The sequence below is a fragment of the Parambassis ranga genome, chromosome 9, assembly GCF_900634625.1.
Source record: "Parambassis ranga chromosome 9, fParRan2.1, whole genome shotgun sequence".
NCBI classification, from domain to species: domain Eukaryota; kingdom Metazoa; phylum Chordata; class Actinopteri; family Ambassidae; genus Parambassis; species Parambassis ranga.
Window position 1 is genome coordinate 812,305 of NC_041030.1, and position 126,526 is coordinate 938,830.

A 126,526-nucleotide genomic window follows, 5' to 3' on the forward strand; every position below is an offset into this window, starting at 1 on the left:
TCAAATCCATTTTGCCTTAACCTTCACCAAATTCTTTCATTACCCAAACCTGACCATGTACACTGGAGACTCAGCTCTGCATGAGGAATGCAATTATGATTACTCATTTCCAGGAAATGTATTATCATAATTGTGTAGAAATAGCACCCATTTGGATACACACTTTGTGTATCTGACTATGCTGTTTAAGCTTTGGTAGGAGAGCCATCATGAATGTACTGCTAATAACAAGACACAATAACAAGATACAGCATGGCATATATCCTATCCTGTATTAAGTGAATATAGCTATTTTCTACATTATGCCATTCTATGACAAAATGAAGCTTTCATCAAGTCAGCGTTTAGCATACACCTCCTGTAAAGTTAATGATGCTATAGGCTAGCATGGCATGCTATGCTTTCATTCAAAAATGAATGAATGAATGAATTAATCTGTCTTTTAGTAATAATAACAAACATATTATACTATATATACTATATACTTAAAAAATACTGAATCGTTAGTAAATACCAAGTGTTCGCCTATATGTGATATGTGATTATATAAGTTGCAACTGTAAGTGACCCTGTGATTTTTGTCTTCTTTGAATTCATAAATTGTAGCAATATAAGACTCTGGATCTGGAAATTTGCTGTATAGCAAACCCAGTTTAATTCACAGGTAGCCTCATGATAGCTGAAGCAGAAATGCAATATGTCATGCAAAATTAGTTCAGAGAGAATAAGTTTCAGAGGGAAGCAAAATGTTATGAAGGAGTCCATAATGGCAGAGGCAGCTTTATCTGTGCTGCTCTCACACTCGCTCTAATTACATTTCACAGATTGTACTACAATAGCTCCTGGTAACCTTTAGTGGATGGGCTTTTTAATAATGCAAAGTACACATTTTCATATCTATTTTTCCCACTGTGCTTCCCATTTATTAATTTGCTGAACACAATAAAACAAAGACTCGATGTAATGTGCTCCTTTGCTCAAAAGGCACTCAACAAGATAAAAACACAAAGCCATCCGTCCATGATGAAGAATGGGCGCGCATGCAAACCAGCAGGATAATGTCTGATGCTTCCAATTTGAAAGGCCATTTGGTTTGTAACTGTATAATGGCCTATTTTGTTTCTCGAGCTATTTTTGTATTTAACAAAAAAAACTTATTCACACCACAATTTACACTGTGAAAACAAATAATGCTCTGCACCATATTCACTGTATACCGCACTTACATTATTGTAAGAGATACATCCAAATCCAAAAAAATCATTATGAGGATATATATTCAAATCTGCATCAGGTGTACATACTAATACATTTCAAAGCGCTCTGTAGACAGACTGTTTTGTGGCCCTTGGTCTAACATACCACAATGTTTCTTTGATCCAAATCAACTATGGCAGCTGCTACAAGGGATTTTTAATTGAATGATTATTGTATTAAATAGTTGCTTTTAATGGAGCGTGCACCTCTGCAATTATTTCCGCTTTAAGAACCTGAACCCTGGGCAGGTCTTTGCAGCCACAGGCATTTGGTTTGCTTCCAAATGAGTGGTTGCTGTTGGTGAAAATTCAGCCATTCACCTGCCACAACAAGACCAGACTAATAAGCAAACACATTTTTTTAAGATGTGCAAATACCCATACTGTGCATGAGAATTTACAACCACTGTTTGTCCACAAGCGCTTGGCTGTGAGTTGAGCCTGCCAGCAACTAATTCACAGCACAGACGGCTCCTTCAAATATTATGACTGTTTTGCAAGTTTAAAAAAAGAAAGTCTAATAGAACAAATCTGAGCAACTTCCTTAATCCTGTGATATTTTTCTCTGATAAGATCAATATTTGCCAGAACAGTTCCCTTATCCACACAGTGTGATGAAATATTCAATGTATGAAAGAGGTGATAATGTTAGTCATAGTCTTTTTCTAAAGCCAAGCACGATCCCAGATTATGGGATATTTTCTCAGAGAGATGGAAAACCCACATGATCAAACACAAGAAAGAAAGCCTCTTACACTATTACAAATGTGCTACAGAAAGATTGGGTGTTGAATTTTTCTTCATTTTGACTGCTACCTTCACATATAAACAAACTGAGACACACTTAATACAGAGAGAGATATACAAATAGGTAAGCTATGGATAATTGAAACCAACATGACCAACCACTGGGCTACCACTGTCACCACCTTTTCATGATTTACAGTAACACATTCATTTCTAACAACTGATATGCTTAGGATTATGTTTTTTATTCAATAATGCATATTTTGATATTAAATACATAATGCCATCCACACTGTGAGAAATCCCCCCTAATTACTACTAATTAGGGGATACAAATCATTAATCAGAAACTCTGAGCACACAGAGGCAAAAATGGCTGGATTAGGTTCTTGAAAATTTAAAAGTTAAACAAAAAGAGTTTTCGTGCTAAAGACAAATCACACATGTTAAAAAAGAACAGCCATGGAGGCCAATACTTTGGGAAGGAGGAGTCATAACACATTCAAAAGTTGAGAAGAGTGGGGTTTACATCAGCAGTTAAATAAAATGCTGAGAATGAAGAATGCAGAATTCTCTTTTCTGGAGTCCTCTTGGAGCAAGTATCTTTTAGCCTTAGATATGGAGAGTATAAGTTGAGCCTGTAGGCTAATTGTCCCCTGTGTGCAGCAACATATTGAACACACAAACATGAGTGACTCTCAGTAAGACAGCTTATAAGCATATTTCTATTTCTGCATAATATGAAGCATGTTATTGATTGTATGGGCCACAGTTTGCACCACATCTCACTGAGCTGGATAGTTTTTGTTTGTTTGTTTATTAACACAATGGCTTGTACACTTTAAATATGCTAGTTTTAACAGCCACAAAATGTATTTTATTTTCAGATTAGCAGATTTGTGTGTGGTCACACACAAAAATGTACCTGGTTTCTTACAAGCTTTACACTCCAGAGATTTGCTTTGCAAAAAAAGCAGAAGGCCTATCATGTGACTAGAACAATAGTACAAATACTTCCATGGGTCTCAAATAAAACACTAAATAAAACAGTAAATATATTGTATAATATGTCTGCCAAGGCCCCTGTGATGTACTGACCAACAATAATACATGTTAGATGTAACACACACTGCTGTGGCTCAAGGGCATAGAAATCTGAACGTGGCGGACAGAGGCTCAAGGCTTCAGCTGCCAGCTGACATGCTTTGGAAACTGGACAGGTTCATGTAACCACCATAAGCCAATGTGTGTGTGTGTGTGTGTGTGTGTGTGTGTGTGGGGGGGGGGGGGGGTTATGAGGCTAAGTATGAAACAAAGTTAGCATACTGTTCGTTCCTTATCTTAAAGGTTATAGGATATTATTATTATAAAAATTGAGTTTTAGAACTAAAATCAGCCTCAGATAAATAAAGTAATTTCTGATTCTGATTCTGATCTGAAAATTTAAATCTAGTGGCCAAGTGGCGTGTCTGTAGCCATAGCATTAAAGCACAGACAATATTATTTACTTCCTTCATATCTTTCAATCAGACAACACTCATTTCTCAAGATTTCACATTTCACTGTCTTTGATTTAATAATGCACCTATAGTCTGGAAAATGAGGAAGTGATTGCCTTCTTACTTTTCTGTGAACTTAGCTTGTCATCGCTCTCTCTCCTCTTTAACAGCCCTGCCCAAACCTAAGTCCACCCTGTTCCCCAGCCACTCTAAAATCCATCATCACACATCTCTGTCAGTGCCTGAGAGACTCAGAGTCGGGTGCACTGAGTTGTCCATGCTCACCCAAGCACCAGTGGACCTCAGATGGGGGAAATGCTTGGCTGCAGAGAAACCTGCACGAAATTAAATTCTCCACTTGGCTGACTAGGGTGACTCGTCCTGGTCTGCCGGCCTGTTCCTTCATTATTCCTGGGCTGATAACTGACTGAACGGGATGTCTTGTCTGTTTAATGCCAGCTCAGCTGCTTCATGGGAGGAACGGGCTTGTCACTCTCTGCTATAACACACTGTATTACCATCTCCACTTCATTTATTTGGCTCAGATTTTGTACGCCCGTCAACTCCACCCCCCCAAAGACACTTGCAATTCACCACTGCTCAACCCTTTGCGTCTTTCAGGAAACTATTCAAAATAAGCTGTCTAAAATTTTCATTAAAATGTCATTTAGGTGTCACACTGATTATTCAGATTGGAAGCAATAAAGGTAACTTTAATTGTAGTCCTTTATACCCCCCCATCTACTCCATAGTGTTCCTTAACATTTATCAGACAATCCTCAAAACAAAGGAAAACAAAACAATAAAACAGCAAACACTGTTTACAATAAATATAAACACAGAGGTTGCTGCTGCTGGAGCAGACAGTAAGCTTTGCTTCCTTGCATTTATGAGCATTGAGTTAAAGGTTTCTGCATGAGGGCACTGCATGATTGAATGTTGTGATATGGAAACACAGGCAGGCATCCACTGTCTAAGACACGACTTGCACTTGACCCTGCCAGCACTCAGCGCCTGGCCCCCTCCGCTCCAGAAATGCTTTCTCTTCTGAGCTAGCTTCGTGGCATTTTCAGAATTACATTAAATATATTCTTTCCTAATTCACTGCTGTGTAGTATACTAATCATAATTCATAGCCTTAATGCAGGCTTTTAAGGGCACATGGTGGTGTTGAGCCTTCCATGCTCATAAAGGCAAATCAATGGCAATGTCTATTGTCTTATCGGCAGACACTCGCTCAGTGTGGAGCATCAAACATAATCGAAGCTTACTTTACAGCAAAACCATCTCAGAGTGAATAGTAATAAGCGTTTAGAAAAAAAAGACAGAGAAATCAGTATTTGGAAGTCATTCAACACCTAACGCCCACTCCTTCTGTGTAACCACAAAGCCAATAGCATTGTGGGACAAAATGCTTTCCAATGTGACAATTAATTGTTTTTTGAGGTAGTTGTTGGTTGATTTCATAATTGGTATAATTTTTCATGAGTACATGAGTGTCATGCCATGATGGGCTTTAGAATCCTGGTAATGCAATGGCCTGTAGTTCAACCTTAAGATCAATAATGTATTAAAAGCAAGAGCTTATTGAAATAATAGAAGGGTTTTCGCCAAGGAAGAAAGGCAAGCAAAAATGCACCAAAGAGAAGTGTTTGATTTAATGCCAGCTATTCATTGTGAAGTGCGTTGTTTTCATGACTGTGATTTTTCTTCCCTCCAAGAAATAAAAGGACAGAGAAAGTCTTAGTGATATGAAAACTTTGGGCTCAGTGTTATTGATGGGAAGGACAATGTGAGGGCGCCATGAAATCGCACTTGATTTTTCCAAAAGAACTGCAAAAGTAAAAACTGTGAACACAAACTGTTCATTTTTTTTTTTTTTTGGATAGCAGTGTGTTGATGAAGCAAACGATCCCAGACCGTTTTGGCTACACAGGTCATTATTTGCAGTGCCTGATCAGTGTGTAACATTTGGCAATCTGTGGTTCCCTGCTGCTATCTCTTCCTGTTGGATCTCCCTGTTTTGACAGTGTTTGAGAGAAGAACACTCTGTGAGGTGTCAGGTGAAGACTATATGTGACAGATTTGGAGGGGAAATCAAGAGAAGACAAACAGGCAGCTAAATGCCTGGGAAATGTCTCAGCGCTCAGACAGAAGGCGATAAGTGCTGTTGACGTGGACATGACAAGCTAGCAACAGTAAACCTCAGGACACGAAGTCCCACCGGAGGCCCGGGAGTGGACACAATTATCTATGACTGCTGAATGTGCTTAACAGCTCTTATGAAGAAATTTAACAAGAAGTGGGAAGCCCCCCCCCTTTCCCACCACACACACATCCAACTTCAACCGCTTCTGCCTTTCCACTGTAAGCTCTTTGATGTTTCCCTGTTTCACACTGACAGTCAGCTTTGGTTTTGATCAAGGTTTGATTTCTTGTGACATATCTGATGCATATTATGAAAGCAATACAAGCACTGAAGCATAGTGTCTCTAAACTTTAACTGTTGCAGAAGGGTATGCTGAACAGAGCCAAGACAGAAATACATCTGCTCCCCACACCAGTGGCAAAGAAGGGTAAATCCATGCTTAATACATACAAGTAAAATAAATGTAGAAACTTTCCTCATGTTGGTGTTGTTATGGTTGTATGCTATCATGAGAGTCTGATGGAGGGAAAGGAATATTGTGCTTTCATGGCATCAGAAAACCTGGCTTTGCACCTTTAATATTATAAATCACATTATCGGAATGTTTGATATTTTTAACAAACTACTACAAAGATTTTTAACCTAATTACATGTATACCTTAAACCTTTTCTGTCATTCTAGTGCCAAGGTTTGCCAAGACGTTGGTGTTTTACGTATACTGTCCAAAAGTAGAAATGTAGTTTATGGAGTGGTTTCTCACAAAACACACAGGGTCCATGAGAAGAGTATTTTATTACAAGCAACTATGTCAATGCATGCATGTATGGATGTATGGGATATCTGGATTATCTTGCTAGCTCTATCTACCATTTGCGTCTTTACAGCAATGGTACGGTGCTCTGCAGCATGCCTGATGGGCAAATACGTATGGCAAAGCAACACGTGTTTACAACACAAGTTCTAATTCTAATTCTTCAAATGGAATACTTCTGATTCCACCACAATGCTAGCAGATGCTATATGGCCAGTGACTGACTTGCTCATTCTGTGAGCATCCTTCTAATGCCTTTTCAATAACACCTGCTTCAACCTCAGATGCCACCAGTCCTTCTAAATGTATGGTACCTTAAAAAAACTGATGCATATCCTGATTTGAAATGTCTGCCCGGAATTGTATGAGGAATTAAAATTGGGATAAAACATTTGAATTACAGAGCTCAACTGTGATGTCTGCCCTCCTGGACTGCCAGATCATGAATACATATTGCATTATGAAGATGTGATGACATTTAGAGCAATCACATTTAACCCTCTCCTCTGGTGCCTCTGTTTCTCCTCTCTGCACTAATGCATTTGCAGCAAGGAATGCATCTTAAAAGATTCAGGGAGAAATGTCAGCCAAAGCAGACACTGCTTGAGAGCCGGGGTCATTTCAGACTGAATTCTGGTGAGCACACACATTCATACACAAGGGTGCTCTATCCTTCACTACCCCCTCCTCAGCATACTCATTCACCGTGTTCCTCTTTCATTCTGTCTCAGCCCCCTTCCTCTCTAAATATTTCTGTTGGTTTACCCTTGTCCATGTGACTGTGTTGGAGGTAACATACATGCACTACCACAGAAGAGAGGCTTGACCAGTTGGGCACTGTCTCCCACCTCATTACCAGATGCAAATGAAACGGGTACACATGTTTAATATTTAGTGGCAGCAGAAATGTCAGGCTGGCACAAGATGGAATTAAACAGCACTGTCAGCGCAAGTGAACTCAAGGCTTTCTCAGCTATTTCACTTCATATTGAGTTACTGTCACAATTTATTTCACAGCGCTGGGACGACTAGTGTGAAAATGTTCTGTGATGCCTTTAAGGATGGAAGGGGAATCAAGGAAGAAGTGTGAAGGGTATTGTTCTGATGAGGCTTTGTATTTATTTCTAAGCTCTGTGAAAGCTTTATTGTCTTAACAAAGCTCTACTATTCATCAGGATTTTTTTTCTTCTCTCTGTGACAGCACTTCCGTTTTCTTGGATAATATTCTAATAAAAACAGAAGTGAAAAAATGGTAAACTTGCAGTGTTAGGCATTGTTAGGCATTATGGACATTTGCCTGCTTAGCCACGGACCTCCCAAGAGAAGGGTTTGGTTTAACTATTCCTTATGATCCATACTCGTGTCAATTGTGTCATCTACGCTATGCCAATAAGACTTAAAGCAATATGGTTCTGCCATGAAAGAAATACATACTCAAAATATCATATGCCAAACAACATAAGAGTATGTTTGTCTGGAATAACATGTCTGATTTAGAACTCTTGTCACCACACACCGGTGCATGTTATCAGACTCAGGCCTAAAGCAAGTTAATGTTCATTCTAATCAGCATGGCAGATAACACGGGGACCCACAGGGACCTAATTAAAGATACTGTACATGAGACGTTTATCTTTGCAGCACTGGCATAGGTCCCCTTATCGGTTTATCCTTGAAAAGAGGCAGGAAGCACATTTTACCATGTATTTATTGTTAAAAGCAAAATTTGACAGATGCATTTGTATTCTTGAAAGTAGCTCCTCTATGCTCATATCACATTTAAGGGGCTTTGTGAGACGTGAGTTGGGATGATGGTCATGAGGCTGATTAAAAAGAAAGGGGACCTTGGAAAGAGAAAAAAAAAGTTGTATTTTTAATTAATTGAAAGCAAAATTGAGCTATGACTGAATAGAAAATGAGAAAGTTTTGCTGTGGACAGGCAGTCAATGAACTCCCACTGCCTTCTAAAAAAAAATAGCAGGGTTTCATTATTCCAAGGTGAAGGCTTTAAAACAGCATTTTAAATGTTACCCTGCTGTTCAAGATCATGAAAACCTTTAATTTCATGCAAATGAACAGCAAGGAGCATGGAGCTTAATGTAAACGAATGCTTCTTTTGTACAGTTGTAGAAGTGAGCTGGAGAGAGAGGCCAGGAAGAAAATTCCCAAGGATTCTTTAATTGCTATCTGAAATTATGTAAATCCCTCTGCTAGGCTGAGTGCAATTATCCAGCGCCTCTCGCTGCCAGCTTTACTAATGTCTAACAAAATATCGGTGGCTGACATTTAGACGTGGTAATGCAAATGAGAATTAATTTTTCTTCCAAGACAAAGGGCAGTGGAAAGATCACACCATTTTATACAATAAAGGCTGAAAAAAGTACGGTTTGCAAGATGACAAAAAAATGTTGATCAAGAAATGAGCCAAGCATTGAAGCCCATTTTGTGTCAGTGCACCATGGTACCGAATAAGATTATTCTTTCTATTCTGCACTATTAATCTATTTCTGTTGCCACAGAGAAGTATGCTGCAAGCAGCAGACATTCATTTATGCCTGGAATTAATTGCAGTATGTGCCTCATTTTTAGTAATGATATGGCAGGGAACCCTCCCCTCTCCCCATTGTTAGAACACGTTCCTGCCATGGCTGTGATGTTGGACTGTTTGGGTCACATTTTTACATTTATCTCCCCCAGGTACAGAGATGGATGTAGGCCAGGCACTGCAGCCTGATGAGATTCCCCTGTGTGCAGCTTCCAACACCTGTCCCGCTGTGCGTTGGCACCCCCAATCTTTACCAGGCCAAGGAGGAGCACCATCTCTCCATAGGACTTTCTTCAAGCCAATGTCTCCAGGGACCCCAAAGGAGCAAGTTGAGGGAGAACTCTGGGACCGGTGTTCACTGGGAGATCCACCACCCAAAACGGCATTTCCAAACAAGAAATCAAATTGCAAGCTGTTGACATGGCAGAAAACTGGCTATTAATACTTTAGAATAGATACTATGTGCAAGACACCTCTGGCTGTGAGTATTCTTAAATCAGAGAACAAAAAATATAACACTGTAATGCACCAACAAGTGCCTGTCTGGAGGGTTCCTACCACACCAGCTTATTCTAACAAAACTGCTGCTGAGTCGCAAAAAATAAGCAGGGTAACGATGTATACTCGGAGTCAGTGCAGGTATCATTTTGTGGAGTTGCTGTCTGATGAAAAGCGGCAGTGATTGTAATACATAATTTGGTGAAAAAACTGAAAGATTAATGCTGCTTTATAAGTCACGAAAATGTGCACTTCTGAGCTGAAAAAAGGATTAGCTGAAAACACAGCTGCTTTAAAGATAAGGACAAACTGTCATTAAACACTTTACTTCCACAAGAAAACAAAAATGGAGCTGCTCCTTCCTTAAAATTATTTCACCCTATTTTTTTATTCATAATGCCAAGAAACTACAGTATACTGTATGTGTCAAACTCAGACAGCCTGATATTCTGATTCCCTAAATGACTTTTAAATGAGCTGTTATCGTCAGTCTGTTTCATATTCAGAACAAATCATCACAGGTCAAATGAAATAGGCTTTGAAAATTTGCCACACAGTCCCTTTATTTTGTTTCAGAAATGGCCTGTCCAACAGAAAGCCTTATTGTGCATGCTAATGTTATCTTGGGTTCTGTAGCTACTGCTAATGCACTGCATTCGTAGGTATTTACTATTGTATATAACCTCCACTGTGCCTCATATCACCCTGCCTCTTTTCCTCATATCCAGCTTGCTACCTCCATCCTCCCTGCCCCTCCACCACCCATACATCCATCAGAGTGCTGTCATGGTAGAGGGGCTTCGATGTTCCTTCCTGATGCGGCCATCAAGGCCCTCCATCTAACACAAGCCGACACATCATAATAACAGTAAGAGGCCTTTCCTGTCCAGTGTCATGCTTAGAGAGATTAGTTCCCCTCTACAAAACCCAGGTAATTTGCTTTTGCTGAAACACATTTGTAGATCGTATTCTTTCAGGTTAACTAGTTCATGAGAGACATGAGACACTTACTGCACACTGTTTGCTTCTTGCTTCCATTATTCCTCTCAACCATTTTAAGTACAAACCAAACAGCTTTTTGTTGCATGCATATAGTGTGAGGAATTGAAAACATACAGTGTGTGGTCCTTTGGCAGTTTTCATAATGTACACATATTGAGATATTGTACCTGTGCACTAATATTGCCAAACATAGAGCAACTTCATCACCAAACACTGTAGAATATGTTTGAAAAAAGGCAGACTTTTTAGATACATTAGAGTTGAGGTTCTATTAGTCTTCATGTTAAATCACAGTAGAAAACATGACCAGAGAGATATCATTATTTTCTGCTGGATACAAATAGGTGTACATTTCAACATGTGACTGTTGTAATGGGATATAAATCCATTTTACCCTGATTGATGCTTCAATATCTTATTTAATATGCACAGTTAAAAAATATCTAAAATAAGAAAATATACATTACATTTAATATTTTGCATAAGCTGAAAGAAACATACAAATAATTCATTTCTGCAGGTATAATGTCTATTTCATTTCTTATTAATCACATGCATTAGGGTTTCTCACTATGGATGTGCTGTGCTCTGTCTTCTCACATTTGCTGCATGATCATATTTCATAAACACTGCATTTGAATTTTTATGTACAGAGTATGCAATACCCATGATAAACTGAATATGTAAATAGGTAACCTTTATTTATGAGTCTCTGCCAGAGTCCTACTCTTAAGTATTATTTTGGATGATAAGATGGATAGACAAAAATCTTAGTTAGGGGAAATTGGCGTGGCAGTGGAATGATTGATAATTTACAGGTTAATCTACACAAGGTCCACAGATTATAATTCATCTGCACTGGTAAGCATTTTCTTAAAGGGGTGAAAAATGAATTTGTGTAATTCTAAACATTAAAAAAAGACTTTTAATCATTCCTTTGAAAAAGACAAAGACAAAAAAATGCTTTTTACTCCATGTTAACTTCTATCAGGATGTTTAGTGCTGCTGTATAGAGCTGGGCATATCTACAAATGTATTCAAATGAATCACCCCAGAAAGTGCCTAAAACTAGTTGAGTCTGTATGTTTTAGTCACACATTTAATCCTAGTGCTACATTCCATTACATCTCCAGGCTGTAAGTGCCTCAGAATTACCCGTCTAATCCAGAAGCAGTCCTTTTTGTTATTGTTTTGAGAGTGGTTAGTATGGCGGGGATGCTCCAAATAAGATTTTACATCCACTTATGGAAATCCATTGTTCCTTGAAGATTTCTACATACAAACCAATACATGCTTTTCTAAGAGGTCTCAGACCTCAATTACATCAAAGGCAGTTTGTCCTGCTGCCGGGCTGCCTGCTAAAGGGGCTTAAACAACTGTGTCAATGCTACCCCCTTGTGACCGCACTGCAGCAGAAGCATTTCTTTACAAACGTCTTCCACTGCAAGAAAAACAATCCACTTCGATAACATCAAAAACAATGAGCATGCTTCATTTTAACTTAAATTAATATAAGAAGGACATTTTTTTACTTATTTTAAACTTTTTCAACAATGCTACTGTTACATCACTGCCCATTACCAATAATAACACCTTACTAAAACAGGGTCTGTGTGAGTACTTGGAAGGGCAATGATCTGTCGTCATTGTCATTTGAACTCTGAAGCAGTGATTCATAATTATTAAAAGAATGTGTCAGAGATTTTATTAGCAGAATAGGAACTGAAATATGTCATCACAGCACCAAGTGTATTTGTAGCTCCCAGATTTATTTTATTAAAACCAAAGATGTCTTGAAAGTTGCCATGCTGACGTGCAGACAGATGTGCATGTCAGGTGCATGAGAGGGAATATTTTGGAGGGCACTCCTGCTGCTGTCCTACCACTGGCAAGAGAAAAAGAATGCAGTCTTTCACTGTAAGGACTTGAAAAGAAATAATTAGACGCACAGATATATAATTCTGCAAAGCCGCATGGCTCACTTGTCACATGTGACAGATAGGAAAAGGGGATAAATTCTCTGAAGTGCAGTTTGCCACAGGCCGCCACTTGTATTTCCCCAAGTTTGCTCTACCTTCAAAGACACCATTGGAAGGTTAGAGCGCCATGGTTTTTCTTCTTTGTTTTTGTGGTGGAGCCATGGTAAGAGGAAAATAAGAAATATTTTACAAATGTTTGCATTGAATTTTAAATTTAGCAGGATTAAACAGTTATTGATGATAAGGCCAATATTATAATAGCAGTTATTTAAGGCAGCTGTAGAACTTTTCAAATCACAAAATGAGAGCTCATCTGATTCTTTCTTTTAAACTCTGTGATAGCAATAGGGATTAGCATCACCAAATATATATCACAATATATATACTAGTCCCATACTTCATTTTTTTTTAAACAAAACTATCCTACACAACTTAAATAAAAGCTAGCAATTTTTCTCCAAGACTACGCAGTAAAAGAGATGCATGGTGGTTACCTACAGTCTTCTGCAGTAATTCACTGTGAAGCAATGTCGGCTGAGGCCATATTAGGGGGCTGCTCTACGTTGACATCTCACATAACCCGCGAGGTTAGGCCATGTCAATCACAGGACATGTGATTGCAGGAGTCCCCGCCTGCCCTCTCATTGACACCTCCTATTGACTTTCCTTCACGCAGATCAGTGAGCCTAAACCATTTCATTCAGGGTGACCCACCGTCCCCCTGTCCCCACATGCTGGACAGGTTGATTTGTGCCTTGCTGCCAGGCTTCAACAAAGCTATGACTTTTATCCATTCAAGTATGTATATTTTATCTGACTGTATGGTTCTATCTCTCATTAATAGTCTATGCACACTGAAAGCATGGCGTGCGTGTGTGCTACCAAACAATGTTCTTCCAAAGAAGAGAAATAGTGTTTGAATTATTTTCTTCCTTGACCTTAGTTCTGTGTATGTAAACATGTGACCTAATATCATACTATGCGCTGTTATTTATGTCATATAATCATTCCAACTCCCTCAGGATGCAGTCGACACACAAACATGACCAAAATACATATTTAGATTTATTTGTCTGCAACTGTCCAATAAAACATATCCTTTGCATTTCCATCTCTGGGCTTTAGTCCCAGTGGGAATTGCTGGCTGAGAAATGTTGTGCTTTCAACCTTCAGGGAACAACGATGTGAGCAATGTTCAGGGTGGGAAGAAAAAAGTGGTACGCTGCCTAAGTGTTGTACTATAAAGAGAGAAGAAGTGGGTTTTCACATTCCAAAAGCCTCCAAGGGTTTTAGCTCTGCAGTAGAATGTGGGTGCAATCATCATACTCATCTCAGGAGAGACTAGAGCAGGCTCTCAACCACTCTCCAGTCTCTTTGTCTCATTTTCTTTTTATTTCTACATCTGCAGCATCATTTTCTGCCTTAGTTTGTCCATCTATTAATGCTCTCCCTTGCTGTCTAAGCAGCATGGTTTCTATCAGAGGGAGGCATTTTAAAACACACAAATGAGCCTTGGTTATGTCACTGCTATTCATGCAAGTAAAATGTATAACTTTGTAATGAAACAACTGGATTATAAAAGCGCAATGAAATATTTTATGATGTGCTTATGAAGAAGAAAAAAAGGGTTCTGATGAAAGCTGTGCTCTTCAATGTGTTGTGGATTTCATCCTCATGCCATCCACACATGTTTTAGGTGTTTGTGGCAGGAGAAGCATCCCCTCTGTGACCAGAGTCATAAATGAATTACTATAAAAAGGGTTACTCAAGGGCTAGATGGCTTTTACGTAATTGTGTGGTGGTGAAAAGGGGTAAGGGTCTTTCCATAAAATTTCAATAAACTGTGCATTTTCTCAATGACTTGTTGCCCCAGTGAACAGTACAATAAAAACATGAGAATGAAAGGAATGGGGTGCAAATGCTAGCAGAGCATGCAAACGTGAACTGTTCAAACTAAATAGTATGCTTTAATGGTATTTGCATATTAAGGCTTGTTTAAAATGTCATTAGAGGTCATCTACATATGTGACATCTGTGTAAAAATTGAATGCAAATTCCCCTCATATTCAGGCATTACAGGGCTAAATGAAATTCAAGACCAGAGGTTCTCCCTTGAGTAAATCAAAATCCTTTCTTATTTAATACGCCTTTAACGATAAAATCAAGTTAACTCAATTACAATATAATACATTCGTAGCTTAAATTTCCTCATTTACCACCGAAAACTAAAGCAAATTCAATTATATGTTTGACTGGAGGTAACAGTAGTTAGCTGTAACAAAATGTGCATGAAAATATATCATATTTTTTATGACTAATGAAGCAGCAATTAAATGATTTACAGCATAGAATTTAACAGCCCAAAACACACCTTCTTTCCTCTGTTATGGACGTAACGAAGCAACTGAATATGTCAAACCCTTACATATAACTTAAATTACAAAATATATCAAAGTAACTGACACACAAACATTCAGTCCTAATTCTTGAAATGTTTGGCAGCTGCTCTCTTAGTATTGGTTTCTCCCACTTTCTGTAATTAGCAATGATCTAGAGGAATTATAATCGGCAGTTAACAGCATTGGACTCCTCAATGACCCTGATAGATGGTCAATTATAGTGATCAGGTCATGGCGTTTATTGGATTTAAAGTGGCAGTGATGGGCCCTTTTGGCCTAGTGTGGGTAATTATCACATTTATGCATGATTTAAGGCGACAGTGTATAACAAGAAAGATGACTTAAATGTAATCATTTTGTTGTCTATGCATTTATGCAAAAGTCGACAATGGATGGCCATGAGTGGAATAATGATATCCATGTATGGTCTGTGAGGGCAAAATATGTTCAAATGAACACATCAAAGATGTGCTTTTAAATTACAGTCCAAATAAAAAAGTGTCTATATTTTATTATAACTTCCACAAGGCTACATGTCCAAAAAACGGTCAGAGTAAAACATCTGATGGTCTACAGCCTTTAGGATTGGTAGAAGGGAAAATCTGCCAATAGCTGGGAGATTCTATACACCAATCACACTTGTCAATACATTTTCTCTTCTTCTCCATCATCCATTATTCTCTAGCTGTTCTACAGAATTTACTCCGGTTACAGAATTTAAAGCAAGTACAGGCAGCCACAGACAGCTTTCTGAATCCAGACACCTGAATATGAGCAACAGAAAATCTGCTGCTCAGCTCCTCTGGTAACAGAGGGAATACATCAGTGCCTTGTTTATTTACTTTTTCCACATGCCAGAAAAGGTCAGAGTGAGAGGATTATACTGCATGGCCCAAGCAGAACTCAATAAAAGCCCAGCAATGAAAACAATATCATCCATATTTTAAACAGCTGGCACCAAACAGAGGGAGTCTTACACTAGGGTGCCAATTATTCTACTTCTCAGGGTTTTGCAGCAAACCACAGCAGCCCAGGTGTACTTCTCAAATAAAACCATTATTCTGGAGACTTTTTGAAACATTGGAGGTACCTAGCACATTATAAGAGATTTCATTTATATTTTGGTGCGTTGTTAAATCATAAACTGCTGCTAACTAATTCTTAACATTAAGGAAGGAAATTTTCAGATTTATTGGAGTTTAAATGTAGATGTGTATAGGCAGTGAGTGGGGTTGTTTTCATAGTCTGGGTTTGTTTTCCCTCTGTGGACTTATTAAAGTCAGAGCAGCACAGTCTGTGCTCTATAATTCTGATGTATTATTAATCATGTCTTCCTGTGCAACTCCAAAAACTTCCTTTTTGATTTTTTTCCCCCACATGAAAGTGTGCTGACTTTGAAACAGAGCCAGGTCCAGGGTGACAGCATGCTTTATTTTCTTCCGGTTACAGAATTTAAAGCAAGTAAATATAATGGCAATGTGGTGTTTTTGGCACTATATGTCTTGCTTGTGCATAGAAGAACACATGCATGGAGCATGATGTTTCTAGCATCTGCTATTGAAAATTCACTACTGTACTGTCATGCAAAAAAGACATCTGCTGACAGGGCGGCAGATACTGTGCATAAACAAGGAGTTCTATGTCTGATCCTTCTTGTAGTCTCAGGATCTTCTAGCATCATTATAAATTATGTAAACTAAAGTTTGCTTCCAAAATGTCCCTTACTTCTCATTAATCTAAGCAAGTGATTATTATACTACTTTTACAGTATGTCTCCTATCTAAGTTTGAGCTTTTTAAAAAAGCATAGTTCCATTTTATTTATAACCACCGCTCTAATTGACAATAATAAATTAAATTATTACATTTTCTGATCAATATTTCCATTATACAACTCTGCAACATGCATGAGTTCACGTATACCATAGCAGGTACGTTTTTTTATTCTTTTTTCTACCTTTTTTTGCCTGGCTTGGGTAAAATGATAATCTAAGCCTAGTCCACTGACAGACTGCAACATGATTCACTTGGACAGTGACTGACTGCACATCCAATTTGTTTCAACTCCAGAGCAGCAGCTTATTATCTGAAATGCATGAGATGTCTGTGCATGAGAGGCGTGATCAGCTGGGGCATGCGCCGGGGCTGCTGGGAAAGTAATCAATAAGGGATTGTCTCTTGTAGTTTAGGCCGACACATTATGACAGAGCTGAAAATTAAACAGGCAGATATTAATAATAATGGAAATCAGAAGCTCATGGGTGAGATCTGGGGGAGGGGTGCTACTCAAAATATGCACCACGTTCAGATGTGGGTGTATATGTGAATACCTGGGGGGGGGTGGGTACCCTTAGTGTGTTGTTTTTTTGTTTTTATTCTTCTCTAGAAATACATAAAATATGAGACAGGGTCCAACACAGATAGCATGGTGTATCTTTTGAAGTCACCCTACATGAGCAGCTGCTGATATTTGTAACATTACTGCTTATTTAAATGCATTTTACTGCACCACAATTATTCTAAGCCTCCACATGCTGGCTATTTTAGTGTTTCACACAATTCAAAATTCAAATGTTTTAAGGCCCTTCTGGGATTAAGACATAATGAATCAATATAGATTTAGACTCATAATGAGCAACAGCTGAAAGGATTCAAAGAACGTCATATTTTCAGAGTGGCACAGATATGGAGATACTGGATAGAGCATGTGATGTAAGAGGGGTCATGGGCCATAAAAGAAACACAGGAATAAACAGAGGCAGAGATTCCCCTGCCGTGTCAATTAGCCATGGCAATCCCTTTCTATTGTTTGAGCAACAAATGCACCATCCTCTGTGGGGGAGGGGTGTAGTGGGGGAGTTAACAAACTGCATTACAGGCCATTACAGATGCAGTGTCATTGATTATTTATACCCTTATAAAATGTCTGGCTCCCTGGTGGACCTGGCTTGCTTGGCTAGCTCTGATAAAATGTTCCCTCTAAATCACCACACCAGGGCAAACAACACATTCAAATACATAAGAGAGCTGAGTGACAAAGTCCTGCGTGTGTAATAGATGTGGAGATAACTGTATGAAGAACAAGAAATAAAAAGAAACTGTTGTGATAGATATCACTACATCTTATTAAACTAATAACTCTTTGTATTCTCTCTGTTTTCATATATGATATGACTTGATGAATTTTAGATGGCAGAATCTCTGTCTCCCAAGAAAAATTAGGTAGTAGATCACACCCCTCCTGGAGATCTGTTCACGCTGGATGTTTTGCATTAGTTAGCAGGGGAGCAGATGGCCATTACTAACTGAGCTCACGAGAAAGTCAGCACTTTTTTGAACTTTCATGTTGTAGGTGTCTGTGCAGGAGCAGGACCCTCTTCAACCAGTCACCTCACCATGGGAATAGTCCCTCTCAGATATTAATGGCCGCCCTTGCTGTGGCAACCACCTCAGCATAAAGTCCACTGGGATTTAGCATAGCATAGCATGTCACATCTTTCAAAGCCTTGTTTTTTTGGTGACATTGTAGTGCCTTCATACAACATACAGTTGTGTATCAACTGCTTAGTCAACTAAAAGTCCTGTGCTGAAATATGAGTCACAGCTCTGTAAATATTAATTAGTAAGACAGTGTCTATTGCTGCTCCTGTAACACATCTTTTATCACATAGGTTAAAGGTCCAAATACCAGATGCTCTGAAACACAGCATGGGGAAAATAAATATGCAAGAAATGCACGATAGTCTCCACAAACGCTTGCCAAATGAATTGCAAAGAGGTAAAGTCAGTCCATATTGGACACACTTCCCAGAGCACGGAAAGTATGAAAGAGAGGACAACATCTTGTATCATCTATCTTCCTTAAATGCTGAAGCCGTGACAAAGTGGATGGAGAAATTATGATAAATGATAAGACGTATTTAGTCAATATCTGTAATTCTCTTTCTTCACTCTGCTGTATTTTTACCCTCACATTGTTTAGTTTAAAAGACACCCATTCATTTAAATTGCACTTTGAAGGCCAGATTGTGATCAAATTGAAATGGACGTTGTACATGTTAATATCAATATCTCCATCTAGGAGATAGATTGTCAAGGTGCCTTTTCTTATGAATTTATATCTTATTTACACTGTAAGGTAGGGCATATTTCCACTCTCTACAATGGGTGTTTTTGTTTTTCTCTCATGAACACAGCAAAGCATGGGAAAAGGCTTTTTAGTTCATTTAAAAAAAAGTAGATTGCACATCAATTAATTGAGTTAATAATGACAGCTTTCAGGAATGACTTTGGTTTGTTATCATTAATTACACTCATCATTAGGTGGGGTTATGGATCAGATTCAATACATGCATTTTATCATCTGTCACATGAACTGAAAAACATCACCATGGGTCATTTTTATAAGATGCTTCAGTTGTTATTTCTGTTTTAAACCTTTACTCTTATTGGTCATCAAACTTTAACAAAACATTTACTTCAACTAAAGCTATAATCAAATTAATCATGTTTTACTCAGCATAACAAGACCATCACCATAGCATAGTTACATCATAAACTACTGCACTTCTTTAAGTGAAAGAAAGGCATCATGTTAGGTGACTAGTTGGTGCCATTCAAAAAATTGAATAAGCAATTTAATGCTTAATTATCAGTGCAAACAATGGGTTGCTATATTAAAGGTAGGGAGGAGATTTCATTCTGATGCACTTTTTGTTCAATTAGTGTAACTTCTCTTTACAATCCGATAGCAACCAATTAGTTCGGCAGTTTCACATTAAAACGAAGAATATGAATCATCTGTGGAAGCTATAAAACACTAAAAACATCAGCCAACCCTCCGGGACGACCCTGGATATTAGTATAGTATTGGCTGGTTGTCACTCTCTTCCTGCTCTGCGCGCACCAGAGAGGTACATGCATGATGGCCGAGTCGCAGCTCGTCTTCAGGTAATGCGCGTCCATGTGATTGGGAGGCGTGGCTTCGGGGTGAGCTCCGAGAGAAAGGGGCATGTGCTTACTTTCAAAATCTGGCTGACTCACTGAGTTTTCAAAATCTCCTACCCTACCTTTAAATAACTGTGACTAGTGTAGTACTAAAGCTGCAGGTGTACTATTATGTAATACTTAAAGACTGTCTCACCTTCAGTTGTCCCAGTAATCTATAACAGACAAAGCATAACATCAGGACCTTGAAACTGATAATACACTAATACAGTGATTATTTTAATATAAGCCCAGTCTTTCTATGTTATGGTTACCCCCACCCTACATGTTCCAGAACACCTTTGATAGCTCAGCTGGGTGTTTATGTGTGCGTGCATGTGGGTATATCATCTTTCAGTATGGTGGCCCACTCAATTGTCCCAGTTGTGTGATGCGTGCTCTCTTTACCTTCTGATTTAAGTAGGTAAAAGACAAATGATACATTTACATTAAACAACACACAAATACAGATTAACAGCATTGTGGTCATGTATCTTCTTGCTTTAAGCACATGCTCTACATACAGGAGTTATCTTGAACAGTGGACCAGTTCAGCATGGATGCATTGATAAGCCAGGAGAAGAATTTTAAGTTCTTTTATGGAGGAACCTGGTAGCCAGGTTTGTAAAGGATGGAGGTAATATGGTGATGGTCCCACACTGTAATTAGGATAATAGCACTGTTCTGAATATCCTTGAGTTTCTACACCCCTGGCAGGGATCCTAAAAACTACAAAACAGTAAATCCTTATCCAGAGGAACAACTTCAACTTTGTATTAGCATTCCTAAACTGCACTTTTATATGCATCATCAATAATCTCACTTCCCCCTATACTTTCTCTAAAAACCAATACTCAAATTAGCACATTAATTTATGGATTTTATCTTTTTTTTTTTCCAAAGATGCTGACCCACAATTAAAGTGTTGGATTATATTCTGTAGAGAAGACAATGCAAATACAAGCACAGGTGCAAATAACATTAGTGATTGCTTTTTATTGTGTATGCAAGTCATACATTGAAAACCTTAATAACACCTGAGGTTAAATATAAACATGAACTTAGATTCCTAATGACAGGCTAAACTGTCTGCAGTAAGGAGGGTCTGCAAATTAGTAAGTAAGTAAGTAAACTTTATTTATATAGCACCTTTCACAGATATAACACAAGTTTACAGCTTTACAAATGATTTTCCTATTTATAGTTTTGCAATACTCTGGTGGCCACTGGTCTACAGCAGTATAGGCTACACTCACACACCTCAGCCAACTCTTCAGAACCCATAAAGAATGTCATTTTTCTACACAATTAACCTGAATACACTGAATTATATGACTTGAGAAAAACAAAGGTGTTCAATAATGGACTGAATGGTGATACTGTAAAACACTAAGTTTCGCAGGTGCCATCAGTCACATGGAGCCAGGGAGTACTATGGCAACAGGTAGCTGACTGTATACAGTCAACATCTCTATGTGCTTTAACACACAAAGTGAGAGGATGCAAAGGGAAAGGACGAGGACAGAGCTGAGAGCAAAGGACAAGGGGATCATACTGCCCAAAAATGTTTGCAGACTGGATGCTGAACACCGTTGTTGAGGTTACTATTTATCTCATGCCAGCCAAGTTGGCACGCACATCTGGCGCTGGGTACTTAGTGCAATTATTTATGATTTCCTCCAAGATTTAAAAGCTCTTCGCTCGGCCTTGTAATGCAGTAACTGATTGCACTGCTAATGTAATTAAGGGGAGATTATGATGTCCACGTGGCACACCAGATGGTGGCATTCACAGCGATGGGGGAAGGCACAACTGGCACACCACTGCACAAGGGCAGTGAGGCGCAGTCAGTCGGAGCAGTCCAGACTCCCCACCAGACGGAGGCAAGTATATGTGTGTATGCATGCGTGTGAGAGTGTGTGTGTGCATGTGAGTATATGGGTGTATATTTGATGATATGTTGAGCAATAAAGCTGATAGAGATAAGCAAATGTAAAATACTACCAAAGAAAATGTTCAGAGTGCTGTAGGCCAGTCTGTAAGTACATGAGATACATGCACAAAATCAGGTAAAATAAAGATCCACTGTTTAATAGAAATGTACACTTTCTTTAAAAGTAAAGAATTAATTCACACAATTTTGGACTTCAATGCAATTCAGTGCCTCGGCAAGGAAAACAGATGACATGAATGGAAAGTTGGAAAAGCTGTCATGTTTTTCAGGAGATTTTTCCAGCTAGGGCAACAATGAGACCTGACACAACTGACCTTTAATTAGGAAAAAAGCATGATATTATAGAGGCTTGCAAGGATGAATCCTAAGGGGGCACTAAGGATAGGCTTCTTAAAGCTTGTTATTATAAGCTATTCAGGAGACACAGGGATTTTTTATGTGTAGACAGAAAAGAGAGGAGGAGGGGGCTGAGTGTTATATATGAAATGAGACCTGCAGATTTCTACACAGCCCATAATGGGTTCATGCGGGTGACGGGGACATTGGGGCGCAGTAGATTTCCCAAGTTGAGATAGGGATATTATTACTCTCAGGGTGATAACACAGAAATCTCCATCTTCAGTCTCCAGACTAGTGTCAGCAAATTACCAAACACAGAGAATGACCTTTATACATGAAAAGAAAACCTTTGCTGTTTTTATCATTTAGGTGCAAAGTCATTCACAAAGGTCTATGTCCTAGGGGGGTCCTTTGGTCTTCTGCTGATTATTACCACTCATGATTACACACTTACTAGAATGTGCGTATAATATTTTGTAAGATGATCTAGTATTTATGGGGGTCGACTTTAACTGAGATGTGTCATAAAGTATACATGAAACAAAGCGTGAACAAAGAAATCACAGTTTTAATGAACCTTTTCAAAATGCCAGCTGTAATGCTATGCATCCTACACTGGCAGCTCCCCCACAGAAATCTGCCACAGCCATCATTCATCTTACCCCACAATCCTCAGCATGCAATGTGCCACACATTAAAACACTGTAAAAGCTGATGGTTTTCACAGTTAGCATGTGTTGCTGATATCTCAAGACTCTCAATGATCATTTCATCACCTATTCCATAATTAGACCATTACTGTAGCAGGTGCACCTCTTCTCAGCCGAGCATGTGTTGTGTTTTTTTTTTCTATTCACACCTGAGATTTTATTTTATATACTTTAGCACTGCCACAGATTCTTCATAAAATAAGTAGGCTATGTCTGTTTCAGTGGGTCATCAACACCTTCATCTGACATCCGCATATGTTAGTAGGAGTATGTGCATGTGAGGTGAGGGTGATGATGTGGGGTGTTACACTAGCTGACAAAGTAAGATTACTGCATAGGAAAGTCTTCCATGTATATTTCTTAGCTACAATTATTTGCTATTGATAGTACAGGTAACTTACTGTGAGCTACAAAGGGTGCAGTGAGACAATGTGCAGCTAGTCTGGTTTTGTTTACTTAACCTAGAAGGTCTTTAATCTCTCTTTCATTGGTGTTTGGACATGTAGCTGTAGTTCAACTTTTACTAAAGATCACCTCATTAATTAAGAGGTTTCTGCATGTCTGTCCCTCACCTTTCTCAACAACCATTCATTCTGTCCACTTTACATTTGATGTCCGCATTGCCAAGAACACAAATAAGTACAGTAACTTCATTTGGATGACCAGGTATCATATTCCAACTAAAAGGTTTCTGTTTTTTCACTGCAGCCAGACACACATAAAATAAATGTAAGCAATGTGGCAACCCCTACCTCCTTCAACAACCAACAGGTGATTTGCTGTGACATCTCAGTAAACCTCAATAAAAGGGTCTCACTTTAGCTACCAGACAAGTGTGAGTTCCCATATCATTCTAATCTCAAACGTGTTACTGGCTGATATGAAGGAGTTATAGGCACTATGTGGAATCACTCCACGTCACTGTTATGTCATCACAGTGGTTGTAAATAAATGGTCCTACCTACTAATTGACTTACATTAGGTGTCCTCTTTAGGCTACTGATTCTATTCCTAAAGTAAGGACACCTGAAACAGCATTGCATTGGTTACTCTGAACCCAAGAATGTACAGTATCAAGATTAAAACTCAAAATCTGTTGAACATCTATAAAAGCAGGCAACTAAATTTAAAGTTGCATTAAAATGAAAAAAAAAAAAGCACATGAAACAAAGGCTAGATTGTTCTTAGTTGACATTAAACGTGGATGTAGTTGGAGCTTATGGTCATATGAGGTGACACTTTTGCTCTCAGCGTCTCCCCTCTAATAACAGAAGCATCATAAATTTTAAAAAGGGAGAACTGATCACATCATGTTCAGCCATGTAAGCCAATAAATACATCTCACTGTGCGTGACACCCACCCAGCATATGGCACCGTGTCATAGAACAGAGCAACAAGTCTTTGATTTGAATAAATTAGGATAATACTTGCACAATGAAATAATTTATTTGAATGCTATGGTGGGGGTAGAAATAATAAACCTGGTGATGGGAAAGCATCTGTCGCCTGCTGGTGTTTTGGACAGTCTACAAAGAGTCTTTCAAGTTTCGTACTCGGGGAGATGCAAATCCTAATGTTACAGCTAAGCTAATACATTGCTCTTTGTCTTACTTTTATCTGATTACAGTAATGACATGTGACGATTAGAAAGACAACCAACTGTCAGGAGGCGTGACCTGTAGATATATCCATGTAATGACAGTCATTTGGTGAAGCACAACCTTAATTTAGTTACCGTACAACAGCTAAATTGGATCTCAGAACTTATTGCAAAGAAATACACCCTGAAGTCAGTGTGCATTGCTGGTTCAGGCCTGTGCTTTCTATGCAAATCTACATGTTTGTCATTGACTCCTATTTAATTAAATATTATTTGTAGAATAAAGTGCTTTTAATCTATACACTGTAGAATTGTATTCAGTTATTTTACCTTAAGTGTATTATATACAAATGCTAATATAAAATACGTATTTTTTTAAAAAAGCAGCTACAATACATTGGTCTCTCTTTATCTCTCTATCTTTTTCTTTTTTTTGTTACTGAAAAACAAATATATTTAAACGCTTAGTAGGCAAAGTGCTGTGATTTTATGACGTTATCATAAACGCTTTGGTTAATAATTTCTTACCTGTGACACACGGAAGTGATTTCGTAGTCACCAGCCTGAAGTCCGAAGTTGAATCAAAGGTTCGTGTAAACAGGTAAGACTACAACGTGTTTAGAGGTGTGGGATTTGTTAGATTTTACTGAGCAGCCTCGTGTTTGTGTTGACTCTTCACCTGCTTGTATCACTCTCAGTAGGCAGACATAGCTTCCAAGTAAGGTAGGCACGTTGTTACTACCATAAACATCCATGAAACACTACTGGTATGCTAACATGATTATTATTTGTATGCTTTTGAAGATTTATTTCCCCCCACAATGTTTGCCTCGTTTACTTGTGTAAATAATGGAATACACACGTGCTAAGACAGTAAGTTTGTCTCTGGCAAGTTTGAGCCTGAACATTGTAAACATGGCAGAAATCAGTACTAGGCCTATATCACGAAGCAAGTTCGACAGAGCCAGGTTTTCTTTGATGAACTGGCTTGACAATGCCTGATGTCTCTGTGTGAGATAACTGGACAAGCAGGAGTAGAAACTGTAGGTCCCCTCTGAGTTTCTGAATTCTTAGCAGTCTCAGCAATAAATAGAAGGTTAGTTCTCCAGGCTAAAAATAGAAAAAAAATAGTTATAGGAACATCAACTATATGAATTCATCTCGTCTTTAACATAATTGCAGATTTGACCATGGATAGATTTGTCTCAGGTCTGCCTGGACAAGAGCTTGGATGTTGGGCTGGTAAACAAAGCTCATGTTGAACAAATTAATGTTGCAAAGAGAATCTTCATTCTATTAGCTAATTTGCTATCCTGTTTCATTTGAATAAGTATGGCTATCTAACATTTGTTAAAGAGACAGCTGTTTCTGGACTAAATCCCCTAATTTAATCAGCTTAATTGCAATAGATTTTGTAAATATCAAGATTGAGTGCAGGGACTTTGTCAGTTAGTACAACAATCTTTAAACCTAATCTAATACAATTGCGTAAGGGAACCTTTGCAAAGCCACTTACCCTGTAAAAGGCTTGCATACCCATTAGGCAAAAATTCCCTTAGACAAAAATAGATGGCAATTGATTGGGACTTCCTTGAAAATATGTGATCACTCTGCCTAATTTGTGATTTGGTGAAGTAGTTGGGTGGTCTCCAAATGCTGTTTTGTCACTGGTCTCACTTGTCATTTGATCCCAGATTAGGCAGCCACTTTTTCTTCGAGATCCTAATAAGCCTCATCAAGAAGTCAATAAAGTGGCCATTCCAGCCATAAAAAGCCATGTCCATTCTCTGTGTAATGTCTGCAAACAGTGCTATCCCCATTTTGTTGCACATTTTGTAAATTGATTTAATATCTTTAGTTAAAATAATGCCTTCTTCATTTCGAGGATAATGACTTTTTTGCATGTATAGTACAAAATCTACACTGATTCTGTGGATGGGATTGGGCAGCAGTGGCTCAGTGGTATAGCAGATGTTGTCCAATAACTGGAAGGTTGGTGGTTCAATCCCAACTTCTCCCTAGGCACTGTTGTGTGTCCTTGGGCAAGGCCCTTTACCCACATAGCCTCCAGTGTACTCACTGGTGTATAGCGCTATTTGCTGGGCTGCCTTAAGCAATTTCCCCATTGCGGGACTAATAAAGGTTTCAAATTTAATGTGTATAAAGTAAATAAGTTTCCCAAAAGTAAAAAAAAATAGAATACTGTAGAAAGCTTTAAGCAAAATGCATGTATGATAAAGTTTTTCTGCTATTCTAACAGATCACCAACATGTCAGACATGAGCAGCCAGATGTCTACAGACCCAATCTCTGCAATTGGAGTAGTCACTTCACTCAGCAAGGTCACAGCCGGCTACTATGTTGTGAGTAAAAATGTCCGGTGCTAATTCTAAGTTGATTTAGTACAGAGTTCATCTAGTTATGGATAATGGATAATGGATAATGAGTTAGTATTAGCTACAGTTAACCCAATCAAAATGTATTCCCCTTTGTTCTTCTCTGTTTTGTGTGTCCACCTTACACACAATAATTCAGTATCTGCCACTACCTTTTTGACCTCTTTGTCGCTGTTGACAAATCTGTGTGGTACAGGGGACAGATCAGCTGTTGCCCACCTCTTTGCTTGTATAAGAAGTTTAGGTGGACTATGACGCTACCAACATGGCAACAGTGAAGCTTCCAACAGGAAGCCCCAATGCGCTCTATAGAGACCTATTGGTGATGTCATAGACACTTGGTCCATAGTTATACAGTCTTTGGATCTGATTGTTTTTTGCTATGCTGATGATGGTACTTGCAACTGTTGCAACTGCATAACTCACAGCCAGGATGTTGGCAACATTTCACTGTGTTTATTTGTTCTGTTAGATGACTTATTCATGAAGTCTACTTTGATGACAAGCAGGATTCCCTTCATTGTTTGCCACCGGTATTGTAGACACACCAGAGGCAATGGTTTAATGGTGTTCGGTTGTTGGCCATATCATTTAAGTTTGCCCCCAATTTTCTTTATGCTCACAATAACCTTAACAGGAATATGTCGTGACGCAAAGTAGTTGGTAATCACAATTTTCTTATTATTAAATGGGTAGGCTGAAACAGAGCAGGGAGCTTCAGAAAGTTAGAAACAGTCTCTGGGGCAGATATGTTTCTTTTCCTCTCTCTTCCTATTCAGAGCTCTTTTGTTTTCTGCTACACCCCCAAACCCTCCTTCTTCTCGCTGTTTTTTTTCTTTCTTCCTGCTCCACCCTGCACACCCAGCTTGTTCTAATCTCTGGCAGATGATGGTGTGTTGGCATCAGAATGGAGCCACTGGCAGGGAAGCTGCATACACACCATCCGGTAGTGACAAACAGGGAGAAAGCCCATCAGACTTCCTCCTCTGTGCTCCATTGCACCAGTACAGTTCAGTTGATGTGCAAACACTGTGGTGTGCACATTCTTAGGCACCGATTCCGTAGGTGCTCCGACCCTGGAGCGTGAGCACTCACGTGTGCCAGCCTACACTTATCATTGATTTGCTAATGACCACCCCCCCCCCGCCTCCTATCAAGGCACTGCATTGTGGTGTCAGATTAACTGCCAAAAAGGCTGGATGGCAACTTGATAAAAATACCAAAAATATCCACCGACCTGACACCGACAGGTGTGTAGACTGTGTGTGTTTGTAAAAGAGAGCATGTGTGATTGTTTTCGTGTGCGCATCAAAATAGCATGTCACGCAAGCACAGACACCCACCAGCAGAAACATAAATCAGTCCCCTTGCTGGAGGGGCTCTTAGGAAGCTCTTCAGGCAGTTCCTTTGACCTCATGATCCTCATGTGCTCTAACAGCACTGTGAGCTGTAAGGTCTTATATAGACAGGTGTGTGTCTTTCCTAATCAAGTCCAATCAGTATCATCAAACACAGCTGGACTCAAATAAAGGTGTAGAACCATCTGAAGGATGATCAGAAGAAATGGACGCACCTGAGTTCAATATATGAGCATCACAGCAAAGGCTCTGAATACTTCACTTTTTCAACAAATGTCAACAACTCTGTGTTTTTCTGTGAATATGTGGTGCTGTGTGAACATTAATGAGGGAAAAATGAACTTGAATGATTTTAGCATATGGCTGCAATATAACAGAGGGAAGAGGGAAACATTTAAGGGGGTCTGAATACTTTCCGTATTATATAAAATATCATAAAATAATATCTTTCTATGCAAAAGTGAAGTACAAGTCACTCTCCAAGATAAAATTCAGCCCTTAGACTCTGAGGCAGTATTTAAAATTTTTGTCCCATCTTCAAGAACATCTTTTGAACATCACCATGTGGTCCTTCATCTGCAGACTTGAAATAAACAAACAAAAAAAACAAACACAAATATCAACACTACTCAGTATCTATGTACTAATATACCACAGTGGAAGGGAAAGTCTCAGGATATTAAGCCATATTTTTCCACCTCTCATACAAGGAATTCTCAGCATACTTACGATACATTTTATATATCAGATCAAAGGGCTGATTAACTCTTTTGCTCTCTGATACTGTGTGCTTAAATCTCTGAACTTGAGCAGGTTGTTCCAACACAAGACAGCACAGGCCCAGATCAAACAGTGTTCCACTGGGATCAGGAGCATTGCTGGAGCACAAGCAGCCACGCAACATCAAACACCACGCTAAGACTCTTGCACATCCATGTTCTGTGCAAGGGTTGTGATGCTACCTTGGTTTTACCCAATACTTTCAGCTAAACTAATTGCCCTCAGCTCCCCATACATAATGCAGACATGGGAGTGATATAAATCTCTAAATCCTAACAAGAAAATTCAGCATCTTAAACCATGATGTTTATTTATTTTTTCCAGATAAACTAAAGCTTTAGCACTTAATGTATAGTCAGAAGTCATTTTTTAGATGAAACAGGATCTGAAACATTTTCAGGTTCATCCTTTTTTGAAATAATTATTTGTTTCTCACCTGGTTTCACTCTCCAGAGGCTTTTGATTGTATGCCTCTATATCTTTTGTATTCACAGCTGTGCTTCTGTGTGCTGGTGGTGACTGTCTCTTGAGACACTTCATAGGAAATTCAGCACCCCCTAAAGACATGTTTGATAGGTGGCTTTTAGATCACTGTGAGCCTAAGATTTTAGGAAGTGGCAGTTGAATCTGTCATGGCATTTTTGATATAATGATACACCTATATTTTGATATCAGTGTTGTGCTATCTCTTATCAGACATGTGACATTGTTCCCATTGAAATACAAGTAATGATGGAGCCATACAGTGGCACACATGAAAAGTGTGCAAAGAGCCAGTGTGATTTTAGACATGCTTTTTCAGCCACGGCTTAGCTTTTGGCGTTTTACATTCAAGCTGCGTCGCATCCTTGCTGCTGGCGGCTGTGGCAGGATGATGCCTGAGGTGCCTCCTAGGAGGACTGTGCCCTCGTTACTCCTCAACTTGACTTTGGGTTTCACAAAGCGAGCCCTTTGTTTACGCTGACAGGATGCGCTGGCTACTGACCTGGAAAAAGTGGCCAAGACGGGTTGTCTTGTAAGGAAGAGGGAGGCTGGTGATGTATAGGCTCCTTCTGGGACCTTTCATGGAACTGCTGTTGGAGATGCCAGCAATCCTTCTCTCTCTCACAGACACACACACTCTCTCTCTCTCTCTCTCTCTCTGCCTCTGCTCATCTTTTCTTTCTCTCTCTTCCATCCTATCCGTCTCTGTTCCCTGACTCTAGTCTTTGGTCTCATCCCATCTAGTCAGTGGTGGTTTTGCATGAATCTCCCCATGCCATGTTTCCCCCCACCTAGTCAGTGGGGTCATTCATCATTATTGTCAAGGGGGTAATGTGTGTGGGTGGGTGCAGAGATCTATGACTTCTTCATTTGAATGAACCTCATTAGATTGACTCTTCTTTGTAAAGGATCCCTTTAAAAAATACCTCTGGCAGTTATGTAGGTGATTCTCTCATGATGGCCAATGGAACATGACGTTTCAGCCAAGCATATTTGCTCGATGGAGGAGTCTCTGTTGTGCAGTTTGCAGGTTGTATTTTGCTTCATCATTCAGCCCTCCACACCTACATTTACATAGCAATGTAGTGTAGGACCTTGAGCTTGACTTGTGTTGCCCACATGCTGTCAATTTGATGCAAACTTTTTTTTTTTTTTTTTTTACTTTTTTACATTTACAACTATGAATGAGCCAATTGTACAAGGACGAAATGCTTGTGTCTGTGGACTTATGAAATTTCATAAGTCCACAGACACAAGCATTTCGCTTTAAAGCTTCTTGTAATTTATTCCTAGAATAAATGTCTCCTTAAATAATAGAAGTAAAAGTATGCATGCTTAAAAATATTATATATATATATATATATATATATATATAATATAAATATATTAATTATATTTATTTTAAATAATAATATTTATTTATAAATAATATTATTATATTATATTATATAAGTACTGCAAGTTTATTTAAAAACAAGTTATTCCACATTCACCCATTTACCCCTGCTTTCCCACATTGAAGTTTGGTTTCCTTATTAGAGCAGATCCATGTCAGGGCATCTTTAATCAGCACAGTCCCATGGGATGATATTTTTAGCCACCTTTTTGGAGGCTAAGACTCCTTTATCCACGCAGAGCACTAATGAGACGGAGCAGTAGTGTAGGCAAGCGCTAATTAAGGCTAGTATGCAAAGGAAGAAGCAAAAGCAGCATGCTCATGGCATACATACATTAACTTTATCCAACCTCCTGCATGTTTTTTTTCCTCTCCTTGTTTTTTCTCTGTGTTTTTCCACGTAGGTTGCACAAACAACAGATGGCTGTGATGCCGACCTGTGGAAGGACGGTTTATTCAAATCCAAGGTCACTCGCTACCTCTGTTTCACCAGAAAAACTGTAAGCATGATTGTAACTTCTCCCTTTCCCTATGCATCCTGGTCTAACACCTCACCTGCAGCACCTTTTGTGTTGGTTTTCCAACGGTTGCTAGTTAAATCTTCTGGCAGTCCCACTTAAAAAGGCCAGCACTGGCAGAGCAGTTTTGAAGTTTTACATATAATGGATTTGCATGCATATTCCAGGTGAATAATACCTCAGAGAGATTTTTTTTTATGTTGTAGGCCCTCGTAAGGATATTATCTATGTTTATTCATGAAATAACAATGAGGTGTGTTTTAAGTAATCCAGTTAATTCAATCAGCTGTGTCCCTGTAGAGAAAATGGTTACCGATGAGTACTTGAAAGCTGATGCACATATAACTTTTAAATATAAAATGATGTGTTTTGTGTAAGAAATTACTTTAAGAAATGATATTAATGATATTAATATAAAAAGGCCTTTCAGAATGGTTTTGCATTATTGTGCTAATAATAATAATGTTGGGTCATTTTCAACATCTCCCCTAACCCTAACCCTGAAACCTACAGCTTGGCTGTCTCTGTGGCCAGAAATTCACCTGCTTACATTTTCTAGATTACCAGCCTCAACCTCAGGTCATAAAGCTTACTATTGGCTGTCAATTAATTATGCTTCCCTGGGTTGTAGGTGTGTAATGCAGACAGTATTGTAAACAAAACCTGCATTTTTGTTATTACTCTGCATCACCTCACTTTTAGAACTTAATCAAGTCATATTTTTCCTGTATGTCCTCTAAATGCCAGGCAACTTGGCCGTGGCTGCCTCATGTCTGAGCTCAATCTAGCCCTCAGTTTAGTATATAGCATGCAAATAGCCTTTCCCTAGTTCCTGTATATGATCTTAAAATGTGTGTCCACACTGTTTTAAAGACTTTGACACAAATAAAACATGACAGAGCCATCAACAAAGGCTATTTTGTCTGCCAGTCAATGGAGCTCCCGCTGTAATTGTCTTTGACAAAAACAGATTCTGTAAAATTAGCCTCTGAATTATATGGGGGGAAGTAAATAGTTTGCGATTTATCACACTCTAGGCTGGAGGTAGAGGGCCCCTTTTGTCTGGTCCTGATAGATAAAATCTTTCCAGAAAAAGGGGAGAAACACTAAAAGAGGTTTCATGCATAGTAATAACATTCATCCATATTGTACCTTATGTCAGTATAAAAACTATGAATAAAAAATATCTCTAATGGTAATGACTGTTGGGCAACAGTAGCAGTGGAATCTAGGCATTTTGGACGCATCAAGTCACGCCTGGCTCGTCCCACTAGCTACTGCCACTGTGTATTATTGCAATTTATTATGGCAAAAAATGAAAATGTAATGGGAGGCTGGGAAAAGTCATGCTTGAAAATGTCAACTACACAGCCTCTGATTATTTTCAACTAGTCCCATTCTGTTGATCAGACTGCCTGCTCTGTCTCTCATCATGCCACTGCTTCTCACCAAAAGGTTGAAGATGATTACAAGTTCACAGATGCCTTCTATCACTTTAAAAAACAGCCATTAGAGAGTAATTACTCAAGCTATTTTGTCAACCATTCTCTTTAGAGACTTCACTTTTGTAAATTCATCAATCAACTCTATTATCTCTATATTTTTTTTATCTGAGCCCACCAAAAAGCTCTCCTCTACTAAGCTCCCCTTATTTTTGCTGCCTTTCAGGGACCTGATGTTGTTGTGGACTTGAAGCTGATTGATATTAAGGACATGTTGCCAGAGTCTTTCACACCTGTGCATGAAACAATGGACACAAGTAAGTAAACAGTCACTGCCAACCACAGACTCCCTCCCTTCCACTGCTTGTTTTTTTTCATTCTCCGACCAGCTTATGTAGAGGTCCTCAGGGGCAGCTTTGCTGGAGATAGTGAATGTTTTATGGGTGCAGGTTAGCTTAATTTATGGCAGACTGTGGGAATAAAATAAACATTTTGCCCTGGAGGTACAAGAGAAGAGAATCATGAGTCATTGTTTATCTCAGCTGGAGCTGTGCTTTTCTTTATGAGGGGCTTATTTATTTATGTATTTATTTGGGGAGAGGACGAGTGGATGGGGGTTATCTAATATTAATGAAATGCATTCCCCAATGCTTTAGTGCTTTTTGAGTGCTACGTATTTCCCCCTCACTATCCATGCCTTGGAAATGTAATAATATTTTGGTGTGTGGAGTGAGGACAGCTTGTTTATTATTTTTATTATCATTGCATTTGCACTGCACTTTCTAGTGTTGCTGGGGAAATAAATGAGCAAGGCACAGATGCAATATAGGAAAGCATGGCAATGCTTTCTTTTTGCCAGAATGAAGAAAAGAGATTATGTTTTGTTTGGCGATGTTGTAATTTAATGTTTTATTACTTTATGTGAATCCATGTTTAATGTATACATTTGACATTATGTATGAGGTTCTATCTAGAACATCGAGTTTAAATCCCTGTTGTGCACTAAAGCTGATAAAGGATTCACTTGCTTCTGTCATTTTACCTACTAAAATGATAAAAATGATAATAATGCGTGTGAATTTTGTGGCTTTCCAGTGTCCAGTCATTTCCCTTTGAGCACAGCAAGTCACCCAGAAACAGATATTAGCTCATCTCTTATTCTATGACTGGTAATAACTAAACATGAAAGTGTAAGTGGGATTTGTGGATATGTATTTCTTCTAGAGGTTGAAATGTCTATAGATTTTTTTAGCCTGAAACTCAGAGAAGACAGAACTGAATATGGAACCAGGACTTTCTTTCTGACATGCTCATATGTACTTGACTTATCAGAGGAAGCTGCCATGAGGAAGAAAAGGCTTTGTGTGAAAATGAGTCCTCGTGAGGCTGTCAAGACAGCGGTGCATGACATCCAGATCATTGCGAAGTCCAAGTACCATCTTGTTAACTACACCTGCATAGGGTGAGTGTTTTAAAACTGAAAATAAATGAAATCATACGTTTTGGAACTTGTATCAGTCACTGAGTATTCAGTGTGGTTCTTCTGGAATAACTAACCCAGCTGTATAAGACTGTACAAAACACTGTTTTATTTTGTATTTTTTTTATTTTTTACAGTGAGATAAACAATATGGGAATATGGTATCGGATGGGAGATGTCCCACAGCATCAGTCTACCCAGGAACCATTCAGCATAGCTGAAAGTGATGCTTTATGTAACACTACAAGGTAACATTGTATCAAAATATTCAGCAGTGCAACTTGTAGTTCAACTTTCCCTGATTGCTTTCGTTTTTATTTCACACTCAGTGAACAAAGAAGACACAAGCAATTGATCACTCCGCAGGCAATCTGCCGTATAGGTTGTGGCTGGACAACAAGGTAGCGAGGGTGAACTGGAGAGACAGGCTAACTAGACAGGATCCCCAGAACAAGAACCTGAGTTCAATGAGGGCTAAACTCCTACTATTTGTGGTGTGTCCCAGGAGGCAGAGGCAGGTCGCTCCTCTGAATGTGGTGACAGGAGTGTTGTACTGTGCAGACAAAGAGGAGGAGACGTAGCCTGGAGAGGGAGCGACAGCTGCAGAGGAAGGGAGGAGAGATCCAAGATCTCTGCCATGCTGGAATGTGTCTCCTCCTCTGCTCATGCTGCTCCTGCTTCCTCCGCCTCAGGCTGCAGAGTGAATTTAGCAATCCTTTGTACTGTGTCCAGACCAAACAGCTCAATTATTTATCACAATGAAGAGCTGGGGATTTCCACAGCAAATTGTAAATAAACAATTGAGACTCCTTCGGTGTGGTGGTGTTGTGGAGAGGGAATCTTGGCACAAGGCACTGATGGCTTTGCCAGCTTGAAGTGCTATGTTCAGCCATCCTGTGCTGGGCTGAGTAAAAGCCACTTAAAAGCCACAATAGGCCAGAGTAGTGAATGCCAGCAGGCATATTCAAAACAGAGCTTCTGTTCACATGGCGGCGCAGTAGGATGTGGACAATAAACTGGACAGCTGTTGATTCAAAACTCTAATTCATACTGTGTAGTATTTTGGGAGTCAATAGTCAATAATCTTTGATGTTATGAAGTTATGGCGAAAGCCCAGGCCCATGTGCGCCTTTACCACTCTTGCCAGTAATCCTCAGTTCTTTTGAAGCCCACTTTCAAGTTTGTGAGGCTCAGAGGTTGGAATAAATTGCACCTCGAAGCGGCTCATACCCCCCTCCTAATGCCTGCTGAGATCACAGGCTGCTGTTTTTATATTAACATTAAAATTCATTCCACAGCAAGAGTCTTCTTTTGAGAGTATTTTCATTCATAATGCAGTGACACATAAGGACAGGACTGTGGGCAATTTAAGAGTGGCACTTCCTTGACTATTTATTTCCTTGTAGTTACACACGGGACAGGACGTCCATACATATTGCTATGAATAGTTTTGTATTGAGAGCATCACAGATTAGACAAGCTGATTCATTTTGTATGTACAGTACCACAGTGGAACTGTCTGTGTAGTATTACACCACTATATTCATATTCAGCAGGAGAGAATTCTCTCCTCCATGCCTCCTCCGGGCTATCTATAACAACTTTATGGCCGTTGGAGAATAGCACCTCTTAAATTTAAGTGCTCTTTACAGTCAGTGGAAAAGATGTTTTAAATACAGTCAATAATGTGTAAATTTTTAATGACCCTTATAATTTTGAAAGCTGCAGTGATCCCTCTCAAATGTTAAGTTGCCTCAGGCAGCGAGAGCTTGTTAGAGTTGTGTACAAACGTAAACCACAAATCAGTTTTTTCCCCAGCACAGAGCTGTAGTACATAGTGACTGCAGTGTCTTGCATCATTATGAGAAGCACAGGGTTATTGCATCAAGGTTAAGGTGTTGTATTTCCATTGTTTTTGCATGATTTTTGTCTCCTAGAAAAATAGTCTCTGCAGATCTTTTAGTTTTTCAAAGGTTTAAGTTAAGTTTATACAAAGAGTCCTTAATTTCATCAGCAGACATCTTAAATAACTTTTATGTTGTAGGCACTAAGCAGTAATGTTGGAAATTGTTTTTGTATAATTATAGGCTGTCAGGAGTCATTACAGACTTTCAAAGTAACAATGAGTTTGCAGCAGTTTGCAACTTTTTCTGAGTTAAACTACTGTGATTAGTGTTAGCCACAATAACAAGCAAGCCTGCTGTCTAATAATAGTGATTTTAACAAAACAAACACAAAAATGGCTGTGATTAATTACTCTGTTCCTTATTAATTAAGCATTTATTTATTTAGTATAGGAATAGTCACTTAATACTCATGTCTGAGGCTGATTTTACACCTTTGAGTGTCTGCTGACAGTTTGACATGACAGGATCTTTTTCCCTTCTCCATTTAATATGTGTTGTAAACAGACCAATACTGAGAATTGGAAATATCAAAAAATGTAAAATGGCCATGGAAAACTCCCATGGCCTTTGTTTTGCTTGTCTATGCTGGTTTTTGACCACACAGGAATAAATAATTTCCCTGTGAGTAGGTACAGGGAGGATAAACAGTAAGCTGGGCCAACTGTGAGAGCTGAGGCCCTATGCCGTCTTCTGTGGAAAAGCATTTAAACCTTGTGTGTTTAATGTCTCTTTATCAAGTTTGTTTAAAGCGCTTCAACCAGCACACTATTGTGGTTTTGATTCATAGCTGCAGCAGCTTGATGTCAACCACTTTGGCTTGTTCTCTGTCAAGACAGACCGTATCAGCCACTCCCTGACTTTATAATGTAAAAAGCCTGAGCCATCCGGTCAGCCTTTTAATGTGTCCAGTAAAGTATCTCCTTCCTTCCTTCCTTCCCCTGACCAACACTACCATTTGTTCTCCTGATAAAACTGTCATTGCTGAGGCTGATATCTGACCTCTACAGTGACTGCTAGCATAAATTAGCCCTGTCCTAATATTGCAATTTCTTTCACCTCACTCAGAATCAAGGTTTTTGACATTTCTCTTAGAATAATAGGCTCTTGTACACATGGATACTTTTTAAATCAAACTGTACAGTGATAAAAATGTCAAGGCCAAGTATCTTTTTTCATTACATAGCTGCCTCGTTCCTTAGCACATGAAGGCTAGAGAGCCATCAGTGTCAGAATTGACAAGCATATCAATACATTTCAGATTGCATAGTCTTCTACCTGTGACACTCCACACATTTCTGCAGCTCTGCAGGAGTATTGTATTGGCTTTCATTGCATGCTGGTTAACCAAGACTTCCCACTGCAAACAGCTCTTGAGAGAGAGAGAGAGAGAGAGACTGTGACTGTCATTGTGTCACATGACAGATCTTCTCTCTGAAGTGTTGAAGAACAAACCTTCCTACATCAATCTCACTTATTGCTTTGTTATGTTCAGAAAAGTTGCAAAAAGTAGCAGAGATCAAGCAAAGGGATGCAGAGCGGTGCCAGGAATGATCGAATGATCAGCTAAGATCTGATGGGCGCAGACTATTCACTGATTTACCACAAAAATTCAGAGAGATCTTCTTTTCAACACCTGACATTGAGCTTAAAGGAGGATAATGATGGGTGAGAAAGCAGCTCCCACAAAGCAGCACTGTTGGCACATAGAGGAAGGTGTGGAGATGTTGTCACAGGAAAGGCTGGATGTGTGTCAAAACAAGAGCTTCCAGCGCACAGCTCTTCAGTCACTGATATTACTCTCATTCTCATCTTACCTCTCCAACGACTATCGCTTGTCTGTCCCCACTGTCTCTCCCACTTTTTCTTCTCCTTCCTTTTTTAGTAGACAACTCTTTTCCTTTTTCCATGTGAAACAACAACAAAAACTCCTTACAAAAAATCTGTTAATTTGTAATGTAATTTTGTGTCATCAGTCCTTAGTGCTGTGGTTTGTTCTTCTAAACTAATATGTTTTTAACTATGGCAGACTTCATGGAGACATAATACTCACGATCCATGTTGTAACTGCATAAATCTTTCAGGCCATGTTCCCAGTGTTACTATAATTTGATGAGGAACTACGCTGTAATTGAATATTCAAATTAGGAATATGTGTCAATATGGCTCTCCTTGCCTGAAATGAGGATTAATTGTTGTCAAAACTCCAGTGGCCAACATAATATGAGCCCCCAAAACTGCTGTTGATTAGCAAAGGCTCTTGCCATGTTTTTGTTTAAAAATGTGTTATCTAATTGATTTGCCATATGTTACCCTCTCCAATGTACCTAAAATTGTATTTAGAAATCACCAATTTGGATAGAAACAGTTTGTGTTTTTCAAACAGATGGTAAAAGCAACTCAAGAGGTTTCCTGTATAAATATATTTCATAACTACTGGTTTCATACAGAGATTTGAGGGATTTCTACATAAATAGCACAATGTTGTGTCCTTTGGAGAGGGAAGCTCTCCTCTTACATGACACAGACACCCTGAAAGACATTAAACAATTTGCCTCCACTTTATCAGTGCAGTATGATGTCTGCGCTTTGAAAGATGTGTACCTTTATTCAGCAGTGGAATCAACCTTTGCAGGGTAAAAGAAGTCTGCGGTGAATATGGCAATCGTTCCCACAAGATTGATGCCAACCTTTTAAAAATTCACCATTGGCCTGGATTTAACATGGCCAAATGCTGATGTAAATGAGGAGGAGAAAAGTCGACCCTTTCATTGCAAATAAATCTGAGTTGTAGGCTTCAGCTCATAAATACCACAGCCTGTCACAGGTCTTGTTTTATTGCTCTTGATGGAAATTATTGCATTTATTTATCTCATTCCAAGAGATAAGGTTTTGAAAGTCACTACTCACCCACAGCATCTACCAAATATGCAGATATGCCTTTAGTCTTTACATTTTAGAGTTGTTTTTTAAATGTTATTTTACACTCCTTTCTATTAAAGATTAATTGTGTTTATCCATAAACGGTCCAAAATACATAACGATACACAAAACGTAATTCATTATTTGCAACACAGCTGCGCACACTGAAAAGCTGCTGTCTTTTTAATTCTGCACCTAGTTCCTCCTTCCTCTATAGCCGATTTCTCTCGTAGCCTACTTAAAATCTTAGGCTTGTGTGCCCTCCAATCAAAGCAGCTGCCTGTTTGAACTGCTTTGCATTACCATTATAAGATCATTTGTTTTATAATTCCATCATCCTGGAGCTCATTCTACCTTCAAAGCATGTCATGTTGTGCAGCTGTGTTGAAGCTGTTTTTTTTTTTTCCCTGCTTGCTGTGGATTTATCGATCCATAGGGGTGAGTCACAGGGTGTAATTCATGATAGCTTGATTGATGAGGATTTCAATCTTATATGGTTTGTTAACTTCAACTGCCCACAAAGTGCATTCTGTGCTTTTTTCTGTAATACAAGGCAATGAAAAAGTAAAAAAAACAGGGTTTCTCTTAAATAATGGAATCTCTCAGTTTCTCCAGAATTAACAAGATCCTGCTCCAAACCCCAGTTAAAGGTCTGCTGAAGCCCCTGGGCAGCTGAGGCATAGTTTAACTCCTACCATAGTCCTCCCTTAGATTCAGCCTGTTCATCCTCTGTTTTGCCTTTACACTAAAGGCAGTCTTTGTTTCTCAAGCATGTATTGTTATGAAAAAACATATCCTTTTAAAATGGTTACATGTCTTATATACACGTTATATTTTAACATAGCTGTCAGTGCAACAGTCTGCAACAGACTAAACTTTCTTTTTCTTTTTTCTCCTAGCAGGAGGACCATGGGCAGGCCACACTATGAGCACCAGATCAGTGGCATCTACACCATGACAGGTAAAAGGTCTCACACTAATATGTGGAAGTCAACAAAATTTATGAAACTGCCTAAAGACTAATAAATGAATTTAATAGTATTACCCAGGATGCATTTAGTGGGAAACATATCTGTACTTCCATGCTTTCCGCATTATACCACAAACGACTTCATCTTCTGCACATAATCATAAAGAGAGCTACTCCACACTGCTGCTTGAGCTACAAATTCTCTGTCTAGATGTTCTCACTGAGGGCTACTGTACAGAGCTTCCTTAACAGTGAACGTGACTCCCCAGAGGAGCATGGCATTATACTCAAGAGAACATTTAACAGCCGTCAAAGATGATCCATCACATGCCATACTTACATGTGTACCTTGAATACACTGGACGAATTCCTCTATCTTTGTCAGGGAGAGACTCAACAACAGTACAATGCCCCATGACTAAAACAGAGAAGAAAAAGGCTATTTCGTTAGGAAACAGAGCTTAGCTATGACAACCTCAGCGCCACAGAGTCAGCTCAGACGCTCTATCCTTAAAGAGTGTGTGAGCCACACGTGGTGAATAAGGCAGGAAGGGTTTTATCCAGCTGGAGAGAGACACCATGTGGTGAGGATTCCTCCTGCTGCATTAGCCGAGGCACACCCTGCACCCAGCCAATTCAATACGTATATAACAATTAAGAAAATTAAATGTTTAATATATATTATTCATTTTGAATATGCACATTTAATTTAATTTATTATTATGTAAACCTTTTTTATTTTTTTGTATTTGTTTAGACATGTAGTGTCTGTGTTAAAAAAGAGAGGGAAATGTGTGTACTAGGTAATTTTACACAATAATGAATACATCATTGTGCTGGTATGACAGCCAGTTTATAATTTAAGTATTAATATTAAGTTAGTCAGGACATGTGAGGCCCTGAAGGAACCGATATTACACCACAGCTGAACGGTTTGTGGCATTTGGTGTGGGATTCCTCCACTGGGACAGGCTTTGAGTGACAATGAGGAACATGAACATACTGTACATCGTGCTGCCAGCACTCATCTCCAGAAAACTGTCCTATGCAGATGTACACACACCTTTTTTTAGCCTGTGTTCTTTAGTCAAGATTAAAAAAAAACATAGGATAATGGAGTTAGCCTGAGAAGGTTTTCTGCTTTATTTGTTGAGACTGTGTGGTTGTCAGCCATACAGAATCAAACTGTGAATGTGTGAGAATGCAACTTTCCTTGATTAAAATTGTGATGTGCCTGCAGACCAAGTGTGAGGTTGTAGCCGACAGCCTATTTGTGTTAATTGTTAGCATGGTGGTAGCGCTAGGGTGTGTGTGTGTGTGTGTGTTGGTGCCTGTGTGTGTGTGTGGGCTGACAGCTGGCCAGGTTCGAGTTGGTCTAAAACCATGTGCGCTCTGTCAGGGTTGTACAGGCGCCTTCTTTAGGATTGATGAATTGCCTGCTTTCTTGATTAAACCCTCCGTCACTTCCCAACAAAACAAAAACCCCAACACAAAAAAAAAGCGAGTTAAGGGGAGGAGAGGTAGCATGTCTGGGAAATCTGTCATCTGCAGTCACATCATGTACAGAAGTGATGTGCAGAAGGTTTGACATTTATTACCAGAATATTAAAAACTAATTCACATTTATTTTCCAGCCCTCTTTCACTTGACAGTTCAAGCTCATTTGAAAAGTTATCAAGTTTTCATAGCAGCTTGGCTTTTGTTCACCAGCGTTGCTTTGATCCATGCCAAGTCTCTTTACCAATTAGGTCTATTTTTCATACATTGACAGAAAATCAGGATATCCTAAAGGTAATTATACGTGCATTCAAAAGATCTAAAAAAGCATACGTTTGATAAAAAATAAAATAAAATAAATGCAAAATTAAATCTGACGTCTGTTGCATCACGGTCTGGCTTTATTACCTGCAGAAGAAAATATAGTATTCGGCAGACATCCACTCGATAAAAAGGTAAATGTAATAAAAAGTAATGCATTTCCATATCTATAGCATTAATCAAAAATAAATTCTGACATTGACCCTGATCTAACATAATATGGAGAGCAATTATTTCCCAATCCATTAGTGGAACTTCAATTAGCAGACAAGAGACAGTTCATCCTTCAGAGAAGGAGGAGGTTGAGGAATAAAAAAAATAGGAGGCTCAAAATTAACTTGGGTTTGCAAAATATCTTGGCAGGATGACAGTGATTTTTGATTTTCAGGAAACAATATTAGAATTCTTATTAAACTATGTGCATCTGCTTTTAATTTGCTGCAAATAATTGGAAAATGCAATGGAGCTTTCCAATTAAAGCTCCACTTTATGCTGTTTAATAATACCCTCATAATATTATAGCTTATGAAATGACAGGTGAGTTGGTGTATGAATAAAACATAAAGCCCTGTAATAAGAGACAGAAAAAAAAAACGAGACAGTTGTTGGGGGGCTTTTAAATGCTCGACATAATTTGCATATATTAATCTCCTCTTTTCAGCCTTATCAAGTATTCCACTGTATTTGAAGTTAAAATAGTCGTGACAGGCAGGGGTACGCTTCGTTTTTCCAAGGATTTATTACTTGTATAATTCTGGATCTTTAATAAGCCAATATGACTGATCCTTTGAGTTCTGTGGAATTTGGTTAATTGTTCCAGATGGTGCTCACTGATTATGCAAAATTACTTTCTTTCTCCTCTTTTTTCCCCCCAACTACACCATTTCCTGATTGACTAACATGGAGAAAAAAGATTATTTTTGGCACAGCACTTTCATTAAGAGGGTTCTCATCAGGTTTCAAACAAAAGTTCCATCTTATCTCCCTGTGTAGTTCTGGGCTAGGCTGTGCAGAAGGAGGAGATCAGCCGGCTCTTATCTCAAGCCGTGATGGATCTCAACTGCTTCTGCACCGCTGGGGTTATATTTTAGAATAACACAATTCTTTAGGCTGAGGGATTAAAAAACAGGACCTCTGGATAGTGACACAAAAGTTATTATTAGTGTACCTCGTTCTCTTCTTTCTCCTTTCTTTCTCTTCCTAAGAGATTGATGAAATTACTTAGCAGTGGGGTTTGTCCACTTGCAGCTCGTAGGCTCCATCCACAACTCACTAACATTCTGTTTTGCATCAGCTAAACTGAGCTGAATGAATCATTTATGGAAGTGTTATGGGGGAGGTATGGGCAGATTTACTGCCGCGCTTTTACTTTAGATGGAATGGGATTTCTATGAAACCGATCTTGATGTCTGAAGTAATGCCAAAGCTTACATCAAGACATGAAAGGAATGCTCTTAAAACCCACATTTTGCTTCTTAATTCCCCTGGTCAGCAAAAGGCAAAACAGGGAGGGTGAGAGAGAATGAGGTTCAGAGGGAGAAGAGTATTTACACCTAGTGCTTACACACACACTCTCAAACACACACTCCTAAAGCACACCAGCAGCTAATGATATAAAGGAGCACTGAATTCTGTAGTAATAAATCTGTGCCTTATAAATTACTCATTGTTTAAAATCGGTGTTGAGTTTAAGCCATTTGTGCATTTTTCATATTGACACAGGAGAATATTTTCGGTGTTTTGAATGGATGATGCGGAACTAAAGTAAAACATTGGCTAAAATTCACCCTCCCATGCAAGGAAGAATCCGAACGTTTTCAAAAAACCAAACAAACAAACAAACAAACAAAACCATGTGATCATGACCAGAGGCAACAGATGTGTTATCATAAAGAGTCTCTGAATTGTATTTTGGACTTTGTTCTGAGCATTTTTGTATTATTATTATTTATTTAGACAATAATTAATAAATGGAAATTGTTAATGCATTATTTAACAAGAAGCTAATTATGTATTTCAATTAAATCCTCCAACACCTCTTGTAGTATATGGATTTGATTGCAAAACATGATCGATCCAAGTGTGATTGTGCCATTAAGTATTAGAGGATCAGTCCTGTATAAATCCTAATGGAATTTTTGACTGGAGACTTGAAGCCCTTGGGCATTTCTGGACCTTTATTATAGTCAAATAAGAGACTTTAAATGGCTTTGCATTTGCAGGCCAGACTGGACTCTGGAGTCTCATCCCTCATTGCTTTCTATCCATCCCTGAGATAGAAGAAGTGCTCCATTAGTTTCAGTGTCCAGACGTGGACAGCCTCAATGGATGGGCCTGTCAGGGCTCCCTCATTTGCCCCATGTACAGCAGGGTTTGTTATCACACATCTAATTAGAACTTGATAAAAATATTTCACAAAAATCCAGTCATTAAATATAGTTTAAGGAGATTTATGGTCAAATATGCCTTAAAGATCTTTTAATGGCTCTGCTGACTTGTTAAGTTCGTAATTAATGGTCTTCTAATACATACTGTGGTGTGATTTAGAAAGCACAATGAGATTCTGGGAATGAAGTCGTTTTAGAAAAGGGCATCTGGGGCTCCCAGAAGCTATATTAAATAGTTCTGCTCAGACTGGTTTTCTTAGAACCACAAAGTCGGCTGTGAAAAAGTTCAAACACATCAGTGTCTTTATATAAATGAGGCCATATTTATGTGAGGTGGCAGGGAATAGTGCATGGTTATGAAACAGTTAGCTTTTAGTCATTGTATACCTAATTAGTGTGTACAGAAAGTCCTTTGCCTCTCTGTAGCATTTTTAAAGTGCAGTTATAACAGTTTTGTTGAAGTCATGGAAAATATCTCTTTTCAAAGTCCACAAATCCACACCAAAAAAACTAATAAGCAAATGCATATGTATTAAAGTGTAAATACATGATACTAATAACAGTCTCCTGTTTCATCAGGAGAGTAATGGTGTCCTTATTAGCATAATTAATGACAAATGGCAGAGCAGCATTGGTGAATTGGTTCTAATGGATGATAAATTGGTGGATGCCCAGGTTAGTGGCTGCCAAGGAGGCCTCTTTGGCTGTCATCCCTCCTGCTTCCGTTCTGGCACAGTTCATTACTCACTGTGTGAGATGCCACTTTACATTGCCTGGTACTGTGAGCATGGAGAACTTAATAATGCCACCCACAACCACACAGGGCCTGCTGCTTTACCCACAGTCCAGAGGGCAAGTAGCTCAGCACAGGCTACGGGTTGTGGGGAGCAAGGCTACATGGGAATCATCTCCTGCAGCTGCGCTGATCAAAACAGATCACGCGTCAGTCACTACTTTAGGGGAACTGGGGCCATGTGACCCAGTCTCCAGTGCTGGTGAGTGTTTCTTGTTAGGATTTCTGGGGCTCGCCACATCCCTCGCATCATTACGGGTTAGTTTGCCCACAGAACCGCTAATTAAGAGGGGATTTGTGTAATTGTGCCTTCTGCTGTGTCCCATCCGGCACATGCAATTTACTGTCAGCCCTCTGCCAGCTTTTACACTTGTCCAGAGAGGCGTACCCCATTTATACACACATTCTGCTGCACATTTACCAGCAGCCACAGCTGGGGATCAATGCCAGTGCCATGGCAATGTCTTAAAAGACACTGTGCTGCTGATTAAAGTCTGATTGTCCATTTAATTTGATGATAGCTCAGCCAGGGGAAAAAAGGTTCTCCTCATATTCTTTTTTCTGTGCTGACTGCAATAATAAAAAACTAAAACAGGAATTATACCAAATAACCTAACAACCAATTATCCTATCGGATCAGTCTGATCATTTTGATGGGGTTATACACATGTACACACCCCTTCAGAACACCCTGTGTTATGCTTGCATGTTTGTAGCCAACTCACTGTAAATGTTGCTGGCTCTGCCCACTTTCTGGAAGACTGATGGACCAGCGCCCGACTGGGACTGTCTCCTGGCTCCCTACCCACAACCAGATTTTAAGGATTGCTTGTCACAGATGGAAAAGTAAGTGGGTCATTCTCCATAAGCTTGCCATTTTGCATCCCTCTTGTAATGAAAAAAAGTCTAATTTTAACATTGGTGGAACTGTAAATGAACTGGTTAATGCAGATAGTTTGTTCCAAGTCTGTTGCTTGTTCATACAGTTTTCTATACATTTATGTGTAAGAAATTTAAAAAAAAAAACACTGTTAAAATTCAACTGTAAAGAGTAGAGTTTGATGATAAATTCACATATATGTTGTCAACTTTGAAAAAATATTCAAAGAGGACAAGGAGCGAGCTTGTGCAAAATGATTCAGATTCTTTCCACTCACACATAAATTTAAAGTGTTAGCAGCCCCAGCCTGTAAAACATATGGAAGCAGACACACATTCAACCACAGGTTCCCTTGCATAGTACTCTAAGCATTTAGAAACTCTTAAAGCTTGTGTACGTTTTTGAAGGTTTGGATGAAATTAAATACATTTTTCAGTATAAATGATCCGACTTGTCAGGAGAATTGCAACGGAAGCTTGCACACACTAGGCTGCACACAGCCGGCAAAAACAAAAATACAGTATCAGGAACCCTCAGCATCATTTCAGTGCATGATCTATTTTAGCTTATTCAATGTTATACACTTTTTAGAATGTTAATTGACTCCCCAATAAACATTTAAATTATTCAAAAGTTACATTTACACTTTTGCAAGTGAGACTTTTAACATATTGATTTTTTTTTCTTTTTTCTTTTTTCACTCATCTGTCTAGAGGGTTGAAAAAGTCGGAAAAAGATAAAAGAAAAAGAATGGGTTTCATAGAGCCATAGTCATTAAAAGAATCTGAAAATAGCAACTCACTATCATCTGTTCTCATAGCACGGGTCAGGAGCTCTGACACCTCCAAAATTCCTCCTGTCAGGGTAGGGGGCCATTTGTATTCTCTCTCATTAGGCAATTTGACTAATGACCTGCCGTGGCTGCAAAGCTACTGAGGGACCCGCAGCCTAGCGCCCTCTCTCTTGCAGCAGCCTGAACACACACACCCTCTATTGGAATGGCACAGATGGCATGCCCGGGCGACAAAATAAACTACAATATGTCTCCGAGATGCTGTCAGGCCTGGGCACTATTTCTCATGTCAAAGTAGGGCTAAGGGCTGTGAGTGGGCATAGGGGGTCCTCCTCCAGAGCTCTGTTCATCTACTCACCATTATCTGCAGAGGTGACAGAGCGGGGTCTGCAACTAGAATAGCATTTTCATGGTCTGCATAAAGAATCCGGCTCAAATTGAAAGTCACATCGACAGGGGAAGGCATTGCAATGTCTAGCCTGGCTACACGTGGAGAGAAGGCAACATCCAATTGTTTAGAATATGAAATGTAGCAGGTTCCAGAGAAAGCCCTAACCTATTTTTGACCTGTTCTACTCATTATTTTCTTATTATTTTCTGCTACTAAGCCATCAAAATGAGCATAATCATAGGTAAGAAGTTGTAATACTGAGTCTCATTTGCCCCTACACATTACTGCCCTGACTGTGTTCTTCTTCTCACTTCTCACTTAATTCAGGTGCAAGACAGATTCAACCAAGTAATCATACTAGACAGAGATCAATGCTATTCAGCTGAATTAGTGAAGTGTAAAATAAAAGTTCATCAACATTCCTAAAGTGCTACTCTTGAGTTGTGGTTCAGGTAATATGGTATGCTCGATCACCCACGCATATTTTTCCATCAGTCATTGTCGGAGCAGGCAACTCGGTGTGGTTTATGTGTTTCTGTGTGTGTGTAGGTATGTTGGCGCCTGCTTTGTGCATGGCCATGTCTGTTAGAGCCCTGGAAATGCAATGTATGGTGGTGCTGAAGTCCTGGTTGACAGTGCATCCAACAATGGAAGAGTGAGGGATTAGTGCTCAGCCCAGCATACGAGGGAGCCCTTCCCACCCTGAAACAGCCATTCATCTGTGCCCAGGGGCTGGAGATGACAATGCAGCCATTGCTCATCGCACCTGACGGAGCCATTAATAAGGCAATGATCCACACGGGGCCTGTGCTGACTTCGTTCTTTACACTACAATCACTCAAGCCACAGGGTCCTCCTTACTTAACATCACCTCTGGGCTCACTACCGTCATCATCATCATCATCGTCATCATAGTCACTGTACCAAAATTCCTGCCAGATGTTTTTGTATTGACTGCACTCACACACTTCAAAGGCCAACTAGTTCCCTCTTACCCAATTCTCCTGCCTTGCAAAACACTCATGAGTTAATGGAGTGTAGCCTGGCCATTTGATCAGCTACAACATGCTTCATACTGGGATCCCCGCTCAGAAGATTGGATTTACATTATTTTTGCCCTTTGCACCTTCAGATTTCTTCATAGAACAGCATTCATTCCTTACAACCAAGTCATCTCCTGTGCCTCACCATTTGTCTGGATGTAAGATAGCCTCTCTAGTATAGATGGTGGAGGAATACAAAGTGAGATCGGTTTTAAATGTAATCCTTGAGCAATAAAGAAACTCTCTGGCCTTCAGCTCTGTGCATTCATCTGTCTGTGCCACGCAAATCCATCAGCAGCTACAATCTCTGCTTCCCTATAGCTGACTATTGATTCAGATGTATCCTTCCTGCCTACCCAAATGCATGTTGCTGCTCAAAGTGACATAGTAGTGCATGTTTGTGTAGTTTAGTTTGTTTAGCCACTATATGCCTAGTTGTCCCTGATTCTTGCAGCTTGCTGCTGTGAGGTTGGGTTTTATGGTTAAAGTCAGTGTCTATTTCCTGGTTCATCACCTTTGATTCAGCATCATGATGTGAAGACTGGGATCTTTGTCTGTTTTGGGGCTTTGTACAAAAGATGTTGCAGTTCTGATTTTTCAAGTGCAAATTAATTACTGAGCTAACATAGTGAGCATGGTAAATAAACTACAATATGTCTGCTGTTTTTGCCACCTGTTATCACTGCATTCAGTTCAGAGTACCACTGTTTCTCAGTGTAGTATTTCCAGTACAGCTTGCTTGGTTGCAGAATCTTGCTACTAGTGCATTTTTAGAGTGGGAGATAATTGGAAGCCAAGAAGCTCAATAAGCTTCTCTGTGGTCAGGAGGGTGAGTGTCATGCTTTCATGACAAAGATCACATTGTACTATACTTGTGTGGAGTGCCTAACTGGGGATTTGTGTAATAACCACGGCAGGACTACAAGTCACAGAAGTGTCAAATTGAGGGATATTTTGGAATTTCATACTTGTATATATTTCTGTGAACAGGAAAGGCCAAAAGGAGTGTCAGCTCCCAAACGATGACTCATGAACTGCCCCAGCTTACTTTTATGAGTTCCTTTTCCTGTGCCAGAGGCCTGATGGACTGTGGGTTAAAGAACACCCGCTGAAAGCTCAGCCTCTTGATACTTGGAGCTCCTGTTGAAGCCAACTGCAGCAAGTTTTGCGCCTCCAGATTTGGTAGTTTTATAATGAAGCTGAACAGCTGCAGTTTCCTTTCAGTCTGGAAACAGGAGGCTTTGTGTCTCTTGTCACCCTGTGTTAATTTGGGCCCTAATGTATTTTATAAACAAAGGGCTGCTCTCTAGCCTGACAGTCGTGACACCTTGATTCCAGTGCAGGATGCATGCAGGATGGGGTTACACCATTAATAATCAACTGGCAGCCATCACACCATTTTAACCACGATCATTATGATAAAGGGCATACACTTAATTACAGGCCTGCTTAATTATAGCTCTGTTGAAGCTCGTTTGTTTGGTCAAATGCTAATTATACCACCACGCTCTTGGCAAGTCCTCATTTCAATCCACTTTTTGCTGGCTGAACAGTGTGGCTTATTTTCATGCAAATTTGATATCTGGTGAATGTTTTGTCTCTCTTCTTTCCGCTTTTCTGTGCCTAGTGTGAGTGTGTCTTTGTTTCAGGGGTGAACATCTCTCAGACAAGACGGAATCGGGAATAATCAAGAGTAATTAAACTGGAAGAGGGCTGGGAAAGGGCTGGGTTGGAGGAAAGAGTGGAGGTGCTCAAATACAGCAGAGAATAAAAAAGCCTTTCATCTTCTCTCTGTAGATGGAAGGAGGGGAGGTGTCGGGGCGGCTGGGGATGTTGATAGCTTTGCCGCTTTATAATCCCACATTTAGTCTTGTTGAAATACTCAGGACCAGGAATAGGGAGTAATATATATATATATATATATATATATATATATATATATATATATATAGTCAAATTTCAACTTGTTTTTTTCTAACTTTTTGCAGCTCTTGAGGACGTGCCCTTTGTCATCTCTGAGAAGTTTTGTGAAAATCCCACAATGGTAAAAGTTCTCTGTATAATTGTTTCTTGAGTACACATGAGTGGTGGTGCTACTTTCTCCTCCTACAACCTCTGTTCTGGTGAAAGTACGCTTCTTTCCTATTCCTTCCCTTTCTTCCTCCTTTCCTTTCCTTCTTTCCTTTCCTCCAGACTGAGTGATGAATGCGTGCAGTCAAGCAGATCTGGCTCAGTGTAGTTCATTTTGCTGGTTGGCAGTGGTTGTCACTACAGCCCCATTTGTATTGACAGAGAGAAAGAGAGGATTAAAGATTTTAAGCATGCTTACTTAGCCATGAGCCTAACCGCCATGTTTCATGTGTGTGTTTTTTCCTTCTTCTTCTTCTTCCTTTCCCTCCTCCTCTCCCTGCTTTTGATTTTAGATGCAGCAAGTCAATTTAATGGGCATTACGATCAAATCCCTGGCAGAGATCGAGGAGGAAGTGAGTAGAGGCTGCAACGCTCGAATGCTGCTGACGCCACTGGCCCAGAATGCAAAGCAAACGGTCTTGGGGTTGTAATTAAGTGTCTCAGACAGCAAGGCCCTGTTGGCTCCACTAAGCCCCAATTGAATAAAAGCATGGCCAAGCGGGCAGCCATTTTCTCTTAAAAGCTTCGTGTCCCGTTCCAAAACAGTTGACTTTTATTTCCCAATTTTTTCCTCGACAGCTCAATCTACAATCCTGTATTGCAGTTCATCTTAGGGAACCGTTCTGGTCAGACTGCATGTTTAACTTTTAAGGTTTCCATTTAGCCCTATAGTTAAGAAACAAAGATGTCAGTAGAGCAAATATAAAATGCTACAAAGTCCTCTCCATTTCTGATGAAACACTGTAGCCTACAGGCATTTGTGGGAAGGAAATCATCAGTGTGCAGTTCCTCCTTTGGAGCTCATGTGTTTGTAAGAGAAAGAGAGTCAGTATGTCTGTGTGTGTGTGAGCTGCATTTGTGTGTGTGTGTGTGTGTGTGTGTGCGCTTTAAAGAGAGTGACAACCCCCCTTCTCTCTCATTAGCACGGTATCTTGGTATCAGAACTGCCAGGAAGTGACAGACCACTGTAAAAGAACAGGTGCTGTTGGGTTTGAGATGTGTTACAGAGCAAACACTCCCTCATCAAACCGGGTGTCTGTTCTGCACTCTGCCTCTGTCTTCTGTCATATACTATCCAAATCACACAGTCGCCATCTTGTCATATGGTCATCTGAATGAAGCTCATTGTCAGAGCAGGTATTAATGGCATGAACATGTATATGTGTGTTTGTGTGTGTGTGTGCACATCCAAGGTGGAGACAGGCTGACTGCTCATCCTATATGTTCTGTTTTTTCTTCTTCCTCTCCCCTCCTCTCTTCTTTCCTTTCCTCCTCCTTCCTTTTCCTCGCAGAGTGTGATTAGCAGGAGGACACATGGTGAGCTGGGGAAGAGAAGGGAAGGGCATGAGAAATCATTAATTACAGCCGCGCTGGAGCTGATGAAGTAAATGTGAGATAGTGTAACACACAGGATTTAGTGAAGTGGACGACAGCACAAGATTAATGGTGGGGCCAAGCTGATGAGGATGAAGTCACAGCTTAGCTTGATAATTAGTTTCCAAGTGGAAACATCTCTCACCATTGTGTTATTTTTACTTCTCTCCTCTTATTAGTATCCTATATGATATCTGCAGAACAAGAGGGGAATATAGCCAATGATTTTCTCGCAAATATGCTGTCTGCCAAATTTCTTGTTTTTCTGTATCATTGTTACACCATTCATTTTATGTCTACTGTTTTTGTGCTGAAGGCATTTTTTAGCATGGAATTGTCCTCCAGTTTTCTACTACTGTTGTCCAGAAGAGGTCACTGTCCATGCTAAACAGTGTAGCTTTTTCCCTTCCCCTTCACAAACTACAGACTACATTTTGCACAGAATCTAATTGCCTCCCTTTTAAACCCATTAAAAGATATAGATGCATGAGAGAGATGCAGTTTGTAGAATTATACATATGCACATGTAATTGAGGAAAACTGTTGTAATCGAAGCCACAGTTGTAGATAAGACTATTTCCTAACAGGCATCACTTAAGCCATGTCTCAGATGATGTTGGTTCCAGCAATTAGGCATTCTTTTCATTTCCCAAATGACTCGCAAAACTTGCGGATATTATAATTGCTTTTAGCCACGCATATCTAATTTGTGTCTTTTAAAGTGTTAATTAGTAAGCGATTTAAAGTGACATCTTTATGTAGTTTGCTCTGCTGAAAAATGTTGTTGGCGGCTAGCTAATGATTTTCAGAGGGAGTATGCTAGGGTGGAAAGAAGTGTGTATACACACATGACAAGATTTTCATTAGCACCTATGTATGATTAGTTTTTAGTGCTTGTAGGGAGTTATCTGTGTGTGTGCTTCTGTGCATGTGTGGGTGTGCATGTTTCCATGTGGAAGTGTGGAAGGACAGTAGTGTACAGGGGTATGTGAGAGCTCCAAATAGAGGTGGAATTAATGAAGACAACATGTCACATATTTTTGGCAGTGGAGCAGGGACAGGAAATGAAGCTCGGCTCGTCTGGGTGACTGCCGCCCATGTTCTAGCGTGTCACTGTCCTGTCAGCCTGTGTGTAAAACTGGCAGACATTGATACATGCTCTCCCTGATAACACCCCATTCCCCCATCCATCATCCACACACATGTACACACGCACACACACACACACACGTACACACAGGAATATTTATTTACTGTGCCAGATGTTGAGAGTGAATTTTTGTGTGGTGGGGGGCAGATTTTTTTTTTCTTCACGTAACAGGCCTGTGATATGTGACAGGTTTGGGGTAACTTGCAGCTTCCCCTCGAGTAGATGAAAACCAGGGAAGGTGATATTTTGATCGAGAGAACCCAGTTTCAGCCATTGTGGCTCGATGGCTTCTGTTAGAAATTTGGAAACTTATTTCAGTGATCACACAGCATCACCTAGTGCTGTGTTGCAGTAATACAACTGTCTAATTTGGTAAAGGGAGCTCTGCTTGACACTGAAACTCAGCCAGTGGAATTACATCCACAACAAAGTCACAGAGATGTGTTCTATTTTCTTTTTTATAATGTGAACCACTCAGTAAAGTTAAATGCCCAGTGCTGTAATAATAAAACCAAATAACACCTGTGTACTTCACTAGTATTGTGTTATTTTCAAATTTAAAGGCAGGCCATTATTGTAGCTTTAAAAACATTGAAATGTGTAATTTTATAACAACAAAGAAGATAATTAGCAGTGTTGATTTATTTTAATATTTCATTAGGCCAAAGCCTTACCTTTAACATTTTTTGAATTTGACAAAACTAACCAAAATATCAGAGTTGATCTCTAAGCCGTGTCCAACAGAATCAGTCAAAGAGAATCAAACCTGCACTCTGTCCTGTCCTCATTGCCACATAAACCAAGAACATTTGATGCACTTATGAAGAGATTTGGCTGTGCCACAAGGGGGCAGTGGTTCCTTACAACTGTCTGATTTTGATGAATAAATGAAATATTTATATTCTAAGCTGTGGTTTGGATGGAGTTACATTTTGTATAGAAGATAACTCTCTGGTGGCATTTTATTGCAATTTTTTTACATTTCTTGAATATATATTTTTTGGGTTAAAATTGTGTCTTTTTTCACATGCATTGTTCTTCTTCTCCTCACAGTTTCATTACAACTTCACCACAGAGCGAAGCATTGCTCTGTAAGCTCTTTCCAGAGGAAGCACCACAACTGGACAAAATGCACTATTTGTACAATAATATATAAATAAAATATATACGATAAAAAATGCAGCCACAATTTCTACTAAAAAAATATACAATTTTAAAAAATATATATTTGTAAATTAAAACATAAATAATTTCTGTGTATTAAACTGTGTAGTGCATTGAATTTATTTTTTATGTGACTTGTTTGCCTCTTAACTAAGTTGATAGTTAATTAATAACTGCTTTCATATTAAAAATACATCTTTCCTAAATGCATTCACTAGTATGTCAGCAGTGACTCAACATCAGAGCCATACTGACAGAGAGTGACTCTCAGGAACATCAGAAGGGAAACAGAGGCATCATCACACACTGATGATAATTTTCCAACAGAAGCATCTTTCCATCAAAAAGCTCACCATGAGCAACGTGCAGCAAGAACGAGCACAGCTTTGAGACATGGGAACACTTGCCTCACACACACACACACACACACACACGTCAGGACTCCGCTGAGTGAGAATAGGCATTTCGGTTCTGATGCATTTTTATCAGTTTAGTTTTCTAAAATGTCATTGCTTGGTTGTGTTTTTTGATAAAGAATTTAATAATGATAACTTTATATTTCTAAATATTTAAAATACAGGAACAAATGTATTATATAATTTTGAACAGTGTATAGAACACCATAAAGTTTGAATCATTTTGGCTTCTGACACATTCCTCTTTTTATTCCTACTGTGATATGTGTATCTTACAAGAATAATCACATTGTTACAATTATTTCATTTCACAAACAAATATTTTTCCAACATGTGTTTCATGTTCAACAGTGTATTATTGAACTCACAATAAATCACATGTCATTATAGGTATTTAAATTGAGAGGATCCCTTGGCACATTTTTGCAGGTGTAATTAGTATCTAAAATTGAATGAACAGATTAGCTTGTCTGTTGTTAATTAGGCTCTTCTCAAGTTTGTGTATTGATGTTTTCTGTTAACAGCTAACAGGTACCACATATTTTCCCACCAAGGTTTCTAATGGCTTCTGATATTCTCATGTGTTAATGAATCATACAGCAGATGACAACCCTCTTTGAGAGTTTGCTGTAACTTCTGTGCTACTGCCTGAGACGGAGCGACGGCCTGAGGAACGCTCTGCCAAGGGAACAGCTTTCATGCTCCTTTGTGAAGGTGACACTCATGTCAGTGACGCCCTAGAGCACAGTGACAAGCTTCCTCCTCCCTGCTGAGCAGAAGGTGCATACAGTACACCATATGTGTCCACACCCACACTGTAGAGGCACAAGGTGGTGCTGTGCTAGCTTTTCATTTTCTTCCATTATTCTTATCAGGTCTCTTTGTGTGTTAATTTTAATAATAATATTTATAATAATAATAAACCCTGAACTCACAATGAGATTCTTGTTGATTCATGTTTGGTAAGTTTAATGCATCCTTTGTTCTTTGTGTTAAAAAGAAAGACTGATTTTATGATAAATATAGTCTCTAAAGCCTTTTCTTTTGCATCATAGGGCTATATTGCCACAGAAATAACACATTTATTTGGACTTATTTCCATGCACATAATCATGCTAGTGCATCTATTTACTATTTTTTGTTCTATTAGTTATATAGTACCTATTAATTAAAAATAATAATAATAATAAAAGAAACAGTCCAGAGCAAAAAATATTTACTGTAGTTTAACGATGGGGCAAGTATTCAAATTTGAAATATTGGATTGCTAAATGATCTATTGATGAGACTTAGTGGCTGTATATTACAAACATTTAGAAATACTGCCCACAGTATTCCTTAAAAATGTGTTCTGCATAATATCTAATAACTTGTCTTGTCCTCATTGTGAGGATCATGCAACGTGTTGTGATGTTTTGGTGTGCCGGTCAGATGTGGGTGTTTAGATGAAGCTATTCACTAGGAGAAAAGAAGCAGTGCAGCCAAAAACCTCCAATTATCCGTCACAAGTCTGGCACTGAGAACTTCAAGTTCCCTGTGAAGGCTGCCCATCAAAACACTGCCTCACATGGTTCACTTTTCCTTTTCTATCCTTGTTTGATATTGGAATAGTTATGATTTTTATAAGCCACTACTTAGATTAAAATTGGAACTACTTTTTTGCCGCCATTTACATGATCTGTGGTCAGGAGCTGATAAAGCCTTTCACAGATTGCAGATAAAGCTGCTTTGCAATCTCCACCCTACAAGACCCACTTTAGCCTCCTCAGTCACCGCTGAGGATTTGGAAGTTAGAGTGAACTGCAGAGCAGCACATCAAAGCCCCACCCTCTGTGAGTCCACCAGATGTCCTGTGGTCATTTTTAAACTCACACCCCGGCACATGACACGGAGCAGTGCGTAAGCATGTAGACAGAGTTAGATGGGCCGCTTGGAAATTGGAAAAGGAAGCCTGTATTTATGAGGTGGTTTGAGGTGCTGTGTTAAGACTGGCTTACCCTGCCACTCTCCATCTGACAGCCCTGTTTCCCCCTGAGCAGGGGTGACCAGAGACAGAGTGAGGTGAGGGAGTGAAGGCAGGAGGCCTGTCAAAGCTTGTGGAACAGACTTCCAGGCAGGTGATGCAGCAAATCATACTGACAGACAGTCTGTGGGTTCATATTTGCATAGAACAAACAGGAGCTTCCCAGTAAGATTTCTTTTGAAAATGTCCACTTTCAAGCAAGAGAAACTCCTAAATGAGCATGTAGTGGTCTTCTAAGAAAGAGAGACTCAGGTTGGTTGCAGTGAAGCATTTATCTACCATCTGATGGCTCACCCCCAACAGTCTCTTTGTTCCATGTTGACGTCATCAGGTGTGCCTCACTAAGAGGTTAGACGTGTGGTCTTCTCCATACCGCCACCTTAACAAGCCCCTTGGCTGCACTCAGAGGGGAGCTGCACATCAAATCTGTCTTTCCATTCCTCAGCTAGAGGTAAGATGAGTGATGTCCCAGGGCAGGGATCCCCTTTTCCTCTCCCACACAGCGGCTCACCCCCCTCTATCTCCCTCTCTGTCTGCCATGGCAGCCAGCCCATGTGAGTCAAATTATTGTAATTGAGCAGGGATGGAGTGGGGTGTGAGGTGATCTCTCTCTTCACCCCCTCCCTCTCTCTTTTTCTCTCAGATATTTCAGCACATGTTGTGAAATGACCAGCAAGCATTTTTCTTCCCTTTCCTCTAACACTGCCTGTAACACAGAAATCAATTAACTCCTTTCAAGTCAGATCAAAGGCCCAATACACCATCCAGGTCTGTCCAAAACCTGTGGGACAATTAACTCTCCCTTTGGACAGCGACCAGGCTGGACAGAGGAGGCTGCTGCCACTGTTCACATACATGTGGAACAGTCAGAAACAAACAGGAGGTTACTGGACAGAATTAAAACAAGAGCCGTCCTCCTGTAGTGGTTAGTTGTTTGTTGATGTAACAGCAGCATAGAATGACTTCCTCCCCTGAGGAGGTCTAACTAAAGGACCATTTCAGCGTATCTTTCAGCAGGTGTTTGTGCTCCCTTGTTGCCAACATGGCTATGTACTCATGACTCCTGGTTACAAACATGCCAACGCCCCCCATTACTTTAATGGGGAGCAAGTTGTCCAGTCTGAATCTTCATTAGCTGCTGTGCAAACAATAGCCATAGTTTTGCGATTTCTAGTTTATTTGCATCTCTGGTTGGTAGTTTTTAGGTGGCTTTGCTAATCCTTCTATTTCCTTGTGTTTGTGCATCTGCAGTTATACGTCGTCTGTTTGCTGTCTGGTGTTTAATGTTTGTCTTCTCTTTTGTACATGTCTCTGTGGTCAGCCTCTGCCTCATAGTTTTATGTGTCTTTCTTCATCTCTTCATCTCACCATTTTGTGTGTATGGTTGTTTTATCCTCTCTTAGTTGTCTTTCTATTGTAATTTTGTTTCTCTTTTGCATCTCTGACTTGTTTCCCCGGCAGTTCTGTGTCTTTGTAGCTGCTTTATTTATGTTCTCTTTGAATGATTATAATATTCTGTCATTGGTTGTGTAATGTATCTGTAGTTAATTAGTCTGTCAAATCCATTCTGTTTTTTTGCACTTGTGTCTGGGTTGTTTGGAGTCATGCTGTTTTGCATCTCTTTGTCATCATCCATTTGACTTTCCAGTGCCCAGAGTGATGTTACCCCTCTGGGCCTGCACTTTGCTGGCTCTAGCAGTCCTGCTCAGCAGCCTCTCCATCAGCTCTGTGGTGGCACAGCAGAGGGGTGGGACATTAAAATGATCGGACACAGAAGAGTGAATAGAGTTTTCGTCCACAGACAGGTGCACTGACCCTGTCCACCCTCGAAGGTGCCACTTGCATTTTATTGGACATTTATGGCCAGCCAGCATTTTTAACAACCACCTGGATGCAATAAAGGGCTAGCTCCTGAGCTCTGGCTGCCCAGAGGATTTCCCAGCAGCTCCCGTGGGACCTCTGGCTAGTTAAGATGTTTATTAAGCTGAAAGTGGTCCAGTGGGAAAACACAGCACTTCTGAGAGATTCGGGCCAGCAGTTTTCTTGTTAGTCAGAGCGCTCCCTGGAGGATTAGGTTTCTTTTCCTTTCAAACCTCAGAGGGAGGACAGGGTCAGTTCACAGGGCACAAGATTGACCAACTGGTAACTAGGCACATGAACCCAGGAAGGGAAATATCTAGAGACCATCAAGGTCAGCTGGGAGTGATTCCCACAGTTTCAAAAGTATGTCTGCTAAAAGCACACCAGTTAGCTGTGCAGTACAGTGTGAAGCCGCTGTTCTAACGATGTTTCTAACAATTCAATTTAAATAGAGACAGTGCAGTTCAAGGTTTCTGTGTTTTTTGTTTTTAGTTTTTCATCAGGACATGCATCTGAACGTGAATTTGTGCATTTCAAAAACATAGCTAAACATGTAGTAATGCATAATTACAGTCTTTTGGCAAATGTGATGATGTGAGCTCTGCTTTCTGTTTGGCAGATCCTGACCTTGCTAAGCTCTGTTGGACCTCTAGTTCAAAGCCCTGGTCTTCAGCCTCGGGGGCCTCTGCTCTAATAACTTCAGTTAGCTCCAGTTTGTTTTCTAAATGCACACTTTGAATTAAAAACAAGTGTTTCGAAAAAATAAAATAAAATGATGGACGGATGGTGTGGTTAAAATGACTTCTACTTTGTTCTGGTATAATTTAGAAGTTTCTCAGGGCCAAACTGCAGAGCCTGTGGAGAGAACTTTGTGAGCTGAGCAGCACATGCAGCCAGCGATGGGCTTTTTAGTGCTCTCTGCCTAATGTTCAGGACAGATTAGAAATGTTCGCCTGTGACAGATGCTGTCTAGATCTTCACTACCAGATCCATCCAGCTGCAAAACATCTGGTGGATTTCTACCTTTTTCTCTGAAGTGCAGCCTAATAATGACACACTCACAATCATACATGTGCATGTGCACTCACGTTCTGTACACACAAACACACATCCAGCATGAATCACACATACACAGATGTCTGATTGTAGAGGGTTTTTATTGCTGCTAGCCTGGTTTGACAGATTTTACTCATATAATGAAATAAATTATGTTAAAAAAATCATTATTGTTTGATTCAGTGCACAGGATGCGTACACCATGGAAACAAAACCATCCAGTTGGTGTTCTGTGTAAATGTGTTTGTAATATCTGTCACTACTTTAGCTGCGAGCACGTCCAGTGCACATAGAAGTTTTTACATTCCACACAAAGAACCGTGCTTGTTGTTCATGGCACACTTCCTAAAATCATGCTCCCGGCCTCCTGTAGCTCCAGTGTTTTGGTCAGCGGAAACATTATTTTTGTGGAGACAAATCCACTGAATTACATGATCACCTGATGAAAGGAGCTGCAAATCTTGCTTGAGCTGAGACACTTTTACTAATGACAAAGACAGCCATGCAACAACAAATGCCGTGTGTCCCGCTATGGTAGCACAGCATAACGTCAGCTGCTTATATGCACATCAGACAAAGATTTGAAACATTTTTGAGAGACTTTTCTCAGAGGGCAGAGCTTTGTTTTTGGTTGCCTGCACTCCTCTACTCTCCACCTTTGTGTGAGATATTGAACAGTTATTGTTGGACAATAACTTGACAAAGACTTTAGATGCTTTTGGTGCGCACCAGCTAGAAAAAAATCACAAATACATGTGGGTGTGTCAGATGGAGACCCTAGTTTCATTTAGTTTAAAATTTCCATGCAGTAAGTTGTTCCTCATGTGTCTGAGCTTAAGCTCACATGAAGATTTGTTTAGCAATCTCCTTTGTGTGAAGTAAAGCAGAAGAGAAAGGGGGATGCCCACATCACAGAATAAAAAAAGATTTTGTTGTTTCTGGGTTTCATAATGTTCATCTGCTGATATGTGTGATCCAACATTGACCAGCTTTTTAAAATGTTTTGAAGATAACCTTTTAAAAGTTCATGGCTTTCACAAAACACTTAATATTAGTTTTATTATTATTATTATTATTATTGCTACTGCATGACAGCAGAGGAGAAATACACTGTTCCTGAGATGCAGTTTTTTAACCTTTTATATTATTTGTGTACTCATAAAATAATAACATGACATGACAACAATATAATAATAATAATAATAATAATAATAATAATAATAATAATAATAATAATAATAATAATAATAATAATAATAATAATAACACGTTTAAAAAAAACCCATGTATGCTTCAGAATGCAGAATATAATGCCACAATACAAAAACAAATGGTAACAAACAAATCAGAAAACAAATGTCAAAATAGAGACATCTTTCTCTGCTCTCTCGTTACAAAAATTGTAAAAATTGTAAAAAGTAATTAAGTAATTGTAAGAATTCAGGAAAAATACAGAAAATTATTTAGAGCTAATTATATAATTTATTTTTGACTATTAAAAATAGTAACATCAAATACGTCTGATATTTTGATTAGTTTATTTAAATATATATTTTCAAATTTACATATCAGAAAGATTATAGGACCAGTCCAGCATCCTTTGTCCTACCTGGAAAGTTTAGCAGACATCAATAATAATAATAATAATAAAGTCTTTACTTGACTGAATAAATAAATAGTCCTTACAAAATGGTAAATGTTTTTTTTATTTATATTTATTTTATAAATAGTATTTTATCAGCCTGTTTTTATATGTTGGTGTTGTTTTAGTTTTGACCGGGGAGAAGTTTTTCCGTGGTTGTACTGGCTGTTTTTGTCCAGCAGGGGATGATGTTGTAGTTCAGATGTTGTTGTCTGTTTCTTCTGACTGTGAAGTGATCCTCTCTGTGTGCAGCGTGAGTCAGGGGACCAGGTGCATAAATCTGACTGCATCATGGATCACTGTCATCAGATGAGCTGGCCCTTCACTGAAACCACAGCACACTGTTTGACTGTGCTTTTTAGCTTTAAATGACGACTGATTTATTGAAATAAAATGGACCACCTCTGAAAAATACAAGCTGTCTGTCGACCAGCAGAAGACTTTATTATACAGACAGTATTATAATGAAATCATTTATTATGATTAGATTATAATTGATTATAATTTATCCAGAAAATATATTTACGTGTGTTTTTTTTTTTGTTAAGTTTAACATGTGATGCCTAATGATTTCCAAATTATTTATTTAATATCAGTGGCAGCTACACACAGCATTTAATAATTCCTTTGTGTTGTAATTAGTACGTCTCTTGTGGGATTGATTAAACCTGTAAGCACAGGTAAACAGATTTCAGAGTCACATTTCAAACTTGTATGTCAGCCCGCTGCCACACTGAGCCCGGGAACGCCATTTGTCAAGAACTCATTACATTTGTCAGTAGAAAGAGGGGAGGAAAAAAACTCGAATTCAATATATCATAACATAAACAAATCTAGCCATGAGTTGCCAGTGCTGTATTATACTTTGTCTTAATCCCCGGGGAGCTGGGATTATCCCGCAGTATCATTTTTGGCTGCCTCAGTAAGATAAGAAGGGCCGTGTGGTTCAGGCAAGAGGGACGCAGACATGTGGGGCTGATACCTCCACTCTTCATCTGTACATCTTCACAATGGTACGCAGCTCAGAGAACATTGATGAGAATATCAATGAGAATTAAAGAAAAATATCAAGGGGGGAATTTGTAACTTAGAATAAGAAAATCAAATCGGGTTCATTTACGTGGCATTATTGAGAGGCCCTCAGGTCTGTGGGACCCTGCAGGGGACCTCTATTTGTTATTACAGCAGTGTCACTGCGTTACAGTGCTTGTTTGCTGTCTGAACTCATACTGCAACACATGCATTATTCATTTTAAAGTGTAAAAACGTGCAGAAAAGGATCGATTCCGCAAAAACGGATTAAATTACAGCTGATTGGTCGCAAATCGTCCTTCAAACCTTCAATGAGCTTCACTGTTGATCCAGCACGGCCAGCGGCTATAGGCTCACTTGATGAAAAAAGTGCTCAACACTGTCACGACCACACTAATGTTTTTCCCCCATGAGGCTAGAAGACGAATATGATAATGTAGTTTCCCAAATTCTTAGATCAGAAAGCATGCTGCTGCTGCACGGTGTCAGTCTGAAAGATGTTCAACTCGGCTACAAACAAATTAAGGGAGTTTTAAGAAAGCATCATGGAGAGCTAAGAAACACTCATTAAAAGATCAAAGTAAGTTAACTATCAAAGTCCTCCAGCCCTGCAATTTAGACATCATTATGTCCCCAACTCTGCTTTGAGGAGGTGAAGTGTTCTTTCCAGTTCTCTGCTTTAAACAGCTTATCGCAGCGCTATGCTTTGATTGAGATTTTAGGTTAAGCAGACCTGTGGTAGTGTATGGAATAGATGCAGAAATGATTAGAGCTCACGCCATTTTGATGGATTATTATTAATATTTTCTGAGGTTTCCCTGCATTGATTATAACCTCGGTGTCCAGGCCTGTCACTGGCCGTGTGCCTTTTTCTGCGCGTTTTACAAATGAGTGGATCCTGGGTGGCTTTTAAACAGCTTCATGTGAGTGTAATTAATGTAGAATAGTTGTTCATAAATAGTTATATTTATGCTGCAGCAGTTTAATTAATGCGTTTGATACAAATGTAACGAATTTAAATAACTGTATTATTTTTATTAAGTTCGAGATTTATTTTTTGAACACTGTTTGTTATCTTTTTCTCTTGAAATCAACCTTTTATAACTCATAATAACAAATTAATTTATATTTTCGATTTAAAATTTCCTATAATAGATTTATGCATTTTCATGCCAGACCTTCAATCATCTAATGTGCAGATACTGATGTCGATGCGCAAAACTTTCAGGTACCAGATCCAGGATCGTATTTTCACTTTTCCTTTGTGGAAAAAAAAACAATCGCTTTTCGTCATTATACTCGGCTGAAACCACATCAGCCGCCTGCACGGCCTATTAGCTGCTCTAAAGGCGCGTTAGAATGATGTCTTACCTTTCCGATGTGCGCAACAGTCCTGCTTACTTTAAAGACTTTAACTTTGGGGAGCATTGGTTTCTGCACTGCACACCTGCTGCAGCGTTGTTTTATCTGCCCTGTAGAAAGCAAAGGGAGGGCTTGTCGTGTAGAGGCTCATTAAAGCACCACGGGCTGAAAGTTGGCGGATTGATTTATTGAATGAATGTTTGATGTCCCCCATTCACACAAATGACCTGACCGGTAAATGCAGGGGTGGGGTTGGAGGGGGACACGTGACTTCATATGGGTTTTTTTTTTAAATGTATTGATTATGTCGTATTGATGGTGCTCAGCCCATAATGCAGCTTAGAGGTAAGATAATCCAATATAGCGTGAGGCGGAGGTAATTGACCCCATGCTGATAGAAGTGCTGGAAATAGAAGGAAGGCGAAGCTGAGCCGGTGTTGGATGACTTCATGGAAGGCAGGTGTGGACTCATTTTACCAAAAACAACTGTCCTCTAACGAAAAACATAATAATTACATTGTAATAAACATTTCTGTGGCGCTCAGGTTCTTGTAAAACCGAGTGTCATGTAGTCTCTGTGTATTTCAGATCAGTGGAGCGATCCTCTCACTGACCAGCAGAGGGCAACGCCAACAATCTCTTCTCTGTTTTCCAAAGTGGGCTACAGGTCATCTCCCTGATGCTTCACACAGGATCTCAGAAACAACACGCGGGGCCTTGCACTGAAGGTAAACGCTGTATTATGTGAGATAGCCTACATTATTTTGTATCCAATAATAATAATAATAATAATAATAATATTATATTTTGTTGTTGTTCGTGTCAGCCATATGAAACATCTTTATTTTGAAAAAGACTTGCTTAAACTGATCTTTGCATTACAGTTCTTTACGTCTGATTTAAGCATGCAGCAGTTTATAAGGTGTGTGTCCACTGGCATTTTTCTGCCCTCTGTGGACCCACAGTTATAGATGCTGATAACAATCTGCGCGACGCGGGGAGCAGCGAACAACCCCACCATCAGCACTGTCATTTCAGGCAGGCCTCAATGCAGTGTTCATCCGCGCAGTCTCCAAATGTCTTGATCATACATGGACAAAGAAACGGATCGAATTGTATCTTTCTGCACATATCGGGAGCGCCATGCATTTTAAATGGTCCTTTTTGGGATGTATTTGGGATTTTCAGGAATTAAAATTGTGCAGATTTTAGGCTGATCAAATTTTGGCAGTAAAATATGCATAGACGAGCTACTATTGTCCTGCACTTGTCATAATTATTCTTATTCTTATAGACATGTTGCTTGTGTCTTGTCCGACAGATACACTGGGCTTGCAGGGGCCACCGGGCTATCATGCTGATCGCCAGGTGCATCGGCTAAAAGGGGACAGCAGAGACAATAACCAAAAAACACACTCACAGTACACAGTACCACTACAATTTCTATATTTTAAATTGTGACACACAATGTCAGCAGTTTTTGGGTCAGCAAGCGCGTGATCTATAAATATAATAATGAACTTATATTATGCTAATTGTTGTTGTTCTTCTTATTATTGTTATTATTATGTGTCATATGCAGGCCTTTGTAAAAGACTTTTCTACACGGCTTTCCCTCTCCGTGTGTGTTGTTATTGGACTGTGGAGCGCACTGTACAGGGCTCCAATAGCATCCCAATGGCAGTGAATGGGGGAATGAAAAAAGTGCAGCCATGCATGCAGGAGTGGGAGGATCCACTCGCTTCACTCTCGATCTCAGACTTTTTGTATAGACAGGGGCACAACCAACCAACCGTCTGCGTTACTACCAAAGAGTTACTGCCGGGACATCTACACACACACAACACTGCCCTATCTTTGGAATTGTCAACTTTTCCTTCTTTTTCCTCTTTCCATTGGCGACGCTGTTTTTCCGTGAAGACATTTTCCAGGTTTCTCCCGTCGGCTTGGGGACTAGAAGATAAGGCTTCCTCGCGCCTCAAATCATAACAGGTGACTGTTCAGACAGTTTTCCAGCTTTGTTGTTTGCTTTCTGTTTCTCACACTTCCCTGACACATCAGGGATTTATATGCTCGATTTAGATTAACCCGCGCGCATCCCAGCCACGTTTCTCTTGATTAGGTTAGTTTTATTTTCCTTTTTCTTCCGAGCTGCAGGCTGCCGCTCTGTCACACGGATCTCACACGGTTTCAACAGGTTTCCAGCTCGCCCTCTGTTCTTTTTTGTTCCTCCTCCAAAGACTCGCTTTCTCTGCCAGAGGATTGTCTTGTCAGGTCTGACCCTATTCTTATGGATATTGCAACAGGTCTGGTGTCACTGAAGCGCCTCTCCGCGGGAGAACAGTCCGAGACGTGCATCATGCTGGACGGCATAAAAATTGAAGATCATCCCCTGCGATCGGGACAAGCCACGCTCGGAGTCATGCTCGGTGAGTTTACCTCTTCTTACACCGCTGTGAACTTTGAGCTCAGGTCACACACTGGGCTGTTATTACTGTCTGGATGCCATTATTTTTGCATGCATGCCCACCGCTGTTTTATTTCCTGGTATTGTTTTTCATCTGCCATCAAGCAAAACCCACACAATGGCAGATTTACGCATTCAAATACTACCAGCCAATAATGACAGTTTACATTTCATGCAGTTTGAAGGTGCAGACATGTAAGGCAGCTCAGTTATGTCATCTGCAGACCTCAATGGACAGAAATACAGAAATTAAAACATTTCTATTAGAGCTGATTATATATCTCCTTGTGTCTTTATCGTGTTTACTGCGCTTTACATGTTGTTATCAGACAGTTCAGTCCTTCTCCTGACGGGCCCCGTCCCCTCCGCTCCTCTTCCAGGGACTGACTGTCATCACAGATCCGTGTGTGAAGGATGCCAGCGTCCCATCTCCGACCGCTTCTTGATGAGAGTCAACGATTCCTCATGGCACGAAGAGTGTTTGCAGTGCACCGTGTGTCAACAGCCTCTCACCACCAGCTGTTACTTCAGAGAAAGGAAACTTTACTGCAAACACGACTACCAACAGTAAGCACAATTTCCGGGAGGTCTCTGTCTCCTTTATCTCTGACGTTTCTCCTCATCGCTTTGGTTTGGTGTGCAGTGATTTAGAAATATACATTGTGTTGTGTGGGGCCGGCCTGAAGGCCCGATGTGTGCCTGAGAAGTCAGCCAGGGAGTGTGACGTTACACACAGGGAAATAAAGAGAATCTATGATCTAAGTGAAAGCTGCTATAATTTTTTGTTAAATGACATTTAATCAGAAAAATATAAACCCATAAACCAGTGAAATTATAGCAGAGTGTTTAACCACAAATATGCAATTAATTAAAAATATATTTAAACATCCAGAGTGCTCATCCTGGCTGAAAGACGCCCGCTGTATTGTCATACTCATGGCTTTATTACTGTCACAGTGGCCCATAATAATTTCCACTATTGTCTGTGCGCAGCAGCTGCGTTTCTGACAAAACGGTGTGTGATCCCACTCAGGCCCGAGAATGCGAAGGCGTGCAAACTTGCAGTCTTTGCGCTTTCTGTAATATGCGCTATTTTCTGCTTGAGTCGTGAGGCCTTTTCTTATCACCACTATCAGTTCAAAATATGCAAAACACTATTTCTGTCTAACTTTCAAGAATCTGAGCCCAGAGCGCAGTTTACATTTATTGTCCGATCACCCTTTTATTTTTCACTCGCTCTGATTGTATTAAATAATAGAATTTATTTTCTTTATTTGACTGATAAATATACTCATTTTTTTTACAAAAATATTTCATTTTATCTATTTATATCATCCTAAATAATTTGAGTTCATCCTGTTTCTATTTTATTTCGAAGTTTTATTGCCGTTGTAAGACGCAGTATTCACTTTTAAGCTGTAATTCAAAAAAACAATATCTGTGTTTTACTGCGAAACAAATTATGCTATGAGAATTATACCTGCCTGCATTATTAAAACTTCAGGCGGTTGCGCACACGCGAGTCGCGGACAGGAAATATTTACAAAATGTTTATAACAAAACAATATATAATTTTATATATTTTTTAGTGTTGAATTGCAATTTCCACAAGGTGAAAACATGCAAGTATATTCTATTTATTGTGAAAAAAGTTACTGTGAGCAAAAACACTAGAGTGTGATTATAATTAAATACATCAACACAGCAATATCTTTATATTGTAGAATGCAATAGTAATTTTGAAAATGATGAATAAATGCAGGATAATAATGCTGGAATTACTCATTTGTTCCTTAAGTTTTTATAATAATTATAATAAGTCTATTTTTAGGCCAATAATATATAAATGTAATTACAATTGTTAAAAAAATCAGAAAATCCTTGTAGTATGGCAGCTATTCCCTGAAGAAGAATAATTGAATTATTAAATGATCAGATAAAACAATCAGAGGTAAAATACTGAGGCTCAGTAACACAAGTATTCCAATCCTGAGGGTTAGTGTTGGGCCTGTGGACCCGGGGTGCCCTGTGTTTCTCATTGCATGAGCGCTTTTCATGCTTGTCACTAAATTTTCAGCTTTTTGTGTGCAGCCTTTTTAACAATTCTACTTCGATTACGGACACATTATGGCTCTCTGCTAGATACCTTGCAAGCAACAAAGAGTTACATCTATTGCCATGCGTGCCATTCATCCAGCTCTGTGTCAGGAGTGTAGTCGGCTGATAACAATAGAAAATTCATAGCAGTAACTAGGGGATACCAGAGTCACGGCGTCACGGCTCAGAGGTGGCTTGAAGTTGAGACAGTCCGGCAGAGACAGAGGGAAAGAGAGAGAGAGGAGGGGATCTCTTTCTCATGCCCATTTTAGCCCTGTCCATTTGTAGTCTTTTAATTTTGTTTGGTGTGTGTGTGTGCAGAGAAGACTGAGATAAAGAGACAGACAGGATCTGTGTTCCTGCCAAATAATACTCTTTTCTGGCATTTTGTGTCTGACATGCTCTTGAGAAACCATATTTGGGATATAACTGACCATTACCCACCCTTTCTTCCCTTCTTACTTTGAATGCTGTGAGCTTGTGTGGCAAGTCCGATCAGTCCAGCCAAACACAACAACCTGCTGGGCGCAACTATTATTTATCACATCTTTTCATTCTTCTCCCACCTTTGTTTTTAACCCTCTCCTAGGCTGACTTAGCCGGAGCATCCTGCTATCATAGCCACATAATTACACCCCCCCCTCCTTTTTTTGTTGTTTATTCCATTTGCATTGATGGGATACTTAAAGATGTAATTGGCACCTTTTTGACTTTTATGACACCCATTTAAGATGCATTTGTCAGCCCACAAACTGCTTTGGGCTGTGAAGAGAGCTCCTAGCCTTACAGAGGTCTACGTGCCTAATTGCATTCCTACAGCAACTGATTCATGCCCCGTAATCAGCCCTCACTAGCTGTAATAAATCAAGGAATTGGCAAGCAGTCTTTTTTCGCACCTTTGGAACAGGTTTAAGTGCAGACGGGGGAAAACAATTGTGTACTGTGTTATTAAAACTCCCACCAACACAGTTCAACGCATCTTGCTCTATATAGTGCAATTATATAGTAACAAGATTTAATTTTACTAGCCATTTTCTCCCCATATGTGTGTGTGTTGTTATGCATCTGACCTGTGTTCATCCTCCCTGCTTTTAATGTGTTTGATTTAAGGTCCAGAGGATCCCAAAATCTGACAAATACTTTCCAAAAGATGAAATTAAATATTTAGGAGGAAGGATAGGCTACACAAACCTTGTGTGAATTTTGTGAGAATATGTAATTGCAGGTTTGATATAATTTAAAGTCAAATAGTCAGAGTTGTCAGTTGGAGGAGAGCCGTAGCCGTAGAGGAGAAACAAGCTTGAACGAGACAGGCGGTATGTACAAGGTAGAGTGGAATTACAGCATTCTGAGAGTTTGTTGTGGCCTGGCGTTTGGAGGTCAATTATAGATCATTAGAAACAGGGAGATCTTTTCCCCAGAGGGACCTTTCTTCTAACCAAGCAGATGCTTTGAAAGGAGCCATGTAATAAGGCCTATCACTTGACCGAAGTGTTGGACAACACCCCTGTAATGGACTGCCTCTTAAAGAAACTGCCACGGGCTCCACCTACAAAACATAACATTAACTAACTATATTATACACCATGCCGTCTACTTTTGGGTCCTGCTGATGCATAAAAACTTTGCATTCCTGTGTGGATTTTTTCCCCCATGCTCTATTAAGTTTTACTGTCTAGGAAAGTGTTATTTTAGAATGTTTCATTTGTAACTTATCCAAATACACCAGCAGGCAGCCTTTTTTCAAATCTTATTTTTTTATTGTGTTATATTATTATAATTATAAATATAAAATTATGATTATAATTTTCATTATTGTGTTGTACAGGCAAAAATTTAAATTCAGGTCATGGTAGTATGTGTGGTAGAAAAACACAGCAATGATGAAGCCATAAAAGCAGAGCTCCCAGAACCTCTCTCCCCTCCCATGTATACTGGATGATCCCCCGGTGTGCTGAGAGGTGCTTTTTAGAACAGTTTGGAGTGCCCTTCTGTGAAATTGTTGTTTTTTAATTAGCTGTGCTTGGGACGCTGCAGCACTGTGTGCCTGGGTAGATGCTGACGGCTGGGTTTCTGTGTTAGCTCACCCAGTGTGTGTGTGTGTGTGTGTGTTTGTTTCACTCACTCTAGGACACTCCCGCGTGGCCTGGCACTTTTGTGAACACCCGCACACCAAAAAAAAAAAAAAAAAAAAAAAAAAAAAAACAACAACACTTGGATGTACTTGTTGTCAACCCAGCAGGATCATATTGTAGTTAATTAAAGACTGTCCTCAACGCTGCTTACTTATACTTTTTTTTTTATTATGCCTAAAAAGGACAAAAATATGTCGTTAGCCACTGCTCTTGGGTAAATAAAAAAGAACCTCTACAGTGAGACAAATCTAATGTTAGAAACACAAAGCCGGATAATATTGCTTCAGCTTGCTGGGATTTTTTAGTGCTCGGCAAGGAGCTAGCTGGAGCTGGCCCCGTTCCTCTGTAAGGAAGTATTGGGTTTTATGTCAACATGGCTCAGCCTGTCCCAGCAGCATACTAGGATGCATCATCTGTCATCTCATGGTTTGCTAATAGTGCTCCCCCTTCTCACCTACATACATTTAGATCTATTAAAAGACCCATTAGAGTGTTTTTATTTGTGTTATTTGCATCACTAGCAATATCTTGAATTCACAGTTTTTTAGCCATCCTGTTTTTTATATATAAAAAACAGCTGATAATTCATAAAGAGGTTCTGTGTATTCACCTACAGTGTTTTCAAATGCACAAATCATTATATTGTATGAGGTGCTTCCATTAGTTGAGTGTATAAAGGTATTTTGGCCATGTGTTTTAAATAAGTGGGTGCAGAGTGTGTGGCAGGAGGTGCTGGGTTTGTCTGTTTGTGTGTGTGAAGCAGCAGTTGGAACACAAAGCATTTTGCAGGACTCTATGGGAAGCCACAGAGGCTCAGCCACGGTAATGCCCATCACCACTTTAGAGGCCAGACCGGTGGCGAGGGATGTGGAAAGAGGTCTCTGTGGCTTTGTGTGGGGGAGCTGTTGTGCAGGGGAGGAGAAGGATCTGCAGAGGGATCTGCCTGGTGTGCTCACATTACACTGGATGATAGCAGAGGGGTGCAGAGGAACTCAAGCATGCAATTTGTTGGTAGCCACAATTTAACCTCATCTCCTAAAGCCGGCTGTTAGGCAGCCAGTGGGACATGTCAGTCAATCGGGAATGCTAATCAGTGATGGTGGAGGGAGAGCCTACGGCTCAGCAATGCAGTGATTTTCATCTCTGGCTCTGAGTCCTTGGATCTTCAGGTTTATTTTCACAGCATGACAGCCCTTCATAACAAAAAGCAAGCCAACCACAAAGCCATTAAACGCAATTTACAAATTAGATTTTGGCCAAATTCGTGAAATACAGTTACAGCCTTCTTAAAGTCGCCAGCCGAAAAATACTCCTCCACAGCAAATGTTTTCAATTTTGATTTGCCAGATTACGTGTTTACATCACTAAAGATTTTTACTGGCTGCATTTTTGTCTGTGCTGAAATCATAAATTTCAAGCATAATTGAGGGGTGCGTTTGTGAAAGTGAAACAGTTTTCACTTTATTTCTGGATATTAATTAAATTATATCAGATCTTCTTGTTCTGTTTAGCTTCTATTCTCCACACTTGTGTCTTGAGGCTGGCCGGTCGAATGTGCATGAGAAATTGAGACATGGTCTCTGCTGTTGGCTCTCAGTATCGCTGCTGGCCCCAACTGTGTATATGTGATCCCACTCTGGAATGTTTTTCCAACACGTAGGCTTTTCACAGATACACTAGAGAGGACTGGCATCATAGTGGCAAGTGCTGCATTCAGACTGTTGTGTGCCCAAGGCTTACTCTCACACTCACGTCACACATTCTATCTCTACGTGGGAATGGGCAGAGCAGTGTGTTTGTCTACATACACCCCGGGTTTTTGTGAGGGTGTGGGTGCATGTGTATGTACACTTGCTTCCTCTCTCAGCTCCCTTCTTTTGGTGTCTCCAATATAAGTTCATTCCTCTGACTCACATACACTGTTTGCATTGTAAAGATACGTTTTCATAATTGCTACACATCATATTTAAATTTGCAGCAGTGTAAAATTTTGCACAGATGCGTCAAAACACATTTCTTTGTTGTCTTTTAAAGCTTCTAATCTTCATCAAATGAGATTAGCCCCCAAATACCGGTATTCCTGCCCAAAGTGACTGACAGAGATTTGCACTTTTATCATTAAGTGTGACACTAAGCTGGTCGAAGCTTTGTTTTGAATGGAGGGTCTGACGGAAACGGGGGCTCCTAATCCTTTTATTTGTGTCAGGCCCAGAAAGAGGAAAGAATGGGGTCGGGGTGGGATGGGGCTGCAGAATGCCATGGCCCTTAGTCCCCTCCAGACCTGGCCTCCACAGCCAAGTGAGCATGAGACTCATCCTATGTGGTCTGTGCACTCGAGCAGACATACTCACAGAGGCAGACACACACATTTGTGCATCTGCAAGAGAGTATGTTTGAATGTTTGCACACACAGTACACAATCACAAACGCCTTACAGATGAGTATGTTCTATTTGTACACACATCAGAGATGGACACACAAACATGCACAGTGATTTCAGAGTGTGTACCTGCTCATGGTCTACACTATGAGGGAATGGATTGCAGTAGCAGGAGGTTAAGTCTAGGACGAGATTAATAAAGTTTGCCGGTTCCCTGGTCGAGGTCCAATGCAAAGCTTTTGTCTGCAGCTCACATCAGGTTGTGGGGCTTCAGCTTCTTTTGTGTGTGCACCCTTGTGGTAATCCATCTCCAGCGGGAGTCCCCTAGGGCACTTTATTTACTCATTCAACTGTTTGGAAGTCTGTTAGACTGCAGATCAGATGCAGTGAGACCAATGTGATTACTTTAACCAGCACTTGCAGATTCCTACCCAGCATCTTCTCTCTCACCCCTCTGCAGGTGGGAGGGAATGTCCACACGGGCTCCTACTTCTCTGTCTATCCTGCTTACCCGCATGCTTTTAGGGCATCTCCAATATTCTTAGAGTTATGAAAATCCTGCTTAGGTATTGAACCTCCTGTGCCCACACACTGTAGAGCTGATGATTCCTTTATTATCCATGTGTATCTGTGTTTGCTATTTTTTTCTCTTGCATCTTACCAAAAAAAAGTTTTAAGGCAGGCTGCTTTCTGAATTTTAGCATTTGTTAAGTCTCTCTCTCAGTACACCATAATTCAACACTAAAGCAACTGTGGTATCACAGTGTGAAAACTAACATCTATGTTTTATTGCAAAGAATGAAATGGATTTGGATATCCATCCATCAACATAAACCCAGAGCCATGTATTTGGGGCTAACCCTCATGTTAAACCACTACAGGCTGTCAGACTCTGAATTTACTCTCCATCTCTTCTCCTTGGCATGGTTTGGGAGTATGGTTGAGATCATCTGCCAGGGCCAACATCTACATTGAGAGCTCCCTAAACTCACTGCTTAGAACCAGCCGCTGATTGGTGATGGCTGTCTTGGCATGAAAAATAACCCTGTTTGAAAACAGTGCAGATTGGATTTCTGTGTGCCTGACTCACTCGTGTCTTCTCAGACCAGCCACCCCACTGCAAGCCAGCTTGATTTGTGCATGAGGTCCCGTGACCCATGGAAGCTTCAAAAAGCAGTGAGGGGAAATATTTGGATGATCCTGATGGGGGAGTGGAGATGTGGGAGGGAGGCAGAGATGATAGGGGGCTTGGTAAGAGGAGGGCAAAGCAGTGTAAGGCAAGGCAGATGTGGAGAATCTGCAGTGCAGCCGTGATAAAAGGGAAGTGTGTGCGGAGAAGATGACTGCCCATCTCCACCCACAGAGTCCCTGAGGAAACACTGTGCTCTGCATAAAAGACTGTCAAACGGTAGAAGCAACGTGCACTGCTGGTTGGAAAGAGTTGCAATAAAAGAGGCTTTTTATCATCAGGTTTCCATGCAATGATACTGATCATCTGTAACCCACCCCCCTGCTGAACACCCCCGATCCCCTCTCCTCTCCCTTTACCGTTCCTCTGCTGGCTGGATATTAATATTTCCCAGAAAGCTGCTACAATACGTCTTCTTGGGAAATTCCACGTCTCCAGAACACTGCAAAATGATCTGGTGTCTTTGAAAGGGATGGATAACGGAATAAAACATAAAAAAAATTCAAAGTGTTTTTATGTGATTTCACATGCCGTCTCAATGGAGAGTTCTATATGGTTGCCTTGCTAAGAAAAATGTCTTGCTGCAGGTGAAGGCTGCCTTGTTTGCTCTATTCATCTACATTTTCTCCTCTAGCCTATAGTATTCTTTGATTCAACCTCTTGGCCTCCTAGCACATTATTTATGCACAGAATTTGCCTCTGGGGGCAGTTCACTGGAATCCCCACTGAACAGAAATAGTTGGAGTAGGCTGAAGCTTGATGCAAACCCAAACTCAGCAGTTAAAAAAGCAAATCTGCAGTCTGAGGCAGCCCCAATCCGTCTTTGGCCTCTGTGCTTGTCGCTGCCTCCTCCTGAGAGTGGGTGGGTTGACTGACCCCCCTGGGTGTCTGTCTGCCTTAACACTGGGCCTGCAGGCCCAGCATCATAGGGGACCGCCGTCCCAGCCCCAGGCAGGAGTTGTGTTCTGAAACCAGAGCTCCATCGTTGTGTTGTGATCCCAGCTGGAAAGACAGCTCTGGCTCTGAGCGGAGCCCTCTCGCAGCATGCAGCTGGGGTCACCGGTGGCCTCTCAACCTTCAATGTTCATCACTCCACTGCTTCTAGGCAGCAGCGACTAGGACTGCATTATTTATTGACCCACAGTCTTTGGCCAAAAAAATATCAGAGCTGAAGTTTTGATGAGGTTGTGTTATCAATTGCCCTTTACTTGAGAAGTTAAAGTACTTAAAATGTTAGTTCTGTTAGTTCTAAAATGTTTAAGATGAATGTTGCACATGACTTGTAATGTCAGTTAAAGGGCTCTGTCAGAGAACATACAATGAGTCTGCCATCTCTTTTCTCCATGTTGGCTTCACCCTTAAACACTTTAATATGAAAAGTAACCAGAAAACTCTGCTGTGAGCAATGTCCTTCTGAGTGTGTATCATGTGAGATCTGTTTTTGCACTTTGTTAATGCAGCATGTTTAATCTTATGGTATCTGGTAGGTTTTAGCTTCACTGTGCTCTTAAACGTGGTTTTTGCATTCCTGTGTGAAAGTGCTTGCATGTGTGTGTGTGTGTGTGTGTGTGTGTGTGTAGAATGCCCACGCGCATGGGCGCAGTGGGTCTGTTACTCAGCCAAGCATTGGACATGCTGTTGGCAGGCTAAGCAGTCTGTGGATTCTCCTCTTGGTTGTGCTGCTCTGGAGGCAGAACATGGTGCGTGCCACCAAAACCACCAGCTGACCCCCCTCCTGTTCTCTATCATCAGCTGAGGAGCCCTCTTCCAGCTCTCCTTGCTCTCCTGTTCCTGGGCCCCAGAATTTCGGCTGTGGCCTGTGGATGAGTGCTACATCCTGGCTGTCAGCAAAGGGGTTAGCTGGGGATTGGCCTGTGGTGGAAATGCAGTATCAGGCCCTGTCTGTCAGCTCCTCGTTCCACTTCCTCCCGCCCCTCAGTGCAGGCCGCCATCAGTGGCACAAACAGAATGAAAGGATCACCCTTAGAATAGGCATATTCATAACCATGCCAATGAAAAGGGGCTGTTTAAGTGCTCCGGTGTTGTGTTTTTAAACAGACCACAAAAGTTTTGACAGATGGTTTACTATTTCACCCAGTATTTCATTTCAGGTACTTTTAGCTTTTGCCTTCTGACTTCTGAGGAACGAGCACTCATCCACAGCATGTATTTGCATACAGTTACAGCTCCCTCACAAGTGTTTCTTTTTTCTAGAACAAACCATTCCTATTTGTCAGATTGATAAATGTTTACAAACCATTTTACAGTATATTTTATAAATCTTGTGGGCCATATATTTTCTGATTTTGTGCATGCACATACATAGAGTGATAGCTTCCCTCTGTCTGTGGATCACATTATCTGATACACACAGGTATAGATACATTCTCGTGCACACATGGACACACATCTGTACCGCACATGGTCGCAGACAGGCCTACACATGTCAGAGGATTTGCGACTATAATCAGATTAATTGGTCCATCTCTCCTTGGAAACATCACATATACACATAAAGGCCTCTGGTAGCTTTCAGCTGGATGCCGCTTACACTAACCAGAAGCCAGGCAGCAGGCGTAAGGTCAAGGAGGTCACAGAACACTCTCTGGCATCAGCATCTCTTTATGGCTTACATGTTAGAAAAATTATTACGGCACTTACAGCCTTGTTCTTGTCTGACAGGGGAGGAATTTCTATCTGTTCCTCCTGAGAGTTCTGACTTGTTTGAGTTGCACTTTCTTTTAGTTAAATTTGACACAGAGAAACTTAACATAAACACGAAAGTTAGTGTTGCTTGGCAGAAGCCTCAACCTCTTCAAAGACAGTGGCAAAACACACTTGGCCTTTTGCAATGAATATTATAAGTACATTAACCATAATCCTTATTAACATTCTCCAAGCTGCATGCATGTTCAGCACCTCAGTACGCTGTGTATGTTTTTCTTGTTGCCCACAAGTATGTCGATGTGAGGGACTATCAACACACATGCTGCCATTCATGATTTTATTATAGGTTTTAGCCTCACCGCAATTCATACATAGGAATAAGTAATGCTCGCTGTCTCTCCTTCTTCTTGACAGATTTTGAATCTCCAATGAAGTGCTTATGCTTTGGTATTTTAGTAATCATTGTTATGTCTTGTGGACTCACTAAGTGGCAGAAATAAGTCATGGCATGGTGAATTCCTTCTCTGAGATTATGGAGATCATTATTTCACAACCTTAAACTTTCATTGATAAACCTTCAAAAGTTGAGTCAGATGTCATAACTGAATAATGGACTCATCGGGAAAGGTAGCTGAAAATGGCGACCCCTTATCTTGTTTTTAATGCCGGACGTTAACCAGGTGTTTTTTGATCAAACCATTCAAACATAAATTGCAGCAACTATGTGTTGAGTCTAGCCAAAGTATTACTGACCAAATGAGGCATTTTTTCATGAGAATATGTTGGATAAAAAGTTTAAAAGTTGCATTGGACAAAGAGTAGTGTTTTAAAATGATTGAAATGACTTTTGGATAATCTGCTGTTTGGGGTGGGAAAATAGCAAAGACACTTGTTGCATATTGAAGGCTTTTGTTATGTAACAACTTTTTAGTGGAAAACATCCGTAAATGCTATTTTGGGGACCACTTGCAATTGACCTTTTTGGCTCATTATGTACACATTTATGAGCTGAAGTATCATAAATGTGTGAGTTCATCTGACCTGGCTGTGTCAGTGGGAAACACTGCTTATCAGTTAGAAATCTGATATTTATGCAAACAAGCACAAAAGATGTCTACTAATGATGAACTAATGTCTATGTGAATGTTTATCGTATCCAGTTTCAAATGTCAGCAGGGTGAGGGCAATCAAAACACAAACATTCAGATATTGTTATGTAAGCTGTCGATCAAATACTACCGGTACCTTGAGATTGTCCAAATTTTCTGTCTGCCTTCCCTGCCTTAAGTGGCAATCCCCCCTCTGCCGGCACTTACAACAAGCAAAACAACTCATAAAAACATATTTGGCTAATACTGTTTCACCCAGCTCTTGTTTTCTTCACACATTCTGGTGTTAATAAGCTCTGACACACCCTAAACATCCACCCTCTCAAAGAGTACATCCAGTGTGGAGCGGTGGTTTTGGTGTCCAAGGGAAGCCTGTGGTTCTGGAGCCAGAGAAGGAGTCATGCCCTGCCGTCCCACAGAGATGACAGGAAGATAAGAAAGAGAGGTGGCCTCTCCACACAAAAACATCCCACTAGGAACCAACCTAACCTGGTGCAGAGATGGAGCACTCATGTCAAAAGCTATCTTTACTGGAAGAAAATACACATACACAACACGTACAGAAGAACACGTGTATTGCTTCATTTTAATAGTGAAAGTTGACGAGGAATGTAGTCATGCATCCATCACAATCCTCTGTAAGATGTTGTTGTGGTATCAAAACATCCATATCAAGTTTTTTAGCACAACAGCATGCCTCTGTATGTCACAACTTTGGCTTTGTGACATGACTACTCTTAACCAACAGCCACAAAAATAAAGGGGGGAGGAAAACTAAGTACAAGCGACAGAGTCTTGGCAGACACAGCCTCTGCAGTTATGACTTAGAAAACCGCTTATAGTTTGCAATATTTGAGAAGGCGAAGTGAAAAGGTAGCCATTTCTCCTAGACGATGCGTAATGAGGGAACCGTAGGGAAGGAGAAACAGCGAGTGGTTTCTGGAAGCGGCACTAACACAGGGATCAGCAGCATTAAAAGAGATTTACACCCCCAGCTCTTAAACAGTTTTCTTTTGCTCAATGGTTCCTCTTTTACAGATATTTCAAGGAAGTAATAAACTGCACTGACAAGCGTTCGAGTGGCTTTGAAACATCCCTCATGGGCAACAGAGCTCCATCACTTCTATCACTGTGCCTTGGCTCTGCGTCTTTTTTCCTCAGCCCGTTTCTGTCTGTTAGCCGCATTAGCCCACGCCTGGATGTTATGATCAGCTTGTTGTTGTTTATATCAAAGATTTTTTTCGTAACTAACTATAATACATCAAGCATTATGCTCTCCCCAGGGGTAAGTCAGTGCAGCATTTATCTCGTAGCGAGTGGTGCTTTTGCCGTGTGGTTTAGGACTACAGACTGTTTTTCTTGACGGTTAAGTTCTTTTGAAGCTGTCTGCATGGTCCAGAATGAGGCCCTGCACAGTGTAAGATGTCATACTCCCACTGTGCTGACCAACTTGCTCTGTGGGCCTTGATGTGCCCATAACATTTAATGGTACTTTGGCAAATGCTAATGGAAACTCTTACTTTGCCTAGTAATCACATTTCATCCCCCCCCCCCCCCCCTCTCTCTTTTAACCATAATTATTCATTTGTGTCTTGATATACTTAAGTATGAACTCATGGCTGAGAAATAAGAGTGGAAAAATATGTATTACCTGCTAATTATTAAGATTAAGGGTGGGATAAACAAACCAGAACGAAAGGAAACATTTGTCTTGAGTAAGACATGGTCCCCCCACGATCTACTGCCCCACAGCATGGATGTTTGTAGTCTGGCTGTCACAGCAGAACATCGCGGTGTCCCTTTGGGTTTGATGTTGGGACCAGAGTACTAAGGAGTTTGTGTGTGTGGTGGGGTGGGGGGAGTATGAGTATGAGTAGGAGGAGGAGGAGGAGGAGGAGGAGGGGAAGGTCATGCCGTGGCACGTATGTCTCAGTGTGGGATGAGGAAACATCTCGGCCTCGCACAGGTTCAAGAAGAAACAGCCTGCTTCTGATTAGTCACTCTGATCTGGAGTGATAAACAATTCCTGTGGTCTCCTGTTCACAGAGACATCACTGGCAACGACTGAGTGTTCACGGGTGGTTTGTGTGTTTGTATGTATGCTTAGACATGCATAGTTGAACTGTGTGCTTTTGGTTTGGCGTTTTTAAAATATTTTCCAAAACTAAGATGTAAAAATAATGCATATACCTCCCCAAAAACGCCTGAATTGTGATTAATATAATGTTTCTATAGTCAAGAATGACTTCAGAGCTGTGACTTCAAAATCTAAACATGAGGGTTTGCTGTGAATTCTTAAAAAAAGAAAACAAGTGGTATTTTTTAGGCCAGATCTACAGCCAATGAAAGTCTGAAACCATAACATTTCACCACTCTGTTGTCCTCTTTGCCCTTGCTGGTAACTGGCAAGTTTAACTGTTGCCGTACTTCCGCGCAGATGCCTGGCATTGAGCCTCAGGATGATAAAAATGTCTTCAGGAGGTAAGTGTTTATGGTGAGGATCCATAAGGTTAGCAGGATCAAAGCTTTGTTGAAAGGACATTAGGCAAAGAAACGGCAATAATAAACAAGACAGTCAGTTAGTCATACATTCAGATTTATGACAAGTAGAAACCATGTCAGGGAAAGGCAGATTTCTGTCAGGCTGTTCTTTATTGCTGTAAAAAAAAACAGCCTCCAAGTCTGAAACAGGCCAGTTAAGTGGAAAGAACAATAGCAGCAATGAAAGGAGGGAAAGTGAGATTTAACACCACAAATATACAGTTTCTTTCTTTGGCTCTGTATATGCTGTAGTTATTTTTTATCTTTATTGCGCAGGATTGAAATGAAACAGTTTTGGATGAACACTGTGTTTGACTTTTCTGTTCACTGTGATTTGCTGGGTTTGTGTGTGGAGGGTGAATATTCAGCAGCTTTCTGTCAAAGTGTTTCTGCATCAGCCTCGTCTCTGACTCAGTTTGGTCTCTTTTGGCACATGTCAATGCAGGATGGCTGTTTCAGCTGGGTATGATCACAAATATATCCAAAAACTCTACATCACACCTCAGCTCCAGATTACACTGAGGCAAGCTAATAAATAAATATAGAGCCTCATGTCAGCTCTTATATTACTGCAGCCTGTCCTGGATCCTGAAGGAATAGGAGTGGTGTACCACCTGGACTCGCCATTCCCACCCCTACCTAAGTCATTTGCTTGTGGCTACAGCTTTAAGTGGGAATTATTACTGAGGAGATAAGTATGGAGATAAGCCGGTCCTTGCCTGCAAGATGTATGAGGTGTCTGGACACGGCGAGAGGTGCACCTGACCTGGAAATGAATGGTGTGAATGTACAAGTGCAACAGAAAAACCTCCTTTTTCATCCAGGCCGTCTTGTAAGCGTAACGCCCCAGATCCTGACTGAGATATTAGATGATTATATTTTTGGGGGGGATTTCAGGGATATATCTGGTGCATAGGTTAAAATAAGAGGAGTTTTTGTATTGATGCAGTAAAGGTAAAAGGACTATCGGGACAGTATGAAAATTATTGGTGTGGAGAAGCAGGTTTAAACAGCAGGATTCTTATTAATGTTTTACAGAAATACTCACCTTGACTTAGGAAAAAATTGCTCTACTATTCCTGTAATATTTACTTGATATGTATATATATTACAGAACTACAGGTTTCTGTGATTTTTCAAACAAAGAAAAAGAAAAGGAAAAAAGTGATTAGTTTGCTGCTCTGCAAAGGTGTGCGGGAGAAACATTCCTCCTGTTTGGTATGTTAATTCACAGCTCCAGGGTCTGTACCAGCCTTTTGAAGTTTCTCTTCACGTTGCCTTCTCTCCAACAGGTGAACTTGTGGCCTTTTTATTTATTAGACAATCCCTCACATGTAAAAGATGATAAAGTTGACATGTTACAGGCAGTCGCTGCTTTTTCGTATTGACACGAGGTGCTTTGTTAAACACCCCAGCAAATTTGAGCTTAAAATTTGATGACACTTTACATGCCAGAGGAGCTTGCTCATTGGACGGCTGCCAAGACACTAAAAAGAAGCCAGACTGGATGATTATGATCTTACAGACACTGTCAGTGACGCAAAGTACTTACAGGATGATTTTATATTTACCTAACTCTGTCACTTTTTTGATTTACAAATCTCTTATCATTTGCTCTCATCTGCCAATAGTCCAATATGTTTTTTTTCTTCTCTAAAACTCTCTCCTAAGAATCATTGTGAGCCAGTCAGCTCATGTCCAAAAAGGTCATCCGCTCTTATGATTAAACAGTAGTGATGGTTTGACCCCCCTCACAAGAGTTATAGGTGGTCGGTCAGGTTGTCAGTCAGTTTGGGTGGTTTTTTAATCATTTCATCTTCGCTGGGGGGCTCTCCCGAGACCCCCGCAACGTTTAGCAGTCTGCTGCTCTGGACCCCGGGGCTCGTCTAAGCCCTGCCTGTATCCGAGCTGCCATTATTAGCTCTGCTCTCCAGAGCACACTGCTCATCTCTCCCCTGAGAGGGTGGTTGAGAAATGAAGCGTGCTGGCTGGGCACAGCAGCGGAGGGCCAATAGCCCGACATGGAACAGTAATTACTCCATTGATATTCCTCACACAATAACACTGTCATCTCTCATTTGCATAACCCTGCTCAGCTCGCCACAGCAGATGAATGCTTCTGATCTTGTCAAGAGGCTGCAAGAGTTTAGATGGCATATGATTTGAAGGGTTTTTCACCCCCTTTTAGGTGCCAGGTTTGTTTCAAACATGCAGGATAAACTGTTTGATTATGATTAAGTTAGCAGAAGAAAAGAGGAAACCACCTCTTCCACTGTTTTGTGTATACAGAGCTCCCTGGCTCAGCTGTCTTTGTGGTATTAGAACATAAACAACAAAATGGAGAGAGGAGGCTGTATCAGGTTTGTAACAGTGTACGCACACATGTGAGTCTGCCTGAGAATGAGAGTGTGTTGAGGGGGTGGGGTGTCAGTGGATGTCATAGGGCCCTGTCTCAGTCCTTGGTTAATGGCCATTGGTCATAGGCTGTCTCCCCTTTATTTCTTTTGCTCTCCTGCTCTATCCTCCCAGGTCTCCCGCTGGAGCAGCGCCCTCAGGCACCGCATCATTTATTGCTGTCAGGAGTCACAGTGGAGAGGAGGGGGGAGAGAACAGTGGAGGTGGGATGGGGGTGTGGTGCAGGAGGAGGGTAGACAGGGAGAAGATGTGCTGCAGAGAAAAGCCAATGGAGGCGATGGGGAGAGGCGGGCATGCTAGACTGTCAAATCTCAGGCGTTGAATATTTAATGGAGCCTGGAGTGTTTATTTAGTTAGCCTGTCGATTTTTACCGCTCTGTCAATAGCGGCTCCCGTGTAGCCTGCTGATGATCTTTAGTGTCTCTTCCCCCAGGAGAGGCCAGGCACTAAATGCAATTATGGATTTTCCTGCACCGCAATGTGTTTGATATTTTTACTGATCTAATTTGCAATCTGGTAGTTTATTGTTTGGCATTTTAGTGGCGCTCAAGTGGCGAGGCAAATTTGATTTCCCCTCATAATTCTTTATAACTTCATTAATGCTGTTAGCACATTGGCACAGATCTTAAATAAAGCTAGAGAATCATCCCATGGATGAATGCATTCCTCATTTGATTGTCTCCATGCCCCATTCTTTTTACTGATTCTGGTTCTAATTAAAAATCATCCTAGTGGTGTACTGTCTTTGTGAAATATGAAATCATAATCGGATTTGAATGGCTCCCTTCACAGAGGCTTGCGTATTCAACCATATGCCTGGATCTGTTGTGGGCAGAGCTAAACCGAGTCAAAACAACTTTTAGTGGCATTCAGCCTCTTCAGAGACAAATGAGGGTATTAGCCACAGAGCAACAAAAGTAACAGAGGCAAAATAATGGCTGATTGTCTCAGAGAGACGGTGTGCTTCTGTAGAGCCGTAGGATTTCTAGCCCTATGACGAATGTGTTAGTTAGAGGGGCAGCATTAGCCGTAATGCTGTTAGCATGTAGCTCTGTGAGTGATGTGCTAGTTAGATCCCCAGCAGTAGAGCTAATGGTGTTAGCTTGTTGAGCCTTCGGAGGGATGCAATCGGTTAGGCTGTGATGGATGAGTGTTGTGCTGCAGAGGCCTGCAAGCCCCTTCATTCGCCGCGCTGTCAGCTTCTTAAGTGGACGTGCACAATTAGCGTTGAAATCAGAGACTGCTTAATCTGATAGTAGGCTTAACATTCAGTAGGAAAAATGGCTCATCTAGCTGCTGGTGAGTGAATGATGGCCACTATAAAAAGAAGACTCACAGCAGTGTAAGAGAGAAGGGGCTGATAGACATCTTTCATTCAGAATTCCCGCAAATGTATAGTATTGACATCACACTGGTCATGGTTGAGAAAGCAGCTGATACAGGAGAGCTTTAAAATATGCAACACAACTCCATCTAATAAATAAAATTATCCTTAAAATGTCCTTAAAAGGAACTGAGGCATCTGTCATCATGGCTGTTCTCTGCTGTTGAAGGACTGAATGACAGACGGACGCTGTCATGTGTCATAGAAAGCAGAATACACATTCCACTTCAGGGGTAATGAACAGGGCACATCTTGCAGTCAAATTCACTTAATCACAGAACATTTTCACGCAGCACTGAGTTTCCAAAACAAACAGAGGAAATATCAAGAGTAGCTCTGCCCCTCTGATCTACTTTAGTTCAACAAAACCTGTTCTCACTTGGCTCGGTGCTGTGCACAGACACATAGCTGTCATTACAGGACAGCTCATCAGTGTGACCAGGACTGTTGCAGTGATGAAAGCAACCACAGATTATGTTATCCTTTCTGCCTTGATCTGATGCCAAACATGTTACATGCTCAGAAAAATTTGTTTAAAAAATGTTACATTAAATTAGAATTAGTATGACTGTATTTTTGATTCTCCAATCTTTTGGTTCTTTTTCAAATAACATACAAATGTTTTTTTAGGATTTTTTGTTGACATGTTGTTTATATAAAACAAAGGGCAAACATATTGTATGTTACATATTTAGTAGTGTAGTAGTTCTGCAATCACTACAATTTAAGCCTAGCATGTTCATGGACTTTTATTTTGTCAAGACATTCATAGGGACTGTCACCAAAATCTGCTGTAACTTTTTCTCTTCCCCTCTTGCATCACTTGTGGTTTCAGAACAACACAGAGGCCCTGGGCCAAATCTTAATGACATGACAGATATTTGTTCTCCAGCCATGTATAAAATTCATTGTCCTTATCAGCTGAGATGAGTCAGGGAGTGAGGCTGAAGAAGATTTCTCTCAGAGCAGAAAATGTCATTTCTCTGTAATAGTTTATGATTCATCCCTCCACCTTTGACTAAATAATGAGGGATGACAATTAGAGCGTTCCATGGGAGTAGAAATCAAAGGGCTGAGATTCCCCTTGGCAAAGTCAGGCCTGTCTGAGTGTGCTCCCAGCAAACAGGATCCAGATGTCGAGGTCTGTGCTGCCATGGTCGGCTGCTACCAAAGCCACACAACAGGGCTATAGCCAGCCACCAGCTATCCAGCCAATCTCTCAGCCTCCATGCTTGCAAACATGACAGGAGACTCTCCCAGTGAGAGCCGGGGACAGAGACCCCCACTCCAAATAAAAGAATTCCATTTCTCACAGGGCTGAGGGCTACACAGGATCATTTTTTCACACTGTGATTTATCTAATGCTCACTTTGTGTCTCTATCTCCTCTTTGTTCCCCCTCATCCTTTAGTTTGTGTCTCTCCCCACTTGCTGTGCAAGAGGGGATTGGCTAGTGCAGGCAGAATATAATCAGGTTGTTAGTAGGTGTAACATAGCTGCAGCTTTTTACAAAACTGCTGAAGGATTATGTTGATTTATTTATTTGTTAACTTTCTAGCAATTCTTGTGAAAAAGTACAGCACAGCGATTGCAAGTGATTGAATGTGTGTTGGTGGACAGGAGGAGGGAGAGAAACAAGAGGTCGGCTGTTGTCACTCAGTGCTGCTGGTGAATCAATGTTCCAATGGGGCAGAGAAAAGGCCAGCAGAGCGCTATTGATATGTTTAACAAATTAGCCTTGATGACGGCAGGTGTGATTGTGAGCGCAGCTCTGGGGTCAGCTCGTCATATGGTGGCTAACAGACACGATATTGCTGCGTGTCCTGATCTCTCCATTCCCTCACAATGGCATTAGGGGCACCCCAGGGAAATAAAGAGTCCCACTCCTCTATCCCCAGTGCTCTTCAAATTAACTCCCCAGAAGGTTAAGCTCCCTGATTCATAATTATTCAAGCCCACCACTGCCGCTGCCGCCACCAGTCCTCTCCACATCCACTTCCCAACCCCTCTCCTTCTCTCTCACTCTCTCTCTCACTGCCACTTCTCCTGAGTGGCACTTGGCTTTTTGTGGAAAAGACCAGGAATTAGATTAACTAAGCCTGACCTGTGAACGCACCGCCAGATGACAGGAGCGGGATTGGACTTGATCTCTGCCTGTCTAGCTGTCTCTCAATTCAATCTAGCTGTCTGTCTCTCATATGGTGTGTTATTGCTTGTGAGTGTCCCTATGGATGAGACATTTTCAGCCACAGCTATTCTGCAATTGCATATATGGCTCTCTGAGGAGCGGCCAGTGTCAAGAGTACATCTCACTTGCATGGACATGATTTGAATGATGCGAGGTACGATTGGCTCTCAGTTCTCCCTTTGTAGGCTTGTGACAGTCTCACCGTTGGTCTGCTCATTAAATAAGTGCCAACATTGGGAACAACATATAGTGACTGTTAAGTGAGGATAGGATAAGTCTTTTGACAAAATGGCGACCAGTCTAATACATTACAACCAGTGAAACTTCATGAATGATGAATAAAGTATTTCTCTTCTATTCTGTTCTGTTCCCATCACTGCAGTTTGAGGTTCTCCGGTCACAGAGATTCTTCTTCGGTGATCTTAAAAGGAATGTTGGTGGTCAAAAGCAATGCAGTCACACATAATGGAAATACTTTTTAAAACAGGCACCATGATTATTTATGTTTTTTGAATTTGCTTCTTCTGAGTTTACTTACAACTGGAAAACAATGAAGAAAGAAAGCCATTACTGAGGAATGGATACTATGAAAGGACATTTTGAACACAACAAAAACAAAATATTTATAATTAATATATAATTGAATTATACTGACTTTAATTTACACTAGTGCAGCATTACAACTGCAGAATCAGCTGGTAATTTTTTTACAGTTCTCAATCAATGCATATCTTCTGTGGAGGATCCCTGTGCATATAAAGTCAATTGGGCCCCTCTGGAGGACAAGATAATGTAATGAGGGACCCCTGTGTGGAAGGGCCAGGCTCCATCCTCAATGATCACATAATTAATCTCCTGATTCTACTACTCACCATGTCATGACAGATACGTTTGTGTTTAGTGCATAATGGTGCAGTGTTCTGTGCTTCCAGCATGACTCTGTTTTGGAAAACAGTTATAAAGCCCATTTCTTTACAGTCTACAGAGGGCCATGCACAAAACAACACTCCCTTTGGGCCCTATTAGGAGACAAAGAGGAACACACACTTCTCAAGCAGGTTCCTAATAATATGTCTGCAATTTAGATGACTGGGAGTGAGATAAACTGAAGTGTGTATTACAGGTAATTGGATCTGCAGTGTGTTGGCTACAGAAGCATCTAGGTTGTTGGGTTGTTGTGGTTTGGTGTTTCAGCTTACAAGCGGCACTAGAAGATGGACGGTCAATGATAAGTATTATGAGGCTTTGTAGTACTTGCAGTATTAATTCTGATTTGACATATTCTAGCTGCCTACACCCACAGACATTGTCAGAACTTGAAGCCAATGAGAAGTGACTAGCTGGCTCTGGACAAGGCAGACTTTACACCATTTCTCCTCAGATACTCACAAGTCCTTCCAGTTAGTCAGAGGATGACAAATACAACACCCGTGGCTGTCAGAATGATCAAGTTGAGAGAGTTTGTTTCTCTGAGGTGAACCCTAGAAAAGTTGGAGACATAATGAGAGTTGTCAAGTCTGGGAGGAGAAGCGCAGAGTGTAGCAGGCAGTGGGAGCAGCATAAAGGTGACTTTTGGGCCCTGGTGGGCTGGATCTTCTCGGCCTTTAAAGAGATTACCTTGGCAGTGTAAGGAGCAGGTCCACCCAGGGGGCATTAAGAGGAGATAGGCCAACCAGCCATTACCAATACTGTAGAGGATCCTCACAAGCTTCATTAATAATCTGATGATGAATCACTACTTTAATTGGACCTTTATAGCTGCTGCCTGATCCCTATTCCCATCTTCTCCAGTCCATTCATAATATGCTGGAAGATTGTTTTTGTTTTATGCAATGATCATTTTTTTTAATTGATTAACTTTACTTATTTGATGAAGGGTGAGTTAGATGAATAGGAATGTAATGTATAGATGCATTCCTTTCAGACAAAATGTGCAGTCTTTGTTCCATATGTTTAAAAGGACTGTCTGTTTTAAGACTACACACAGGGTCAGATTTCTCCCACTCTTAATTAGATGAGGGATGGTCTAATTAAATCAAATTCATTATCCTCAGCTCTAGAAATCAAGAGGCTCTATTGGAAATAAGGTTAGGCTACCCCTCATCCATCATGGCCTAACTAACCAATTTACAGGCCAGCCTTTTGCATGAGGCATTATTACCTTGTCATAAACACTTACCTTTAAAATCCTTGAATCAAGCCGTGATATGCTAAGCTTTTATCACATTAGTTTGTGCTACTGTGTCAGCCTCTTTCTGCCTAAGATAAAGTAGGCTCCCAATAATTATATTAGCCACATAAGGTGGAGACAGTGCAAACGACTGCTATTTAAAGCTGGCTGATAATTCTGTATAATTAAGACATAGTGCAGTTCCTCACACAGAAGGACTGAGGGCTTTACTGTGCTGAAACAATGAAAAACAACAAACATGGCTTCTTTTTTTAAAAAGCAAAAGCACCACTCCTTTATCTGTGAACAGTTCTACCTTCAGTCATGTCTGCTGCTTTGACTGTCCTGATATCATTTATATGCGCTCTACTTGCAGCTGTGAGTCTCTCTGCATCCATTGTCTAGAAAACACAAAAAACTGCTGCCGTGATTATTCCAAGCTCAACTGATCTATCTGTGCAGAGGAGCCATTCATCATATGACTCGTCTTTGATATTACTGATGCCAAAAATGATAATTTTTAATAAACTGTCGCAGTGCTGTTTCACTGTTGATATCTTTGCATATTTACATCTGATTAGCACGGGTTTAGCATGTGAATAGTATCTTAAGGATGTGAAAATGCTGTTGCTTAAAATTTATACCAGTCCACCATAGGGCCACAAGCTCTTTAAATGGTGGGGCCATATTCTGAAACACATGAGGCCTGTCCTTTGATCTGTGTTGGAAAGTGAATTAGTGAGCTACATTCTAAAGCCAGTGATAGCAATGGGCAGAGAGCAGTGATTTGTTGGCAGCATATATTACATTCACAGTCAGGGAGGGAGGGATCAGAGGAGCGTGTGTGTGTGAGGGATAGGACAGGGGGCCTTATCACTCAGTGTTTACTCACAGTAAATTGAGTTGAAATAATAGTCTTTCTCTGAGGCCAAACAATGGAGCAGGCTGCAGGCCGAGGGCCCAGGCTGGTGTAGAGCTGGCCCGCGCCACTTCAAAATGAAAGGCTGAGCCCGGGGCCATGAGGAGGAGGCATGGTGGGGAAAACGGGGAGGGGGTGTCCTTTATGTGGACAGCTACACCAGTCGCAGAGCAGACACCCCTCTGACAGGCACCTGGGTAGGACAACAGGGAGAGAGATGCATGGAGCTGAAGAGGGGGGCCGAGGTGGAGTGATGAGGCCTCAGGGCTCTGTCATTAGGCTGGTGGTGGAAAGGAAGATGACTGCCCTGAGGACAGAGTAGCGACAGGTCCTGGTGGGAGAGCGGCCACAACCTCTCATTCCCCTGGGTCTGTACGGGGACTGGTGGGACATGTCAGTCTGTTAGTCTCCTCCCCTCCTCAACATGTTCTCATAACCTCTGGCTATGCGTGAGCTCTGGGAGTCTAACCTGCAGAGAGAGCTAGAGAGAGAGAGAGAGAGAGAGAGTATGTGTAAGCAAGAGGGGGAAGCTGAAAGAGAGAGGAGCAGAGAGCACATCCATGCAGTGCCTCCTAGGCCATTGTTTCTGCATGTGTGTGATTCAGCTGCACCTCAGCTCTGCCTCTTCCCCTTCATTTATCATTCTGCAGCATAAAATGCTGCCACAGCATTATACAAACAGCTGCTTTTTTCAGACAGCCACAGTGAATGGGCTGCTCCCCAGCACACAAAGACACTCCTGGACCTAAAGAGAGTGTAAAATTGGTGGGTGAATGCAAACCTTTTTCCTTGCTGAGAGGGCTGACCGCGGGTGTCAGTGTGGCAGGAGACATTGTCATTTCGTCTGAAGACAAATAAGGATCCATATCGATCGAATCATGCGTACAATGAGAAGCTGGGGCACCAGTGAGATTGGCCTTGTTCACAGCTAAATATGCATAACTACAGCTGCACATCAAACTCTCTTGAGAATTCGTATCAGCCTCTTCTATGTATGAATCGCCTAAGTCATGGCATGTATATCTCTGTGCAGAGGACAATACAAAGTCTGCTTATTGAGTCCACAGCCAAAGCAAAGGGAGAGTCAGAGCTCTGTTAGGGGTCATCATGTAGCCACTAAAGGGCTGTGGTAAGGCCACTGAGTTGACTCAAGGTAAGTGCCGCAGGGCCATGCAGATACACTGTCAGTTGGTTTGTGGAGAGGCCAGGCGTGCTGTGCCATGCTTCACAACTCCACTCTGTGCCTTAGAGGCTCCACGTGGAGAAAAGGGAATTTTGTCGAACCTGTTCTCTTCCAGCTGGAGAGATGTGATTTTACACTTCACCAACCACATGACAGAGAAACGCTCGGTGTGTGTGTGTGTGTGTGTGTGGGAAAGACAGAGGAACATTGAAAAAAAGACCAGCAAGGGCATCAGACAACTCCTCTGCCAGACCTCCTGGGGCAAAATACATGCTTGAATACTTTAAGACATGCACAAAATAGTTTCACAGTAACATTAGCTGCTATGTTGGAGAGAGAATTTCCCTTTCAAGATTAAACACACAAACACCCACATACACAATGCAGGTTGCAGCAAGCACAGACAATTTATTTATTGTTCTTTTGGGGTTGTTTTTATATTGCGTGAAGGTGGAGCAAAATAACACACTGCTGACAATAACTAACCCTCATTTAATGTGTGTGACTTTGCATATAGAAATTGACTAAATGTCTAATGTAGAATTAGTAAACTGGACCTTTTACTTACGGTATATAAGCATTTTCTATTACAAGTAATCCTGACATATAATTATTATGATCATATAATTCTAATCTTGGCCTCTGTAAGTGTTACACAATCTTAGAATTTATAACTATTTTATCTAGGCTTATTACATTTTTTTATTAAATATGTTTGTGTTAAAATATAGCGTGTTATAATATTAGTAAATACAGTGGCTTTTGCTTCCTTATTTACAGAGGTACACATTTTCTGTCAGATATAACAATAGTTTTGTGCAACAACTGAACAATAACGTGTAGTAAGTTATAGCAAATGTAATTGTATTGTTATAATATTTTATTTAATTACAAATATGTGTGAGCTGTTACAATGCACAATAATCCATATTAATGTGGAGCTGCAGCAGTCTATGTAATTATAATATAAGTATAAATTCACCATTTTTATTTGGACTATCTTCAGTAGCAGGCACTCCTAAGTTACACACACCTATTGGAAAAAATACATTTTATGAAAAAACTGATGATGTAAATTGATCCTTCCGTCCGTCTTGACCCGAGGCTCTCGGGAATTTGTAGGTGGTCTCAATAATGTAGCGGATGGTCTTTAGTGAAACAGCAGGTTTTTGGTTTGCTCTGTGGTGTATGTGCGCCCCTCTGTCTGTTTGACACATTCCAACACTGCACCCCTCTCCAAGGCTCCTAACTACCAGTCCGTTGCCATGGTTATAGCCATACATCCATGCCAGCTCTTCACACTCAAAGACATATTTGTTTGGCTAGTGTAGCTACGTTCCCGACAAAAAAACAGCTTTTTAGCATAACACCTGCTAATCTTGGGATTTAGCTCTTTGAAGAGGATTGTTGATCAGAAATTCAAATATATTATTTGAATGCTAATCTGGATGTTAATCCATGGCCTCCGGGTCTTAAAGCATCCTGTCTTTTAATAACAATGTTTATTTTTCATTTGCTTTCTTTTTCCTTTTCTCTCCCCCTCCTTTACAACCCCACTACACATCTAGCTCTGTTGTTTATTCCCTCAAGGAATGGCGGTCTGATGTTATGTGATGATGTGGCAGCAACAGTGACAGGCAGATTATCATTCATTCTGATGAGAATTTAAATTGACACGGCTTAAGCGCTTAGTATTGATTACTTGATCTGTCCGATCTTCTGTGATTAATTATATAATATGAGGTAATAATTAAAATCTCAGATATATGCAGATCCAAAGTGACATGCGTGTGTCCTGAAAAAGGCATTATTTCATCTCTTCCTTGCATCCTTCATTTTGTGTGTGTGTCTAAATTCCCTTTGCATTTCATGGCTTTTTTCCTAGATACTATCTGTACATCTATGTAACTGTGTGACTGAAGGTTAGCAACTGAAGGAGATGAGTGGGTGTTCTTTAAATTATTTTTAAGTTCGGATAAATAAATGCCAAGGAAAAATAGGAGAGGATAATGAAAGACAGACTGGACCAAAACATATACATCCTTATAAAAACTCTTAGTGCTTATTGACCTTTCTGAGAGCGGTGTATATCACTGTATTTAGCCTAAGTCTGCTTACTTTATGGTGTTCTTTTGCTATCTGCTGACGTTTATCTTGGTTAAGACACAAGAGACAGAGAATGAAAGGCTCCAGGATCACACACATATTAATCTGGATTTTGTGAACAACAGCTAATTCCTGGTTGCCTCACATTATCTCCCTCCAAACCAATTTTTTTTGGCTAAGAGTGGATCTCTGTTAGGTAAACAGAGCCGCTCATACAACCATCCTCCATCACGTTGATCTCTAGATCATCTCTTACCATTAAAACCTGGGTAAACACTTTACTTCACTCCAATATACTAAAGATTGTAAGGAAGGGAAAAAGCACACAAGGGCTTTTTTTTGTAGACATTCCCAGATTGTCTCTCTTTCTTCTTTTTTGCCTATTAATCCAGTATCTCAGCCCTGGTAAACTCCTCAAGATGGACATTGCTTGGTTCAGGGTGGAAAGGGGTCAAGCTCCATTGGCCTCAGCACAGAGCTGTGGAATTTTTCATTAGTGCACAGCTGGGTCACAAGTGGCTCCAAAGCCGTCTTAATATTGTGTAGGCCCATAGATTAGGGAGCGGAGAAAAGAAGCCAAAGCGTGATGCTCTCCACCAGACCCCGTCTTTGCATATTTGCAGACTTGTGCTTTAGAACACCTCATATTACTGTTTGTTTTATTTCTTAGACCCAGAACCTCTGGGTCAATAGTAATTATAAAGCCCTCCAATCCAAATGTTGTTTTTTAACCATTCCAGCACTGGATCTGAAAGATGAGTCCATTTATTTTCTAACAATAAAGAAAAGTAAAGTATCTCTCCTCTTTATTCACAGTGGGGTTTAATGCCGTCTTTGAGAACTTATTCTCAAAGACGGCATCGGCCATTTTCATTGCTGCAAGAACTGTACAAGCATCATGACTTGTTACAACCTCTCATTAAAAACAATAATTATGTATTGCTGGGTGGTTATAGCTATGCTGTAGTTGTGTAACACATGGTTACGCTTGCTTTCTCTGCTCTTTCAGAAGCAGCAGTCAGTTGCGGTGGCAGGCTCTGCTTCACCTCGTGCAGATTAGTTAATTCCTAAGTTATGCTTTAGACTGTGAGTGGATAATTCTGCAGTTCAGTTTTTTTAAAGGCAGCTCGTTTCTTGGGTTGCTGTTGTAAACATGTCACATCTCCAGCAGAGAAGGGCCTTTACAAACTGCTACACTACCAGGAGTGACAAAAGGCTTCATGACAGCCTTGTAATTCACTGACTTTTAATTTATTTGCTTAAAGATCAACTCTAGGTGAAAAAAATCAAAATGCATAATGTCTTCACTGTTGACGTGTGTGACTGCATTATTTGTTTCGAGCTCTAAAAACGGAGCCTGACTGTCATTTTACATACTTAGGACCACCAGCTGTCCAAACAGCATCATGTCTGTTTGCCTGCTTATACTCTTGTGTTTAGATGTGTACTTAGCCTCCTCTGCTGCCCAATACACTGTCCTTTTCACTCCATGAGCTTTGTTCTACCTGTGTGGCTGGGGGAGGATTATTTCCAGGCTGTGTTCCTGTAGCGGCTCATTAGTAAATTCATGTGAAGAAGAAGCATTGGGTCAGATCATGCTGCAAGACAATTCCCAGCATTCTGCTGTTGCTTTTAGAAACTTGGATGAACACACAGTGTTGACTTTGATATTTATATCTCATATAGCTTGACACCATTCAAACCTCTGGAACAACAGACACATTTGCACTGAGGTGGAATAGGGAGATATTTTGAGAGATAAAAAGACAAATGTACACATTTCTAGGCACACATGAACACTGCTTCCCTACTAAACTGTAATTCAAGTGTTGGGTAATCTGTGAAACAAAGAGCCCCTAGAATGAGATCATTTGAATAACGACTTAAGGGTTAGGATTTCTTTTTGCAGCTGTGCAGTACAGCGTTATGTACAGATATGTCCGTCTGGCCGAGGGGGACTCATCCGAGGAGCTGCACATTCCAGCACATAGGAGCTCATGCTGCCATAGAAATAAAGTGGCCGTATTTATTTTCACAATAGCGGACATGTGGGATAGATGATCCTGGAAACACTTCACTCCAGACTAACTGTAACCAGTGTCTTTTTACAGATTTAGTATAGCTCTGTTCAGCAGCTATTACTAAGTGCGTTCCCTCTGAGATGTAGGGCAGGTGCATATGCATATTCACTCACATCCAACACGTCTCTGCTATTATCTTTGCTATGCCAAGTGCAATCAGCTTGTCTCATTCCTCCCATGTGAGCTTGCCGGTTGCTGGTGCTGAGCCTCAGTACGGGGAACAAGCAGAACCCTGTGGCCAGAGCTGTGTGATGAAGAAGGCACCTTTGGGCCATTAGCGGTGTACACATCTCCCGTTAATGTTTTACTTTTACCTGCTGGGAGTTTAATTAAAAAACAAAGAGCCTCAATTTAAAGGCCATTATTATGCTAATGCTGTAAGCACGGGATGGTGATTAAGCAGCTTTTAGAGCTGACTGGAGCTGGCCCCTGGGAGCAGAAGGATGGCACTTTTTATTTGGCTTCATTACTCTCCATGAATCTATGCTCCAAAGAGAAATGCTGATACTATGAAACAAGGTCAGCTACAGCATCATCACTACAGTTTTTTTTTGCACTTTACTACTCACAGTGGCTTAAAGTTTTTATTTACATGAACTCTGTGTTTAAACTTGTTTTTTTTTCTCTTTTTTGACTCCACTGTATCAGCTTCTCTGCAAACAATCAAAAATGAGCTAAATTCAGGTTGCTATTTTTAGGCCGGTGTGTCCAACATATAGTGCCTGCTGCATGTAGAGGACCCCAGACCCGAACATAACAAAGTAATTTTCGTGATGTTAAAGCAAAGTTGAAAAAGAAGCATTGCCTTGGTTTAACCATATGTAGTAAAACATCTGGGCATCAAATGTTTTCCTTTAGAGCCAACTAAAGCTCTTGATACTGCTCCTAAATCCTAAATTTTCACACACCAAGGCGTGTTTCGTGAGGAGCTGGGAAGTGGCTGCAGTTTGGAGAGCTCTGCTGTGACAGGGCTGTTTGTTGTGTTTCCAGACAACAAACAGAACAAGGTTCCGCTTGGAGATTAAAAGATGTATTCAGTCAGAACCTGCCAATCATGCAACTGCTGTTTGGTGGGCTATAAGCAGCTAGCTACAGACATTTAGCTCAGACTTTTACAAAAAATGTGTTTTTTGTTTCACAATAAAGATTTTAATTCTATCAGACCATTTATCAGCCACTTATTCAACAGAATAGCGCCATTATTTTTTTTGTTTTCTCATCCTGTTTACTTTTATTTTGTGCCATAGTTTTCCCTTTGTTTACTATTACTTCTTGCTTTGATTCAAGCGACAGATCAAATATACTTTTTTCAAAGATTTTAGAAAGTCTTACATTTGGTGTTATGGACCAGCATAGCTGTTGCACAGTTGTCTGTGAGAGTGAGCCGGATCATTTGTAAGATTTGAAGGTGCTGACATGTTTTTAGCATTGATGCTAAATAAAATTAAGTTCTACATGGGGTTAGTGTTTTATTGGCTTTAAAGTATTCACATTCCTGATTTGCCTTGGTTTCAGTATTTATGCTAGCATAAGCTAGCATGACTTGTATTCAGCTGACAGAATACATGCTTAAATGCTTAAAGAATACACTCATCCATTCCTGTAGTTTGAAAACTACAGGAATGGATGAGTGTATTCTTTAAGGTTTGGTATATTCTGCTTTGAAAGAAAAGAAACCCTAAAACATGTTGGTCAGCTATGTTTAGCTGCCGCGAGAAGACTGATTTGAGACGTAGCTGCTAACTCAGTCATTTCTCTTCAATCTACCCAGAGGCCCTTGTCTGACCTGCCTCACAAGCCTCATCTCTCACCTCGCCATGATTGGCATGGCCACAGGTTTCCTGCCTGAACACAAGCCCATCTTCAAAGTAATAGCTTACAGCTGCTGCCTGGATAGTCCTCATTCCCTCTGTCTTTGAAGGGATGGGGTGACATAATAGCTCTGGTCTAAATTGTTATGGTATTTCTCAGAGAGTTGTTCAATAGGAGAACGTAAGTAGGTTAGAATGTTGCACGTGTTGCTAAATGTAGCATGATTATCAACCGCCATAACCCCACCCTTTTTTTCTCTCATTTTCCTGGGTTTTTCTTTTATCCTGCGCGGTCCTCCTGATGCTTATCACTGTGGCACAAGCATGACTGCAATGTCTTTAAGAAGGGAAACCATTGGCAACATGTGGTGAGAGCTTAAAATGTTGTCACACTTAACGTTTTCCTATAATCTGTTCAAAGGGAGAGTTCATAGTCCTTCAAAGTGCCTGGAAAAAGAAGGGAAAAGAAGAAGAGGAGCAGCAGCAGAGAGGACGATGTCTCACAGCTGCTCTTTGCTTGGCTAAAGTGTTCATCAGACAAAACAACACTTGGTCCCTGTTGGCTTTTGTCTTCTTCATGATGCTCTTTTTTTGTTGCTGTCAGTGTTTTCCTGCATTTGCTTACAAGTCTCGGCAGTGTGATAATCTGTCACAGAGAAGGACGCACAACCATAGATAATGTAAAAAAAGAACAGGCGAGGGATTACAGGTATGTGGACACAGGATTAAAAAGAAGGACGTAATGATTCCTCTGGGAGAGAGCTATGTGCTGAGATGGGCTCTTTTTTTCATTTATGAGTCCCATTCTTGGGAGGCTTGGGTAAATATTGACAGCTCTCTCTGCTTGAGATGCACCCATTGATCCACACAGGAGGGTCACATCACTAGATCTGTGCGCTCAGGTGTGGGAGGAGAGAAGGGCCAAAAAGGAAAAGGGGGGGGGGTCTGGGACGCGACTTGTGCTGGTGGTCCTTTCTGTTGTGTCTCTTAGCTTTCGTGTTCTACATTGAGAGTCACATTACCAAAAGCAGCTCAACATCCACAAAGTGGATTTTGGGTGGATGAGTACTACTGTGATGGGTCACTAGGATCAAGAAGAGGCAGAAAGTGTCAAATGATCACCCAAATCGCTTTAAGTCTAATTTCAGCCACACCTAAAGCTTCTTTGATATATTTAATATCCCTGTAGGTCTTTACAGAGAGCTCTCTTCCATCTAATGTTATCAGCAGCCCCTCTTGGTGTGTTTTTCTATATATAAAATCATCATTTACATCTTCCACTGTGTCTCCTGTTGGCATGGTAGCCCAGCGGCCTGGTCCTCAAACCACTAATCAGGTAATGTTAGGGAGGTTGAATGGCGTGCCTCCTCCCTGGTCAACCTTCACTGCTCACACAGTGGTGTTGTTTTAAAGAGCATTCTTTAGCAGCTGAACTTGGAAAGGTATTAAAGTGGGATTAGGCTCCTCCACAATCCACTGCTTGTGTCATTCAGGGAGTTTGTGTTCTCCTCTCCCCGCTGCCACCTCCCCACTCCTCCTCTGTTTGATTGTGGCTAGCCGCAGGAGTGGGACTGACTGTGCCTTTCAAAGGAGAGGGGTAGGGTTAAATCCCTAGTCCACTGCTCCCTGCTAATTCTCCTTGTTCCTTAGAGAAGGATTTACTTCTGCTGCCAGCTTCTCAAAAGCCTTCTCTGCCCATCCGAAAAGTCGGCGTTGCCTTCCTGTGGAGGTGTGGTTGCCATAGAAGGGGCGTCATGCATGGCTATTCCATCTGAACCCCACTGAGAATGGGGTCCAGGGACAGAAAACAGGCAGAAAGTCCGGATTAGACCCAAGGACAAAGCAGGACAGGAAGATTCCAGAAGGGACGAATAGGAATTACAGCAGCAAAAATAATGCAAAGTGACAGAGAGGGGAAATAGAAAAATAATGGCTTACAAGATTAGACTCGGCTAGGAGAAAGAAGAAAGGAAAGTGGGCTGAATGAGAATGTTTTCATCTAGATCAGAAGATTTGAGAGAGTGGTCGTAGGTGAATGCATCCTGGACAAATCAAAACCGCACTAACAAGTCATTTCCTCAACTTTTTGCTCTCTTTCTGAGCCTAAGCCGGCAATCATTAGCTAAACATTAGGGTTAGAGCTGGGAACTTGTCTTGACAGATTCATCACCTCTTTTCCCCTGATCCCAGCATGTAACACACTAATCCTTCTAAAAACTAGACTCTGACTATTAAGTTTTCTGTTTGCAGCAATGAGTCAATGTGATATTTCACTCTCCTTTTTTTATTAAAATTTAAAAGTGTTGCTCTTGTCTTTAATTTTTCAGTGACCAAACTCAATGGTTTGTTTAGAAAATAGATCCAGGTTGGCAGGTCACTTAAACAAGAACCCAGCTTGTTTGAGATACATGCCAACATTTCTTTTTCAAGGGATTATCCTTGAGGTTTTTCCATAGTTCAATAATAATCTTCTTAACTTATTGTAATAAATGAAAGATTAAAGGATTTTATGAACCCTGAGAGGGCCAGTTCTGACATCTCCATTGTTTTGCTGCTGGTGAAGAAGAAAATAAGATGCTATAATCATCCTCCACTGACAGACAGGTTCTAATCATTTTTATTATGATTAATGGATATATAGAGTAGTAAAATAAAATATTAATTGTTATGATGATAAAAATTAAAAGTAGCTCTCCTGTTTCTGAGCTGATTTGTTTCTAGCACACATACAGCTGCTCATACATGTGAACACACACATATCAGTACTCCATCAGTTTCTATAACAACATTACCATAACAAAGCCATCCTTTGGTTTTCCTACTCTCATATTTACACATTATATTCATCACTATCGCTCATCCCTGTCCCAGACCAGCAGATGATGTCAATTGCTCCTCTTGCTGCCTCCCTGCCTCGCACAATGAAATAGATGTTCACCACAAATAGATAGGCGGTTGCCAGCTGTCTTCCAGACCAGGGCAAACAAAGAGGCTGCTAATAAATCCAGCTTTACGGCTGGACAAGATCAACCACACTCCCTGCCTTCTTGCTCTATTTAATGTGGCTTCTTCTGAACAACAGAAGGTGAATTAAATATCTTTCAGTCACCAATAAAACAATGCGAACATCTTCCTGAAAGGATTTAAAAGAAGATGAAGGTGTTGTCTAAGAAATGGTGATAGAGGTAGTGCTGTGTCTCGGAGGCGTGATATAAGACAGTAAGAGGAGATATGAACAGAGTAGAGGATGGCCTAGCAGCCAGCAATGTATCATTGTCGCTGATATGGTATCTGATGCATATAGAGTACTTTTAAAATGAAAGAAATGACTAAATTACCATCGATTGAGGTCCATTAGGAATGATGCAGAGCTCACCCCACCCCAGATACACTGCCAAAAGAGTCACCTCTGTGGCTACCCACAGGATCAACAAGTCGCCTTCAGAAATCTTAACCGGTGCTGAAGCTGTTATTTTTTATGAAAGTTTTTTAGGAGTGACACAGTGTTTTTGTTCTTTAAGCTGAATTATCCGTTCTCTTCTCTAGGTTGTTTGCCACCAAGTGCAGTGGTTGCATGGAAAAAATCGCCCCCACAGAGTTTGTGATGCGCGCCCTGGAATGTGTCTACCATGTGAACTGCTTTTGCTGCTGTGTGTGTGACCGCCAGCTGAGGAAGGGCGACGAGTTTGTCCTGAAGGAGGGTCAGTTGCTCTGCAAGTTTGACTACGAGAGGGAGAAAGACTTACTCAGCTCAGTCAGCCCGGATGACTCAGACTCAGGTGAGCCCTCTGCACCCTCTCACACAGGAATGAGAACAACACTGTGGTGTTATCATCACATGGCACCGGGGTGTTGTATTCTGTATGCTCCGTTCCATCACAGTGGTAGCCAGCATGGACGTCCCCCAGCGCTATTCTAACCTGCATCTTACCACTTTTACACTGCTAGTGTCAAAAGAAACAAACAATTATTAATGAACTGCTGAGACAAACCTCCAACATGACTCTGTCAGAAAGTCAAAATCAGCTTTTCAACAGCTGATTTTGTAGCATTCACTCATGCAGGGAGCATAGGTTTATGATACAGTAGGAAGTGGAAACAGGACCAAGCCAAGCCACCCTTAATGGCTCTGTGTGCGTGGGCAGGGTCTGGTGCTGGAAAGAATTAAATCACTGTATCATGGTGAGTGACAGAGGGATTTGGGGCCTTTCTGCAGAAAGCCTGCGCCTCCACTCTTATCAGCTCTAGTGTTCCTCGCCTATAGCCTCCACACACAATGAGGCATCTCGCCAAGCCTCACTGTTCACTACCATCTGGCTCACATTTAAACATGCACAAAAGCAGAGAATTTGTCAAATACATCTGTGCCTGTGTCAACTTTTGTCAACTTGTGGGAATATTTGGTTCATGTCTTCCTCGTTCATTTGTGTACCGCCGTCTCACAACAGTGCACTTTTTGTGCGTATCTCCCAATGTCAAAATAGAAAAAATGTTGACATGAACAGAGGTTAACCTCTGCATGTGGCAGATGAAATGTAGCTTTTTTGGTGAAATGTAGATACATATCAGAAACAGATGACAGGGGACAATGAGCCATCATGTGTGCGCCACTAGACCCCCAAAATCATTAGAGTTTGTTAACAGCACGGCTGGTTGTGATTTGGAAACACTTGTTTTTATCTTTGCATAGAATAAGTATGTATGCTTTAGTGCATTTGTTTGTTTAGATGGATGTGTGGTTACAGGCATAAGTCAGTGCAGAACAAAACTACGATTTGTCGAATTACATGACATATTTATGACATAATATTTATATAGACTATATATAGCTTAAAGTAATATAATGTAATATTGCTTGTTTTGCTCTTTTCATTACAAAAAACTACACTTTAATGAAATGTAGTAGGTGGGACATTGTAGGTTACGATCATTCAAATGACACCACTTTTACGGCCCCAGACTTCACAATGCTGACAATAATAATTTGTATTTTTTTTAAGGATTTTTAGTATCCTTATTTTTAGGTTTTAAAATAGACCATTTTTCTCAGAAGATGCTGTTCCCACATGTACTTTTCATGTTGCACTTGATGTAGTATTCTTATCAGAGATTGATTTAGTGTAAATCAGACAAAGCTGAGACCAATAAATTACTAGACACGGTGTCTAGTTCAGTGACGAATGTGCATATTTCATCCTGCTCTCTGTAGACTTCTGTAAGTCTAATCGTACATGTGGCCTTTTCCTTTTTGTAATAAATTGATAACAAAGTATCAAAAACACATGTGTCTCCTTTGATTAGGCACTTGTGGTGTGTGAATCTCTCGAAACAGGGAAGAATGAAAATATATTTATCAGAAGGCTGTCACTGACTAAAAGGGTGCAGTTAGTTCAAGCTTGTAACACAAAATAAAATGACTGTCCACAGAGAAAAGTGACGATGAGGAGTTGGACATTAAACCAGAGAAAGGCATAGGAAGCCAGGGCAAGGGGGACGACGGAAAGGATCTGAGGAGGCCAAAAAGACCCCGAACCATTCTAACCACTCAACAGAGACGGGCCTTCAAGGCATCCTTTGAGGTGTCCTCCAAACCCTGTAGAAAGGTAGGAGCAAGCTGAAATAATTTCACACAATGAATGATGTTTTCTTGCAATTCTCTGGTTTGTGTTTGGAGTAATGGAGATTTGGTGCTGACCACAAGCCCTACAGTAGTTTGACAAATAAAATTCTCAAATTAAAAAAATCTCCCCCACCTCAGAGCTGAGCTTTGAAGTGGCGAGCAGCATTCTGTTCTGTGTTAACTGAGGCAGGCTGGTGTAACGCAGTCCGTCTGCACCAAATGTCACACTGAGATAGGAGAGCAGCCGTCATAGCTTGGGCCCGTAAACAGGCACTGCACCAGGTCCAAGGCTTTGAAGAGGCAATAACTGAGAGGTCCAAAAGGACCACTGCATTCATTCAGCACTCTCTGAAATCAAAGAGGCAATGTGGCAGATATGTTTAGGAGGCAAAGTATTTCAGGCTGTTGTGAGTTGTTTTTGTTTTCTTGTTTGAAAGTATTTTATCTGGGTGTCTTCAGGTGAGGGAGACGCTGGCTGCAGAGACAGGACTCAGTGTTCGGGTGGTCCAGGTGTGGTTTCAGAACCAGAGAGCTAAGGTGAGATCTGCGAACACACACACACACAAACACACACAGCAGCTTTCTTCAATCTTAAAGTCCAGCTAATAAATCACCACAACTATGTGTGTTAAACTTATCACTGCATTCCTTTTCAAATGTAAAAAAAGAGCGAGGAGTTGCAAATCTAGCTCACTCTTGCATTAAATGTCTACACCCTCCTGGTTCCTGATTATTATCTTGAGAAAACCTTTGATAGTTGACAATGGAGTGCACTCAGATACAGATTTTATGCAGTTCATTCAAGGGTGAACAGCGAGGAGCATCCTTTTTAAATTAAAGAGAGCATGTTAGTTTTGGGAGTTCCTCACAACTTTGACTCCTTCATTTCAGATGAAGAAGTTGGCAAGAAGACAGCAGCAACAACAAGAACAACAGAATTCTCAGAGGCTTGGCCAAGGTATGACCCTGTACATGCCATCCACACAGAGTGGAGGCCTGGATTTTGACAATGACACAGGAGTTGTTTTGTGGCTGTTCCTAAATGTGTTTTAGAGTTTACAGTCATTTTGGGGGGGTGATGTCTTATCCTGCACTATGGGGCGTGTGGTATTTTTCCACCTGTGTCTCTCCTTCACATGCTTGGCTACTGTAGTTGACAAATTAGAGCTGATTATGTTTTTCAAGAGTCAGCCACCTTAGCTTCTGGTTTTCACAACAAACAGATAGCACTCTTTTAGCCCCTTTGCTTTCAAGCACTTTAAAGAAGTATTTTTTTTTTTTACTAAATGAACAATCAAAAATAGTAGATAAACGTCTTTTAGGTGAATACAATATTTCCCCTCACTGACTTACTTTGCACTGACCGAATGTGTATCCAATTATTACAGTGAATAGCAGATTACAAATATGTCACTGCATAAATGAGAACACTTCACATCACAAGTAGGCTGGAAATTATGTTTGGAAGCCAAGTAAAATGAATGTCAGACGTCATTTCACAAAAAAACAAAAAACACTGCAAATGGAGCTGTAGGCAGATGGGATGCAGTGAAGCCACAACAGTTTTGTCCCTCTCACCACTCAGTTAGCCAATAGCTCTGTTTGTACAGGAGCATTGTGGGAGAAGCCACAGAAAGAACTACTGTAGCTTGTCATGGAAATACTAACAGACACAGACAAACAATGCAGGTATAGGAGGTTGATTTGATGTAATTTTTAGCAGTTTGAGACATTTTTGATTAAGATTGAACTTCTGAATCTACAAGAAACAAGCTTCTATGCTCGGAGCTTGTCATCATAAGTCTGCCCTGTTCAGCCACACAATGCTTTAATGCATTATCTGTTCCTCATTTGCTTTGCAGAGGTGATGTCTAATCGGATGGAGGGGATGATGAACTCCTTCACACCGCTGGCTCCACCACAGCAGCAGCTGGTCACCATGGATCAGAACGGCTACAGCACAGACCCGTTCCAACAGGGGCTCACCCCCCCACAGATGCCCGGGGACCATATGAACCCATATGGTGAGTGTCTACTGACACCCAGCCTCAATCACACACACAAACTATTCCCCCAAAACGGCCACTGCTGCTCACAAAATGCACATATGTCTGTCCCTTGATCAACCTGATAGCTCCCCCGTGTGACACGTGCTCAGGCCACAGCCTTGTGATTTAAGTTGAAGAACAACCAGCTTCTCCTCCCACATGTGATACACAAGTGTGCTCCTAAGTTTTGAAGTGCATTTTCAGTTTGTTTAATATAGTTTTAACTTCTCGCCTCCACATCTAAGACGTGGCGGTGTTTCTGATGATGTTGGTAAAACATGTGGTCTATGTGGGCAGCTTCAGATAAACTGCAATCTAAACAGGGATTGAAGATTGTGTGAGCTAATGAATCTGGTCTCTGATTTCTGGTTGATACAGGAAGGAATTGAAATGCAAACAAGGACTGGAGGAAAATCAGTCAATCAAGTGTTAGTCCACAGGATGTAACTGGAATAACACATTTCTGAGTGATGTCCTCAGCTCGTCCCAGAGGGACCATTTCCTGAAGTTCATAACTTCCTTATAATTTGCCTCCATTTAGTTCTTCTCGGTAGTAAGAACCCAAATCCCCAGTCTCATCACTCTCCTTTGGTTTGGGGAAAAGAACAATATTGGCAAGGCATTAAAAGATATGTCTCAAAACACTGTCCCCATTTTGTGCAACACTATCATTAAGATCCAGAGTGTAATAAAGTTAACTATTCCCTCCAGAGAAATAACATGTTGAGGTTTTATGAAAGGCGTAAACAGCTATTAACCAGATCTTTTAGGAGGATGCCCCTTGTTTACATGCTCCCTCATAGACCACAATTGTCCCAGCGAGGGCAGCAAAAAGTGAGCTTTGATGATATCTTACAAAACACCACACTCACTATTGTGATGACACATAACAGCAATTTCTCAAAGTGACTATTAGTAATTATAATTTCCCAACGCTGCTATAAATCTAAGACAAGATTGCTTTGATTTCACACTCAGAGTGGTGCGTTGTTTTTAATGATGCCTCTGCCATCAAATCCTTGACTGTTATCTTCATATCCTCTCTCCGCAGGTAATGATTCTGCATTCCATGACATAGACAGTGACACGTCCTTAACCAGCCTCAGTGACTGCTTCATGGCATCATCAGAAGTCAATTCCATGCAGGCACGTGTGGGGAACCCCATTGACCGCCTCTACTCCATGCAGAACTCTTACTTTGCATCGTGAAAAGACGTCAGCACAGAATAACAACTGCCCATCTGAACCTAAAGCACGATGACCAGGGGTTTCTATACTAACACAGACATGACAGAAGAAAACCCTCCTTGCTGTAGCTCCTGGTTTTGTGCGGAAGCTTACTCAAAGATAGTAAAACCACTTGTTGTAGGACAGTGAAGATTCCTGGGGAAAAACATGACTTAAATATTATTAGAGATTTGATAGGATTGCTTATTTGTCACAAGAGATATTACTCTTTTCTTTGTTCACTTAAGAAAAACAAGTAGATACTGAAGCCACTGAATACACAAACCAAATAACACCGTGAATTTATACAGTGCATGCTCAGTTGTTAACTAAAACTTTTTGTAAGCCCCCTCCTGGTTAAGATGTGGTGTTTGGACTGTTTCTTCTTCACACTACATGGATTCCCATGTTCACCGTTAGCATTTTTGATCACTTTCCATAGGTTTAGATATCGTGTTGATAGTAAATAGGTGCAGCATGTCTGCAAGAGTGACTGTACATTTGTGTATGTATGAGAGTTTGTGATGAGAAAGAATTGTTTCAAGGAGAGAAAAAAAGTGGAGAATTTGGTGGACAAGTAGGATCAGTGAAGTGTAAATACTTTCCCCAGGCAAATTGGATGTGCATGTTAAAATGGAAATCATTCTATTTATTTAACTATAACAGGCTCTTGAAGGTACATATTAAAACTGAAAAGCTTTATTTAAAAAGGAGACCATTTTGTTTTTGTTGAGCAATTAGTGAGTTCATGAGTATCACAACTCATCTGTATACCATTTTTTAATATGAAGATTAACCTTTTTGTTTACGGTAGTTTTTTTTTCTTCAGCCAAGCTGTAAATGAGCAAAGTTGCTATTTATTTCGTACAGACCATAAACCTTTTGTTGTCATTGTCCTATGTGCATTCTCAAAATGTTAAAGTTGCTAATTGACCAAAGTTGACTGGTTTGATGAATAAACAATGTCTTTCTCCTGATAATATTAAATAAATACCATCAGTGATCATTCACTAACACATTACCTGGTTCAGTGAACAGGCATACTCTCAAATCATTACGTCGTACGTACATTTTTTTTAGCATGCATGCTATCAGCATGGCTATGAGGCTCGCGGTCATGTTCAAAGGAATACAACAACATTTATGTTGTAGACCTGTGTATACATTTGCAGAATCTGTAACACCCATATAAGATTGCCATGTCAGTCCTTTGGTCTGTATATCAGGTCTATAGATTTAAACACAAAGGTAAACAGTTTAAAGCTAGTATGCTTAGCCAACATAAACACATTTTAAAGATGCCTTGATGTATTGCTTTAAATATGATTCTCTCAACCTTAAATCCAAAGTGATGGACGTTCTGAGCTGAATCAACAGTCTGTGGACATATGCCAAAATGACCTGTCAGTGGAGTCAAGCTTCTGTGCAGGTGAAACTGGTAGGAACCAAATGTCAGCAGTGCAGCTATGTTACTGACCCTGTGTGTTTGCCGCAGCATCCCATCCATACATTGGTTGAATCTGGACACAAAACAAATCTTATCTTTGAGAATAACAGTCATCTGGTGCAAATATTTATAGGTAGAAGACATGAGTTTGGAATGATATTTGGGATAATATTTTTTGGTATGTTAAGCTTTTGCATGCACAGTCACTTTAAGTTTGAATCCTACACACTGGTTTAAACTGAAAATCTAACTTGCCTGCAGTCTGAACAAGATTTCAAAGCCAACGTTGGAGCATTTTTTCCCCACTGGTTTATTTGTTTGAAGAGTTCAGTTGTTTATCTCTGCAATAAATCCTGTAACCACTCCAGCATGTGACATAGGTGTAGAATGAAATGCTGAGGGAGAAATGTGAAAAGTGAGGGTGAGGTTGGAGTGAGAAGAGTTCAGGTGACATACCAATACAGCTGCACGACTGAAGAACACACCCACCTATAACCTCAGGGCTTGCCGGGCTGTTGCTTAGAAGTACCATCTGGGTACTCCTTCATCTCTTTGACAGCTCTTCAATGTGGCCAGGCAAGCTTCCACCCACTGTCTGTGTGGTCACATGACCACACAGATAAACTATGCATTCATGATGTTCCGTGTTACTGTGACTCAATTTATTCCTAATGTCATGACAGGGTTTAATATTTGTGGCTGTCTCAGAGTGGAAAGAAGCAGTTGAAGTTGGCATATCTAGAACATGGTTGCACTGTGGTCTTGATGTAGACATATCAGTGTGTGTGTGTATACGCTATATATTTATATACTTCTGCTATCAAGTCTTCAATCTGACAGTGAGGTGTTGGACTTGTTGGCAAGGTTACACTGCCATTTATCTTCACTTGTCATACTTGTGAGCTTTTAACCCTGGAAGCACTGCACAGTGACGTTATCTCTTTCTATTACCTGATTGGATGGAATGGTAAATCAAATGTGCTGTCTGTGTTTGTATGTATATGCGTGTGTGCATCCTGCAGATTGGCATCAGGTTTCAAGTATATATGTGGATTTAAGTGTGAAAGACATGTAAACAGACATGATAAAGACTCCCATACAGTAAACATGGATGAGGCTGCAAACACATAGTGTTTGCACAGGATGGACAGTACAATTGATTTAACTCGCCCTTTTCAGCTTACAGAGAGGTGTTTGGGTGTAGTGGGGGCAGGACGCTCTGCTGTTGACACTGAAATATACATTTTTGTTAAAGTATAGCAAAAATTACAATTAAAAAAAAAATATTAAGTAAAAAAATTGAGTGTTGGGGATTTAATGGGAGGAGCTGCCATTTTACCATTTGGGCTGGATTTTTAGTTCCATGTTTACCCTTATGTGGAATAAAGCACATTTATTTCTTTAGTTTCACTCAATGTATAGATCATCAGAGATTCTACTCTGCACCCTCTATTTTCTGGGTTTATAGAATTAATGATAACAGTAAAAGAAAAAAAAATAAGATTAAGATTAAGAAACCTTTATTAGTCCCACAATGTGGAAATTGCATTTTTGCAACAGCAGACACAGACAGCAAAGGATAAGTTAAGAAAAGATATATACATTATAAAATAGACTACAAATAAAATATAGAATAGAATCAAAAAACAGTTTACCTATTAACAGTTATTGCACAGGTGAGTGGAGGTAGAAGTGGTCTGTAAGAAAACTGTACATAGTGCATCAAAAAACGAAATAAATAATTTATTGTACACTGTGGCGTGTGAATATTGCACCTATCAGAAGTCTACATTTCTCTACAGAAATCTACATTTTTTTTGGCTGTTTCTCATTTCAGGGTTTACCTCTACACTCTACTTCCACATACAACCTATTTTTCTTACCTCCAGCTTCCCTCACTTCAAGCCTCCAGTTTTCCAAGTGGGCAGGGCAATGAGTGACCATAATCTGTGTAAGTGCATGTTCGCTGGCACTTGGAAGTGAATCAGCCAAAGAAGGCTGTCAGAGGTTGTCAGAGGTTGAGGTAAGTGTGGCCTCGATATAAAAACAGTCGCCCTGAAACCTGAGCCGGAGACACACAAACTCAGTGAGAGTTAAGAGAATCGGCCTTCAGTACACTGTTCACACATTTACTCTTCTGCCGTTCTGGCACCACATAGGAAATGAGTCTAGTGACAATATTTTCATTAGATAATCAAAATCCTGAAGTTTTTCACCTGAGACACAATTGAAGGTTTGTGATTCTTTTAGCTTCTCTTGCCCAGCCCATAAAAAAGCATGATTTGTTATTCAGGGTCATTTAAACTGAGATTCTGACCATAAAGGCACAGCAGGACTTTTAACAGTAGCTAAACAGTAAACAACATGGCATGTCCCACCCTGGCTTCATGACACTCAGGGAGGGGTTCATTCAACACTTTCATTTTGAAATTGTTTATGAATTTATTCTGCTCATAATTTGCATTCTCAAACGCCATTTCTCAACATCACATTAACAATCAAACCAATACATTACATTTTTAACAAACCAAACCCAATTAATTGTTGCTTCGCCAGTCCAATGACTCTCAGACGTCTGTGGGTTCCATACAGTCTAGATTCCTTCTCATGATTTCACAGGGTTCACAGGAGTTCATGCCGAGTCCCCAGTGGGAACAGGGGAGAGCATTTGGGTGTTTTCGTTGGGCATTTTCCATGGCGTGTGGTTAATTGTTAAGGGAGACTTTTACCCAGCGTCTGACACATATTCTTTGAGCCTTCAGGGCTTGTGCATAATCAAATAACAGAGTATACCACAGCTTTGACCATAGTGAGGGGTCAGAGCCAAACATCCAAGCATGCCCTCACAGCAGTGCGCTGCTTTGTTGTGTCAGTCAGCAGCACTGAACACTGCTGCCACTGTGTGAGACATTGTTTGCATGCTACACGTCCAACATGGATTACTGTTACTTTATTGATTCCATTAAAGGAAAACACTGTACCAACACACCACAAGTTATGTGGTGCAGACATGTGGACAGTAAAAATATAGTTAAAAAACACAATTTAAAGTAAGCTTTAATTTATTACAATCTCCTATCTTGTGTGTTGGAAGAATTGACCATTTGAACTTCTCACAGACCAATTCCGGGACATGTAAACATATTGCTGCAACTGTTTCCCCCTCCTACCTTTGTTCCTTTGCTGAGAAAAAGAGTGTGGGATTCACTTCTCAGCGCCCAAGGGTGCAGATAGAGCCCTGGATAGGGCTCAGTAATCCCCACCACTATTGGAGCCCATCTGTTTTGGTTTTCATTTTTCTGCATTATTAGTGCTTATTGGTACATGGTCTAGGAATGTAGCCAGGGTGTTTGAAGTAAAGCAGGAAGGTGATGCCAGCGGCATTAGCTGAAGGAATGATGACCTTAAGGTCTAACACAAGCCAGCACTCCTAACCTCCAGGAGCCTCTCCCTTGATGTTGGAATCCAAAGTCCTGCACTCTCTCCAACCTCAGACACAGTGACTTAACAAATTTGCCATTTCATTTGGTAATGTCACAGTCTATCATGTGATAATCTGTAGAATCATGTTTCTAGTCTGATTAATCACTTTCTTTTGCTTTATGCTATAATTACTGTTAGCATCACAGACATTATTGAATTTTTATTTCTTTCTTGACTTGTTTAGCTGAAAAACAATATATATGTTTGAATATTTGGAAGGTAATGAATGAATGAATGAATTTTTGAAGCAAAATTGTAAGTGTGATGTTTAAGAAGTACTTGGTGACAACTTTTTGTAGCCACATAGCCTCCAAACAAAATTAAACAAAGATTATAATTGTCTGATTGTCCAAAAGTGAATTTTGTTTTTATAATCAGTATTTCAGCTCCAGGCTGTGCAATAGTGTAGCTAATAATGCTGATAGCACTCAACACACTGTCCCGTGGTTATTACAGAGTGGCTGTTCATGCTCATATACTTTTGGGAATTTCCTTTAATAAGGACCCAATGACAATCAGATTTTACTGATGTGACGAATGATTGGAAATTGTTATTAGTTGTCACAGTTGCATAGCTAACCTAAATGTTCATATTGATTCTCTGTCTTTAGTTACCTTCGGGCAAACAGACACCAGCAGCAGCATTAACTAAGCAAACCTTTGTTCATGAATGTGCATTTGTCAGGCATAAAATTAAATGTGTCACTGAAGCAGATAAAGACAGCAATCATATTAAGAGCTCTGTGTATAATGAGGGTGTGTATTGCAGCAACATGAATTTGACATGAATTTACAAATTAAGTCAATAAAAACAACAAAAAACTATTACATTGGTTATTTGTTGTTTATGTACTCTTCTTACAAGCATGGATACCTGAGAACTTATAAATCCACAGTCTCTCCTCTCATGTGGATTTGAAGAAGGGAGGAGAGTGTCCTGGCTCACACATGACTTTGTGCAGAGATGCTGTTCACAAACAGTACCTCTGGATGTGGGATAAAGTGCAGGACAGGTTAGCCTGGAGCCCTGGATGTTTCAACAGAACTCACCTGTGAGGCTGGTAAATCACTGGCAGTGTACACTCAGGACTGAGCGTGGACAGTAAATCTGAAAGTCAACAGCCAGTGAGGGCTAAACCAAACTGTTAGGAATTCTGTATTTGGCACATTTCCTGTCATGTATGCATTAATTATTATGCACCCTAATGACTCCAATGAGAGGTTTTCTGGAAACCATCCACGACCTAAAGGACTCACATTTGCTCTGAAAATAAAGCTTGATCTCTGACCTGCACTGAGCAGGTTAGGAAAAAAAGTCTATGAAACGATTGCCTTTTCTTTGTTTATATAAATTAGATCCAATTTCAAGAAATTCCCAGAGATATTTTTATAACTGTAAATCAGTATCTGCTAAGTGGCACACTAGCTATTACACTGAGACCATCTAATGACCACTGGGCCACATCTGATCTCCTCTGTGACCCCCTTTGACTTGATAATCACTGTTTTCTGTGGACAGAGGTCAGCCCTACTTTGCCCTGATTTGACCTTTTCATCGGGGCATGAACTGACATGATTATCAGTTCATACTGACAATTATAACCCATTATGTTACATATGAATATAATTTGTCTGTCCGGTTTTTATGTCCAGTCCCATAATAGAGTTTTGATGTGGAGTGCATTGATTAGCCTCCTGCTCTCATCCAGTTAACAGCAGATTGTCGTCCCTTCTGCACTGCTCGGCCTTTTGGTGTGTTTTTGACAGTTTTATTGTATGGACTAAAACAGCCCCAAATGAAGCCCGGGTGAGCAGCCTCCTTTCTTGGTAGCCTTTCAAAAGGTTAGTAAATTTCACCATATGGATTTTTTTGGTGTCTCCTCCAAATGTCATCGTTTAATTATTAACTGTGGGCCCATTTCAGAGAGAGATTTGCACTTTTACAATATTGTTGTGCCTGGTGAGGTTAAGTGTGGAGGTTTCAAGGAAGGCCATTGTCCTCCCATCGTGTTTAATGAAGATGGATTTAGAGATGAAATGTTGTGTAATAAAGACAGCGTGACCTTTAAGGCCTTGCCACAAGTGAAAACACTCTGATGGCTTCAACAGACATATAACACATATTATGAACAGAGAATTTAACTGGCAGAAGTTATCATGTACTGGTAATACACTCATGGCTGATCACTTATATGTAAGTGTCTATTGATGGTAATCTTTCCCTTTCAATAGATCAGGATCAATGAGCTCTAACTCAAGATTATAACCAGTCATGAACTGCAGGTCGTGACCTCCCTGTGTGAGTAAATATTGATTACACTACAGTCAGTCAAATAAGAACAGCCACCACAGCAGTACACAGCCATGTATTATGATTTTTTTTTTTAAAGGAGTAATATCTGGCCTAATCCCTGCCTCAGCTCCAGTCTTGCCCCAGCCGCTGTACTCCTCTCTGCTGTGCATACCAGCATGCATGTCTCTGCACCAGGCTCAGGTTTCTCAGAGCTCCTGCTTGCTCAGTCAGACCTTCACTGCAGTGCACCAGAACGGGCTCCCTGAGTTTGAAGGTTCCCGTGCTCGGGCTTCCTCGGTCGGGGGTGGCGGGGTCGGGGGTGGGGGGCACACTGACTAAAGGCATGGCAGTTCACATATTCCTCACCCCCACCTTCACACATGTCATCAGATTCACTGTGCCCGCCTTGGTGAAAGCGCTCTGTTGACTTCCTCTGCTGACAAGTGAGACGTGACTAGCTCCTTGGCATTGAGCACAAACCACTGAGCAGGCCCTTCAAATAAAATAAGTAAAACTTTGTTATGATATACTTAATGTTGCCAAATGCATGATATATGTAGCCTATACTGTAGCTTTCTGTATTAAATAAGCTCTTTTTGAGAGCATGCAGTGATGCCTGACTAATGTGTGATAGAGATCCCTTTACAATGTAATGAGTCTATATCTATATGATAAGAGGCCAGTTATCTTATCTTAAAGCAGCATGAAGACTAGAAACAGGAAAAAAAGTCTGACTGTCCAAAAATAGCAAAATCCGCCTCCCTGCACCTCTGTCACCTGTAAATATGTCTAAATATTTGATTCCTAATTCAACTTGAAATATGAAAATGAAGGGGATTATGTTGGACTATCTATTGGCTGAGAGTAGCAGATACCTAAATTTGTGTTGTCACTGTGAGAGTGTTGAAAGAGCTGCCAGGTGCATTACATTAATTTTGGTAGCATTGGACTAACATTCTTAGCACAGCAGCTAGTTGTGTTTAGATTGAAGGCTTTGGATTCTTGTGTTTTACACAGCAGTGGCTGTATGTTAGGACTGAGTGATGTCAAGACATGGGATTAACCATAACCCAAAGCCATTACTGTTTTCCTAAAAAGCACTTTTGAACACTTTAAGTGGGATTAGATGTTAACTTTTTGAGAGGTAAAGCACTGGGATAAGGCAGCTGTGTGAATATTAGCCAAGAATGAGGTGTCTGTAACGTCACCAAAAGATTTCTGCAGAGCTGTCCCTGTTGCTTCAAAGCATGTAATGCATACAAGGTGAATGAATGCTTGACTAAATAACAGAATAAAGTGACTTCAGTAGTGAATTGTTACTGCACATTATGACAATTTACACTATATACATAAGAGCTGAAAAAAAGTTAGAGCCACGCTATTGGTAGTATGGCTTTAAATGAAAGTGGATATCTATGTATACATATACATACATAAATGTACATACACATATGCATATATATGTATCCATATGTATATTTGTGATCTACTGTGAGCAGGCCTGATTGTAAAGTCTGAAGCAGTAAGGACCTGCGATAGCCCTTGAAGTGGATATAAAGATAATGATCTATTATATTCTTAGATATCATATTAAGATTTTATTGGTTTTGCACTCAGTGCAATGCAGCTGAAAGACAGACTAGTCTTTACATACTTTTAACCCCATAAAGTTGTTTTGAAGAGGAAAACATAGACCTAAGCCATTTTTGTAGTGAGCTGTAAACAGGGTTATATCTAGGCATTCAGCCTCAGCTGGTCATTTCAGGAACTGCAGTTCTGCACCTGGTCCAAACAGTCTGTTTAACTTTTGGTTTGTCTTGGTACACAATAATAACCATTCTTTATATAATGAGTCCCAACACAAGTGTGGATTTTGAGCCACTCAGCAGTGGTGTCAGTTACTTCAGATTGACAGAATGACCTGGTTTTCTTCTTCAGATGTTTTGGAATTGAGGGCTCAGGAGTAGGGCAGCAAGCCCTGACAGAGAGCTACCATTGCATTGAAACCTACCCACAAACCCTTGCCTGTGGCTTTCACTTTGAAGGTGCATGTCTCTTCTTGACATTGCTTGTCAGCTTGCCTTGGGAACATTGAATTCCATCCTGGTCCAAAGTTTATGTTCAAACTTTGTGGGATGATGCAGAAGATAACAGCCACTTCATTGGCATTAAAGAGAGGCACAAAGTCATTAATCCTCAGAGTTGATATTAAAGGTTCCCAAAACAAATGCATCTGTCTCACCTCCTCACATCTGGTCTGACGTCTTAAGGTGAGGCTCAAAGTGCTATGAGGGAACATCTTAACAGTTCATACTGCAAATATAAATGATGCAATGCAAAGGGCGGCCAAGTTTTTATTTACTCCTGCCTGTTTCAAAAGAGCAATCCATCTGTCTACATTCTCATTTATGCTGCAAGCACGAGCAAACAGAAGAGCAGAGTTGAAGGGGAACATGGCACATTTGTGTCACTCTAGCAAATGGAACAGAACAACATTAATAGACCATGCAGGTTGTAATACAATTAAAACATAAATATGCAAAGTACAGCAGGGTGCCAGTACTGTGCTGTATGTGCAGAGACAGGTGCCAGCCGTCTTTAGTGTTTAAAACAAAGATGCTCCAGCAAATGGCATCACAGTGATCGGACTGGATTAATTTGTGATGTCTGTGAGCGTGAATTTCAGCATGACTTCACCCTGAAACTATCCTAAACAGCAAATGATCTCAGCAGGAGGAACCCTGGTCTGAGACAATAAAGTAATCTGAGGCAGATATTGACAAAATTGGAGGTGCTGTACCACAATATAGTTCTTCTCAGTCATCACACAATCCAAATTAGCTAATGATCATTGTCTGTCTGCTGTATTTCTTTGATAATAAAGGAGGTGAGAAAAACAATCTGCATGTCTGAACAGACAACTTTTGTTTGCTGCAAGGCAACTGGAACAGAAAGCCAACATGTTCAGTGAAAACTGAGTCCTGTCTGCTGAACGGATTCTGGCCTGCTGACATGCCCCATCCTCTTCCAGGGTGTTCTCTTTCTCTTTCGTCACTTTCACTCTAGTGGGTTTTGTGTTCAGTTTGGCATCTGAAATGAGCACGCGGGTCCAGTTTGCCACGTGGTGAATTCTACCATTTTACACCAGCTGTCAGTCAAGATGTGATGGTTCAATAATATATCCTTTGCGGCCTATGCCCAAGGACCTGCAGGCCATTACAGGGCCATTACCAGTGAAATCCTTGTCTGGACAAGTGGAGAGAAAATAATGTGTTGTTGTGACGAAAGGTTCTCATTGTGAGAGTCAAACAAAGGCGATAGGATCAATTGCAAATTAAGCTTGTAGCTGTGAGTATAGTCTCATTATTAAAAAAATAAAACTTTTGGTTCACTGCAGCCTTTACAGTCCTAACGAACATCTCATAAGTCATTGGTTTATGTGGCACACTTTAGCTTTTAGTATCTGATGATAGTGTTAGAGAATGAAGATTTACACAGTAGCTTATGTACAGTAGAGTTTAGTGAATAGACTGATGTTGACAGCTGTTGACAGCTAGCATGAATTACATCATTAAAATGAATTCAAAAAAAGAACAAACCTTATGCAGATACTAACTCTACAGTTTGTGTACAGCGAAATATTTGCTTTCATTCACTGTGTGACATTAATGTACAGCAACCAGCTATTCACTGTTAAAATTAGACGTCCAGACATCCTTTTTTCTCCTGATGAGCTGAATTTTAGACTTTCACATCTGTTTTTATTTTCCTTTGGGTTTAACTGTCTGTCACAGTGTGGTTTGTAAAATTTGCTGGGTGTTTTTGGATGTACCCACACAAATTCCAAGTCCAATAATACATTTACTTTTCTTCTGTGGTTATTCATATCTACATAGTAAATGTGTTAGCGCTCACTCCTCGAGTATAGAGCGAAGTAAAAGATTTTTTTCCTTGAATGGGGAGGACCTTGTGTCTTGGATTAATTAAGCTAAGGAACTCCCAGTTTGGGGAGCTTAGCATGTGCAGGGTGATGTTTTCTTCAGAGTCTTTTCCACAGGGATAGGTTTGCACTCATCTTTGATAGTTAACCCCATGTGACCCTTCCCTAGAGCCAGTCCCACTCCCACTCCACTGCTCCTGCTTCTCATTAGAGCCTGTCCACTAGTCTGACTTAGGCCACTGACATATCAGTCCCTTTCAAAAGATATAAAAATATTTGTACATGTGCATTCTCACTTTATGATTGAGTTAAATCAGATATGAAAGAAATGCAGATTAAAGAAAATAAACAAAATAAATTTTGAGGAATTTAAATGGCTCAAATACTGCACAGATATATAATATTTATCTGATAGCATACAAGACCATTAGAAGCAGTGTGATAAAACATTCAAATAAGTTCACTCTAATGCCTCCATCAATACAAATCTTTATTAGCTGATTGAGCCACAGAAGATAAGCTGTTGTGTTGAGCTTTTTTGTTACAACAGAGGTGGCAGGGTTGAAGCTGCAGCTGAGTCATTATCCTGTATCATTGCTATCTCAGTGTATGATGAGACACGAATTTGTCTGACCTGCCCAGGGCAGTACAAAAGGCTGAATTCAAAGAGGGGCACCCAGGGGCCAAGCTGGCAGAGGGCCCAGCTGAGGAGCACCAGCCACTCACCACCTGCATACTGCTGTTCGCCCAGTCTCCCTGGATATGAACCCACACACCCCCCTCCTTTAGCTATACTACCTCCTCCCCCACCTCCCTTTCCTCTGACAAGCCTCATCTGCATCCCAGTCATATCCTACTCCCACTCCTAATATCTGCCCAGTCCATCTCATCTGTCCATCATGCCGGCTACATTCTGTGTAAAGGCAACACTGTGGCCTCAGCTGTGAAAACTCCTTTCATTCTGTCACTGGGTTGCTGTCAAGCTGATTCTGACATCTAGCAGTGATTGTACATCCTCAGGATTCTGACTCTAATATTGCTCTTTTATTTCATTTTGCATTGCTTTATAATTCCTTTTGTTGCACCTGATAAAACTATAAAGAGTGAAAATATGGCAGTATTCCTAACCCCTTCAATTCATCACGATTTTTACAAAAACAGTATCATATTATTATCAAGAGGAATAAGGCATCAATAATTTTGATCTGATCAGTCTTTGTAGAAATATATAGTCTCACTCAATCATTTTACCTGACTGAATTAAAGGCTTTTGTTTTTGTTAAACGACTTACATCTTGTGTCAAAGTCACCTTTTCTGGCGTGTCAATGTGTTTATTAAATATCTGAGTATCTAACTTGTCAATGAGGGTTTTATTTCAACCTTCTATGTGTTAAGCCTCTCCACAGCTCAAGTGTTTCACTCTAGTTCAACGAGCTCAAAGGAGGAGATGCTTCTCTCTTAGTTCAATAGTGCCCCCTGGAACACTGTTTGTGTACTGCAGTCAGCAAAACTGCATCACAGTGTAAAAGATGGCAGGCGCTGATCATTTAGTCTATCTTTGTGCCTCCACTGATGCCCCAGGCAGTCAAAATTCAGTATCAGAACATTTGGACATTATGGGACACAATGATGTCAAGATGGCCATCATAGTGCACAAATGAGCTCACAAAAAAAACACAGTCAGGACTATTTCTAAAAACTGCTCAAATGATATCATTGTGATTAGCATACTTGCTAAGAACAAAGGTGCCCTTCATCCACTTTGTTTTTCTGTCAGTTGACCCTTGTTTAAATTTTCACCTTCACTGTGGTCACTGTTTGCAATTCATTTCCCGTCAAACTCATATGTCACAACCCAGCTGACCCCTGCCCTTTAGCAATACCAATATCAAAACATTTAGGTGGGAGGACAACAGATCCAGACAGGGAACACTGGGATGGCAGGAGAAGACAATATGGGTGAAATGGAGGATGGTAGAAATTCTCCTCCCAGCTGTAGACCATGTCATATCCCTTTTCCAAATTCCTGAGCTTTCTTGGAGGAGCCCTCAGGGCTGGCAGTATGGCAGGGTGCGTTGTGGGAGTCTGTTCTGTTTCTGTAAGCCCATGCAGGGGGCTTGACTGAGAGGGGGTGTGTGGGTGTTTGATAACACTGCATTTTTGACCCCCTTGTCTGATTCATGCAGAGGCATCGGCCGCCATTCAGACCTGTCTCTTAGATTCATGCCAAGACTAATTCGCTGGCTAGTTGTGGGCGATAGTGTTTGACACTGTGCATCAGCTTCCAAGGTAGACTAATGGGAAAGATCACAGAAGGTTAAAGGGTTAGTGTGCTTTACTACTGCTCTAACCTTGATCACCAAAGTAATTATGAAGGAGGGAGGGACTGAGAACATGCCTGAGGCTGTGGACGTGGCAGAACACAATGTCCATGTGTAAACACTGAAGTGTGTGTGGCGCGGCTGTATGCAATGCAGTACAAAAATATTGCACATTAACCCATTATAAGGACTTATGTAATGTTGTGACTCCAGGTACCACATTTTTTATTTCAAGACACAGGAATACTACATTTGTTTTGTAGAAATCGGTGGTTCTTTTCAGTTACGAAATAAAAAAATAAACATAAGAATTTAGATAAAAAAATGTGGAACTTGCAAATGAAAGAAATTGCCTTAAAGGAAACCAAATCCTGTGAATTGCTGCTTCAGCAGAACTAGAAGGAACATTCTAAAAAAATTGGCAATTGCTCTTTTTCTTTGAAGTTAAATACACTTGTGCAGTGTAATACATATATGCATCTAGCAAAAGTGACATTCTTGGAGGGAGACACAGACGCCAAAGAGTACGTTCATGTGGTTAATCTTTCTAACATCTACATGAAAGCTGACATATGTGCGTACATCAACATGAAGCAGTTCTCCTTGCTGTTTTCTGTGCAGGACCAGTTCGGCTTTTCAAATCAGGCAGTTCTGGAGGTGATCCATTATCAGTAATGGGTCAGGGTCACACAATGGGGGCACTTTGTCAGATCTGTTGGGGATGCACTGCGGTAGGCAAAGAGGGGGCTTTGATCTCGGTGCGTATGTTCACCGGAGTGTGCCATGTCTGAAAACTGATCTGTTCTCTGACATTGCCCTCCCATGATCATCTAAAATCTGTATCTCTTCTGTGAAACCACATAGAGTAGAAGATAAGCATTACCTTTTTTTGTCACACTCTGACTCAAAGCTCCATGCAACTAACAGCTGATGCAGATATTATCTTTGTCTTTGCTATTGTCCCTCCATTGTATCAAAGATAAATGGCTTGGTGCTTGTGTGTGTGCATGTGCATGCAAGTGTGCATCTGTGTGTCTCAGATAGGAGCCTTGACAGCCCAGTGTTTGTAGTTTTTGTAGTCTTGAGGGCCCCTTGTGGGTGTGCTCACTTTAAAGGGCCCAGTGAACTGTGAGGACTTGAGACATGAGACTGTGCCGCCCAACTGGCCCCAGGACACGGGTTCACCCAGAGAATGTGAGCTGAGCAGGGGAACTGGGCTGAGACAAGCTCCCAGAAACCTCGATGTGGAGCTCTGTTCCATAAGACAGCAATCCCAACCAAAAGACTCCAGCTTGTCAGGAGGAAACTCTATCTTGCTGTGGTTGCTTGTGGGTATCTGATTTATATCTATATCTATATCTTTGTAGTAGAACTGTATCTGCTTTTTTATTTTAGCTGTGCACTCAAAAATTCTGAAGCAGCCAGGACTTTCATCTGACTGATGTGATGTAGTGTATAAACAAAAATATTTATACACTGTTTATACACTGTACAATGTTTTTAACCTCTTTTCATGAAATAATTGTGATAATGTGATTTATTCTTGATTTCTTTCAAACAACACAGAAAAACTTCCAATCAAATATAAAATCAGTCAAATCAGTATAGTTAATTAATAGTTAAGTAATACGTAACTGTTCTATGTATATTGAAGCATATTTAATATATTGAGATGTGTGTACAATATACAATATTGTATATTGAAGTGCATCATCACTCATGTTTTATTTTTAGCCAGTTCTACATGCATTATTGCTCCCTCACAAAATAGTCGACAACTCCACTACTACTCCTCCCTTTGTAGCCTTTGTCCTGCGGCCAGGAGTCTACTACAGTTTGGATGTAAGTCTGTGACATGTCTTTAAAATACGCATATATTCTGGAGAAGGATCCAGAGGACTTTTGGATTTTAAGTGTTTGGTTCTCCACAAAACAGATTAAAGAGCTGTGTTTTTTGTGTTTTAATATAAAATATTCCCCTCTCAGTATTTTTCCTACTGAGACATACCTTGCATACACTGAGAGCCCAGCTTGACTGTCTTTGTAATATCAGAATAATGTCTACATTTTCAGCAGAACACTCTTGCCAGCAATGTGAGATTTATTTTTAGCCACAGATAGTTCGAGCCCTTATAGACTGCACCCTCCCAGGAGACAAAGACAGAGACCACAGAAGTAAAGCGAATCCCAGCTGAGTGTTGATATCAGGTTATGATGTTTGCTGTTTTAGCATGAGCCTCTTTTTTTTCTTTCCTCCTGTTGTTTCTTCTCCTCCTCAATGGTAGACAGGCAGACGGGGCCTTGGGCTGTATCTCCCCAGCTGTGGATCTCAGATTAACCTCCAAAGAGAAAAATTCCAGTGTTTTATTTTTATACATATTTGCATTTCCTCATTGCTACTCTATTTTACTTTCTCCACTGGACACTTTTCCAGCACATAGTTTTGCTGCTTTAATTTGGATTGTGGTTCATTTTCCCCCCCTCCAGTTCATTCTAAGCTCAAGAGGTTATGAAAACATTGTCAATGCAAGCTGCTGAGCTGTCCCCTGTTGCTGTCATTTGAAAGTATGCATTACCTATTTGAATGCTAGGGGCCTAAACTTTTGTTGCATGCGACCAAGCACCTTTTTGATAATCAATGAGCTTAGAGATGAATTTAGAGTCGATGACTGAAAAAAGATAAACAACATTTTCTTGTATGTCCACAGAGCAGCATTCAGGTTGGTCTCTAGGTGAGGTCTGACAGATGCCAATTAAGGAGCTATTTAAATATTTAAGCAACAAAGTTGCAAGTTATCCCTTGGGTGCACTTATGTTGTGGGGTGGGGGGTTAGACGAGGTTAGGCAGTCTCAGCCCTCCAAGGAGCAGCTGAATGCCAGGCAGGCAGTGTGGATAGTTGGGGGGCATCACGGCTAGGGTTACAGTGTGAATTAAAGCTGACACTAAGAAGCGCTCCTCACAATGACCTGCAGAAAACAGTGGACAAAAGAGTCTATTTTCAAGCCGGACAAAGGGGAGGTTAGTGGAGATACCTGAGCCTGGGCTGGCCTAGTCAGCGTGTCTGTGGAAGGACGAATGGCTGGTGCCGCGGGACCACCACAGCTAAATCCAGCAGGAAAAGCACATTCCTGTATGGCTGTAAGAGACATGACACACATGCACACGTAAGAAAATCCTGAGCACGAGCTGTAATTTGTAAGACAGCATTTTAGGTATTAATATGAGTGGTTGACCGCCACTGGGTGACTAGTGGGTTTATTGGTATTCACTGGTCTCACACTCACACATGAACTCATAACAGTTCAAAACACACATTGTCATTAATTTGATGTGTCAACTGAAAAGCAAACGTTTCTGAAATGTAATTTTCTCTTCTGTGAAATTCAGGCAATGGAGACATGTTGTGATGAAACACACACATGCTCACACACTCTCCAGTCTGTGTATGCTCGTGAATTCCGCAGAAGTTTGGGCTATCTCCCTTCATCTGCTGTCACCATGGTCCTCAGCATGCTTTCAACTTGGTCCTAATCCCCCACTTCATCTGAAAGTCAGGATGACAGCTCTGGCTCTGTGTGTGTTTGTGTTCACTCTTTGGAGTCAAGAAGCAACCACCTGTTTTTTGGAGTGTGGCAGGTTGCACACAGACAGGTCATTTTTTGGAGTAAGAAAGATAAGTTAATTATTTTGTTAATATGTATGATACTACAATATCAATACCTCCAATCCAAACTGAGATATCTTAATAATTCATAAAGGTCCACCTCCTCTTTCTTTTCAGATAAAAGATCATTTGCTTCTGGCTAAGCTGACAGCATCCTGGTTGAAGTAATTGCTTTCTGCAGACATCTCCCGGGGTGCAAAGTGTCCAGACGACAGCCACATTCGTACACTGGCCCTCAGAGGTCACAGCTCACTGTGGACACCGGACTCTTCAGACTATATAATCCTTTTTCATTGATTATTAACAAATATATAATTCAATTACATTTTACTGGTAACATAGTACTGACATAGTGATGACTTCTATATATTGCTAGTATATTATCTTCCATGTAATCCATGTATTTTTCAAAAGGAGAAACTGAAAAAAGTCAATAAAGGTAAACAGAAGAGAAATCACTGTGGTTGCTGGTAATGATAATACTGGGATGTGTCCAAGTTAGTAAGCATGTAAAATACCAGGACTTGTTAATGTTATCACTGCACTTTATTCTGTTCTGTAGCATGTCAAAGAGGTCACCATCAAAAAGGCATTTCATGTATGATTAATACTATGTACAAATTACATCTATTTTTAATGGTATGTTTGCACTGACATGGATTTTAATACTAACACAAAGGCTGCTAACAGCGTGCAGTCAGACAGAGTATAGCCCCAGCAGGAAACCAGCAGCTTATATGTCTCCGGTCTCTGTTAACATGGATAACTTTGACCCACAGAATGGGTGAGGATTCCTGTCTAATTGAATTACTGTCAGTCCCCTAGCCTCCAAATATTGTCTTGAACTCCTCTCTGTTGACAGAAGCTATTTAGATTGTTTATAAATAAGTGTTTACATTTTCCCCTTGTACTTAACTAAAATTCAATTTTAGGATCGGGTTTAAACAATAATTGTTTAACAATTAAAACATTTTTAAAAAATAAAGAAAAAAAATCCAAAACCATGTGTGTAAAAAATGTTATTTCTTATAAATTTAATGAGTAGAAAATATGTTTTTAATCAAACTTTCAGAGATTTAACCAGGAAAGGAGAAATGTCACTTTTGCGTCAAAGTCTTATGTTAAAGCTAAACTCGTGTCACTTATTGCATTGCTCTGGAATGAGGTGCAAAAACATGGCTGCCAGCTCTTTCCCCCACAGGCCCTTCAAAACCCATTGGTGGAACTGATGTGCCTTTTTACGCATGTTATCCATTTTACATCATATGAAAACGTCATAAAATGTAACATAAAGACCTCTCAGCAATACACATCCCAAAGTGACAAACAGCTTGATGTTCACTTGTTAACATCTAGCAACAGCTCCATTATACAAAATACATTTAACTTCAAGACGCACCAACATGAGCATTCTATAAAATATGCAAATCTCAAGTGTCCATGCAGGATTCCAAAGTGGACAGTCAAAGATTTATGGCACCGTTGACCCTCATTGCTTTCCTGTTTTCTCAAGAGAACCTGCCACAGGCTGCGTGCCAAATGCTTTAAAATTTAAAGAGGTGATGAAGAAACTATCCAGAGGAGACAAAAACACATCAGTTCTGCCACAATAAGCCTTTTTCTCTTTCTTCCCTCCAGCCTCTTCTTTCCACTTGATTTGTCTTAGGCTAAACACTTATTACCAGCCAGTTGATCTTGTTGTAATGTGGAGACAATTAGCCCTTCAAAACAATAGTTGTGGGCCTGTATAAAGGTAAGCATGATGAAATCAAATAAACCTTTCTCAAAGAAAATCAAACAGGGAAAAGCTAAACTACCAATAGATAGTTCTTCAACACTGATGTGTAAATGACCAACACTTTACATGCCAAGACACAAGAGATATTGGAAGCTACATCATTGTAATTGCCATGTTACCAGCAAAGAGTGTTTCTCACTGTCTGCAGGATGACTGCAGGAGGTTTTTTTTTCTTCTGGCAGTTTGCTTAAAGCTGAACACCTGTATTATTTTCCAGACATCCTGAATTTGACCCCAGTTTGCAGGTAACAAGTTAAACATGTCTCTCTGGGAGCACTGAAAAAAACAAGAATTCCCATATTCTCAGAGCAGCTCCCTGATTTGTCTACATTTGCTAGTAAGCAGTGTGACAATATCTCTGGAGTGTTTCATAAATGCTTTGTTTTGACCTAAAAGCATTCGCTGACCACAAACAGACCCATATGTCCTGTGGGTAGGAGATGATATTCTCCAACAGGCACACAGGTTCACTGTCTGGTGCTCTGAGCTGGCCCTCCTCAGACACCAGCACCTTCCATTGCTCCAGGCCGAAAAGTCTCTCCTGTGCAGGATAGATTGGGTTCCAGGACCCTCTCCTCTCCTGGGACTGACCCAAGCCAGGGAACAGGGGGCTTTCATGGGAGATCACAGGTGCTTATATACAAAATGGCAATTTTCTTCTTCCATAATTCCATGTTACTGCATTACCAGATCTTATCGTGAGGCCAGTATCTCATTCCTGAGGTTTTAGACGTTAATGAAAGATGCTTTGCCTCCGGCCACTGGGGGCTAAATCAACAAGCCTAGGATTCCTGTTGGCCCTTGTAGGGGAATACCAAAGACAGGGAGCAGACTGAGCTGAGGTCAGAGTCAAGGCACTGAGTTAAGAGGGAAATGCTGCACACAACAAAGCAAAACAAAAACAAAACACCTCCGCAGAGGTCTCAGAGGTCTGCAGCTCTACACACACCCTGTGACACCTGTAAAAGTGTGTTTTGTAACAAGATGCTACTTTATTAACACAAATATGGTCATTGACACTTTTGACATTGACATTTTTGATTTAGAACAGTAGACACGATGTTTCAGTCAATTATATTTCTCAGTACTGTGTATCTTAAGTATGTGTTTAAATATCTGTCTGTTTACCCTGCATATGTAACTTCTTTAAGCTATAGTCATTATTTTTAGAGCAATGTTTTGACCACTTGTGCTTTCATCTACTTTGACTTTCAGCACATTTTTCCTTGTTATCCTACATTTGACCAAACTGTGCGTGGTTTATTGTTTTTAACCTTTAATCAACTGATAGCTCTGCACACTTTCACTTGTTGCACCTGATTCAATGTGGATATATTTTATAACTACATAAATCATATTATATATTTTGTTATTATGGAAGAGAAGGGCTGCTGGAAAAAAAAGTCAAAAAGAAAAACAATCATTCTGACTTTGTTTCTCAGAATTCTATCAATTATCAAGTCCCACACTGTTTGGTTATGATTCCCAGGTCACCCATAATAGTAATATAATAGTTATCACTGACACTCATAATGTAGCATTTTATCAAACAGAACTATAAAACTGGATGCACTGGATCGATGGACACCATAGTATAATAATAGAAAATGAATGGCATGTTGTTTGTTTCACTGGAGAATTGAAACATTGTTTTGATAATTACCTTTAATGCCCTTGGTGTGCCCTGGAATCAAACTAAAACAACATCAACAATATGTGTTGAGGATATGTAATTTCAGCCACTTAGGATCATTAAAAAGAGATCATATTGAATATCACTTCTACTGAGGAAAAGAGAAAGCGAGAAAGAAATAAAGAAGAGATTTGTTTGTCACTCAGTTTCGACCCACTCAATCTCCTTAGCCTTGGAAAGAGGGGGAGAGAAAGGGTCGGGGTCAGCTTTCTGTAAATCTTCTGATGAAATGTTGACAAAACAGCCAATTTTCTGTAATTTTGCTGCAGCCCTCTTTCAGCAGCTTACTCACTCAGAACCCCTTCATTTCAAACAGCAGCACACTGCAACCTCTGGTGTATCTCGTCCCTGACTTCTTTGGCCTGGCAGAAAGACGTAACAGTTGTGCCTTTTAGGTCAGGTGGATGCCGTTTAAGAAGCCAGCTTCATAAAGGCTGCCTTTGTCTCTCGAACAGGCTCTCTTGGGCCCCAGTAAAAGGATAAGAAATGTAGTTAATAGCTCAGGAGTGGCCTAATCATCAGCTGCCATTACTGCTCCAATATCAGCAGAGATGACAGACTTATCAATAACAAAGGCCCAGCTGAAGCCTCAACCACTCTGTCATTTTGATCTTTGCTCCACTAATCAGAGCTTTCATTTGAGCTAAGCACCGGGCAACACACCTCTCATTCTCTTCATGCTGTGCCAGATATCACTCATCTTTACAAGCCA

At 40.4% G+C, this 126,526-nt stretch overlaps 2 protein-coding genes across 8 annotated transcripts; both read left to right on the forward strand.

The window, feature by feature from the left end:
• Positions 1-25,018: 25,018 nt before the first annotated feature.
• On the forward strand, positions 25,019-54,070 carry mvb12bb (multivesicular body subunit 12Bb). Of its 6 annotated transcripts, none has more exons than XM_028414665.1 (10): positions 25,019-25,076; positions 26,736-26,837; positions 31,292-31,387; positions 33,074-33,164; positions 34,180-34,309; positions 34,465-34,575; positions 40,053-40,114; positions 50,217-50,272; positions 50,652-50,711; positions 53,936-54,070. In XM_028414665.1, exons 2-10 carry the CDS (start codon positions 26,745-26,747, stop codon positions 53,975-53,977), a joined length of 741 nt encoding a protein of 246 aa, XP_028270466.1. In that variant the 5' UTR covers positions 25,019-25,076; positions 26,736-26,744; the 3' UTR covers positions 53,978-54,070. The 6 variants fall into 6 exon arrangements, with proteins under 6 accessions (XP_028270466.1, XP_028270465.1, XP_028270469.1 ...); XM_028414664.1 differs by lacking the exon at positions 53,936-54,070 and adding an exon at positions 50,938-51,606; XM_028414668.1 differs by lacking the exon at positions 50,652-50,711 and having other exon boundaries at positions 53,936-54,069.
• An 11,154-nt stretch (positions 54,071-65,224) lies between these two features.
• On the forward strand, positions 65,225-106,038 carry lmx1bb (LIM homeobox transcription factor 1, beta b). Of its 2 annotated transcripts, XM_028414417.1 has the most exons (9): positions 65,225-65,429; positions 65,744-65,866; positions 66,285-66,471; positions 99,825-100,057; positions 101,706-101,881; positions 102,358-102,435; positions 102,790-102,856; positions 103,761-103,922; positions 104,998-106,038. In XM_028414417.1, the coding sequence occupies exons 2-9, from the start codon at positions 65,797-65,799 to the stop codon at positions 105,153-105,155; spliced, it is 1,131 nt and encodes a 376-aa protein (XP_028270218.1). In that variant the 5' UTR covers positions 65,225-65,429; positions 65,744-65,796; the 3' UTR covers positions 105,156-106,038. The 2 variants fall into 2 exon arrangements, with proteins under 2 accessions (XP_028270218.1, XP_028270217.1); XM_028414416.1 differs by lacking the exon at positions 65,225-65,429 and having other exon boundaries at positions 65,706-65,866.
• Positions 106,039-126,526: the final 20,488 nt, after the last annotated feature.

What these genes read in the sequence shown, in the direction of transcription:
- mvb12bb (XM_028414663.1), top strand. Translation starts at nt 26,745, where the DNA reads ATGTCAGACATGAGCAGCCAGATGTCTACAGACCCAATCTCTGCAATT. An exon ending in GTTAACTACACCTGCATAGG is followed by an intron (nt 34,310 to 34,464) that starts GTGAGTGTTTTA and finishes TATTTTTTACAG; the next exon opens with TGAGATAAACAATATGGGAA. An exon ending in TTTGTGAAAATCCCACAATG is followed by an intron (nt 50,273 to 50,651) that starts GTAAAAGTTCTC and finishes TTTTGATTTTAG; the next exon opens with ATGCAGCAAGTCAATTTAAT.
- lmx1bb (XM_028414416.1), top strand. Translation starts at nt 65,728, where the DNA reads ATGGATATTGCAACAGGTCTGGTGTCACTGAAGCGCCTCTCCGCGGGA. An exon ending in CCCGGATGACTCAGACTCAG is followed by an intron (nt 100,058 to 101,705) that starts GTGAGCCCTCTG and finishes GACTGTCCACAG; the next exon opens with AGAAAAGTGACGATGAGGAG. An exon ending in CCTCCAAACCCTGTAGAAAG is followed by an intron (nt 101,882 to 102,357) that starts GTAGGAGCAAGC and finishes GGGTGTCTTCAG; the next exon opens with GTGAGGGAGACGCTGGCTGC.